Source organism: Caretta caretta, chromosome 3 (genome assembly GCF_965140235.1).
Source record: "Caretta caretta isolate rCarCar2 chromosome 3, rCarCar1.hap1, whole genome shotgun sequence".
In the NCBI taxonomy this organism is placed as follows: domain Eukaryota; kingdom Metazoa; phylum Chordata; order Testudines; family Cheloniidae; genus Caretta; species Caretta caretta.
This window is the reverse complement of record NC_134208.1, coordinates 98,181,324-98,312,742: the sequence shown is the minus strand read 5'-3', so window position 1 is coordinate 98,312,742 and position 131,419 is coordinate 98,181,324. Positions and strand designations below refer to the sequence as shown.

Here is a 131,419-nt window from a genome sequence, read left to right as displayed (position 1 = left end):
GCCAGGATCTCCTCGGAGCCTTTTTTAAAAAATAAGCATTACATTAGCTACTCTCCAGTCATCTGACACAGAGGCTGATTTAAACAATAAATTACATACCACAGTTAGTAGTTCTGCAATTTCTTGAGTTCCTTCAGAACTCTTGGGTGAATATGATCTGGTCCTTGTGACTTATTACTGTTTAAAATTTATCAATTTGTTCCAAAACCTCCTTTACTGACACTATTAATCTGGGATAGTTGTTTTTACCCAAACGTTTTCTTTCTCACTGCTCTGTAGTAAGTAGCGCACACATTGTGATACAGGGAAACATGGCTAATGAAGTGGGCAGGGTAGGGGAGGTAAGTTAGCTGGCGAGGAGAGCATGGAATGGATTTTATTAACACTATTGAGCTACTTGTGAATAATTTTGTGACTCTACAAATTGGCTACTTCTTTCTCTGAATATCACTGTAATTGGCAGTGAAAGTCACTAGATTTGTCACTGGTTGCTTTGACACTTATTTCCTTGCTAAGGAAACCAAAAAGTCAGTAAATCTAGCAACAAAATGACTAAGTTGGCAACATGTTGGAATTTCCCAAACTTGGTCAGATCTGTTTTTCTTTCCTGTACTATAGAGCCCTCTACTGATTGGATGTTGAACTGGGGGAACACAGTGCCAATAGTGAGTCAAAAGATTCATTGCAGTACCTAGGGCTAACTATGGAGGCCATACAGATGCTCTGGGTCATACTATTTACACAGCACCCTGTCTTCAGAATGGAACAGGTTGATGAGATCTGTACACCAGTGCTCTGTGCAGCTAGGTACACTGGTGCTCTGCATTCTGCACTAGCTCCCCATGCAATTCTGAATCCAATTTTATAGCCTAGTTTGCTACTTCAAAGCTTTCAATGAGCGATGGCCTGTTTACTTTTCACACCACACTGAGAATTCTATAATTAACAAAGATACAGTTGCTGACAGCATCCAGGATGATATTCTCATTTAGATGGGGGGAAAGTGTTTTTGACAGAGTCTGCAGCTTTAAGAGCCATACCAGCTGTAGATCAGGCTGAATTTGTGTTTTGTCTCTTTTAGAGCACAATGCAAGATGGCTCTTAGCACAGGTCTTAATTCAGTTCCCAGACAAAACACGATGCTAAACTGGTGTTAAGACTGAGAGTAGATAAGAATCATAGAATATCAGGGTTGGAAGGGACCTCAAAAGGTCATCTAGTCCAACCCCATGCTCAAAGCAGGACCTAATCATCCCAGCCAGGGCTTTGTCAAGCCTGACCTTAAAAACCTCTAAAGAAGGAGATTCCACCACCTCCCTAGGTAACCCATTCCAGTGCTTCACCACCCTCCTAGTGAAATTTAGAGTAATTTAAGGGTTAAAAACATTACAAAATTGTTGTAATTATCTCAACATGTCAAAGCATCATCTTTCTTCTTGCCATTTTCCATAACTCCTGTTCTTCAGTTGTATTGTCTTCACGAAGGTCCATGGTAGAGAGTTGTATGCCTAGGTATGTGGCAATAGAAAACAGACAGTTGGGACCAATCCATTATCTTTCTGTTTACATAAAGATGATCTACCAATGAGAAGTCATACAGGTACAAAACCCTTCACTCTGCTGACTTATGTCAACCAAAAGAAATATGGCATGCAAATTAGCTGGAGGTTAAGGGTGAGGATTGGTTGAATTATCTCTGATGACACCACTTAATGAGTGTCTTGAGCTTTTGACTTTCCCTTGACTATAATGGGCCAGAGCCTCAGCTGTGTAATTCAGTGCTGCTCTACTGACTTCAGGGGAACTATGCCAATTTGACTAACTTAGGATCTGGCTCAACAGCAGCTGTCAAGGTTCCTCCCCCACTCTGAACTCTAGGGTACAGATGTGGGGACCTGCATGAAAAACCTCCTAAGCTTATCTTTACCAGCTTAGGTCAAAACTTCCCCAAGGTACAAAATATTCCACCCGTTGTCCTTGGACTGGCCGCTACCACCACCAAACTAATACTGGTTACTGGGTAAGAGCTGTTTGGACACGTCTTTCCCCCCAAAATACTTCCCAAAACCTTGCACCCCACTTCCTGGACAAGGTTTGGTAAAAAGCCTCACCAATTTGCCTAGGTGACTACAGACCCAGACCCTTGGATCTTAAGAACAATGAACAATCCTCCCAACACTTGCACCCCCCCTTTCCTGGGAAATGTTGGATAAAAAGCCTCACCAATTTGCATAGGTGACCACCGACCCAAACCCTTGGATCTGAGAACAATGAAAAAGCATTCAGTTTTCTTACAAGAAGACTTTTAATAAAAATAGAAGTAAATAGAAATAAAGAAATCCCCCCTGTAAAATCAGGATGGTAGATATCTTACAGGGTAATTAGATTCAAAAACATAGAGAACCCCTCTAGGCAAAACCTTAAGTTACAAAAAAGATACACAGACAGAAATAGTTATTCTATTCAGCACAATTCTTTTCTCAGCCATTTAAAGAAATCATAATCTAACACATACCTAGCTAGATTACTTACTAAAAGTTCTAAGACTCCATTCCTGGTCTATCCCTGACAAAGACCAGCATATAGACAGACACACAGACCCTTTGTTTCTCTCCCTCCTCCCAGCTTTTGAAAGTATCTTGTCTCCTCATTGGTCATTTTGGTCAGGTGCCAGCGAGGTTACCTTTAGCTTCTTAACCCTTTACAGGTGAGAGGAGCTTTCCCCTGGCCAGGAGGGATTTCAAAGGGGTTTACCCTTCCCTTTATATTTATGACAGCAGCTGAGCCAAATCTCAAGGTTTTATCATGCATCTTGTGGTATTTTGTATTTTTATTACAGCTCCAGCTGGAATGAGGTTATCTTCTGGGAATGGCTTGTGGCTATGAAGAAAAGCTTAAATATACGAGTCCTAAAGATTCCAACATCAGAAAGCAAATAATAAAAATAAAAAACAACCCCAAAGTGTTATTTTGGGGACTTGAGTCATGGGTTTAGCACTGTTGGGGTTGGCAATACTGCAAAAATCATTACTAACTTTGAAAGCTCACATATTTGTTAAGAGATGTAACAATCTGGAAAGTTTGAAGAGTCTCTATTATTCCATTATTAAGCTTATTTGAGCCATGAGAAGGTAAGATAATTACTGAATTTTAAAAAAATGTTATTGCGAAATCTATTCTGTAAAAGTAAAGTCTTTCATCCAGAAAATCTCCTACAAAATTGAATTGTCCTCTGAAAAGTAATTGTGCCAAATTTGAAAACTAAGTTAAACTGTGAAACAGTGGGATTTCAGTCCTGCTTTAGGTACAAATCTAAACTCGCCCTTAACTATGGAGTTGCTAGGAGCACCCCTATAATGATTTCTTCAGAGTTGCTGTGATGTTTTTATTTTCCCTTTATGTTTCTCTTCTCTAATGATCCATTTTAATGTGACCTTACAAAGAGGGGCACAGAAGATGGTCATAATCAAGCAGTTTTTAATCACCATCTGCTACTGTTGCTACTTTTAATTGATTTTGTTGCCTAGATTCCACTGTGAAGAAGCACTAGAAACATTAGTTAGACATTATTTCTGTTTGCCTAGGGGTCTGCTGAAGATCCTTATTGGGTCCATGCAGTGAAACCACCAGAAACTCTTGCTCTTCTACCATTTAAAAGGCACTAGAAAGTTACTCTGTTAGTCTCTTGTGAAATGGATGTAATGGTCTGAATCTGGGGTATGATCCAGCATAAAGGGACCAGAAGCCTGGTGAATCCTGCCTCCTGGGAATTCCCATAGTGCAGGAGCTATTTTGTGTAATGCTATTCAGCATGTCTCTTTAGAGAGCTATGGACAGCAGCCATAAATTGGGCAGTCTCTGTGGCTGCTCTCATTTTTAGGCCAGAGGTCACGCTGTCCATCAGACCAGGCTAGAACTTTGGAAACACAAGGGAGATGAACAGTCACTGTTGCCTTCCCCCCCTTCTAATTTATGCCCCTCACAAGGTGCAGCTCAGATCTGCAGGCTCAAAGTCTTGAGGGTCTGCTCCTCTGGATCCCTGCAGTGTTAGGAGTTTTGTTTGAACATTAGCATTGTCTGCCTTTTTGTTTTCCCTGTCTTTTACAAAATGTCATCCTTCTCTTTGTCTGTCTTGTTTAATTGGTTTCAGATTAAGATTGATGAGGCTGTTAGTGGGAAAGAAGGTCTGTGGAGGAGGGGGTGGCCATTGATAAAGCGTGTGCAGAGGATGGTATAGTAGTGACTGTGAGCTGAGAACTTTATTACTCTGCCTCAGCAGCAAGCCCTCTTTGTGACACAGCGCATTGGAGTATGTCCAACCTTTATCAATATTGAACTAGAGCCATTAAGGCTGTTTTTAATTTACATAATTCTAAATAATTTAAAATGCCTTCCTTTCATTAGCTTTTATAAAATAATTATAAATATCACTTGCGCCTGAAAAATTTATCTCCTAAATTCCTTTGCTGACCTTGTGGAATCTGAATAAGAATAAGAGACACTTCTGTTTAACCTGATCTCTGCATATATTATTCTTCAACAAAAAGAAAACTGTTACTATGGTACTTTGACCTTCTGACATTTTGGAATTTTGTCATCTTCAACTGCTTTTTCTCAGAAAAACAACCATTGCAAAAGAGCAGTATTTAAACAAGCAAATCCCTTTAAATCTACTTTTTTTTCCATATGAGAAAAACTGCAAATGCTTATTTTCTTTGAAAGAACTCTGAACATAGTTTGGGTTTTGTGTACACAAGGTAATATAAACCAGTCTCCTGGATTAGGGAATGACAGTGACATGAACCTGGTGCTGCCCTATGAAATAAATGGATGTTTAGCCCAAGATGTATTTATTGCATGCTGTAAGAAAAGTTTCCATCAGATTACACCCTTTGATAGTCATTTGCCACTTAGTATTTGTGACTTTAGCCTTGCAGGTTATAGGAAAACAGTCCAGGTTCAACAAATAGAACATATCAGAGGCCAGACGCAAGCATGTTTTGTCCATTCAGGGTGCATTGTAGTGGCTTCACATCGTAGAACTTGTCCCTAAATTAGTCTCTTATTTACTCTCCAGGACCAATTCAGAAATGACCTACACAGGATAATCCTGGAAACAAATGTCAGGTCTGTTGAGGTGTCGTTCCGGTAATGTGGGGATTACCAAGCTCACCAGAGGGAAAATATGATGCTGCAAGGTAGAGTTAGGGGACAGCTAGGATATGCCAGGGACATGATGGACACAGTGGGCATGATCAGCAAAGGGCAGAAGCCCAGCGCCATGAATAAAAGTGTGTGTGTGTTTATATTTCTAATTCATACACAATTACCATATTTGTGCAGGCAGATCAGGTACCAAATTCACCTTTTTCAATTTATCTGAAATGGCAAACAGCCCTTAAATTCTGCCTTTTAGAAAATAAGGCCCAGTGCACACCACAATGGGCTCTAGATAAGCAAGCATGAAGGATAAATTTGGATAGTAGAATAGTAGGCATATAGACTGCATGTGACTGTATTACCATTTAACAACTCTTCTTTTCTTTCTTTTTTCTTTATAATAAACCTTTAGTTTTAGACACTAAAGGATCAGCTGGCAGCATGGTATTTGGAGGAAGATCCAAATTCATATTGACCTCGTAATGTGGCTGACCCTTTGGGGTCAGAAGAACATTTTGTATATGTGAGCAGAGTTTTAAAATAACTTCTCAGAGTACTGGGCCTATGTGATGACTGGGAGCCAGAGAACTGGAATGCAATAAAGGGGGCTGTGTGATTTCTTTTTTCAGCTTCTTGATAACCTGTGTGGGGGATCAGAAGCACAGTTTGTGACTGGTTGGAGAGTTTAACTTCAGGGTTGCCCACCAGTCTTGGGAATATCTGCTCTCCTTTTAGCAGCCTGCCCTGCCCTTGGCATGTCCAGTGAGGGCCGCCCCAGGCACACCGGGTCTCAACAGATTTTCAATTTTCCCATCTGGAGCCTCATCTAAAAACCAATAATTCAGGATCCCATTCTGAACCTAATCCAAAGTACCAGATCTTCAGCTACCCATTTGCTGACTGATCTATGTTTCTTGATCTTCAGCTCCCTTTTGGGAGCCTAACCCACCAAGACAGACATTTATCTCATGAATCAAACCAGAATTCACTGTTACATGCCTTCAACTCCCCATCTGGAGCTTAATCCATTGTGTCAGCTTTTAGGGGCCAAAGGTGGCGGGGGTGAGGGGAAGGGAGGGGAAATCCACATTTCCAGATCTTTAGCTCCCCACTGGGAGATTAATTTACATAATCAGGGCTTCTGGTCAGGTCTCTTTAGACTTGAGGCTATTGCCACTTTAGACATATCTGCCATGCCAGATATTCAGCTCTATATTCAGAGTTTATTCCCCTAGGCCAGAACTTCCATTCCCTAGTTGAAACTAATCCACATTTACAGTTCATTTTCCTTTTTTGGAGCTTAATTCATCATGCCATAAATTCAAGTGTCCTTTAGCAATCAAATCTGGATTTTCAGACTTCCAATTTGTGTCTAATCCATATTTCCATCTTTTCAACTATCCACTGGGATACTAGTTCATCTTGTTAAATTTTCAGATTCTCATTTGAAGCCAAACTCATGTAGGCATGATGCTCAACTCCCTACTGGGCACTTAATCCAGGTTGCCAGCTGTTCCAATCAGGTAACTTAACTGGGCCCATTGTGTAACTCAACCAAGCATCACCATTTTTCTGCAGCTAACTTGCAAGGTGACACTGTATTGGTTGAAATAAATCAGTGGTTGAGAGAGGCTGGATTTATATATCAAAACGTCCCATTGGTAGGTTATTTGGTCCTGAAAGGTTCTGTGCTTTTGTACTGGTTTGGGCATAAACCTAGACCTTTAGCTTCCAAATCAAAACCAAAGTTGGTATGCCAGCTCTTCAGTTTCACATTAAAAGCCTAATCCAACAGACCACATCTTTAGCATCTCATTAGAAGCCTCATCTACATTTCTAGATCTTCTACTTCACATTAAAAGCGTAATCTATCATACCAGATATTTGCAACACTAGTAGGAGCCTTATCCATATTTACCAAACTTCAACTCCTCATATAAAGAAAAGGAGTACTTGTGGCACCTTAGAGACTAGCCAATTTATTTGAGCATGAGCTTTCGTGAGCCACAGCTCACTTCATCAGAAGCTCATGCTCAAATAAATTGGTTAGTCTCTAAGGTGCCACAAGTACTCCTTTTCTTTTTGCGAATACAGACTAACACGGCTGTTCCTCTGAAACAACTCCTCATATCGATCCTAATCCATATCTAGATCCTCTGCATTCTAGTTGGCACCTAATTCACATTATTAGCTGTTCAGCTCTGTATTTTTAGACCTTCTGTTCCCCATTGACAGCCTACTTCACCATGCCAGATCTTCAGCTCCACATTCTGAGCTGCATCAAAGGCTCCCTTTCAGAGTACAGCTAATATCTTCAGACCCTTATTCAAAGCCTAATTCACCACCCCAGATCTTCAGCTCACTAGTGGGGGCTAAATTCATATTTCCAGACCTTCAGATCCCCATTGTGAGCCTAATCCCTATTTCCAAATCTTCAGTTTCCTATTTAGAGCCTAATCTACATTGCCAGATGTCCAGGTCAAGTTACTTTTAACTGGGGCTGTTGTAGCATTAATGTACTTCAATGAATAGTTACAATTATTGTCCAGCTAATTTATCATGTGCAGTTGATCCACTGACTTATTACAACCAATACAAGTCCTAATTTTTATAGGGCCTGAAAAGTTCCATGACTGCATGTTAGCACTGATCTCAAGCTACATCTTCAGAATCCTAATGACTCTACATCAACAGCATTGATCTTTAGCTCCTTGTTCAGAGTCTAATTCACATTTCCAGATCTTCACATGTATTAGAACAGATCTTTGGCTTCCCATCTGGAGCCTAATAGTCATTTCTAGATCTTCATTTCTTCAGTGGGACCCTGATCAACAAAGCTATATTTTCTAGTCAGATAACTCTTGACTAGGGCCATTGTGATGCCAGTCATGTCCCTGATTCTACAGCTAATTTGCAAACAGTTCAAATGGTTGTATTAAATCAAAGGTATGACTGGACTGACATGTCAAGACTTCTTGATGGTAGTTTACTTGTGCCCAATGTGTCACAGGTGCTAAAAGATTCTGTGGCCACATACTAGTCTGCACATCAAACCAGATTTTCTGCTTCCTCATAGAGCCTACCTCAGCATTCCAGATCTTCAACTCTACATTCAGAACCTATTTCCCCAGGTCAAATCTTCAGCTCCCTGTTTGAAGACTAATTCATATTTCCAAACCTTCAACTTCTCACTCCGAGCCTAATCCACTAGCCCAGATCATCAGCTCCCTAGTAGGGCCTAAGCCATACTTCCAGATCTTCAGCTTCCCGCAGAGCAATAAATCCATAGATAAGATCTTTAATTCTCCATTGGGAGCCTAATCTACATTGCCATATGTTCAGGTTAAGTTACTTATAACTGGGGTCATTGTGACATTGTAATTCAATCACCTATTATTCTGCTTCTAATTAGCACACTGACTTATTGCTTATAATCAATCAGTGGTTTGAGAAAGACTGGACTAATGTGTCAAAACTTCTTTTGGTGGGTTACTTAACCCCAATTTTCACAGTTCCTTAAAGGTTCTTTGGTCACATACATTTTTGGGATCATCAGCTGTTCATTCGGAGATTAATCCTCCATGCCAGATATTTAGGTCCCCATTAAGAATCAAAACCTCATCTCCTCACCTTCAACTCCCACTGGGGAATGCCTGTTCCTTACATCCTGTTAATAATCTTATCTGCATTTCCATATTTTCAACTATCAATCTAGAGGTGATACACCAAGCCTGATCTTCAGATCCCAAGACAGACCCTAATTTACCAGACCAGATCCTCAACAAAGCATAATCCAATATTGCATGCCTTTAGCTCAGGAAGCAGTGGGGCCTCAGGCGGAGGGGGCAGAGCTGGGAGGCCAGCATCCCCCAGCCAGCCCTTCCAGCCCACCTGGCCCGCATTGCTTGGGGCTCCCGTGTTGATTTAAAGGGCCCGGGGTTCCAGACGCTGCTGCTGCAGTAGTGGCAGCAGCGTCCGGAGCCCTGGGCCCTTTTAAATCGCTGGCCCCAGGGCAGCTGCTCCCTTTGCTCCCCGCCCCGCCTGTTAAAACGCTGCAAGGTCCTTTGCCATGGCAGCGCTTTAATGTTGCTGCCCCTTCCCCCTCCCACCCTGTCGGCTGCCCTTACGGACCCGACCAGCAGGGCCGCTGACAGGGGAGGCAAAAGGGGCAGTGACATTAAAGCGGTGCCACGGCAGTGCCTTAATGTGGGCTGGGTATGGGCCAGTGCGGGTTCTTACCAGTACGCAGTACCAGCCCCTACCGGCTCCCTTTCACCCCTGGCCCCACTTGTTCCTTTCAGCCTGGAGTTGCTTATCGCTCTACCTGGTTATATGCAAATGAAGTATTAGGTATCCATTATGAAATATATATCTGCATACTTAGACACTAGATTAAGAAATTAACATGGGATTGCAAAATCTATAGGAAGGATCACACAGCAGGAGGGTGGCTGGTTTATGAATAAAGATCAAAGGACTTTTTTTTAATATATCTGGAGTTGCTAAGGGACACCTTGGAATCTTTCACTAAGGAAGTAAGCCGACAGTAGGGTTGTTTCATGAACAGCCAAGGCTGACTATAATACGCTGGAAGGATTTTGGGGATCTTTTGCTGTTATGACAATGTCCTATTAGTTAAGTTTAGGCTGTAGTATTTGTGCTAAGATTTTATTTTGTGTTACCCTTTGTTTCCAATACTTGCTCTCATTTGAATCTGTTTTGAAAAATAAACTTAGATTTTTTTTTATAGAGAAAGCAAGTGTAAGTGCTGTGTGCTAAGAGAACCTGTGTTCTATGGTGTAACTAGTAAACTCTTGTGTACTGTTCCTTTGGAAACAGAGGATCTGGAATTCTGTGAATTTCCAGTGGAGCAGGGGCTGGATGCTACAGGAAATACTTGTAGAGCTCAAGGTTGGAATGTGCCTATTGCTTACCTGCAGAGGGACGGCGGAGCCCACGTGAGCTGAGAGAGGAGCGCTTGGGCTGCCAGTATCAGAGAGCTCACACACACCAGCTGTGGGGAGCCACAGTGGACCCTCTACCTGCCCATGGTGCAGGGGACCTGCTGAGAGCAGCCCATGGCCTGTGTCCCTGTTTCCTGGAGCCCCCACCAATGTGTTGCCTGATTTTAGGAAGTTAATATTATTAATTTGGATAATATGGTTTATAGGCTCACCAATTAATCTGATTAGAAGATAATATGGTTTTTGTCCCATAATCAGGCTACACAGAATTTGCAAAGGACCCTTGGGGTATAACAGGATGCTTACACTGAGACAAATATTGTCTTAAAGACTTTTATTGAGCTAAATGGAATTCTACTCAAATAGTAATTAAATGGTAAAATAATCAGTTACAAATGCAATACTATTATTCTAAAGATACATATGGTATGATATACTATAAAGCTTTTGATTAATATACTCACACCCTTCCTTGATAACCTGGTGGTAAGAGACACAGGACCAGCCTCACCTCTGGCATGCCAAGAGAGTTCAGGTCCAGTTTCCTCAGTGCTTGAATGGGAGGTGTAGAGCTTAGGAGAAGCTAGAGCTAAGAGCTATCAAAGCTAACTTGGAGTTTTACTTAACTAACTCACTTAAAACTGAAAACTCACAGACTAATAGACTAGTAAAACAAAGAACTATGAATGAAGAAGCTTGAAGCTTAGAAAACTTGGAAAACAAGCTCTGAAGCACAGAAGTTTAGAAAACCTAGAAGCTCCCTTGGCATAGTGGGTCATCCCTCTTCCAGGGCATGAGCTTGAACCCTCCTTCTATGTCCAGACTTACTTTCCTTACCCACCAAAATGTTGGGTACACTTACTCCATAGGCTGGTATGTTTGTACGTATTGATGACATATACACATTAATGACATGAAATTATTCTTATGTTTGTTTTTGTCCTCCCAGTTATTTTGTTTTTTTCATTGTGGTGTACCCGTTTACAGAAGGTCTGAACCTAGGAAATCCCCCTATGCTTCAACACATTCTTTATCTATCTTTGTTAAAGGTCTCAGACATATATGGACCTTATACTTTAACACATCACTATCTATCCAGGGGAAAAGTCCCAGACATATGTATGCTAACTTTGCCTTAGCTCAACATACAGGACATGGCTTGTAGGTCCCTTGCGTTACAGCAAAACTACTTTAATATAAACCTATTATAAACTATTCTAATAAAACAAATAATCAAAACCATAGGAAAATAAGAAACCTATAAGAAAAGCTACATAGGCAAGTAAGCAGGCTAGCCCTACCGGCTACAGTGGCAAGTCTGCGCTGTGACTCCCCACAGCTGCCTGTGCGGCTCTTACCATGGCCAGACTCCAGATCCAAGGCTCTCCCCTAGCCGAAGCTGGGTCAGGGAGAACCACGCGGGGAGCCAGTGCGGGGTCGCGGACCCTCCACCTCCACCTGCTCTGGGCCGGGCAGGGAGCCTGGAGGCAGGGACACAGGCGGGTGGCTACTCTCAGCCCCCCCCCCCACACCTTGGGCAGGTGGAAGGTCCGTGTGGCTTCTACAGTTGCCAAGGCTCCATGCTGACCTGGCCAAGTGATAGGGTTGTTTTTTTTTTTGGGGGGGGGGGGTGGAGGGGGAAGGAAGAGGAGAGGAAGAGGGCAGGGTCTAAAAAGTGGGAGGGCCAAGGCTCCCTAGTCCTTCCAGTTCCAGCATCACTCTTTCAGGATCTTGTTCAGAGTAAATGCTTGAAAAAAATTAGCATATGCTAACAGAGTTAAATCCAGATTCATGCGTATTGTGTGGCTGTCATGCCACAATGTTTTGTGGCCGGGCGACAACTCACTGCTGTGGCGCCTCCTGCTGGTTGTCCAGGGAATTAGCTCTTTTCAGCCAGGAGCGCCCTATGCCAGTCGGTGTCTCGCCTGCTGCTGGCCCCGTGCCCCTCCCAGACCCCGGTGCCTTTCTAGATTAGGGTTCTGCCCCCTGGCAGTACTGCCTCAGTCTGGGTCTCCCACCCCAGAGGAACCCCCAACCCCTCCCTTGCCTCAGTGCCTACTGTCAGTCATCATGTAGCCCCTGCTCCCTGGGACAGATTGCAGTCTGTACCACTCATCATCAGCAAGGTGGGTTGGACCAGCTGCCTCTGTCTAAGTCTGGGCAGCTCCTCTGCAGCCTTAGTACCCTTTAGTGGGCCTTTAGCTCAGCCTGCAGCTTGGGTTCTGCTAGGCAGGAGCTTCCTCTTCCATTCCCCAGCACTGCTTTGCCCTAGGTACCCGCCTCAGCTTCCCAGGCAGCCAGGTCCTCCTCTCTCCATGTAGTTAGAGAGAGTGTCTGTCTCAGCTCCTGGTTAACAGCCCTCTTATAGGGCCAGCTGTGGCCTGATTGGGGCGTGGCCCCACCTGTGGCTACTTCCCCCCCAATCAGCCTAGCTTTCCTCCAGCTACAGCCCTCTCTTAGGGCTGTTTTAAGCCCTTCCAGGCATGGTGGGGTGGTCACCCCACCACATGGCCTCTGCCTGAAATGTAAATGTGCAGTCTTGGCACTTCAGACCAAGGGAATGTGTATGCAATGTGGAGATGTATCCAGTGAGTGGGAGATGCCTGGAAAGTATGGCTGTTGAAAGAGATCCAGAGATGACAGGGAACACAAAGTAAGGATGATCTTGAAGCATCAATTTGAGCAGCTTATGGAGAGACATTATGTCACAGAGCAGAGAACAGTAGTGCCTGGGTTTTTTTAAACAAATGTGTGACACTTTTTTTTCGAAAAAGTGAGTCTGATAAATATTTCACATTAAGATAGACACAGTCATTACCATATCCCAGCTTCCATTTTATTTCTTTTTAGAACCTTCCCCAGTATTCTCAGTGGCACTGGTCAGGGAGTTTCATATATGCTGTCATTTCACATGCTCCAAAGCAAATTTAACAAAACCAATACCACATGCATAATGAGACAAGTGAGATACAGGGCCATATATAGCCATTGATTTGTACATGGCACTTCCCCACTCATATCCGTGGGGATGGAGCAATGGCATGAAATCATCTAGAGTTGACAGCTATTCAACTACATCTAAGACGCCTTGTAGTATTCAGCACATTAGACCTAAATTGTGCAACAAGGCCCATTGATTTATGGGGCAGATCTGCATTGAATTGTGTAGATTATTTGCTAAGGTTCATTACTTATATGGTTTAATTGCTCTCCCAGCTTAGGGCTGTGCAGTCTGGGTTGAGGCAGAGGCAGAAGGATGTCAAGCTCTTTTTTCAGGGGAGACCAGGGGCTCTTAGGAGGATGCAGCTGCCATCTAAAGCTGGAGTAAAGCATTTTGACATGGGTTAGGAGCAGTGCAGCTAAGGAGGTCCACAGGGCATGCACTTTCCTAACCCCTACAGCAGCAATGCTCAGCTCCCATACAGTTAAGGAGCTTCAGGATGGTATCCATCTCCTTCCACAGGTTCTTCCTGTTCCTTCACAAACTATACCTCTGCCCCTCATGCTGCTGCATGCTTCCTGCTTGCCCAATAACTCAGCAAGCCATACAGACTCCTAAAAGATAGAATGGACAGGCTCAGTAGCTGGGAGGTGGCAGGAAAATAGCAATTTTTGTGGATTTATGTAACATCCTGGCAAAAGGGGAAATATGTGGCCCCTTGTGCACTCGCCTAAGCAGAGTAATGAGAACCTTTCTTTACTTCAGTAAAAATCAAAGGGAGGTGGGAAAGTTAAAAACAAACATGACGACTAGAAGCACAAGATCTCGGATGACAACTGTGCTTACTCAGAATCGTGAAACTGCCAACAACAAGGCTAAATATTGTGAGGAACTAGCTTTATAATCCATAGGCCCATGTCTATGGAGTTCCCTGCCACAAGAAATTAGGGCTGGGAGTTAGTTGCTCAATTTTCATTGAATTTCAATGGGATTCCCTTTCGGATCAGCCTGGAATAACCACAAACCTTACTGTTTACATGATAGAACTTAAGACCCAGTTTTCTGACTATTTGGTAGCATCTTCAGAAGGGCCATTTCGCTGAAGTGACTATGCTGCCTTCTAGTTCACGTGTTAAGGAGTTAATTGTTTTACCAAGAATAGGAGGCATTTATAGAAAGGCTGGGTGGCTGTCACCACATGACCTCCCTTCCATTTCTCTGCCCTGTTGTAGGTGTTGGTCTGAGCTGTGAGCTGAGGTGGTTCCACCGCACTTCTAGAGACATAATATGGCAGCCACCAAGTCTGTTAAATTAAATTCACTGTTCGAATTTAACAGAAATTAACAGCAGCTATTGTCTTTAAGAATAAAGAGTTCTTTATAAGGTAGAATTATGAGATGTAACAGCTTGGGAGTGTCACTGTTGTGTGGCAAGGCACCGTGAGACAGAGTGGCACTGGATCGGAAGTGACTTTGAGAGATGGATGCAGCCATGCAGAACCAAAGAAATGCTAGGTTATGTCTACACTTAAAACACTAAAGTGGCACCATTGCACTGCTGTAGTGCTTCAGTGTAGACATTCCCGTTGCTCTAGATAATCCATCTCCCCACGAAGCAGTAGCTAGATCAATGGAAGAACTCCTCCATCAACATAGTGCTGTCTACACTGGGGACTAGGTCATTTTAAGTACGTCTTTTAGGAGTGTGGATTTTTCACACTTCTGAGAGATGTGGTTATGCCAGTGTAACTTTTCAGTGTAGACCAGCCCTTGAAGTGCCAGGCAAGAGCTTAAATACAGAAATTCTTGGGAACAATGATCTTAAGAAGCTGAGATTTGAATAGGGCTGATCATTGTAAATTTGTACTGATTTGCCATTTGACTTTGGGAAAGTAATTTAAATTCTCTAGTTTATTCTCAGGAATATAGTACCCAGCTCTCAAATCAGTGTCAAAATGACCAAACCACGTACAATATGAGAATTGGAGATGGCACTTATCTTAATCCCTTACCCAGATCTGAACCCCCTCAAGCTTAGAAGTACTTAAAATCCAGATCCAAATGTTGTGGCTTGAGCTCATCTGCAATCAAACTTTGTAGTAATAAATTTGATATTCTGTACTGCGTTTTTGCACACAAGCAGTGTGTGGGATTACACAGCTGCTAAATGAATAGTACACGCATTTCTTAAAGTCCACAAACACACAGCTAGAAATAATGAAATTGGTAATAAAATATATTTGCCTGAAATGCCAGCCTTGAAGTGAAATATGACAGAACTGTAGGATGCTGTTGTTCTCTACAAGACCACTAGATGATGCCATATAATTATATTACAACCTCTATATTGTATTTATTTCAATTTTAACTAGCAAAGAAAGATGATAGACTATAACCAGATTTGTTTTAATACACTGGCAAATCTGAAAATAAACCAAGTATTGTTAGTTGTTTGTGTTAAATGTGCATTTTTATTACAGACCTCATATCTATCACAACTGACATTTGTTGTCAGACTAGAAGAGAGGCTGAGGATTCAAATGAGCATGAAAACTGAATCACCCTCATCCTAAGAAGAACAGGAGTACTTGTGGCACCAAATTTGTTAGTCTCTAAGGTGCCACAAGTCCTCCTGTTCTTTTTGGGGATACAGACTAACACGGCTACTACTCTGAAACTCATCCTAAGGCAGCAATTACCCTAGGAAACTGTAAGCTTTTAGAGCAGGATTAAATGATATAGTGGTAAAACTATAGTGGTTTACACCAGGGCTTATATTTTTGGTAGCATCAATGCAACAAAACATATACACTTAAGAAAACAAAACCCACACAAGGCCCTCGGGGCCTTGACCGCCACGGAACAAGGTTGAGGTATATTGGTGGGGGCATGATGCAGAAACTTGCCATTGCCTCTGCCCATGCTGTGTACCTGTTCTGTGGCTAAAGAGAAGACTTTGACATGATTCTGATCTCACGCTGGTGATAGGAATAACTCCATTGATGTCAATGCAGTTACATGGGTATAAAACCAGTGTGAGTTCAGAATCAGGACTGTAAATCATAAGCACTACGTTTATTTAAAGATTCAAAGAGAAGGCATGTATGGATTTTGGTACAGCAGTGCCCGGGCTCCCATCACTATGTTGCTACTATTTCGCATATCATAATATACAACTCTTCTGTACATTTTATGTCTTCAGACCAGTTGCTTGCTAGCTCAGCAGAATAGGCAGTAGTCCTTGGAGCTAAGTACTTTGGGGCAGATCCTGGATTAATTGGACTAGAGCCAGCGTCTTTAACAGAGCTCTGCTGATTTACACCAGCTGAGGGTGTGGCCCATGGTTTTCAGTCATTTTGGCTCTTGTAGAAACATGATACTACACAATTTGACTTGAATGTTGTAATTTGTATTAAGGCTACCCGCATAAGACAGACCCGTATTGATTGTCAGGACTAGATCATAGAATCATAGAATATCAGGGTTGGAAGGGACCTCAGGAGGTCATCTAGTCCAACCCCCTGCTCAAAAGCAGGACCCATACCCAATTAAATCATCCCAGCCAGGGCTTTGTCAAGCCTGACCTTAAAAACTTCTAAGGAAGGAGATTCCACCACCTCCCTAGGCAACGCATTCCAGTGTTTCACCACCCTCCTAGTGAAAAAGTTTTTCCTAATATCCAACCTAAACCTCCCCCACTGCAACTTGAGACCATTACTCCTTGTCCTGTCCTCTTCCACCACTGAGAATAGTCTAGAACCATCCTCTCTGGAACTACCTCTCAGGTAGTTGAAAGCAGCTATAAAATCCCCCCTCATTCTTCTCTTCTGCAGACTAAACAATCCCAGTTCCCTCAGCCTCTCCTCATAACTCATGTGTTCCAGACCCCTAATCATTTTTGTTGCCCTTCGCTGGACTCTCTCCAATTTATCCACATCCTTCTTGAAGTGTGGGGCCCAAAACTGGACACAGTACTCCAAATGAGGCCTCACCAATGTCGAATAGAGGGGGACGATCACGTCCCTCAATCTGCTCACTATGCCCCTACTTATACATCCCAAAATGCCATTGGCCTTCTTGGCAACAAGGGCACACTGCTGGCTCATATCCAGCTTCTCATCCACTGTCACCCCTAGGTCCTTTTCCGCAGAACTGCTGCCTAGCCATTCGGTCCCTAGTCTGTAGCTGTGCATTGGGTTCTTCCGTCCTAAGTGCAGGACCCTGCACTTATCCTTATTGAACCTCATCAGATTTCTTTTGGCCCAATCCTCCAATTTGTCTAGGTCCCTCTGTATCCTATCCCTGCCCTCCAGTGTATCTACCACTCCTCCCAGTTTAGTATCATCCGCAAATTTGCTGAGAGTGCAATCCACACCATCCTCCAGATCATTTATGAAGATATTGAACAAAACCGGCCCCAGGACCGACCCCTGGGGCACTCCAATTGATACCAGCTGCCAACTAGACATGGAGCCATTGATCACTACCCGTTGAGCCCGACAATCTAGCCAACTTTCTACCCACCTCATAGTGCATTCATCCAGCCCATAATTCTTTAACTTGCTGACAAGAATACTGTGGGAGACCGTGTCAAAAGCTTTGCTAAAGTCAAAAAACAATACATCCACTGCTTTCCCTTCATCCACAGAACCAGTAATCTCATCATAGAAGGCGATTAGATTAGTCAGGCATGACCTTCCCTTGGTGAATCCATGCTGACTGTTCCTGATCACTTTCCTCTCATGCAAGTGCTTCAGGATTGATTCTTTGAGGACCTGCTCCATGATTTTTCCGGGGACTGAAGTGAGGCTTACTGACCTGTAGTTCCCAGGATCCTCCTTCTTCCCTTTTTTAAAGATTGGCACTACATTAGCCTTTTTCCAGTCATCCGGGACTTCCCCCGTTCGCCACGAGTTTTCAAAGATAATGGCCAATGGCTCTACAATCACAGCTGCCAATTCCTTTAGCACTCTCGGATGCAACTCATCTGGCCCCATGGACTTGTGCACGTCCAGCTTTTCTAAATAGTCCCTAACCACCTCTGTCTCCACAGAGGGCTGGCCATCTATTCCCCATGTTGTGATGCCCAGCACAGCATCTGGGAGCTGACCTTGTTCGAGAAGACAGAGGCAAAAAAAGCATTGAATACATTAGCTTAGATAAGATAGATTAGATAAGGGCCAAGGAAGGCCACTGGCTTTCTGTATGTTCCAGCTGATCTCATCTCATTTACACATTCTTATGTGAGTTACTGCATTTTCGTTACTTTATCCTTTATAAGAACATGCTTAAAGTGATTTTATTATTGTCCTGGATATATGTGATGGCATAGGGAAAAGGGTTATCTGGCTGCAGGAGGCATCCAGAGAGAAGGGAGGATTTGTGAGTGTTGCTAATCTATCTTCAAGTGGATTTGATATTGATTTAAGAAAGCACTTATATGATCATCATAGATCAGTAGCAAACCCCACCCCTATGCACAGCACTGTTTTATACTTGGAATACAATTTATAAATATGAAAAATTGTATTTTGTGCTCATCTCCTTTTAAACTCTGCTGCTTCTTCTTATTTTTGGATTCCCATGTTTTCTTTTGCCCTTCCCGCACTGGGCTCGAGGGAGGCTTCCTTCCTTGCCACACTCCTTCCTGCTATTGATCTTCCATGGCCTCCTGCTGCTCTGGAGGCCCCACTCTCTTTTCCTGGGAGTTATTTGCATAGATGAAAACTACAAAACAAAATGAGATCACAAATTTCTGAGCAGGAAAGGGACAAAATTCTGCTGGGGTTTGTTTTTTTTTTGAGAAAATGCTTCTTTAAATGTATCCCACTCCAGTCACAGTCAAAAAGATTATGTTATACTTAGCAATGCCACATGTGCCCATGTATCTCCTCTAGTAAGATATCTGCCTCTGTATCAATAGCTATCACTCATTGCAGCTGTTACTGATGTAAGCAGTGTCAGGATGAGCTCCACCCTGACAGCTGGTGGTGAGGTGTGGCAAGTTGTGGAAAAGAACTTCAGGGGCCAATCTCATTTGCATAGGCACACCCACCCCGCCTAGAATGAGGCCATAGCTGCCCAAATGGTCACTTTGGCTGCTGTGGGATCCCCAGTGTCTCTGTTATTGGGGCAGGAAGAATAAATTATTACCCTGATTATGGGAACTGTGCTTGGAACTGTACTTGGCCTTTTGTTATGATGGAGGGACTCACCAACAACTAAGTAGCACTCGCTAGGCAAGGGTCATGGGTTTTAAAACTCTGTGAATTGAGAGAGGCTGGGGACAAGTATTAATACTTGGTGGCATGGGCCCCTTGGTGAGGGCCTTACATGCTAATTGCACTTCCTCCTCTCTCCACTGTGGAATATCAGAGCTAATTTTGATTCCATTAGGAGTCTAGTTACAGGCTGCTGAGCTCACTTTGGGCTAATGGTGCACCAGCACTGAGGCTCCCCTACTACAAGCTGAATTCACCAAAGAGCTGAACTGACTAAGAGCTGAAATCACTGAGCATTGTGTTAAGTAGTGGGGGAGCCTGAAGATATATTGTGGAGCAGTTTGCGGGACGGCTGGAGTGCCTTGTGGACAGGCTGGTGCAGCAGTTCATAGGACGGCGGGAGCTGCTGGTGGGACGCAGAGCAGTTTGTGGACCGGCTGATGGAGCAGTTCGTGGGACGGTGGGAGCTGCTTGTGGGCCGCGGAGCTGAGCGAAGGAGTTCGTGGGGCGGCTGGCGGAGCGGAGCGAAGCGAAGGCCTACGGAGCTGTGGGGCGGTCAGCTTCAGATCATGTAAGGTGCCTCTTACCCCCATCCCATCTCCACCCAGGTTGGGAGGTAAAGCTCCGCAGATAAACTTTTGAACTCTGGGGCTGCCCTGACCAGGGATAGAGACTTTTGGGTCATTGGACTTTTGGGACTTTGGGTGATTTGGGGTTGCTGGACTCAAGAACCAAAGGGAAAGGGGCATGCCCCAATTTGCTTGGGGTGGGTTTTTTTGCTCATGGGTTGTGTTATGAATCCTGTTGGTGGTGCTTCCACAACATAATGCCACATTGTTTCTCTCTGTTATTAAAAGGCTTTTTGCTACACTCAGACTATGTGCTTGTGAGAGGGGAAGTATTGCCTCCTGGAGGCGCCCAGCGGGGGTGGTATATATTTGTCCCAGGTCACTGGGTGGGGGCTCGAGCCGGTTTGCATTGTGTTATTGGAATGGATCCCCTAGATATTGAACCCGGCCCTTGTTGCTGCCAACTCTGATGGGCAGAAGGGTTACACTTATTTACCATCGGCATCTAGGGAGAGGGAAAATGCATATGAAAAGCCAAAGGTAAGGGGCTGGATTTAGTAGTCTTCCCGTCGCTAGATACTCCGAGCAGACTGTCATTGTGACAAATATGTATGGCAGAGGAAAAGATGAAATATAATTGTGAGGAAATGCCTGTGGAGTAGCTGCTGTTGTTGCGGAAGCATGTGGAAGAGGGGAGGGAAGAGTCGTGGAAGTAAAGGTCACCCTCGGTATTAGAATACAGGGCTCTGTAACTGCTCAGCGAAGCAGAGACCTGCAGCTAAGAGCTTTGTTTTTTGTGGTATTAAATGTATGTATAGTAAGAATATAAGAATTTTACTGGTGAATACAAACTTTCCATTCTTTAATAAGAACCCCAATGTACCCTCTTATAATGCTTTCATTTTCAGAGGTTTTTCTCTATCTAAGGTATATTAAGTTCTTCCACAACACCCTTTTCCCCCCTCCCCCAGTTTTTTAAACTCTAAGCAGATGAACATCTACACATGCTTCATATGAGCGCCTTCAACTCTCATTAATGCCAGGGGAAATAGAGGGTGCTCAGCACCTTGCCGGGGGCACCCAGAAGTGCAGGCCCATGATATTCTATTCCATCCATTAGCTAAGAGTTGCTACACTGACTTTATTAGATTTCTCCAGTATGACCATCAAAATCCCTAACAATGTAATTCCCTATTTTATGAGGCTTTAAAGATGAGGCTGCTTAAATAACTTCTTGAGTTCCCACCTCTGAGAGCCCACAGCATTATTTTTGGTACATACTTCAGCTGGATTGCATAGACAGTACTGAATGTTAAGTCCCATCTATTAGCCGTTGCTTTATTACACTTCTAGAGATCTCAAACAAGGCTTAGAAAATACAGCATAAAGGCAATAAAAAAGAAACTTAATCAAAATCAGATTCACACATCAGTGCTCGTATCCTTAATGGCTCACAAAACATCTCTCAATGAGGGAGATTCATATTAGGATTCATCACTGCAGCAGCGGATGAATAGGAGGAGGCCATTTATTCCTGTCAGAGAGCCTCTGGAGTCAACAGAAGTCTGTAAATATAATTTTGTGTGTGTTTTGTTGGTGGTGACTCTTTCAACAGCTTTAGACATTGAAAGGAGCAACAGAACATGTTCAAAGTAGGGTAAATCAACATAATTGGAAGAATGCGTGACTTAATTAAATAATTTATGTAACGCACCATGAGTTGGTGAAAGGTTCCGTACAAGTACAAAGTATTATTTACTTTCATAGGACAAAGTTCAGTCTCACATGTCTGCCCCATGCCAAGTCAGATTATGAAACACTCCTCCCCTCCCCCCATAGCTTCCTGTAAGAAGAAAAATGTCATGGTATTGCTGACACAAAAACATAAGGCTATTTTGAAATGGAAAACTGCAATTCATTAATTTACATCTGTGGCAAGCAAGGGGCTGGAAATCAGCAGACCTGGGGTCTATCACCATTTGCCACGTGGTGTTGTGGAATGGGGGCAAATCATTTAATCTTTTTCTGTTCTTTAGTAATAAGGTTGCTTAAACTGTACAGTTGAGTTTCTAGTGGATAGATGTCCATGTCATCACACAGACCACAACTGATACCCTTGTTGACTGTCTCCAGAGAGAGGACAAGACTGAATTAACCTGGAGACTAAACTCGCTCCATTCCTACAGATGTCCACCAGGTCAGATTGGAAGCACATTGTCAAGACAGTGGGGCTGAAACTGAACTGCCATCACCTGTCCAGTATCAGTTCTGTGTATAAGCAGGGGTATTCACTGTTCAAAACTGTCAAAAAAAAGAAAGAAAGAAAGAAAGAAATCTATCAGACAATAGACTTTATGCATATCAAGACTATAGACTCATAGATTTTTAAGGCCAGAAGGGACCACTGTGATCATTTAGTTGTGATGGAATGCACTTCTTATTCACACCCTACATATTATTGTAATGATCTTTGTGCAAGGCAATCCTTGTGGAGGTATCATTTGAAAATTCATAACATGTTGATAAGGAGTATCATGGTAAAATGCAACATTATGTGTAAAGTTATGAACTTAAGGAGAAATCATGGCGGAAGTATGTTTTTCAGATAAGTCTGGGAGTGGCTAAACTAGTTTCTCAAAGATGAAGGGCAAGCTGACATTACAGCTAGGTGACAACAAAGCTGATCAGCCATCATCTAAAAAGTGGTCATTATTTGGCAAAAAAGGGGGGCAGGGACAAAGATCTGTGTCTTAGCAAAGTAGTAGTATGAGGTCTCCTTGCTCCATCAGACCCCCTGATTCTTAGTTCTGAGCTGAAAATGCTTTTCAAAGAGGGACTGAAACGATAAAATGGAGGGGCAAACACCCCAAGACACTCCTCTCTCTCTCCCCTTAGCATTCACTGCACCTGCGAAGGCAAAGGAATAAGGAAACAGCTGTTGGACTGGGGGCAGCCTATCCTGAAGAGTTTGGTCTGAGTGCTGTTGGAAGCATGTGGTGTTTAAATCTAATAGAGTTTGTTTTGTTAAGCTAGGCACTAGAAAGCATTTTATCTTTATTTTCTTGTAACCATTTCTGACTTTTATGCCTCATTACTTGTACTCATTTAAAATATATCTCTTTGTAAATTAATAAACTTGTTTTATTATTTTATCTAACCCAGTGTGTTTAAATTAAAGTATCTGGATAACTCCTTTTAAGATGGGAAGCCGATGTATATTATTCCCTTAAAAGGAATAATGGACTTAATATATTTGGACTGTCCAGGAGAGGGCTGGACAGTACAAGACATAAATTTTGGGGGGAAAATCTGGGACTAGGAGTATGTTGGGGTCACCCTGCAGTATAACTGAGGCTGGTGAGAGCCAGAGTGTAACCCAAGTGTGGCTGGCAGGCTGTAGTTACACACAGACATTCAAGGTATGACTTGCATGCTGGAAGGCTGTTTGTGAGCAGCCCAGGTGGGAGCTACTTTAGGAAGGCATTGTAAGGCACCTAGGTTGAGGGCAGGGGTGCCACAGCCCTCACTGGTCTAGATGGCACCTCGGTATGTCACATTAGTCTGACCTCCTGCACATTGTAGGTCAGAGAACCTCACCCACCCACTCCTGTAAGAGGCCCATAATCTCTGCTGAATTACTTGATTAAAGATTTCCAGTTACAGAGAATCTACCATTTACTCTAGTTCAAACCAGCAAGTGACCTGTGCCCCATGCTGCAGAGGAAAGTGGAAACATTTCCAATGTCTCCGTCAATCTGACCTGGGGAAAAATTCCTTCCCAACCACAAATATGGTGATCACTTAGACTCTGAAATGTGGGCAAGACCCACCAGTCAGACACCTTGGAAAGAATTCTCTGTATAACTCAGAGCCCTCCCCATCTAGTGTCCCATCTGCAGGCATTGGAAATATTTGCTATTTTGATTTAATCTTGCCGGGCCAGGTACCAAGTTAACCCAGCACTTCAGTTTCCAAAGACAGAGATGGGGGCTATTTGCTCCTCCTTCCGTCATCCAAATGTATTATCTGAAGTTCCAGTCTTTGAGAGTATCTTTGAATCAATACCCTACTCTAATTGAAGAAGGAGCATTTCAAGACTATCATGTGATGATTTGGTCCCCCACTAGTGACAGCATCAGCTGTCCATGACTCAAGCTCCTGTATCTGCTCAGGGTCAGCTGGAGACAGAACCTATGGGTCAGATTCTGAATTTAGTTACATTGGTATAAATCCAACATTACTCCATTGGACCTTCTAATCCCACTCATAACAGCTTTAACAATAGTAAATAGGTTGTGTTCAATGGAATTTCTCCAGATTTACACTGACTAGAATAATATTGGACTCGTGTCTGATCTCTAGTGTAATTCTGTTAGATTCTGGGCAGTGCATAAGGGAGTCCTGAAGTGGCGGGGGCACAATTTCCATGGGGAACCTGTCCTGAAAGAGTTATGCTTGTACTCTTTTTGGTTTTTACAGTCTTCAAATGTGAATGACAGCTTTAAAAAAGGTAAAATATTTTGTTCCTCTAATTTCCCACACTCCTCCTTAAAAATGTCGCTTCCCTCCTCCTAGCCTCTCACCCTTCCCCATGAAATAACAATGAAATTGAAAGCAAGCTAACCACTATGTGGAAGAGAGGTTGCAACTGTTTGACGAGATGACATGTGGTTGATGTATCCATAGAAACCAGGACTCCAGCCTCATTCACACAAAAAACGCTTCTGAGGCAGTCCAGAGAGAGAACAGAAGCCATTGTAGATACAATAACAGATTCTAGCAAAATTGCCTATAATTCAAAACCTTTTAAAGCAGTGTCAATGTAAGAAGAGAGAAATATTTGGGGAAAACCAGTTTCTGAAGGTGCTGGTCTCATATACAGTGGCTGAATCAGACAATAGGCAAGTATTCTTAACCCTGAAAAATACCTACTCAGCTTGAAATGACCTAGTGGCAAACCAGCGCTCTCTATTTTATTATTTTGACATGTACCTGAACTTTTTAAACTCCACAACAGCTGCAGGAGCTGTGTATTAGGTAACATGCCAAGATACAATACAACACCTAGATAGTACAATGAATGATATGCGCTTTAGGAATATTGAAGAACTGACAGACAGACAGGGCCTGATTCACCACTGCATGATTCCAGTTTTTACATCAGTTTAAATCCATTTTTTTCTAAACACTGTACAAACATTAATAGATAAAACCTCAAGCTCTTGCTGTGGGAATGAAGAAATGCTAGGTATACATATCTATATAGACACTGGCTACAATTTTCAAAAGCAACTAAATGACTTAGGACCCTAATTTTTGAAAGTGACTTGTGGCTAGATTTGTAAAGGTATTTAGGAGTCTAAAGATGTAGATGGACACTAATTCAAAAGTACTTAGAAGCATAAATAATTTTTGCAAATGATAGTTCGGCTCTGTCAAGGCTAATTCCCCACTCTGGCACTTCGAGTGCAGAAGGTGGGGGCCTGCAAGGATTCCAAAAATTAATACTGTCCACTCCAGGATTGTATTAAACTCCAAAGATTACAGCTTTTCTCTGACCTTGGATTGGTTGATGCTGCCACCACCCAAGTGCAGAACCCCTTTGAGAGCCCTGGAAGGAGCACTTGGGAATTCCTTCCTGTGGGGTACCCTCAAGCCCTTTCATCCCCCCCCGCCCCCCCCCCGGGAAGAGCTGAGAAAGAGGGGGGAAAAAAGGAAATCAGCTGTTGCCACCAGCTAATTAAACAACGTGCACAAATCTCTTAAGACACAAAAATCAAATTTTGTCCTTAAAAAAGGTAAATTTTGATAATAAAAAAAAGAGAAAGAAAATACATCTGGGAATTCAGGCTATTGCTGGATTTTAAAAGAGCAACTATAAGAACTAAGCACCAAGAATAGCTTTCTTGAGGTCCAGATTAAAGATTACAAGCAAAACAAAAGTACCTGGGGTTAGCACAGAGAAATCCACAAGCCATAACAAAATAAAAGGCATAAACCTAATAGCATCTTCCTAGACATTTCCTGATCTACTTACATATCTGGGGTTTTAAATGAGTAGTTTCTAGGTATGATACTGATGGTTTTTTCATACCAACCTTCTTACAACTTAGCTGATGCCCTGTCTACCTCTCCCCGGGAGATCAACAACAGACAGACAAAAGAGAAGTCTTTTTCAATTTTAAAAAGTTCTAGTCTTCCCATTGGCTCTTTTGACCAGGTGCCCACTCACTTCCTTTTACTTATGCATAGCAGTGAGACTTTTTAACCCTTTACAGGTAGAGCAATTAGAGAACAGCTACTAAGAGGGATTTTATAGCTACTAGCTGGCTGGGTGTCCATAAAAGGTAGCTCCCCTCCCCTTCATTTATCACAGGCTCCTAAGTCACATAGGTGAAATTCACAATCTTTAGGCACCCTGCGTTCCCTCCACCCCTGGAATCCACTTTAAACACCCTGACTCCTTATACAATGCATAGGGGGAACTAGGCCTGGTCTACACTTAAAAATTAGCTTGACCTAGCTACATCACTCAAGTCTGTGAAAAATTTCACCCCCTGGATGCCAAACCCCTACATGTGGCTAGGCCAACAGAAGAATTCTTCTGTTGACCTAGGTACTGCCTTGCAGAAAAGTAGAATAACTACATTAACAGAAAATAACTCTTCCGTTGATGTGGGACCCATCTACACTGTGACATTATGGCACCATAGCTGTGCCGCTGTAGTGCAGATATGGACTTAGGCACCCTAAGAATAGGATTCACAAAAACTAGCATGCTAACTAGATCCACCTAAGCTATCCAGTAGGACATGTTAAGAGGGATGTAGCCTAATCCCTGCCCATCAATGGGATTTAGGCACTTATTTCTATTTAGGATTCATAACTGTGACCCCTTTCCAGAGTTAAGCACCTAAGCTAGGTCAGCACTTTATTGCAAAAAATGGTGGTGATGGGGCTGTTGCTGTTATTCCCTCAAGCACAGTGGCATTCTGGGACAGACTCTGGATCAGGCCATTTACACAAGATAGGCAGGGAAATTTCTAGTTTTATGAGTTTGCCGGGGCAGGGGGAATGAGCAACTCAGCAGTGGCGGGACTTAGGCAACTTTGAGCATGCCCACCAGCATAAATGTATCATGGGGACTTTACCAACAGAAACTTTGGTGCCAAGGAATGTAGGCACCTACAGCATTTTGAACTTTGAAATTTTGGACTTCAGTGCCTAATGTGGCAGTTAGGTGCCTAAATCCCTTTGTGGATCTAGCGCTTAGGTACTTTTGAAAATTTTATTAATTGATCTGGAAATACCAGTTGAACTGCATAAATCACTGTTATAGAGGATAACGTCAGAAAGACATAGACAACCATGGAGAAGATCAATCATCACAAAGAGGATGACCATTCAGAAGGAATTAATGAAAAACAAATGTGATATAGTTCCTGTCTGACCAATTAGGTGTATCCAGTTATTAACAAAACAAGTTTCCCAAATTAGCATAGTTGAAATTAAAATTAAATTAATATTAACGAAGAATAAATTATAGATTAAAAAATAAAAACAAATCTCCCAGCCAAAGAGATGTAGAATATTTTATCAGCTGTTTAGTCACTTCATTCTTTTAAATATGGTTGATAGCTAGAGTGGGCACATTCTGACTACATCATTCCCTGCTAACTCAGGCTCTTCCACACCTTCTTTGAGGTCAATTGCATTCTAGGGGTGCATGAAGGGCAGAATCCTTAGCTTGGAATACATTAGAGTTCAAGTCACGGGAAGTGATAGTGCCATTCTTCCTGGTGCTTGTTAGGCCTCAGATGGAGTAGTGTGTCCAATTTTGGTTGCCAATGTATGGAAAGGACATAGAGGAAACTAGAAAGGATCCAGAGGTGAGCAACAAAGATGATCAAAGGGATGGAATGCCAGCCATATGAGCAAAGACTGAAGGAACTGGGTATGTTGAGTTTGGAAAAGAGGAGATTAAGTGGGGACATGATAGTGGTCTTCGGATACTTGAAAGTCTGCCATAAAAGAAATAGAGAAAAGTTCTCTTTTGCCACAAAGAACAGGACAAGAGGCAGTGGGTTCAAACTACAGCACAACAGATTTAGATTAAATCTCAGGAAAAACTTCCTGACTGTAAGAGCAGTAAGACAATGGAACAGACTGCCTTGGGAGTTTGTGGAAGCTTCTTAACTGGAGGCTTTCGAAAGGAGGCTGGATAGCCATCTGTCTTGGATAGCTTAGACACAACACATCCTGCATCTTGGCAGGGGGTTGATGGCTAGATGACCCTTGCAGTTCCTTCTAACCCTATGATTCTACCCTGAGTGCAGGGACCACAGCTATCCCTAGGCCTTGCCTGGGAAACGCAATGAATTGAAAGGCTCTTTGCAGCCTTCTTTTTTCTGCCTCCAACCTTGCTTGGGGCAGGCACAATCTGGCCCTTAGTCTTCGGGGCAAACCAGCACCCACAAGAGTAGACCCATTGACTACTGCGGAAATGAATGGGACTACGTGGGTAAGACAGAGCTGCTCCTCAGATAAGGGGTTTCAGGGTTGGACGTCACCTTTGTTTTTGTACACTGGATTTACAATCTCTTCTTGGAGTCAGCTATTTCAACATACGGGTAACATTTTTATTTCCATTTAACTACCAGGGACACTATTTCCGTTAGCTTTCAGTCAACATACTATATAAATGTGAGGATTTAATGTGCACTCTACTCATAGGGCTGGTTTATCCACAGAAACCTCACATTTTGGTCTTGTCAGACATAGAATTACTTACATCCTTACATTACCATTAGCTTTCTTATGTAATTAATGTGCCGTGGGCACAAATATAACATCAAGACGAATAGTTCTTGCAGCAATTTATGTATGATAGGGTTTCGGTAGGTATGTAAAAGTGCTGCTGTGGCATAACTCCAATTTCTGAGACCCAAATGTGGAATAAAGAATCAGAAGAGCCACAATGACTATAATGGTACAGGTTTCAGAGTAGCAGCCGTGTTAGTCTGTATTCGCAAAAAGAAAAGGAGTACTTGTGGCACCTTAGAGACTAACCAAGCTATTTGAGCATAAGCTTTCGTGAGTTACAGCTCACTTCATCGGTACATGGTACAGAAAGCTTTAAACAATGTGGGATTCATTTCCTCAGTGTAAATAACATTTTTCATTTCTCATTCATGAATCATTTATAATATAAATCGTTTCCGATAACAAAAGAGGGAATAGCAAGTCTGTGAGGGACAGAGATGAATGTGTGGATGGCTTAGCTTGTTTTAAGGCCTGCTCAGTACAAGCACATTTTTAAAACAATGGGTACATTTGATCACTGTAGAAGACCGGGATAGCAAACTTTCTGCAGTCCTCAGCATGAATGAAATGTCTATTAGCCAGAGTAGCGCTAACAGAATACTGTATTTTACAAACTTTGTTAATTATTAGAAATAAATTCTGGTCAACAAAGTAAAGGATTAAATCTTCAATCGTCTAGTTTTATTCTCCACTGCCAGAGACAAAGATTTTTCTGTTTTTAAGGATACCTTTAATTTATATATCACATTATTTCTTGTGAGGCTGGAAACACACAATAGATACTGGAATAAAAGGACTAAGCTTTACTTGACTAAGGTATTACAGCACATTATATGTAATGTCCTTAAATTCAAACAGCAAGAAATAGCAAGACATTCATTATCTCCGGGCTGGAGACACTGGGCTAGATCATGGCCCATGCAGTCCCTTTATGCCAGACCAGGAAGCAGCTCTAGCTAGCCAGCTGGTGATTCCCCCAACTTGGAAGAATCCCCAATTTTATAAACCTGGCATAGTGGACCCCAAGCCACCACCCCCTGAACAGGGCTGGCTGAAGACATAGGCAAATGAGGCACATGCCTAAGGCCCAAATGTCTGTGTGGGTGGGAAGACAGGACAGCAAGAGTAAAGTCATAGGCCACGGAAATGGTAGTGGTGGGGGGAGGCAACCGCCAGAAAAAATCTCAGTGGCTTTGCAACCCCTGTGCTAGGTTGCAATGCCATACACTCAAATTTGGCCTGGCCATTCCTCTGTCATGATGGGGGGAGGGCAAATTTGAGTGAGTGGTATTGTGATCTGGCATGCTGGGGGTCGTAGCACCACTCAGGTTTGGCCCAGCTGCTAGGATTGCCACCTGGTCAGTTTTTCTACTAGGTTGTTGGCGGCCAGTTTTGTAACAGTGCTGGTGGATGTGCAGCAATCGACACACGGGGTCACACATTCTTCTGGGAGCGCTGCCGGCACGGCACTTGGGCCTGCTGTCACGTGTTAGGTCCTCAATGTGCTGATGTGGCGGCTGAGGCTCCTGCTCCTCCCAGCACTGGAGGAGGCTTTAGTTTGAATCCAGAGTCTACAGGTCTTGTTGTGTCACGCTGCCTCTGGTCCGGTGTGATTGATCAACTGTCAAGTGCAGACATGACTTTCAGCCTAGGACCTGGCTTTCATGTTTCTTCAGTTGTACTTTTATTCTTTTCTTTTGAGGGCGGACTCCTCTTACTTTGTCAGTGCTGTTGTCTGCATCTTCAGCCATTGTGTGTTTACACTTTATTTCATCAGGACAGGCTGGGGCTGGAGGTTGATTCCATCATCCATACATACCTCATTCACACATCTAAACTAAACTAATAAGATTTCAGCAAGGTTTTGCAAAAATGAAGGTTGCAGCAAGCTTTTACAAAATGGAGTGAGCATTTTAAAATGGAGTTTGAGACAAGTTAAAATGGAGTTTGAGGTACAATATGGACAAATAAAAAGAAAAGGAGTACTTGTGGCACCTTAGAGACTAACAAATTTATTTGAGCAGAAGGTTTCGTGAGCTACAGCTCACTTTATCGGATGCATGCAGTAGATGAAGTGAGCTGTAGCTCATGAAAGCTTATGCTCAAATAAATTGGTTAGTCTCTAAGGTGCCACAAGTCCTCCTTTTCTTTATGCGAATACAGACTAACACGGCTGCTACTCTGAAATATGGACAAGTGTAAGGAATGGCAAACAGTGAACAGAAGTTACAATATAGACAAGTATAATGACTAACAAACAGTGAGCAGAAGTTACAATGTTGAAACAGTGTAAGTTTAAGCGATTTAAGCAGCAATTCGATTGAAAGTGAAACTCGATTAGCCAGTTATTGGGGTAACCAGTTTTATGAATGAATGTTGTTTCATTCATAAAACTTTGCTTATGAAGTTATATTAATAAAGAGAACAATTAAAAACAATTTCATGGATCAGTTCTACAATTTTGTCAAATGGATGTGCCAAACTGTGACTATGAACTAATAACAGGTTTCAGAGTAGCAGCCGTGTTAGTTTGTATTCGCAAAAAGAAAAGGAGGACTTGTGGCACCTTAGAGACTAACCAGTTTATTTGAGCATAAGCTTTCGTGCATCCGATGAAGTGAGCTGTAGCTCACGAAAGCTTATGCTCAAATAAATTGGTTAGTCTCTAAGGTGCCACAAGTCCTCCTTTTCTTCTTATGAACTAATAAGCAGTTTTGTGCTTCCAATGCATGTTTCTGCTCCATAACTCCTATGGGCCTAAAATGGTATGTTACTTAATTGGAGAAACTGAGGTGTTCCCATTGCTGCTCCGTTTGACCTGAGTGGCTAGTCAGTTTGGGGCCCTGTGCGTGTTCCAGTTGGGAGTAGAAATTAGTGATAGTCAGGTATTACTTTGATGCATTTTGTTCATTTACAGAGAAGGTACAAAGTCCTGTGTTTCTGAATGCCGAATGAATCAAATGGCAGGAAACAGCTTTTTTTGCTCCCAGCACCAACAGCACTCTTTTCAGCCTGCACCTCTGACCCAGAAACCCAGGTTTCTTCCAGGAACAGCCAGCATGCTTTTAGCTGCTCCGTTAGGCTGTCTCTCTTTGTGGTCTACCTCCCCCCAGCACACACCTACCACAATATGCAGCAAAAGCTCCTGAGCAGGTTCACACGCTCCTTTTCCCTTCAGTAGGGCTTATTTTTACAGTTATGTTAACTGAAGAAAGAGCTCACACCTATCAACCTCAATCCCATAACAAGTTTCCACCCAACTCATAACACTTTTTTCCAAACTCTTATTACCCACAAAGGGCTCTTCTGTTTTATTTACTGTGATTTACTGCTGTGTAGGTCTCTTATGTGCATAAAACAAACAAACAAACAGAAAACAATTTGTATTTTCTTAGTTTAAATGAAAAAGGAGAACAATTAAGGAATTCATGTTTTCTTCACCTTTTTTTCCAAATTACTGTCAGCCTTATAGGAAGGTTTAGAAATATGTTAGAAACTGCTTCAACTGGTGAGTTAAAGTCCTTAGAGTTGAATTTGCAGGGATTAGAGACAGAGGACAAGATTTTTCCAGTGTACTTAAACTGTGCTTTGTACAGTTGACTGCAGGGAGAGGAGGAGGATTGGCTTTTGATTTTGGGGGCCTCAGGGCTTCTCTTACTTGAGCCAGCAGGAGCAACCCTATAGAAATAGCCGGAATTGCCAGTGCAACATAGTATGCTCCAGCAACTTCTCCTCCTGACCTTAGTATGCCTGAACAAGGGGAATCCTTAGCTGCCTTTTTAAAATCAACTTTCAGTCCCATTTGGGCCACCAGAACTGTAGAGAAGAAATGCACCAGGGTCCTACATCAGGCCCAGAGTATTCTTGATTGAAGGCTCTCAGCTCTAGAAGTTTCTTTTCCTGATGGTCTAATCCTAATGGTCTTTTCCTGATGGCCTGATCTGGCTGATGTTTAGAGCATAGTGTGAGATGACTCATACTTTTGCCCAAGAGAAAGTGACTGTAGTATGAACAGGTGCAGTTTTCCTTCTTTTTCGTTCCTTTAAGATCTCCATCCCCTGCGTAAATAAAATTCAAACGTACAGAAAAAGCAAATTGGACAAAGAAACATCTCTCTGTATGAGCAAACAACAGTGTGTGTGTATGTGGGGGGGGGGGGGAGTTGTGGATTGAAACATTTAAAGCTTCAATTTATTCAAGGCAAAATTGAAAAGCGATTTAAAAAAAAGCAACAGTATGGTTGCAGGTTCACAATGTTGAATCGACAACATACTGATCTACATGAAAACAAATCTGAGGAGGAAGAATGAGAGAAATGAAGATAGGGAGACACAGGAAGGGAAAAAGAAGACAAAGGCTCTTTGAGAAGGGAAGTGAAGACTACGGCTGTCACTCCACTACAGCAGCACAGCTGCAGCACTGTAGCATAGATACTTCTGACATCAGCTGAAGGGTTTTTTCCATTGATATAGTTAATCCAGCTCTCCAAGTGATGCAGTTAGGTTGACAGAAGACTTCTTCTTTCGACCTAGCTGCGTCTACACTGCATATTACGTCAATCTAACTGAGTAATATGCTCAGGGCATGACATTTTTCACAGCTCTGAGTGATGTAGCTAGGTCAATCTAATTTTTAAGTGAAGACCAGGTCTAAGTGAAGGTTCATTAGCTTGTCTGATGAGAACCTACTGTGACGCGTTGGACCCCCCCCATCCCGCCACCTGATGTGCTGGGGTCCCACTGAGCCCACCCATTCCACTAGCCTGGGCTCCATCACCCTGCCCTGCTGCACACACACACACAGGTAGGGATGCACCCCGCTGTAGAATTACACAGAGTCTGCAATCAGCTGTGTGTGGGAAGACTCGGCTCAGGGAATTGCCCAGTACTCTGGTGCACACACCCTCTGGAGTGTAAACCTAAAATTATATTGCCTTGCACTGTATGGAGATCTATACTGTGTAAACTCATGAAATTTGCCCCCTCCCTCAGTGTGGAGGAAGATATGCACAGCTTTTTTCCCCACCCTCGAGTCATGAATTGCACAAACTGCATTATGGAATAAACAAAAAATAAGTTTATTAACTACAAAAGATAAATTTTAAGTTATTATAAAGGATAGCAAACAGATCAAAGCAGATTACTGATCAAATAAAACAAAACATGCAAATTAAACTTAATACCCTAAGGAATACTGGATAATTTCTCACCCTAAATGTTGTTTCAATTAGGTTACAGAGTTTCTTGAAGGTAAACTGCACTGCTTGCAGCTTAAATCTCCAGCGATTCCTTTTACAGGGTGACCTTTCTCGCCTGGGCTCAACCCCTGCCTCCCCCAGCTTAGTTCCTTTGTTTCTTCTGGTGTTTTCAGCAGTCTTCCTTCTTGAATAGGGAGGCAGTGGACAAGAGCCCAGATTAACTCACTCCCTATCCTTAAATAGGATTTGCATGTGGCTGGAACGCTTTGTTTCCTAGTTTGGCCCCCACCCCTTCCCGTGGAAAAGTACCAGCATTTCAGGATGGTATCCTGTACCAGGTAACATGATCACATGACCCTGCAATGTCAAAGCAGCATCCCAGGAAGCTTCTCAGGAAGGAGGGAGATGAGTATCTTCAAAGTCCTATTGTCCTTCCTAATGGCCCATCCAGGCTGTTTGCATATTGTCTGGTGGGCGTTCCCCAGGTTAAAACACAGTTGTAATGATTACATAATCAGTATTCTAACTTCATATACAGAAATGATACATGCATACAAATAGGATAATCATAGTCAGTACATCATAACCTTTCCAATGATACCTGACATGACCTATCTTGCACAAAACATATTTTAGTTATGCCATATTCATATCATAAGCATATTGCTGAAGAATATGGGGCATCGGGTCACACCTACAATAAAAGTTAACCAAAAAGAGTTTTTATTAACATTTCTTGCATCTCCTTGTACTGGGAGAACAAGTCAGGTTGTCTCTCCTAGACAGGATGATTTTTTTCCTCCATTAGGCGGATAGAAGCTAAATCTGATTTCCACTGTGAGGATGGTGTATGAGAGGGATGGGGAACTTTCCAGTGTCTCAGTGAGACTATTTACACAAGATGAGTAAGAGCTATTAGGACACATTTTAGAGATAAGTATGGGCTCATCCTCATCAAAGCCAAGAATGCAGAGTCTAACAGAAAGGATGATATGGCAGCTTAGTTCGTCTACCTAAGGGCCAAGGCGGTAAACCTCAGTGCTAGCCAGAAACCAGAATTTTTGTTCTATGGTAAATACCAAAATTTTGAAAAAAAAATGCAAATATGAACAAAAAGTGGAAATTTCAAAATGTAGTGTGGAATAAAAATGCCAAAAAATTTCAATTTAGAACTATTGAAATATTTTTTTAATAATGTTTTTTTTCAAATTTTACATTGTCAAACCAAATCAATTCAACATCGTTGAAACAACTTTTATATTAAAGTGTTAACTATAAAGTATATAAATAAAATATAATACTAAATATTTTAATTTACACTCAATTCAAAACTAATCAAAATTATAAGGTAAAAATGAGATGTTATTACCATATCAAAATGACATGTTTCTACATTTTTGAACTGAAATGAGAAAGTTGAAATGAAAGAGACAACGTGGGTAAAGTAATATATTTTATTGGACCACCATCTGTTGATGAGAGAGACAAGCTTTTGAACTTTTGGACCAACTTCTGCTGGTGAGAGAGATACAAGCTTTCAAGCTTACACAGAACAGAATTTTGTCCAACAGAAGTTGGTCCAATAAAAGATATGACCTCAGCCACCTTGTCTCTCTAATATCCTGGGACCAACATGGCTACAACAGCAAAGCTGAAATGATTCATTGAAACTTTTTCCCATTGAAAATGTTGTTGAAATATATCTGTTCCCATGAACTGTTCTGATTTCAACAAAAGAGCATTTATCTGAAGATTTTTCAACTAGCTCTAGCTGGCCCTCAAGGGGGGATATCAAGGGCAGGACCAAACAATGTGTGATAGTGAGTGATATGAATGGCTATCACTTTGTAGATTCAACTAGTCTTATAATCTGATTTTTCTCTGATAGAATCTGTTCAGTATTAATAAGTTCATTTTACAGTGTGCTGGATTTATTTCCAAACTTCATCCGCCAGAAATATTTCATGTTTGTCATTCCACATTGTTTAACCTGTTATTTTGTTGTTTGTTTTTTGCCAACAAATTTGGTGATGGGTAAATGTTTAAAGACCTAAATTAAGTTATTAAATATAATAAATTCAAAAAGCAGTATTCCCTCTTTCTCTATATTTTTATGGAAAATGTGGCCAAATTCCTGTTTTCCAGAAGTTCTGTAATAAACAGTTCTGTCTGTTATTTATATAGTTATTTGATCCACATAGAACTCGCTAATTATGCTGGGGAATGTATAGTAATATTATGAGTTTCTCTTTGCATCTTCATTGGCTCTGCCTGACAACCAGGCTAGTCGGAAAAGCAAATACACATTTCATTGTCTAGTGTAGATTGGGCTAATGCATTGCTTGCCAATCACATTTTAAGAACATAATTCTAGTGTATCAATTATTCTTTATACACATGCTGTACATACATCATGCAAGAATATTAATGATCAATGAGCTATTAGTTTTCCAGTATTATGTGCCACCTTCTGGATATATATCATGACAACAGTGTGTTAGACGTAGTGAGTATATCAAGCCTGACAGGAGTTGCTGAAATAGAATAATGAACCACCTGTGGGTTTCTGCATCACACCCACCTTATAGAAATTTCATCTAGACACATTTCCCTAGTTTTTGTATTAGAATGTCATGTGGGACTGTCAAAAGTCTTATTCAAATCAAGATATATCACATCTACAGCTTCTCCCCTATCCATAGGTAAATACTCCTGTTGAAGAAGGAAATAAAGTTGGTTTGGTATGGTTTGTTCTTGACAAATCCATGTTAGCTATTCCTAATTACCTTATTGTCCTCCAGTGTCCTACAAATTGATTGAAACCTGGAAAGATATTGGAACAAATTGTTAAGCAAAGTTAGGCTGACTGGTCTATAAGGCCCCTGATGCTCTTTGTTCCACTTTTTAAAGATAGGTACTATGTTTGCCCATCTCCAGTCTTCTGGGACCTCAACTCCTGAAGTTCTTAAAGATGATTCCTAGCAATTCCAAGGTTGCTTTAGCTATTTTGTAAATATTCTAGGATGAATTCCATCAGGTCCTGTCAAACTGAATACATCTAACTTATCTAAATATTCTTTAACCTGTTCTTTCCCTATTTTGACTTGCATTCTTTCCTCCATGCTGTTAATATTAATTGTGTTGAGTATTTGTAACCTTTTAATGAAGACTGAAGAGAAACACACATTCTTGAAGCTTTCTTGAAGTGATCAGTTATTAACCCTCCTTCCCAACTAAGTAGAGGACCTACACTTTTGTTTCAGAGGGGTAGCTGTGTTAGTCTGTATCCACAAAAACAATGAGGAGGCTGGGTGGCAGCTTAAAGACTAACAGATTTATTTGGGCATAAGCTTTCATGGGTAAAAAACCCACTTCTTCAGATGCATGGAGTGAAAATTGGTTTGTCTTTCTCTTGCTCCTAATATATGGAAAGAACCTCTTACTGCCCTTGATGTCCCTTCCTAAGTATAATCATTTTCCTTAGCCTTTCTGATTTTGTCCCTGCATACCTGTGCTATTCTTTTATACTCCTTCTTAGCAATTTGACCATGTTTCTACTTTTTGTAGGATTCCTCTTTGATTTTAAGGTCATGTGTCAAGGTTCCTTCCCCACTCTGATGTGGGGATCTGCATGAAAGACCCCCTAAGCTTATTCTTACTAGCTTAGGTTAAAAACTTCCCCAAGGTACAAACTTTGCTTTTTCTTTGAACCCTATGCTGCCACCACCAAGCATTTTAAACAAAGAACAGAGAAAGAGCCCACTTGGAGACGTCTTCCCTCCAAATATCCCCCCAAGCCCTACACCCCCTTTCCTGGGGAGGACTTGATAAAAATCCTCACCAATTTGTACAGGTGAACACAGACCCAAATCCTTGGATCTTAAGAACAATGAAAAATCAATCAGGTTCTTAAACGAAGAATTGTAATTAAAGAAAAGGTAAGAGAATCACCTCTGTAAAATCAGGATGGTAAATACCTGACAGGGTAATCAGATTCAAAACATAGAGAATCCCTCAAGGCAAAATCTTAAGTTACAAAAAGACACAAAAACAGGAATATACATTCCACCCAGCACAGCTTATTTTACCAGCCATTTAACAAAAGGAAATCTAATGCATTTCTAGCTAGATTACTTACTAACTTAACAGAGTTTCTGAGACTGCATTCCGGATCTGTTCCCTGCAAAAACATCACACAGACAGACAGACCCTTTGTTTCTCCTTTTTGTCTTGTCTTGTCTTGTCTTCTCATTGGTCATTTTGGTCAGGTGCCAGCGAGGTTACCTTAGCTTCTTAACCCTTTACAGGTGAAAGGGTTTTGCCTCTGGCCAGGAGGGATTTTATAGCACTGTATACAGATAGGTGGTTACCCTTCCCTTTATTTTTATGACATCATGTAAGAGCTCCTAATGGAACCATATTGGCCTCCTACTATTCTTCCTATCTTTCCTTCACATTGGGATAGTTTGCAATTGTGCCTTTAATATTATCTCCTTGAGAAATTGCCAGCTCTCCTGAACTCCTTTTCATCTTAGATTTTCTTCTCATGAGACCTTACCTACCAGTTCTCTTGTAAGGTCTGAGGCCTTTTTCTAAAGCCATATTAGGAGAGCAGCAACCACGAGCCAAGAAGCAGAAAGTCACATCCTGACATTCCATCTAAATTACATTAAAATAATGTAATATCGGGCTATTAAGAAGGTGAATCCTGTCCTAATAGCACCCACCATCACCAGATAAAGAAACAGATCTTAAGATGTTTAAAGAAAACTTTGATTGAATTCTGTCTGGCAAAAAATCACTTATCAACAGTTGTGATTGTGAAATTTATACTTTTATTGTTTTGCCTTTATGGTTCCCACTTCTCTATTGTTTGTCTGTATGGTTTCTGTCTGATTCTTTAATTGTTTCTGTCTCTTGGATAACTAATTTTGCAAGATTTAAAGGAAGTAAGTTGGTGGGGTATGATTGGTTAAAGAATTGTTTTGCAATATGTTGGGACTGGTCAAAAATTATTTTGCAATATTTTAATAAAATAATTGATTAAGGTTTAGTTAAGCAGGACTCAAATGTCAGTATATAAACTGGGGTCCAAAAGGAAGTTCTTTGGAACCAACTCCAGGACACAGCCCAAGATCAGAGCTGCCAGACCTCAACACCCTGCCAACTATATCATACATGAGCTGGAGTCTTCAGATGACCTGATCCTGACTGGCCAGCAGGAAAAGTTCATCTGCCTTATTGGGAGTGGTGAGCATTGTATGCTTAGCATGTGCATTCTGTGTTGGTGATTGTTAATAAATAGAGATTAAGGATATTACTATGTAAGGCTCTTTCACTGAACCTAGGAGGGGAAAGGGTGGGTGCCTAAATTAACAGGGTTACACCTTGAACTCATGGAAGAGTAAAGGTGTGTGCCCTAGAGTGCGCAAGTAACAGATGTGGGTTATGCCTTGATCCCACAGAAGGGTAAAGGTGGGTGGCTAGAGTGTGCAGGTAACACTCTGAGTTTGTTAAAATCTGATTGGTTGAAGTCCATTGTCCTTATTCTGCTGCTTTCACTCCTTCCTTTCCTTAGAATCATGAAATGTATCATGTTGTGATCACTTGTACCTGAATTGCCTTCACTTTTCAGATTTGCTACAAATTCCTCCCTCCCAGTATATCAGAATCAAGTCTAAAATGACTGTTCCCCTGGTAACTTTCTCTAATTTCTGGAACAAACAGTTGTCCCCAGTACATTCCAATAACTTCTTGGAAATTTTGTGCTTTGCTGTATTACTTTTCCAACAGATGTCTGGATAGTTAAAGTCCCCCATTACTACTAGGTCTTGTATTTTGGATGTTTCTGTTATGTATTCTAGAAACGCCTCATCTACCTCCTCTTTCTGATTTGGTGGTCTATAGCAGCCCCCTACTATGACATCACTCCTATTCTCCCTCTTTTGTCTTTACTCAGAGACTCTCATTTGGTCTGCCTCCCACTTCCTTCTGCACCTCAGAACAAGTGTATGTTTTCTTGATGTATAATGCAACACCTCCTCCCTTTTTACCTTGCCTGTCCTTCCTGAACAAGCTATATCCCTCTATACCAGTATTCCAGTCCTGAGACTTATCCCACCAAGTCTCTGATGCCAATTAAGTCATAATGTAGCATATGTACTAATGTTTCCAGTTCTTCCTGTTTATTCCCCATACTCCCTGCATTTGGGTATAGACATCTAAAGTGTTGAGCAGATTCCCCCACTGATTTCCCTCCTGTTGCTCCTATAGCCCCATTGTAATCAAACTCAGAAGGAAGAAAAAGAGGTATTTTTATTGTTGTTTTTATTTTGATATACTTGGGAGATACTCAGATACAAAGTGATACTGGCCACATAATGCTTGGATATGTAGACAAATCTACATAATATTCACAAGAATAAATAAATATTTGAATAGTCTTTAGTAAATTAGAATGGCACTCTTTCTATTTTTACCAAATATGTTAGGATTTCATCAATGAAATACTAGCTTGTTTAATCAAAGCATACATTAATTAATTACATATGGAATTATCTCTAGCAGAGGAGAACAGTTTGGCAGTGTCTCTCTACCTTTACCAATTGCATTAGGAGTTTGCTAATGAAATGTAATTATGATTTTGCTATACTTGAAATGCAAATCAAGGAAATGAACAAAGGAAAATCCAGTTGTTGTCATCCTGCTGCTGCATCAGAAGGCGTCTGGCATCACTGTCTCCTCATGCTAGTCTTCCTTAAAAAGAAGAATAAATAATTGATCGAAATCTATTGTTTCCCTGGAATGAATTCTGAAGGAAAATTGTCTCCATCTACTGCAACCTAATTCTCCTGTTTGCCTTGCAATCCGATACTGCCATGTGCCGCTAAGGAGAACTGCAATTGAGCCTCAAGGCCTGGGCGTGGTTCTTGTCGTTTAATCTCTTCTTTTCTTTTCTCTTCCCTTTGCTGCTTCCTCCCTCCCCCACCCTCTCTCTCCGAGGCCCAGTGAGGTCAGCTCAGGAATATTGCTGCATTTCTCTGAGATACTCTGGCACAGCTTGGTACCTCGTGTGTGTATGCGTTTTACCAGCCCAGCAGCAGACAAAGTGGTGGTGAGTAATGAGACTGCCTTACAGTAGAGCCATTGTTGGTGTTCGGGTTTTTTGATTTGTTTTTGTTTTGGTTTTTTTTTTTAGTAATGTTCAATACGATTAAAACTCAACACATTGTAAATCATCTAGGGTAACCCTGCGAAAACGCCCTCTTCCTTCTGCATCCTAAAATCGGGACAAAAGCCAGAAGCACCAACAAGCTTTAATAAACACGCTTGCAGTGTGTGCAGCACATTGAAACCTACTAGAATAAGAAGGACGTGATCTGTGCTGGGAGAGTGAACAAATTAAATGGAAGCCCCTTCTGAATTCCTGGCTGCTTCTGTCTCGGGGGATTTAGTTCCACACTGGCCGGTGAAAACTATGAACCTCTCTCTGGTTTGCAGTTGGGGGTTGTTTGTTTTCTTTCTTCTTTTCCTTTCCTTTCCTTTCTTTTTTTTTTTCTTCTTTTTTTTTTTCTCTCCGCCTTGGCAGTTGTTTCCAGCAGGAAAACCTGCAGAGACGCAACCGCGTCCTGTCACCTCTTTTGACGCCACGTGATTTTGCCTCTAGCGAGCTGATTCTATTGCAGTTTGTGCAGAGGGAATGGGGAATTCTTATTTGGAGATGGATTTTGGTTGCATTAAAAAGATTCTTTAATTTGTATAGAAGTCTGCCGGTGCTGGAATTTGGGACACGAGGGATTCAAGTTATATTCCTGGCAGATCTTTGCTGAGCTTGATGACTTTGCTGCAGTGAAACTTCAGGAAGAAATCCAGGTAGCGTGTAGGGTTATAGATTTGTTGGTTTAATTTTCAGCAACACCTAAAAGTCATAGTAATGAATAAGATACTGAAATCAAGTTGATTCCAGCCGTTTTCAGCGTCTCTATATGCAGTTTTTGATTGCAAGAAAAAAGAGGCTTTTTCAATAAGAGAATTCTGGAAAAGAGCAGCTTAAAATTCTGTTTGTAATAGGCAACAGGAAAGGAACATTTCATAAATTGTTTTTATAAATTAATAGAGTATAGCCCCTGGCCCCACTTCTGGCAATTAATATATTGGTACTTTCTGCCCAATTATGTACTCCTGAACATTAATTTTCAATACTTTAACTAAAATCATTATTGCAGATGTCAATGCATGTAACAGTAATCAGTGCATCCCTGGCAATAAGCAGTGTCATAGTTTAGAGTATGTTCCAGAGTTATCTAATTGGTACAGAATATAGAATGACCTTGCCAAATTCAGGTTTCTCTCTTTACTGTTTAATGCTTCAGCTAATTTTAGATCATTCGAAATTTACTGGGACCCCTAAGGTTTTTACTTTTGCATAAATTATCACTATAAATAAAAGTTGAATAAAGGCTATTAATCACAGTGATCATTTTCAGATTATACTAAGAAACATCTTTGTAAGGTTGCACCCAATAAATATCCTTTTTTATAATCGATTGTGACCATGGAAACTATCACTTTGCTAATATAGAAAAAAGTTGCCAACTGAGCGTAATTTGGTAACCACAGTAACAGTCAGCCCTGGAGTACTCTAAATGTGTTCTCTGTTTCCTAGCCTTTTAAATATAAAGATGGGTAAAATTGGCCAGAGAGAGACTTCTCAAAATTAATAAATGTAATAATCACTGAGAAATCGGAGGGCAAAGTAAACTTTCACATATGAACCTGTTATAGCGCCTCCGGACAACAAACTAATTACAAATCTGGGGTCAGAGGTTAATTTAGTAATATTAATAACAATAACCCACACCATTGTTTAAGGGCGTGGCTAGTAACGACTCCTCTGTTTAGGCGGGCTAACCCTTCATACAGCTGGGAGAGTCCCTGTTAGGGCGAAAGGAACTTCTGGTTTTTATTTTCACGTGTGCAACCCCAAGAGCATAAAATACTCCCTTCCCCACCCCTCTTGTCAATGTCCCTTTTGACAGCTTGGTGAGTCCTTTCTAGCACGATAGAGATACATTAGCATCTCTAGCTGACACACAGCGAACAACGTTGGCCCGGGTGAACAAAGCAAGTAAGAGGTGTACGAGCCAAGTGCCACTTGTCATTCCGTACTGAATGGAACGACGAGTTGTGACATCAGCAGAAAAAAATGTCCCCTAGACTGACATAAAGGAGCCAGGGTCTGATCTCAGCTATACCGGAGTTACTCAAATGATTTCAACAGAGTTACTCCGAATTTACATGGGTGTAAAGGAGACCAGACTTTGGCTGGCCATCCCAGACGGCGATGTCTGCAGAGCACACCAATTTTTAACTGGCTGGGGACTGAAATCAGGTGCCCGAGTTTACAGCTGTGTGGAGTTGGTTGGAACAAAGCGCTCTGGCCTCCAGGCGTCTTCCCTCTCCAGCAGCAACGCGGCTCCTAACTAACAGCTCGGAGAGAGCGGGCGGCATCAACATAAAGCCTGCGGGCAGCGCCCCCTCCCTAGCGCTGGGGCTGGGCACGTGCTGCCCCGCGGGGCTCCGTGCCTGGGTTTCCTTGGAGCAAGCCCGGCTGCGGGTGTGCCGCGCTCACTCCGGTGCGAGCGCTGAGCGTGTGCGCCTCTCTCTGCCCCCCCCTCCCCGCCCCCCTTCTCCGTGCTGCTCTTTCCCCAGCTCCCAGGGAGGAGGCGGAGGAGGATGCCCCGGCTGCCGGCCGCCAGCGAGGCTCCCCGGCGCTAGCAAGCAGCGATGAACCAGCCGCCTGCCGGGGGCGCTGCGGCTGCTTCCGAGCCTCGCCAGCATCCGGAGGGCAGCAGCAGAAAGCAGCAGCAGCAGCAGCGAGCGTCCTCTCCGGCGGGCCCCCGGGACAGCCGCCCCGCCGCCGCCGCCGCCCCCCCGCGAGCCGCCGCCGCTTCCAAAGGCAGCGGGGCGCGGCCGCCGCCGGGGCAGAGAGGCGGCCGGGGCCGGGCGGACAGGCCGCCGCCCGCGCTGCTGCGGGGCGCGGCGCTGCCGGGAGCTGTCCAGCCGGCGGCTGGTGCTGAAGCGCAGCCGCACGCGGCGGGGGCCGCCGCAGCCTCCCGGGCGCCGGAGCCGCCGCCCCCCGCCACGGAGCCGGCCGGCGAGGAGCCGCCGCCCGCGGGAGGAGGAGGAGGGGCAGGGGGAGCGGGCGAGCGGGAGGGGGCAGCCGCGCTGCAGCCGCCGCCCAGGAACTGGAGGGGCAAAGCGGGGCGGGCTCCGCAGCGGGGAGGCGGGGAGGCGGCCCCGGCTCCTCCATCTTCCTGTGGCGCAGGCAAGGGCCGGGCGGCGGGCGGCGGCGGGTGCTGGCGGGAGGGATGCCTGCAGACTGAGCTCATCCAGTTCCACCTGCGGCGGGGGCTGGCGGCCGCGGCCCAGATGCAAACCAAGGGCGGCAACCCGGTCCCCGGCGGCGGCGCCCCGGCCGAGGCGCCCCTGGCCTCCTCCCCCTCGCCCATGGCGGCGGCCGGGCTCGAGGGGCTGCAGCAGGGCGCTGGGGACGGCGGGAGACCGAGCCCGCCGCAGCAAGAGGAGCTGCAGGAGGAGATGGAGAGGCTGCGGGAGGAGAACGAGACCCTCAAGGTGAGTGGGGGATGGGAGAGAGTTCCCCCCCCCTTTATTCCCCTAGGGAGGTGGAGAAGGATGGCTACAAGGGTGTGAACCCGGCCTCCAGGCAGGTGGGGGTGGAAAGGGGCAATGCCTGGGTTCTCCATCCCCTGCCCCCAAGATGGGGGCCCAGCACATGGCATCCACCCCCGGCAGAGGGTGGGGCTGGGAAGATTCCTTTGGGGAGATTTCTGAGCTGAGCTGGAAAGGGGCAAGGCCTGTCACCCACACCCTTCCTGGGGAGTGATGGGGGGAGTAGAAGGGGAGAGAGCGGGTTAGCCAACCCCTTCTGCTGCTCCACATCTGTGGGTGGCCAGAATGCTGCACAGCAGATACAAAGCATCGTGGGCTAGATTTCTGCTTATTTCCTATTTCTTCTGCTAGCTCATGAGAGGGAGGATTTATAATAATATCGGGATAATACTATACAAGGGCAATAATGTGTTTTAGTTCATAGTATCTCTTTTACTGCCCTCTGTTTCTCCCATTTGTCTTATTTTTTAATGGGCATGGAGGGAGAAGACCTGTTTTCCAGCTCCATTTTAGCCACATTTCCCTATGTTTTATCTGTGTATCTCTGATATTTATTTTCTTGGTCCATCCGTTTGTGTTCTCCTCCTGTGCCTGACTGGGTGTCAGAATGAGATAGATGAGTTGAGGACTGAGATGGATGAGATGAGGGACAGTTTCTTCGAGGAGGATGCTTGTCAGCTGCAGGAAATGCGTCATGAACTGGAGAGAGCCAACAAGAATTGCCGAATCCTACAGTACCGGCTCCGCAAGGCTGAGCGCAAGAGGCTCCGCTATGCGCAGACTGGGGAGATTGATGGAGAGCTCCTGCGCAGCATGGAGCAGGATCTCAAGGTACAGAAGCACCTAGTCTCAGTGTGTGGGTGGGTGGTTGAAGAAGGAGAGAACTGAGTGCTGAGACAAAATGGTGCTCCCATATCCTCTCTGACTCAGACATGCTGCTCCATATCAGTTTGAAGCACACATCTTCTCGACCATGCAAGAAGCACAGGGTATAGCAGGCCAGACTTACCCTTTGGTTTGGGGGGCAGAATTTTATGGGCCATGTTTTGGGCGTCAGATTCATCTTTTACTCAGTCTTTACTCAAGTCAATTCTTGTTGAAGTCAGTGGGAGTCTGAGTAATTTCCCTGAGTGATTACACTCGGACCTTTTTAGGTCATTACAAACAAGCAGCTTACACCCTATGGGCCAGCTTTTGTAACCCAACTGAATAGTCCCATTGACTCCAGTGGGACCATTATAGTATTTACTCAGGCTTCAGTGAGACTATTTGTATGAGTAAGTTATTCATAGGGTGAAATCATGCCTCCACTGAAGTCAATGGAAAAACTCCCATTGACTTCAGTGGGAGCCAGGATTTCAGCCATTGATCTTAAGGCCAGAAGGGACCATTACCATCATCTAATCTGACTTCCTGCATAATACAAGCCATAGAGGTTCACCAAGGGATTCTTGCCTCAAGTCCATAACTTCTGGCTGAGCTACAGCAAATCTTTTAGAAAGAAAACCAATCACTTCAAATGATGGAGGATCCACTGGTTTCATAGGCAAGGTGTTCCAATGATTAATTGCCCTCATTGTTAAATATTCATTGGGCCAAAATTGTGCCTTATTTCTAGTCTGTTGTATTTTATTTCTAATCTGAATTTGTCTAGCTTTAGTTTCTATTCACCACATCTTGTTATGCCTTTAACTGCTGAATTATATACCTCTACTGTTAGAAATCTTGTCACTGTACTTATCAACTCTGATTAAATCACCTATTAACTTTCTCTTCAATAAACTAAATACATGCTTTAATCACTGTAAAGCAGGTTTTCCAGAACTCAGATAATTCTTGTAGCTCTTTTCTGAATCCTTTTCAATGTGTCAACATCCTTTTAATAGTGTGGACACCGGAACCAGATACAGTATTCCAATAGTGATCTTGGTAATGCCATATACAATGATAAAAACATCTTATTTCTACTTCAACTTAATATTCCCCTGCGTATACATTCAAGGATCACAGTTGCTGTCTTAGCCACTGCATTGCACAGCAAGCTTATGTTCAGCTGATTATCCACCATGCCCCCGAAGTCCTGTTCTCAGTTACTTCTTTCTAAAATAAAGTTCCTCATCATACAAAGGTGACTTATAGTCTAGTTTCCTAGATATTTGATTTTTCCTTTAGCTATATTAAAATGCATGTTGGTCAAGTGAGCATAGCTTACCATGTGATCCAGATTGCTCCATAGAACTGACCTGCCCATATCATTATTTGCCATTCCACCAGTTTTTGTGTCATCTACGAACTTAACCAACAATTGATTTTATGCTTTCTTCAAGATGCGTGATAAATACATAAAATAGCACAGGGACAAAAACAGATCCCTGTTGGATCCCACTAGAAATGACCCCACTGGATGATGATTTTTAATCAGAATATCTTGCATGACTACATCAAAAACCTTACAGAGGTCTAAATACATTATGTCAATATAGGTACCGTACCTTTGTCAGCCAAATAGGTAATCTTGTCAAAATAGGATATGAAATGCTATTCAGTCTCAGGGTTGCAGAATCTAGGCCATATATCTGAGTTTCCTGCTATGCCAGGGCTTGGAAGGAGGGTAACAGGTGCTACCTGTGGAATCCCTATGTTGGAAAACTACCCAACTGATCAACTAAGCACAAAAGGGGGGGAAAGGAGGTCAGGATCTAATCCTCTGATTTAATGTGATTTTCACCCTATCCTGCAGTCCCTTAGCCTAGGATCTGCTCGGAATTCAGCAAAGATGGTCCCCCTTGCCCGCCAAGGTGTGCATGCGGGGTGTGTGTGTAAGAGGTGGGGCGTAGGGATAGGGAAGTCATTGAATGAATGCTGCAGCCTATTGTATCAGTACTTTACACACAGTTGTGTTTCCTGTCATGAAAGAGTGAGGCACTAGCTGCAACTCTTTTTTGATAAAATTCTTCTACATTGCTTTCTATGCAATATTTTGTTCTTTAGAGGTCTGTGTATGGGTGTACATGAAATATAACAGAGTATTAAAAACATGCAATAAATATTGTATTGGCCATAAAAAGTGAGAACTCTGAGCTCAGACTTAAGTAATGCAAACACCAACGAAGGATTAACTGTGTCTTTAAATTTTAAAGAAACTAACACGTCACATATTTCAAAATGATTGTATCGAAGTCATCGTAGCTGTTGTTGTTTACCTAAATATTTGATATATGTGTTATTACCATTTTAAAAGTGCCATAAAGTTATAATATAATGTTCTGAATGGCATAATTGTCATTTACATAAGTGAAAAAAGGGATTGGGTCCTGGTACATTTCCTTAAACCAGCAGTTGGCAAACTTTTTGGCCCGAGGGCCATATCGGGGTTGCGAAATGAAATGGAGGGCCCGGTAGGGAAGGCTGTGCCTCCCCAAACAGCCTGGCCCCTGTCCCCTATCCACCCCCTCCCACTTCCCGCCCCGACTGCCCCCCTCAGAATCCCCGGCCCATCCAACCTCCCCTGGTCCTTGTCTCCTGACCGTCCCCTCCCGGGACCCCCCGCCCCTAACCACCCCCCCGGGATCCCATACCCTACCCAACCTCCCCAGGCCCTTGTCCCCTTACCGCCCCCTCCCGGGACCCCCTGCCCCAACCACCCCCCTGGAACCCCACACCCTATCCAACCCCCCCTGCTCCCTGTCCCCTGACTGCCCCCCCGGGACCCCTGTCCCTATCTGCCCCCCCAGGACCCCACCCCCTGTCCAACCCCCCTGCTCCCTGTCCCCCCCAGCCCCCCGGGACCCCACCCCCTATCCAACCCACCCCCATTCCCTGTCCCCCAAACCTCCGCCCCATCCAACCACCCCCTGTTCCCTGACTGCTCCCCAGGGCCTCCTGCCCGTTATCCAACCCACTCTCCCCTCCGCCCCCTTACCCTTACCATGCTGCTCAGAGTGGCAGGACAGGCTTATTTGAAAGCCTGGGAGGTGGGCCGACACAAGCCCCGTTGCCCGCATGGTGGTGTTGCTGCGGGGCGGGGGAGGCCAGGACACAGCACGGGGGGTGGGGTCGGGGGTGAGCCTCCCTGGCCGGGAGCTCAGGGGCTGGGCAGGACGGTCCCGCTGGCGAGATGTGGCCCGTGGGCCGTAGTTTGCTCACCCCTGCCTTAAACCCTCCTCCTTGTGTCTATGCATTTCAAAATTGAAAACAAAAACCATGAATGCTTCTATGCACTTTAAAAACATACTGAATTTTAGTGTTAGACACAGGTGTCTGGTCACAAAATCTAAGGCTTATCTTATTTTAAAATTAAAATAATTAGCAATAATAAGGACCAGATTGTGACCAACCTTGCATGCCTAAACGGGGGGAGGAAGTGAGGAGCTGTCCCCTCGTTTGTGCTTCATATGGCTGGAGAGGGTAGATCTTGCTGTTAGTCAGTGCTTCCATGGACATTAACTGTCTGAAGGGGACATGGCAGGGTGCATTAGGAAAGGGAGCGGTCAGTGAAGGAGTTGGGTGGACTGTCAATGCAGCATTCGGTCCCTTTCAAGTACAGTTTCCAAGGATGGTGGAGTTACTGCTTCATTGTGCACACCCAGGAGTCCAGAGATGGAGTATTTGTTTAGGGCCTAATCCAATTCCCACTGAAGTCAATGGAAAAAATCTTCTTTCCTAACTTTAATGAAAGTTAGGCTGAGTTCCTAGGTAGTCAGAATCCCACTGGTCGACTCTGGCTTCCGCACATCTCTTCCATGCCCCTTCTACTGAAAAAAGTCAGAAGTGATCATTCAGACGGTACTGCAGAAATACATACTTTTCATGTATTTAATGATTTATTTTTGCAAACACCCTTTCTTTTAGGTTGCAAAAGATGTCTCAGTAAGACTTCATCATGAGTTAGAAAATGTGGAAGAAAAACGAGCTACAACAGAAGATGAAAATGAAAAGCTAAGACAGCAGCTTATAGAAGTTGAGATTACTAAACAGGCTCTACAGAATGAACTGGAAAAAGTGAAGGAGGTTAGTGTTATTTACTGGTGATACTTCAAAATATGGGAACTGTTTTTAATCCAGCTGGAAGTTTTGAAATTACCATTGCTGAAATAACTAATATTCCATATATCCATTGCAGTTATGGGAGTTCTGAGGGTGCAGAACTTAAGGAGGCAAATGGTCAGGTTGAATAGCTTGATTATTAAGAAGTTGTAAACATATTGGAGAAATTAAATGGGCTGTTAATATCATTTCACAGACATACATAACCAAACTGTTGTCTTGTTTTTTTTCTGAAGCTGTGGGATTGTGGAGCTGTCAGAGCTAAGCCGTGGGGCTCTGAGACATTCTGCCTATGCAAGGCAGATGCATGAAGAATGCTATGGGGAGTTTTAGTGTAAATGTGCTGAATCGTGTCCTGCACACCTGCTTTTGTAAGCTGGAGTATGTGCTCCCGCAGCAACTGCTGTCAGATCCTAGCAGGCATGCAGAGGAGCTAGGTCCTGGCCATGTTCCCATCCTAGCTACATTCCCTTCGAGTTTTGGAATGCTAATGAGTGCACTAGCTGTTCTTTCAGCCTAGTGCTCAATGAAATGTTAGGTCTGTATTGTACGTTACTGGTTCACATGTGCTAGGCTGAAGAAAATGCTCTTTATCCTCTTCCCCAGCCCCCAGGTTCAAGAGTATCCAGATTTTTCCTAAGAAAATAAACAGAAAAGTCTGCAACAGCAATACATAGCATAGCAGATTGAAAGGTAACAAAGCAAGCATTAACAAGAAAAAGTGTGTGGATTAAAAATGAATATTCCTAACAGATTTAAGGAATAACTCACCATTTCAGTATATCCATTCTGGCTGCCATTTTAGTGAGACTTCCCAACAGAAATTCCAGTTGCTAGTTTGATCTTGTTAGAGACTGAAGAAATGTATTTAAGTTGCTAAGAAAGGCAGGAGATTTTCAGCGTTGTAGGGTAAGTTCTATTATTTTTAGAATTTGTTTTGTTTAATTTAACAATAGTTTCATGTACACAATACCTGTGTTCTCTTTGCAGGTGTTGATACTCACACTTGTCAATAGAGGATAAAGTGGTGTCCGTTGCCACACCCCCACAAACTTCCTTCCATTGCTTTTCCAGCTAGTAACTGGTTTGCCAAGAACATGAAAATCAGAGGCTGCTCCATCTTCCATGCTTGAGACTCTCTTCCTCTTCTGGTTTTCATAGAATCATAGAATATCAGGGTTGGAAGGGACCCCAGAAGGTCATCTAGTCCAACCCCCTGCTCGAAGCAGGACCAATTCCCAGTTAAATCATCCCAGCCAGGGCTTTGTCAAGCCTGACCTTAAAAACCTCTAAGGAAGGAGATTCTACCACCTCCCTAGGTAACGCATTCCAGTGTTTCACCACCCTCTTAGTGAAAAAGTTTTTCCTAATATCCAATCTAAACCTCCCCCACTGCAACTTGAGACCATTACTCCTCGTTCTGTCATCTGCTACCATTGAGAACAGTCTAGAGCCATCCTCTTTGGAACCCCCTTTCAGGTAGTTGAAAGCAGCTATCAAATCCCCCCTCATTCTTCTCTTCTGCAGACTAAACAATCCCAGCTCCCTCAGCCTCTCCTCATAACTCATGTGTTCCAGACCCCTAATCATTTTTGTTGCCCTTCGCTGGACTCTCTCCAATTTATCCACATCCTTCTTGAAGTGTGGGGCCCAAAACTGGACACAGTACTCCAGATGAGGCCTCACCAATGTCGAATAGAGGGGAACGATCACGTCCCTCGATCTGCTCGCTATGCCCCTACTTATACATCCCAAAATGCCATTGGCCTTCTTGGCAACAAGGGCACACTGCTGACTCATATCCAACTTCTCGTCCACTGTCACCCCTAGGTCCTTTTCCGCAGAACTGCTGCCTAGCCATTCGGTCCCTAGTCTGTAGCTGTGCATTGGGTTCTTCCGTCCTAAGTGCAGGACCCTGCACTTATCCTTATTTTGTTCTGGTCTTCACTGTAAAATACCACTGCTCTCAGCTGCCACACCCATCTGCTGTATGAGACTGTGGTGCTTCTCTAGTTACCCGTAGTACTTGTTGCTAGACTCAGCCTTGCTCCAAACCTTCCCCAGTTTCAGTCCATTCAGACTCCCTGGGTTGCTGTTCAGGGTTCAGTCCTACTTCTGATTCTTTTGCCCCAGTCCAGTGCTGAAGGTTATGCCATGGTTAGCGTCTACCTCACAACCTGCTTCCTCTTGGTCTTCGAATTAAGATCAAATGTGGTATCAGTTTCATATCTCATACGTCATCTATTAGGGATCTACATCTTGTACATATAGGGGAATGAACTTGATAATAGGCCTTTGTCATCATCAGCTTCTATGATCTCCTCCTGGATCTATTCTGTATACACTTCTATCCCATACCACTGAACCATGGATTTGCTCCTCATATCTTCCACTTCTCCCTGTATCTTGAGTATCTGTCACTTCCCTTCTCTGGTTCAGCAAGAAAGTTCCTTGGAACTCTAGGATGAAGGAGAAAGCCAAGATGGATTAGAGGTTGGTGATGTTCTCCTTGGTAATAGCTTCAGGAGGTCAGAGCTCACTGATGATACCTGTTATCACAGAATGGGGACACTGGGCCAGAGAGGAGAAATGGGGCACCCTTTGGAGACTGGGCACCAGAAATCAGGGCCCTGGGTACAGACACGGGTCATGAGAGGCAAAGTTGTATCTCTATACTGAGTTGGATTGGAGAGCTGCACCCTAAGGATGGGGTAGGTGAATATTATCAGGCTGGAGCAGAAAAGTCAGGAGAGAGACTTGTACCTCAATATCAGGCTTCTGATGCTCATCCATGTGGAGCAGGAACCTGGAGTAGAGGATGCTGACCTTGGCTAGGATTTTCAGCACAGGATTGGGGATAGAGAAGGGTGGTTGAGGAGAAGCACTTCAGACAGAGGAGAGGGATATTGAAGAAAAGTCTAATGTTATGCATGTTGCAAGCCTTTTGCCAGTTGGAAGAACAGTGGAGGAAGCTAGTACTGATTTCCTGAGTACTGATTTCCTGTCTTGTGTTGCTTGAAGTTGAAGTTCAGCATCTATGAAGAAACTATGGAAGTAAAGTTTCAGAGGAACAGCCGTGTTAGTCTGTATTCGCAAAAAGAAAAGGAGTACTTGTGGCACCTTAGAGACTAACCAATTTATTTGAGCATGAGCTTTCGTGAGCCACAGCTCACTTGATGAAGTGAGCTGTGGCTCACGAAAGCTCATGCTCAAATAAATTGGTTAGTCTCTAAGGTGCCACAAGTACTCCTTTTCTTTATGGAAGTAAAGTTAACATGAAACCACCATTAGAACCACCCAAATAATTCTGAAGTAGAATAGAGTTTATCTACACCAGATTTCTATGTCTGCTGCCTCTCATACCTTCAGATGCTGATCTACATTTCTCGTGTCTTCAGTGATATCATCAGACTGCCACAATGGTGGCTTCCTATTTTCTTGTGAATTGAATCATAGAATATCAGGGTTGGAAGGGACCTCAGGAGGTCATCTAGTCCAACCCCCTGCTCAAAGCAGGACCAATCCCCAAATTTTGCCCCAGATCCCTAAATGGCCCCCTCAAAGGATTGAACTCACAGCCCTGGGTTTAGCAGGCCAAATTATTTCTCTTTGGAACTCTAGTTCCACAGTTACTCTTGATTTACAACAGAGTAACTGTGATCTGAATGTGTCTCAGTAATTTGAATATCTTTTATATTGCATGTCATCAAATTTGCTGGAAAAATGTGAAATTCTAAATTCATGTATTTGAAAAGTAATGAGCCTCTCTGTTCTTTAAAATGCATTGAAGTGTAACTTCTGTTGGGAGTTTGCTCTTTTTCTATGACAAACAGTGTGGAGATAGCAGAGATATGCCAAATGATACACAAGAAAGTGTGGAAACCTTTCATGCTATTTAGCATGCCTCAGCTCACCAAGCAGAGAGTGATCGGAGCCAAACATTTCATAGTAAAGATGCCACGCCTCTAAGGCTGCTATTAAAGAAGATGGGTTGGCCATATTGCAAGCAGGTGGCATTAAAGGTACATGGGTTGTGCAGAGATTGATCCAGATACTGGATACTTTTACACACATACAGACAAGCACATGTATGTGTGCACACACATACACTTACACACTTAGTATCAGATTCCTCTCTGCATTTGGAACTGTTGAAAATTGAAGGAACCATGGTGTGTTGCCTGATGAGTGGAAATTAATGTTGCTCATGACCACAACAGTTTGCAGTCAGTTTGACATCAGAATTTAGGGAGCTGTTTTGGGGTAGCATGTGATAGAACTGTGTTTTCCACTGACTGCTCTCACCTGCCGTCCAATAATGCCCTATTTAATGCACCCTGCAGATTCTTTGCTTAGCAACCTTACCACTGCATATCTCCAGATGGAAGCAGGCCAGTTAAGCTGCAGTGCACAATGCAGATTTTTCATGCGCACGGTGGGGCTTCAGCCTTTCTTTGTAGCAAATTACTACTAATTGCTTATATCTGTGCCCCATTATTAATAATTATCATTAATAGTAACATTTTTATTGCAGGGAGCATAAGATGGTAGATATACAGGTTCTGTAATTCATTTGGGTTCTCTAGCATATTTATTAGATTTTTTAAGAAATTCAGTTCATTAGATATGCAACTTAATATTAAATATATATTAGAGGTAGAGCAGTTATCTAGGTTAGCAAATATATTACTATTTAAAGCTGACAAAGGCATAATAATAATGAAGAATTAATTACTGAGGGCTACATTTTGTGTAATCTTTATCTAATTTCTCAGAGATGTAGTAGATAGTAAGGATTCCCCCATCTTGTACATCCATATTAGTGCCAAATTCAATTGCAGCCAGGCACCTGGCTGTATAGGTGCTCTGCCCTAGATGCTTCCTGTTGGGAGAAATAGAGTAGGTATGGAGTAGGCTGGTGGCTGGGGGAGAATGCTAAACCCCATAAATGGGTTTCAGAAATCCCTTCTCCAGTGCAAAAGTGAAGCCCTGGGAGGCATTGTGCCTTTCTGAGAAGGAGTGGTCCACCTGTGGATGATCTTTTATTATGCACTGCATGAAAACAGAGTCTAAAACAGGCCATGTAGTTTAGTGAGTAGGGCACTGGACTGGGAGTCAGGAAAGCAGGCTTCTCTTCCTGGCTTCGACACTGACCTTCTGGGTAAGGTTAGGCAAGTCACTTCACCTCTTTGTTTTCCCTCCAACCCTTGGTCTATTTAGGTGACAAAGTCTTTGGGATGGAGATTATTTCTTACTATGTGTTTGTACAGTGCCTAATACAATAGGGCCCTGGTCTCAGCTGAAACCTTTAGATGCTAACGTAATAGAAATAGTATTAAATTAGCCCATGATATTTAGCACTTCATATGTCTGAATATGTTAATTCATGTAAATATTAACTTATTAATGGAAATAATTATGGGTGAAATGGGATTACTCCATTCACATATTTGTACTATCTGTGTTTCTGGTAATGATGTCTGTAGTTACAGTTGCTTAACATTTCCGGTTATAAGATCTTGTTTTCAGTTGCTTATAGTTGTGTCCAACTTTAATGGCTAGTGCTGACATTTTCCACACTGAGGGTCTTAATCAGGCTGAATGTTGTTATTAAAAATTTCATGAAAATGGTTCATCTGTTTCTAAGAATGAAATTAAGGAAAAATATATTTTGCTATGTTAAAAAAAATGTCCTACAACTGTTTAATTGACAAGGTCTAGCGCCTCCCTGCTTTGGAACAAGTACTTGAAATATGGCTGGGGATGTGCCTTTGCCGTCCCCTTGGAAATACATCCAAATCTGGCCGAGGTATAGGCCACTGAAAAATTTCAGCTCACACATGCTCATTAAAGATTTGTTAGACTTTGGCAACTAAATTCTCAGATGTTTCCATTCACAGTGAGTATGAATCCAATCCCTCACAGATCCTCTGTGTCAACCGGATTGTGCATACGTCATCCCTATAGAGTGACTGAATGTGGTCCAGCCCAGGGATCTAGGGCTGAGCAGAACTTTCCCTGCAATTATTCCTCTTGGCTGCTGGGGCTACTGTGGCACCAGAACTGGGAGCAGAGAGAGATTGTCTCTACTGTGCTTTCAGTGTCTCTTCCCCCTCAGCCTGCCAGTGTGGAGGAGAAGATGGAACAGCCTGACTTGAATGCAGAGAGGTGAGGAGCTTGGAAAGGTGGGGACTGAGACAGGGAATTGGTGAGGCGGATTCAGACAGGAACAGGCTGATCCAGTTCTAGTCTCCATGCCCAGCAGCCCTAGTCTCCCCTTTGGCATTCTGCATCTGAGTCCCATCCCCCTCCCCCTAGTCTCTCCCCAGTCACACCCAATCTCCTTGACAGACAGTATCTGTCTCCCTCCACAACTCCTTGTCCACAGTCTCCTTGCCCAATCAGTTCCAGATATCCGCTCCTGACTCCTCATCTGATCTACATCTCTGCTGTCTCCCACTCCCCAGTTGTCTTCCTCTGCCCCTGTTCCTCTCAGTCCTTGTTCTGCTTCCCCTGCTGGGCTGGCTCCAAGTCTCCCTCCCTGGACTCCTCATCCAGTCTGTCTCCCTGGCTTCTTGTCCCAGTCTCCACCCTCCTTGCCTCTTTGGAACCGGTTCCTTTGTCCAGCCAGTCGCAGTTCTACCCCTGCACCTGGGGTCTTTGTCAGATTCACCTCCCTTGCTCCCATTTCCTCCTCCTGGTCCCTAGTCTCAGGCTCCCCCATTCCCTGCAGCTCCTAGTCTGAACTCAGTGTTCTCCGCCCCCCCCAGCTAGCTCCCAGTCTCCTCTGCTCCCTATTTATTTCACTAACACCCAATCCCAGCTTCCCCTTCCCTCAGTGCACAGTCTCCTTGCTTAGTCAATACCAGTCTCCCCGTCTGTCTCCCAACCTCCCCTGTCCTGGGTTCCAGTCCCAGGCTCCTTGCCCAACATATCCCAGTGTCCATCGTGGCTCCCAGTCCCTATCCTTCTTCCAACTCCCTGTCACAGTTTCTTTTCCCTGTCTTTGCCACCAAGTTCCAGTCTCACTAGGCTCCTTTTCCCAGTCTACTCCCTTCCCTCCTACCCACTCCAGCTCTCGTTCCCTCTGCATTCAAGTCAGGTGGCTTTTCCCCCCTGCTGTCTGTGTGCCAACAGGCAAGAGTCACTGAGAGCACAGGGGAGAAATGTTCCCTGTTCTCAGTTCCAGTGCCCAGCTTTGATCTGGCCCAGGCTTTGTCCCTGTAACCATGCTGTGGGGATGCCTTATGTACAAGCTGGTCAGCATTAGGAGCTATGAGGGGATGCTCAGTACACATGTAATCTTCAGAGATTTTAGGTTTCAGAGTAGCAGCCGTGTTAGTTTGTATTCGCAAAAAGAAAAGGAGGACTTGTGGCACCTTAGAGACTAACCAATTTATCTGAGCAAAGCTTTCTTGAGCTACAGCTCACTTCATCGGATGCATCCTTGCAATATTTCAAATCATTGCTCCCAAGCATAAGTTCATGGGGGATAGGTCTATCAGTGGCTATTAGCCAGGATGGACAGGGATGGTGTCCCAAGCCTCTGTTTGCCAGAAGCTGGGAATGAGTGACAGGGAATGGATCACTTGACGATTACGTGTTCTGTTCGTTCTCTCTGGGGTACCTGGCACTGGCCACTGTTGGAAGACAGGATACTGGGCTAGATGGACCTTTGGTCTGACCCAGTATAGCCGTTCTTATGTTCTTATGAGTGTGCTGGACCTTCTCAAAGAAAAGGTTGCCAGAATTCTTTTATATTGGCAAAACAATGTATTTTTCCTAGCCTCATTATCAGAAATGGCTGAGCCATTTCGGCTGAAACTTTCAAAAAAAAAAAATTCAGCCTAAAGCACACCACACAGCATGGAAAACTTCAGCATAAACAGTTTGTTTAGCAAAGATATAAGCAACTGAAAACATCAGGCCTCTTGTGACCATGCAGTGGCCAGTGTAATTGGTGGAGTGCAGGGCTTATGAGAGGGGGGAGAAAAGAGGACAATTGTATTAGGGCCCTGAGCTCAGGGGGGCCCTTAACACATCTCTAAATGGGGTGAAATGGGAGTAGGTCCCCAGCAAACAATTTTTTCTCAATGGGCCTGGGTGGAGCTGATGTGGAGAATTTTGTAATCTGCTCTGTGGTTACATTCATTTTATTTTGTTTTAGAACTGTACTTCTCACAGTTGTCTTTGGGAATACAGTCAATTTTTATAAGCTGACCAGTTTATGTGGGGATATGTTTAATTGTGTAAATACTAACAGCTTTAGGTCTGGTTCTGCCACCTTTGCTCATACTGAGTAGTATTTTTAACACTGCAGTTAGTCCCATTGAAATGAACAGGAGTATGTGCATAGTAAGGTACTGTTTAATGTGAGTCAAGATGGCAGACTTGAACCAATAGTAAACACCTGTTAACTAAATACAACAGACCACACCCCAAACAATAAACATTATGGGTTAGATGATCCCCTTGTTTGGCCTACCTGGATTTTGGGTCTAAGTCTTTTGGGGAGTGCTGCCTCCACTCTCTAGCTAAAAGAACAAGAGTACTTGTGGCACCTTAGAGACTAACGAATTTATTAGAGCATAAGCTTTCATAAGCATACAGCCCACTTCATCGGATGCATAGAATGGAACATATAGTAAGATATATATATATATATATATACAGATAAGTTTGAAGTTACCATACAAACTGTGAGAGGCTAATTAATTAAGATGAGCTATTATCAGCAGGAGAGAAAAACTTTTGGAGTGATAATCAAGATGGCCCATTTAGACAGTTGACAAGAAGGTGTGAGGATACTTAACTTAAGGAAATAGATTCAATATGTGTAATGACCCAGCCACTCCCAGTCTCTGTTCAAACCCAAGTTAATGGTATCTAGTTTGCATATTAATTCAAGCTCGGCAGTTTCTCATTGGAGTCTGTTTTTGAAGCTTTTCTGTTGCAAAATTGCCACCCTTAAATCTTTTACTGAGTGGCCAGAGAGGTTGAAGTGTTCTACCCATTTTTGAATGTTATGATTCCTGACGTCAGATTTGTGTCCATTTATTCTTTTGTGTAGAGACTGTCCAGTTTGGCCAATGTACATGGCAGAGGGGCATTGCTGGCAAATGATGGCATGTATATTACATTGGTAGATGTGCAGGTGAACGAGCCCCTGATGGCGTGGCTAATGTGATTAGGTCCTATGATGGTGTCACTTGAATAAATATGTGGACAGAATTGGCATTGGGCTTTGTTGCAAGGATAGGTTTCTGGGTTAGTGTTTTTGTTGTGTGGTGTGCGGTTGCTGGTGAGTATTTGCTTCAGGTTGGGAGGCTGTCTGTAAGTGAGGACTGGGCTGTTTGTAAGTGAGGACTGGTCTGTCTCCCAAGATCAGTGAGAGTGAGGGATCATTTTTCAGGATAGGTTGTAAATCTTTGATGGTGCGCTGGAGAGGTTTTAGTTGGGAGCTGAAGGTGATGGCTAGTGGCATTCTGTTATTTTCTTTGTTGGGCCTGTCATGTAGTAGGTGACTTCTGGGTACTCTTCTGGCTCTGTCAATCTGTTTTTTCACTTCAGCAGGTGGGTATTGTAGTTGTAAGAATGCTTGATAGAGATCTTGTAGGTGTTTGTCTCTGTCTGAGGGATTGGAGCAAATGCGGTTGTATCGTAGAGCTTGGCTGTAGACAATGAATCATGTGGTGTGTCGTGGAGGGAAGCTGGAGGCATGTAGGTAGGAATAGCGGTCAGTAGGTTTCCCGTATAGGGTGGTGTTTATGTGACCATCGTTTATTAGCACAGTAGTGTCCAGGAAATAGACCGCTTGTGTGGACTGGTCCAGGCTGAGGTTGATGGTGGGATGGAAATTGTTGAAATCATAGTGGAATTCCTCAAGGGCTTCTTTTCCATGGGTCCAGATGATGAAGATGTCATCAATGTAGCGCAAGTAGAGTAAGGGTGTTAGGGGACAAGAGCTGAGGAAGTGTTGTTCTAAGTCAGCCATAAAAATGTTGACATACTGTGGGGCCATGCGGGTACCCATAGCAGTGCCGCTGATTTGAAGATATATATTGTCTTCAAATGTGAAGTAGTTATGGGTGAGGACAAAGTCACAAAGTTCAGCCACCAGGTTTGCTGTGACTTTATCGGGGATACTGTTCCTGACGGCTTGTAGTCCATCTTTGTGTGGAATGTTGGTGTAGAGGGCTTCTCCATCCATAGTGGCCAGGAGGGTGTTTTCTGGAAGATCACCGATGGGTTGTAGTTTCCTCAGGAAGTATGTGGTGTCTCAAAGATAGCTGGGAGTGCTCTAGCTGTTTACTACCCTGCAAGCAGGTGGGCAGGGAAAGGGAAAAGAGGGGTAGGAAATGGATGGGGCCTTAGCCCTGCTCCTCTACTCACTAGCTAGAGTAGTTGGCCAGGCCCATTTTGGAAGACTTAAGCTGCACCCTTTCTGGAGTTCTAATAACTTACTTGTTCCTGGCACAAGATGGCAGCAGGGGAGGATTTGTGATTCTTTCAATCACAGTTTCTTCCTGGGTCTGCTCCAGGGACAGAGGGCTCAGTCTATCTCTATAGCAAAACATCTACCAATGATATCCCTACCTAGAGGATTTCAGTTATCAGAGCTCTCAGTCTGTTGCCTTTCGTGAAAGCTTAATTAAAAATCATAATTAAGATATTTTATTTCCAAAAGGTTTGAGAAGCAAAATTAAATCCAGGATTTATTTAGCAAAATATTTCCAAAATACTCCCCAAACCTGGTGTTCTGTAAGCATTGTATATACAGACTGACAGACCACCCCCCAACCCCCACTGAAGTCCACTGGAGTCCCATATGTTCAGGGCTTACATGACTGGCTTCCCAAATATTTTTCTTTTAAAACAAATGCTGAATATGGATGTTGCTCCAAGTCTGTGGGTGTGATTCTGACACCCTTGGTCACCGTAACTAATACCTTACTCTTTGAATATTCCCAATGATTTCACTGGGATCTAGGTTATCAGAATTTGGCTCCATGTAGGTGCTTTAAAGATAAGGAAACTGTGGTGTTGAAAAACAAGGTAATCTCCACAACAAAATATATTGTAGCTGTTCCCTTTAAGTCTTTTGAAAAGGGTGTTAATGATGTGTCACAAGCAGAAAAAAAAAAGTTTGAGAAGTATATACCAGTGTGATGCAAACTGAGTTTATCCAAGTGGAAACTGAACAGCCTGATGGCCATTGAAAATATGGGCTCCAAACCACTTATAAAATAGTACTGGAATATTTTTTTCAGGCTCAAAATATGCCTTCCTACAAGGAGATTTTCATCAGAAAAAAGTCTTAACAGGACCTTTTCAGGGTGACAGTGCTACCCAAGTGCTGCTTGGTGTACCGTCATCAAATTGTCCCCAAGTTTACAAGGAATTTATATTAGCAGTTTTGCCTGTTTATCAGAAAATAATACAAATTGGCAAATATAATGAAGATAATATAAGTATGATACCTTTAAAACTGAGGGAAATGGCATACTTTAAAAGTAATTCTATCATCACCTATGATCACCAGAATAAAATTGCCCCAGTGCATTGCCTTATTAAAAGCTGCTAGCTGTTTGAACTTGAAGACATAGTAATACTGTAGTGGCTTGACTTTCTTTCCTTCCTAATGCCAGCATAATGTTGTTCTGAGTTTCTTTTTTTCTTTACTTGATATGGGCAGCCCCAACTTTCCATGTGTGGTGGTGGTGGTGATGATTTATTTATTTATTTGTTTATTTATTGTATGATAGTGCAGAGAAGTCCCAGCTGAGTTCAGGGCCTCTTTATATTAGGCAGTGTACAAAAGAAAGAGACAATACCTGTCCCACAGAGCTTACAATCAAAATAGATAAAACAGACAAAGAGTGAAAAAAGGAAGTATTATTATCCCCATTTTACAGATGGGGAACTGAGGCACAGAGAGAGTAAGTGATTTGCACAGAGTCACTGTGAAAATATGTAGCAAAACAAGGCACTGAACACATATGTCCTGCATCCCAATTCAGTTCATTAAGCATAAGAGCAACTTGCCTTTGAACCACTGTTCTCATCACTAGAGTTCTGATGTCCACGAGAATAATTGACTCAGTGATGAATTTTATTGACCCAAGTGAGGTGGCAGAGGAGTAAATCTAATCCATTTCCTTTGTGCAGGAGTAGGGTCAGCAAAACTGGTATACACAGCTGTTTATATGGGTCATGAATGGTGCAGTGGTCTTTAGTGCAGCTGGACCCTGAGTATTGAGGACTTCAAAGATTAAGACAAGGGGCTTTGAAATGACCCCTGAAGTTAAGTGGGAGCCCGTGAAGGATGAGGAGCATTGGTGTCATGTGTTTTCAGTAGTTTTTCCTACTAAAGAGCTGGTCTTCTGTTTTCAGCACAAGTTGGAGCTGTCATGTTGCCACTACCTTTAGGTCCAGGTACTGTGAGTCACAGTAGTCAAGTGTGGAGGCAATGAATGCATGCATTCATCTCTGTTGGTAGGGCCTCCTCTTAAAGGAAGGATATGATTTCCTAGAAATCTGGAGGAAAAAGAGAATAATTTATACTATGGTTGCCACTTGAATATCCAGTAGTGATATCCAGTATTAGTGATGACTCCATTAAGGCCCCGAGGCACTGTGTACTAGCCCAGCAAACAGAGGAAAATATATCTAGCTCCTTAAAGTGTATCCCCGTTCCCACCAGCATCACTGCAGTCTTGCTTGGCTTCAGTTTGAACCAACTACCATGTGATAATCTCTTTTAGGCTTTGTGATAGCTTATGACAGTGCTGAGCACATCTCCCCATAAGGAGCTATAGAGCTATATAGGAGTCTCAGTTGCCCTTCTTGGATCCATTGGGGATCAGTTTTCAAACTTTCACTCCAGTTCCATATATGGGCACTCATATTTTAGTCTTCTAGTTGCCAACTTGACTGTTCAAATGAGAAATTTGGTGGTTTAACTTAAAAGCCAAGGTCAGAAAATGGGGCTACCCAGTTTAGCTAGTTCTACATCAGTTGTGTTACCTTTCTCATAGCTTATCATCTGAGTTGAGTGATTTTTTCTCTGCTTAACTCTCCTCAGATAATATGACCTGAATTTTTTATCTCATCCCTGTTATCACTGTCATTTTTTTGTCATATTGATTGATTCAGTTTATTACATACATTTGTAGCCATTCTCTATGGGATTACGTAGTACCATCTCAAAGAACATTTCTTTGGCACGTTTCTATAGAACTGGTCTAGATCCTCAAAGAAACAACACAGAGAGGGCCAGATCCATCTTCTTCCCCACATGACACAAAGGGGCAGAGGGCTACTGTAAGAAGGTAGCCAGGGATTCCCTTGACATAAAGGGGAATCTCTGGGTGTCATACATTACACCATGGCTCCTCCCCACCAACCCCAAGCACAGTGGTGTGTTGAGGGCCTGATGGTAGAGTGATCAGCTGTCCTGATTTTATAGGAACAGTCCCAATATTTGGGGCTTTGTTTTATATAGGCACCTATTACCCCCCACACCCTGTCCCGATTTTTCACACTTGCTGTCTGGTCATTCTATCTGACGGGGGCATAATAGAAGTGGAGACAGAGCATTTACCTTGCCTATTTAGACTGTAAACTCTTCACAAAGGCACCTTCTTTTTGTCATATGTCTGTATAGTGTGGGAACTCTAGGCACTACTACAGTATAAATAATATTAGTAATAATCATCCAGTGATTCTGAGCCAATGGAGCAGGCCCTGTATGGATTCCAGGGCACTCACTGGAGGATTATAGTTTCTTTAAAAATGTTTTGGTAATCTGAAAAAGCTAAATTTGCACCAGTGTAATTTAATTTTTTTTCAAATTATCAAAAATTGCTTATCAACACAAAGACATTGTTTTACAGAATGAGTACACATTTCAAAATAGACTTTGTTTTACTGAAAATCTCTTCAAGGCCATGAAAAATAATAGTTAAAAACTGTTTACCCCTCAACGCGCTGTGATCAGCTCACTCCCTCAATGCCTCCTGCCCCCTGAAGAAAAGCCTGGGAAAATAGATAGGGTTTGCAACCTGCTGCTGACAGTTGAAAAACTCAAGCTCTGTCAGATCAAAGGAGGAGTTGTCATGGCTTTCATGTAATTTATTATATCCATGGCCACTGCTGTCTTTAGGACTTCTTTCTCCTGGTCTCAAGTTTAACTCTTCAGTGAAAGCATATTGCTAGGCCAGATTCTCCAGTGCTGCTAGTAAGCATAGAATGGCACAGAACAAGGGGCTAATTAACGAGGTGGCTCAGGTCGCAAATAAGAAGCCTTGAAGCTCCCTTTGTTTTGCACATGGAATTTGTCACTGTATTTTTCCTGACTGGGGTTTGAGAGCGTCAAAGCTACCAGCATTCCTAGTTGTATTCCTGCAAAGCACCACAATGCTAGGTTGCTTGCCATTGCCCCATGCTGGAAAATAGGATATACTGTTATAGAGGTAAGCTTTGTCCTGTGTTTCAGCAGTATCCTGCTAACAGTGCCAGGAATAAGAAGCATATTGCAATACAGATGTGTGCTGTGAGGCATGTCTTGGTCCTTCTGGGCTTATGTCTGTGCAATTTCAAATGCAAAATCAGGTGAAGGAAAATGGCAGGACCTCATTCTGTAATGCAGATGAGCAGTAGGCAGCTAATCCAAGTTCTGACCATTCCTATATAAAGGAATTATGATGTTAACAGTATAACGGATCAACAACTTGCTCATTTGTAACTTCCTCAAAATGACCCTTTTTAAGGTTGCTAACCTCCATTAGTAAGTTACACAATGATTGCAAAATGAGGTAAGCTGATTGAACCTAACATAGCTGTACATACTCGTTCTCAATAAGCTATAGCCAAATGACACAGAACTCTAGTGACCTATGGTGGAAGGTGCTATTCTAGCAAGGGTCTCTGCCTTTATGATCACAGTTTGAGTCTTTGGCTGGTGCAGAAATCGTAGTCCTTTCTTTTGTAGTTGCTGAAAAAAAAATCTCCCTTTCAAAGGTGAGTTAACACAGTTTATAGATTCTATTGCACACAACTGATAATGTAATTTGCATTCATTTCCAATGCACTCAATAAAAACAAGAGTTTGTGAAGTATGATAAGGACATTGGTTATAATATTGGGGCTCTTTAGTTGGGATGTACTCTGTGGTCCACAACGTCAATGACACATTTTGCACCTGTCAGAGAATAGGCCTCTGTTCTGGAGGGGGAGAAGGTTATATCTGTTAGACAGAGATACTGCAGAGGCCATTGTGGACACATTATCCAAGCCAACCTTCATCACAGCCAACATGTAGAGGCGGGTAGAAGTTGGTACCATTCTACCATTATGCCATTTTTCCTAATGCACTGAGCTTTTTGTAATGTGATCTGCAACCACAGTAACTGTTTTGTGTGAAGTAGCTATTTATATGTGAATAATGTGCTAAGAATTAAAAGTCAGCTTAAGCAAATATCTTACATGTAGGCTGACCTTTCTTTCTTTCTTTCTTTCTTTCTTTCTTTCTTTCTTTCTTTCTTTCTTTCTTTCTTTCTTTCTTTCTTTCTTTCTTTCTTTCGGTGCAAGAGAGAATGGATAATACATGTGTCAATGGTGAATACTGCAAGCAAAACAGCTTCTCTGTAGTGTAATATTGCATATAAGTAATTATACAGAATTGTGCATACACCTCTGTAGTGATTCTGCATTCATTACTAGCATGATACCTATACTTTCTAAGCAATTCGCCATTCACTTCTGATTTTATTTGTAAACTGACTGCAGAACTACATGGACAGGGCACTTTTCTTCTTTTAAGGCATTGTGACTGAGTATATGCAGTTGAATTATGTATTTGTAGTGTATGTCATTGAACATTACATAGAGCCACTGGGGGTATGTCTACCCAGCAAAGAAACACCCGTGGCTTGCCAGTGCTAGCTAACTTGTGCTCACAGGGATCAGGCTGCGTGATTGTTTCATTGCTGTGTAGAACTTTGGGCTGGAGCCAGAACTCTGGGACCCTCCCATCCTGCAGAATGCCAGGCTCCAGCCCAAGCCCAGAAGTCTACACAACGATGAAACAACCCTGCAGCCGTAGCCCCGTGAGCCTGAGTCAGCTGGCAAGGGCCAGACGTGGATTTTTCTTTGCTGTGTAGAAATACATCGTGGGAAGTACAGCACAGCTGTGGTGTATGCAGTACTTTCACTATGCTCAGTGATTGGTCAGACCTCTCCACTGAATTCAGTGGAGTCGACACTAGTTGGGGTATGAAGCTGCAGGCAGGATTTCTGGTGTTTGTTCATTGCCAGCTGGAGGCTTGTTTTCAACTTGTCACAGTATTCACTGCCTCAATAGCCAGAAAACTCTGACATTTTCAGTGTCTTAGTAGATCCAGGTCCTTGTAATGTTCTGTAATCAGAGTGCCAAACACTGCAGCCATGGTTAAGAAGTAACAAAGTAAGTATAGCCTATTGGACCAATTTTTTAAAAATAAATAAGTCTTTATTTCTGCGGAGATTCTTTTATATATTATGTGAAAAATTTCCCATTAGTAGTGATGGCAGCACACATGGAGGTATGTTAGAGAAACCTGTGGATAACCTTTTCATATTGCTTTATTTGATCATAATTGTATCATTTTATTAATGAATTTAGCTATTTTGACATTAAACCCAGTTTAGGATGATAAGTACATGTTATGGATGCTTGTGTAGGTCGTAGATGAGTGCTTGCATTTAGACGATATTCGCTGTGCACCTGCTCCCATCACTGTTGCCTGTAACAGGGACAGGTGTACATACATCTAGAGTGTGACTGATGATGACCATCATGGCAACCTCATTACCAGGAGTAGGTGTTACAGGCTTGACTGAACCTTTTACATTTTAACTGGTGCTAGAAGTTTGGATTTCCAATTAAGTGATTTATTAGAGACAGTACACTAATGGCAATGTGGTTTTGAACTTCTTCTTTCTTATGGCTTGGGTAGGTAGAAACAATTACAAATTTATATCTAAGTGTGATAGCCAGCATGTTGCCGCAGCAGTGAGCTGGTGAATGTCCTTCAGGCCCCCAGCAAAAGAACAAAGGGGACATTCAGATGTGATGTGCTCTATCGTTGGTGCCTGGTGACCACAGTCACATACAGGTGTTTGCCTCATTTTCCATTTGAAGAGGGTTTGTCCACATCTCCCATGGGATGTCCTGATGCGATTCAATCTGCACCAGTCTTTCCGACATAAAACCCGGTGGTTCCTCAACAGGATCAATGACGAGCTGTTTGTTTTGCGTGGTCAGAGTGCTCCATGTGACTCTCCATTGAGCCTCAGCACCAAAGTTGGGTGTAAGGATCTTGATGCGGTTCCATAGAGGGTGACAGGATTTTCCCTGAGGGGTGGGAAACCCAAATCCAGTGATATGGTAGGCACATACCATTCATCAGACCAATGGGGACATTTTTTTCTTGTTGGTTGACCACTAATGGGTTTCCCTTATAGTGCACCATCTACAGTGAGAAATAGCAGTTGTATGGTGACCACATTAGGAGTGAAGTGACTAGTGATAGCTCATATGTTTTGTGCTAAGCGCTTTCTCTGGTTGTCTTGGTACATCTGCTGTTTTCTAGGCCAGCTATTGCATATCTGCGTATGTTTTTTACGCAGAAGGGGGAATTATTTAGCACAGGCAAGTTAACATGATGTACTTTGCATCAGTATGCACATTCATGTGCATTCGCAGTGATCTGTAATTTATGTTGTGGTCAGAGTACTTAAGAGTATTGTCTGCGTTCTGTGCTGCAGTCTCTATTGTGATGGAATTAACAAAGTTGCATGAATACAAGCTGGTTCTCATCAGCAGGTGGTGAGCATTCAAACCTGGTCTATTGGTGATTTTTTGAAAAACTGAGTATACCAAAAAAAAAAAGAATTTACAAGAAGAGCCTGTAGAAGGGGTAGAGATGGCACGCACTCTTAGACCTGACCACCTTTTGCTACAAACAACTCCGCTATGGAACTTCTGCAACCCAACAAGTGACATAACGTGACTCCACATGACTGCTGTTTAGTACACAGTACATTATGGAGGATATGATGCTTTGGTAGCAGCACAATTCTGAATCTTATACAGGTGTATCATTGGTTTAAGTTCTTACTCACAATTACCGGCTGGGTTACGCTGTCTGTTCAGTGTCGTAGTGATACCAGTCTAGCTATTATGCAGCTATGTCACATACGCAGTAGCTGTGTTGTTGGGAGAGCACCTGGGATCCCTCTCCCATTAGAATGGCTAGTCATAACTGTATACGGAACTGTAGAGCATCCAGACCCTTGGGAGCTGAAGCCATACATGGTGAGGCACCAAAAATGCCTTTGCATCCTGGCCAATAACTGTAAATAAGCACAGAAAGCAATGGATATGCCATAGAAGAACACTCCTATTAGTCCACAAAGTTTCCACAGTGAATTCCATTTTTGGCGTGACTACTTTCTCTACACACTACGCATGGCAGCACTACATAATCGGGAACGCTCTGTGGAGATTTGATGGAAATGGTGAGTTGGCAACGTATTCTGGCATCAAACCCATCCTTTTGTTTCAAGTTTGAACACACTGCATTCCAAAGCAGATGTTTTTGCTGCAGTGTCCAGGTTCTACCAGGTGCCCTATTACATGTGGCTGTTCCTAATTCCACATTATAGCAGCGTACTGTATATAGACTTAGCCTGTACCATGTGTCTGCCTTTGCATACGTTGTATCACTCTAAGGCAGATCACCAGTAATGTGGAGAGAGAGATTTTGATGATCTGCTTTTTCAGTGACCTTTGTGGTAATAGGTGAGAAGACAGATGATTGCTTAGGTTATCTAGGTTAGCAGTGCATTACCAGTGATCAAGATCTACACTGAGCTGCCTATTGTCAAAATGAGCTTTTCACATTCATAGCTAGGGGAGCCCTTTACATGGTATCTTAGATTATCCTTAAGGCTGCTGAAAGTACCACTGCTAATATACATCTGTTTTGCACCAGGCAGGGAGGTGAGGATCAGTGTGACATCTTTTTGCACCTGACAGTACTTCATTTTCCTGTACCCATGGACCCTGAACTCACTGTGCCAGAAGCTGCCAACCTCTGTTTTCCACTGCAATGACTTTATTGGCTAGTGGTAGGATTACACTGATGCACCAGGACAAACTGCCTACTGTGCTCTGGAGAGTCTGACGCACTGTCTTGATGAGCTTAAACGTGGGGGAAATTGCACGTTACAAAACCAGCTTGTTTTATTCTCTTTTGTTATATGATGGAAAACATTCCTAGCTTATTTGCAAAGCTGTTAGTTTTTCCAAATCAGTTCCCCCAAAAGCAAACAGGACAGCAGAGAAGACAGCAAGAAAAAGAAAAGGCCAGCCCCTCCTTAAGATCAGGCAACATGTGGGTGGTGATTGTTGTCAATTCAGGAGAGAGATGGCTCTTTCCACAGGCAAGCAGTGTCCCCTTGTGGCCCCTCTGTCGCAGTGCGGAAGGTTGAATCAAGAGGTGAGGCCCAATTCTTTCCAATTCCCACATGATAAGGAGTTCCTCTCTGTCCAGCTGTCAGGTCCAGCAGGGACAGGATCTGGTGAGCAGGCAAGGATTTATATCCAGGCCTATCTAGGAGGTGCTGTTAGGCCTAATAAGTACTGTGGGCTTGAAATTCAACAGACTATGCCTTCATTAGACTCCCAACTTGGAACAGAAAATAAAGAGAAGCAAATAAAGGGAGCAAACAAAACTGATGAAAAGCCCCTCCTTCAAAGTCTCTCTCTATATTTCATATTTTTTCAGTTTGTGGAAAATTATCTAGATCCAATTGCCAGCATTGGAGGATTCAGCTCTACTGGCCTGCAGAGGTCTGCAGACAACCGGAAGATCTGTCTACAAATCTGCCTGATCTTCTATTGGTCTTGTACACGGTGGATCCCAGGCAGTTCCACCCGTGTGTGCTTGCTGTAGGAAGCCATGTAACACAGCTTCCCGGGGCTTCTTCTTTCCTATTATTAATTATTTATTAATGTACGTATAATTTTATTTATTATTTTATTATGTATGTATTTGCGTCATGGTAGCGTCCAAAGGCCCCAAGGTGAGCTGAGGCCTCTTAGTGCTGTACAAATATAGTGCAGATGGTTCTTTTTGAGTCGATGCAAGGTCGGTGGATCTATAACTACACAAATTCACCAACCAACCACCTTGTGTAGTTTTGACAAAGAAGCACTGTGCATCTCTGAGGCTGTATTCATCCCACACAGTGTGTTTGATAGGCAGTATACAAACACAGAACAAAAAGACTGTAAGACAGACAACAGGTAGATACAACAGACAGACTGGGGGAGCACAAGGACACAAGTTTACCATAGTCTCTGCTCTACCAAGTGCCCTGAGCCAGGCATTTCAGTTCAAAGGAATCACTGCACTCTGAGACTTGCCTGTGCACCCCAGGATTAAGGGGACTATGTCCGTGGTGACCTTCAACCTTAATCTGGTTCAGTGGGAGCACTAAATGGCTAGATGTAACTTTCTTTGAATTTAATCAATACCAGTTCAGAATTTGATCAGTATCAGTTGATCAGTTGAAAGGTTTGGTGGTCAGTTACAAGGGGTATATCCTCTGGAAGGAAAGAACACTTTGCTTTCACCACTGTGCTGAACTCTGCTTGATCAGAAAGTGCATGGTCACAAGCAACAGAAATCAGAATTGGGTCTGCTGCATGGCCAGCACATGTACAGAGCTTGGTAAAGCTGACTTTCATGTCTCACTTCTGAAGTGGGATATTGGCTTCAGCTAGTTTAAATGACTACATTGAGCTATTTATCTCTTTCTGGTGAAGGCCACTTGCATTCCATATCCTTCTCCACTAGTGACTGTAACATATGCCATTTTTAATATTAAGAGGACGCTGACAGGGCTGTTAGGGCTGTAACTAGATCTAGCAACTTTCTGTTCAGTTCATGGGTATGAATATTCACTTGTATTTCTTAATATCCCTCTGTGCTACCTCCCTGCTTCATTCTTGTGAGCAGGCAGGGTACTGAAATACACAGGATATTGCCCTTGGAGTAGGCTGGGCAGAACCCTGGATTGGTAGGATATGTATGCTTGTGCCCATCAGAGACAAAGCAAGTGCCCTGGGTGAGTTGCTGGCAGGTTGCCCAGCATGGTGATTGAAATAGTTTAATAGGAGTGTGGCCCTTGTCTTGGAAGGCTGATAAATTTTAGGAATGAAATGGACATTTTAAAACATATTATTTTGAGGGTAGAATGTATTTTCAGTCACCAGCCTGGAGAGGATCCATTCAGTTTCTAATACCTGTTCATTTGATTTTTTTAATAGGTGATAGTAAAGTGATTATTTCAGTTCTTGTGTCTGTTCAGGGTCAGATCCTAGGGTCTGGCAAGAAGTGCTCAGAGCAAGTCAGGAGTTGGGGGAAGGGTGCAAAGGTGACTTTAGGCCAACTTTGCATTTCCCTGAACTTGGGGCAACTCTGTGCCAGGCTGGTCAGTAAGTGCAAGTTAGAGCAGCCTAGAGACCAGCATGGTAGACAGATGCACCAATATCGGGGAGTGCAAAGGTGGCTTAAAGCCAGCTCTAACTTCCAGTGGCTCCAAGAAGTTATTACAACAGCCAAGGATCACGTAGGTGTAAGAGAACTACCTTCCGTTTTCTCTGGCCATGACACCTGTGCTGGCTGAAGATGGGGGCAGGGGTGAAGTGGGAGCTGTTACGGCAGCTCTATGCCACCCACTGATCCCTGTATGTTATGGTGGTTTCTCATGTGGTTGGCTTCAGCTGCTCAGCCCTGGTAAAGTGGTGAAGTTTTACCTCCATGTCTTCAGACTTGCTCTGAGCAGGATTACTCAACAGGCTGTAGAAATGCTAACAGCCAGTCTAGTGCTCCCACTGTTGCTAATTCTGGTAGAGTTGCTAATTGCTAGTGGGAGAGTTCCCTAAAATCCTCTGTGTAGTCACCATTTGGTAGACCATATCTCAGTCTTTTCCACTTCGGATACATAATTTGTTTCATCAGGTATTCCGGAAATATTCTTAATCAATTTTCATTGTAAACCTGTCTGACAAACACATTTAAAAAAATCAAAGTATACTAAATTGATCTTCAAACTAAATCAATTATTTATGTAGTTTGTCATCTTTTTGATCATAATTGTTAAATACAATGGTAGATTTTTTTAAAATGATGTTAGTTTTGTGGAACAGTCCCTGCCTACATTTTATCTAAAGTACATTTGAAAATTCTCGAGGGACATGTTAAAAAAAAGTTCAACCAGTTTAATATTTTCATTAACAATAAACATATAGTTAATTCCCTGTAAACAATAATATTTGTTTCGTTTTAGGGAAATATTTTGCTCTTGCTATCCGAATACACGAAAATATCGAACACAGTTTTCAAATTATTGAGGAAAAAATACTTCTGAGCACAAAAATTACATTTCCGACCAATAATGTGTGAAACCAGCTTTGAAATATTGGTGCTAGCTCTGTTGCTGCAGTTGAGAAGCAGTTGGGGGCGTTATTTGGATGCTGCCGCATTTCATTTTGTGGTGGTGTAATCCAGCCAAAGGAAAAGAATGGAGACAAGTAGAGAAATATATCCTAAAGGAATTCATGTACATAACTATTGTAGACAAATAGATTTTGCACATGAAAATTCTGCACATGGAAGTGACAGAATCTATAATCTGTCTTGTCAGGTGTTAGTGCACCAAAAGTGCATACATAGGGTATATGCATAAAATCTTATATGTGCCAAATGGAAGTCATAGTCTGAAAATCAGGCTCCAAGTGTCTCCATTTGCCTTGCTCTTAAATTTATTTTTCCTTTTTCTGTTTTGGCCTTCCGTATTCTCTCACTTCTTTCAATCCCAGCCCATATCCTCTTTTACCCAAAACACTCTCTTTTACCCAAAACACTCAGGTCTCTGCTTCCTGATCCTAAATCACAACTCTTTGTCACCCTGACTTGCCTTCCCCAAGCTCTTTCTCTCCTTCCATTTGGGGCCCAAATAAAAATAACATGAGGAATCTGATTCCATTGAGAGGGAGGACATTTTTAGTTTGTCCAGCGTTTATTATTCAGTCCCTAATTATTTTATGTTCAGTTTCCATTAATTAAAATATCTGTTAGCAGCAGTAGATAATTTCACACATTGAAAATAGGATCAGTGTTTTTTAAAAGTATGAAATATGAAAATAAAATGATGGCAGGCACGTGTAGACGTTCTAAATGGCTATCTACCCCATTGAAAAATCCTGTTGAATTTATTATTCAGGGGCTGCAGGATATAGTGTTTGATAGTCAGTAGATGACATTCTCTCTTCAGTGTCAGTATTGGATCAATGCTGTGACATGTTGTTAGGGCACACTGTGTTTTTTTGAAGAGGTCATCTTTGGATCACTCGATGATTGCCCTGTTCTATTCATTCTCTCTGAAGCACCTGGCACTAGCCATTGTCGGAAGACAGGATACTGGGTGAGATGGACTATTGGTCTGACCCAGAATGGCCGTTCTTATGTTCGGAGGAGATATGGAAAACTGAGGTCTTGACCTCCTGTGGTCATTAAATTCCCATGATACTTTTCACAGGAGAATGTGAATGTGTCCCCTGGTCCTCCCTCTCCCTCCCCAGCATCCCACCCAAATTCTAATTGGGCACAATCTAACTACTCAAATCACTCCTTCAATTTTAATTGTATATGTGGTTTTCTTTGTTGCTTTCAGCTATAAATTATATAGTGTTGCTGTGTGCTGTTAAACAGCTGCTTCATTTCAGTAGAGGATGATATGAGCATTGGGTATCGTTAAAATTTGAGAAGAGCAGAATGAAAGGCAGTATATAAAGGCAAGTTATTGTTGTTATTCAAATGTTAGTTTCCTTTCTACCAAAAATGACTGTAGTGTTTGTTAAAAATTCGAGGCAAGAGTAAACACGTTTCTAGCTCTTCTCAAACCTGGAAAAATTGGATGAGGTATTTTTTTTGGCCAGTTTTATTTGTTGTGAGAATATTTTCAGACAGTCCTTGTCTTTAATTAGGAGCTGGCGGGCCTAGGTGAGAAGTTGGAGCTCAGCATTTCATAACTTTTGTATTTCTGGAGAGGTGCTGAGCTCTGAGAGATGAAAAAGATGAGATTAGGTGATGAAGAAGAACTATATTTTTAGTACCCCTAATATTTCATCGGTGGGCAGCATTGGCAAGGATCTGTTGTGTCAAGGTTTGCCGTACTAATGCAATCTGTTTGCTTGTGGGGACTTTCCTTTAATAAAGCTTAATGTGAAGCCATAGGCGCCGACTCTGTGGGTGCTCTGGGGCTGGAGCATCCATGGGGAAAAATTAGCGGGTGCTCCACACCCACCGGCAGCCAAGCTCTCCGCTCCTCGCCTCCTTCCCCCCCCCCCCCGAGCACGCAGTGTCCCCGCTCCTTCCTCTCGCTCCCAGCGCTTCCTGGCCCCCTGCCACCTAACAGCTGTTTGGCAGCGCTTAGGACTTTCCGGGAGGGAGGAGGAGGAGTGGGGATGCAGCGCACTCAGGGAAGGAGGCGGAGAAGAGGCAGGGCAGGGGCGGGGACTTGGGGGAAGGGGGTGAAATGGGGATGGGAAGGGGGAGGGGATGGGATGGGGACTGTGGGGAAGGAGTGGAATGGGGGTGGGGCGAGGGTGGTGCAGGGCCAGGGGCGGGGGAGGGGGGGAAGTGTCGAGCACCCACTGGGCAGAGGGTAAGTCGGCTCCTATGTGTGAAGCTGAACCTCTCAAGTTCCATCTCTTTATGCATCCTTGAGTCCACTGATTTGAACATCTGCCTTAGTTTTTCTGCAAGAGATAGTTCCAAAGTGTAATGCCAGGTCTTAGCCTGCCCACTCTCCACTCTGAATTTTGACCATATATACTCATCTGGACATCATGAATCACGCCTGATTCTGTAATGGGCTCAAACTGGATCCCTGAATCTGAGCACCCTTGGGCTTGTCTGTAGTTGCTGCTGGCATTTACATGTTGTTTTCTTTAGTTTTGCTACACTGCACTTTGTGGATCTTGTTTGTTATGGGACTGCTGTGGTGGTGGTGAATGAATGAGACCTGTAGGTAGAGTCATGCACAGGGTTGTGTGTACAACATACTGATCCATTGTTTCCTGATCCATAATGTGGTATGGACTTCAAACTGAACAAAGCTAGCTTTGATTTTAGGTAGTGTCTGGATTCTTGACCCAGTGGTGTAGAGAAGTGCACATTTCTTCTCTCTCTGCCACTGAGGCCCTTTGTGCCAGAGAAGGGAATGTCCTCAGAGGGAAGGCAGGCATGTTAGTACTACTGCCCTGCCTTAGGGAGTATGCCAGGGTGGGATAGATTTAAGTACTACCTGGGGTTGCATAGGGGGCTCAGGGCAGGGGGTTGGAGTGTCGGAGGGGGCTCAGGGCAGGGGGTTGGGGTATAGGAGGGGTGTGGGGTGCAGCAGAGGGTTGGGGTGCAGGAGGGGGTGCAGAGTGTAGGAGGGGACTCAGCACAGGTTGTAGGGGTGTGGCAGGGGGCTCAGAGTAGGGGCTTGGGATGCAGGAAGGATTCGGGGTATGGGCCGCTTATCTCGAGCGGCTCTGGGGTGGCAGCGGTGCACAGTGGGGCTAAGGCAGGTGCCCTGGCCCTGTGCCTCTCCTGGAAGTGGTCAGTATGTCTGGCAGTAACTAATGGGGTGGGGTTCCCCATTCCCAGCCAATGGGAGCTGTGAAGGGCGGTGCTTGTAGGAGAGGGCAGCACACAGAGCCCTCTGCCCCCACCTCCCCCAGGGGCCGCAGGAGCATGGTGCCAGCCGCTTCTGGGAGCAGCACAGGGCCAGGGCAGGCAGGGAGCCTGCCTTAGCCCTGCTGTGACATTGGGCTGGCAATCCCGCAGGCCAGATTGAGAGCCCAGACAGGCCGGATCCAGCCCGCGGGCCTCCCTTGACTTAGAGGAAAATAAGGAAAATCAACATGGATTTGTCAAGACAAAATCATGTCAAACCAACCTAATATCCTTCTTTGACATGGTAACAAGCCTTGTGGATGGGGGGAAGCAGTAGATGTGATATATCTCGACTTTAGTAAGGCTTTTGGTACTGTCTCACATAACCTTCTCATGAACAAACTAGAGAAATATAGCCTTGATGAACCTACTGTAAGGTGGTGCACAACTGGTTGAAAAAGCATAGTCAGAGAGTAGTTCTGGGCACCATACTTCACTAAAGATGTGGACAAATTGGTGCAAGTCCAGATCAGAGCAACAAAAATGATTAAAGGTCTAGAAAATACGACTTATGAGGAAAGATTGAAAAAATTGGATTTATTTAGTCTGGAGAAGAGAAGACTGAGAGGGGACATGATAATGGTCTTCAAGCATGTGAAAGGTTGATTTAAAGATGAATGTGATAAATTGTGCTCCTTAACTACTGAGGACAGGACAAAATGTAATGGCCATAAATTGAAGCAAGGGAGATGTAGGTTAGACATTAGCAAAAACTTCCTAACTGTAAAAGTAATTAAGCACTAGAACAAATTACCTAGTGAGATTGTGGAATCTCCATCATTGGAGGTTTTTCAGAACAGATTAGACGAATACCTGTCTGTATGGTCTACATCCGTGGTTCTCAACCAGGGGTCTGGGGGCAGGTTTCAGGGGGTCCGCCAAACAGGGCCAGAATTAGACTTGCTGGGGCCCAGGGCAGAAAGCCAAAGCCCTGCTGCATGGGGCTGAAGTCCAGGCCCTGAGCCCTGCCACTCAGGTCTGAAGCTGAAGTCTGAGCAATGTAGCTTTGTGGGGGCCCCTGTGGCATGGGGCCCCAGGCAACTGCCCTGCTTGCTACCTATTAACGCTGGCCCTAGCTTTTATATGCAGAAAAGCAGTTGTGGCACAGGTGGACCATGGAGTTTTTATTGCATGTTGGTGGGGCGGGCTCACAAAGAAAAAGATTGAGAACCCCTGGTCTAGATAATACTTAGGCTATGTCTGCACTTCAAAATTAAGTTGACTTAACTTACATTGGCATACAGCTGCTGCAGTAATTACAGTAACTCCTCACTTAACATTATAGTTATGTTCCTGAAAAATGCGACTTTAAGTGAAACGATGTTAAGCAAATCCAATTTCCCCATAAGAATTAATGTAAATAGCGGGGGGGTTAGGTTCCAGGGAAATATTTTTTTGCCAGACAAAAGGCATTATGTATTGGAGGGGTAGCCGTGTTAGTCTGGATCTGTAAAAGTGGCAAAGAGTCCTGTGGCACCTTATAGACTAACAGACGTATTGGAGCATAAGCTTTCGTGGGTGAACACCCACTTCGTCAGATGCATGTAGTGGAAATTTCCAGGGGCAGGTATACATATGCAAGCAAGAATCAGGCTAGGGATAACGAGGTTAGTTCATTCAGGGAGGATGAGGCCCTCTTCTAGCAGTTGAGGTGTGAACACCAAGGGAGGAGAAACTGCTTTTGTAGTTGGCTAGTCATTCACAGTCTTTGTTTAATCCTGAGCTGATGGTGTCAAATTTGCAAATGAACTGAAGCTCAGCAGTTTCTCTTTGAAGTCTGGTCCTGAAGTTTTTTTGCTGCAGGTTGGCTACCTTTAAATCTGCTATTGTGTGTCCAGGGAGATTGAAGTGTTCTCCTACAGGTTTTGTATATTGCCATTCCTAATATCTGATTTGTGTCCATTTATCCTTTTACATAGGGACTGTCCAGTTTGGCCCATGTACATAGCAGAGGGGCATTGCTGGCACATGATGGCGTATATTACATTGGTGGACGTGCAGGTGAATGAACCAGTGATGGTGTGGCTGATCTGGTTAGGTCCTGTGATGGCGTCGCTGGTGTAGATATGTGGGCAGAGTTGGCATTGAGGTTTGTTGCATGGATTGGTTCCTGAGTTTGAGTTACTATGGTGCGGTGTGTAGTTGCTGGTGAGAATATGCTTCAGGTTGGAGGATTGTCTGTCGACGAGGGCTGGCCTGCCTCCCAAGGCCTGTGAAAGTGAGAGATCGTTGTCCAGGATGGGTTGTAGATCACCGATGATATGTTGGAGAGGTTTTAGCTGAGGACTGTATGTGATGGCCAGTGGCGTTCTGTTGGTTTCTTTCTTGGGCTTGTCTTGCAGCAGGAGGCTTCTGGGTACACGTCTGGCTCTGCTGATCTGTTTCCTTATTTCCTCGTGCGGGTATCGTAGTTTTGAGAATGCGGGCAGGAGGCAGGGGAGGGAGGGGGGAGGCGCGCTGAGTCCTTGCTCCTCCCCCCTCCCTCCTGCCCAAGGCAATCAGCTGGCTTGCTGCATTTAGGAGGCAGGAGGGAGGGGGGAGTAGCGAGGACTTGGCATGCAGGCTCCCCCTCCTTCCCCCTCCTGCACGGGTCAATCAGCTGGTTTGCGGTGTTCAGGAAGGAGGGGGAACCTGTGCGCTGAGTCCTCGCTCCTCCCCCTTCCCTCCTGCCTCCTAAACGCTGCAAGCCAGCTGATTGCTGTGGGCAGGAGGTGGAGGGGGAGGGGGGGAAAGGTGTTGATCCACGGGGTCTGCTGGCAGGCGGAGGCGGTGGGAGGGAGTGGGGGGCGTAGGGAGGCTGCCAGCTGTGGAGAAAGCAGGCAGCCAAACAACGTAATAGTGGAGCATTGCACAACTTTAAATGAGCATGTTCCCTAATTGATCAGCAATGTAACAAGGAAACAACGTTAACCAGGACGACTTTAAGTGAGGATGGCAAAGAGTCCTTTGGCACCTTATAGACTAACAGATGTATTGGAGCATAAGCTTTCGTGGGTGCATGAGTGAGGAGTTATTCACTCATGAGGAGTTACTGTACATTGCTTGTGCATGTCTACTTTGTTTCTTGTGTCAGTGGTGTGTGTCCTCACCAGGAGTGCTTGTATGGATTGTACTGTCAGTTTTGGGCATTGTGGGATGGTTCCTGAAAGCCAGTAACTGTCCATATAAGCAGTGCAGTACTACGCTGATACTGCATCAACCTAACTACATCAGCCTTGACTTGTGCCGCTCATGGAGGTGGAGTTATTAAGTCCGTGTAGCGGGGCAGTTACATTGGTGGGAGCAAAATTTAAGTGTAGACACTTCCATAGTTAGGTTAACATAAGCTGCCTTGCATCGACCTAACTCTGTAGTGTAGACCATACCTTAGTTCTGCCTCAGTACAGGGGACTGGACTAGATGACCTATTGAGGTCCCTTCCAGGCCTACATGTCTATAATTCCCATATTTAAAAGCTTCCAGTTATCTAATCAGCCAGAAGAACAATGTCATGTGACTTTGGTGACCCATCCTACTCTGTGAATAGTGAACCATTTGCAAACGCTCTACTACTTGAAAACTGGCCAGCAAGACAATTTGGTTAATACCTGTGACTAATTAATACTTTCACATACATCAGGATTCGTTTGCAAATAAACAGTCAACAGAAAAGAGGACTAAGCCCATCAGATAATTGATTCATAACAAATTATTTCACCAGCTCTAGTGTTAAAATTTATTTTTTTAAATATTTTTAAATGAAAGCAGGGAGGCCTAATTTCCTGATCTCTGGGAACTGCCTGTTTCTGATTCCTTCTTTGGCCTTGGGCAGAAGTCACTTAAGCTCCCTGGGTGAAATCCTGGCCCCATCGACGTTAATGGCAGAACTTCATTGACTTCAATGAAGCCAGGATTTCTTGCCTCAGTTTACCCATCTGTACAATATGAATTATAATAAGTTTGTTACCTGCCTCATGGGGATGTTGTAAGGATTTATTATTTGATGCTTGAATATTGAAAATGCAACCAAGAGTGGTTACTATTTTACTATGTCTTGTACAGCATTTCTATTGTGTTATTTTAAGGTAGAATTATCTCCCTTGTTTGTGATATTACAGGAATTAGAAGAAGCAGTCCAAATAATTGTATGTGATTTGGTATGTTTTAGAAAAGGGGACTGAATTAGATACATGGTTGGTGACAAGTTCAATGTCTCTCACTTTTTTGTAGCTGTCATTGAAAAGAAGAGGGAGCAAAGACTTGCAAAAATCAGAAAAAAAGTCACAGCAGACACCCACTGAGGTATGTTGAAGTAATAACAGCCCAGATCCTCAGCTTGAGGCTTCTGTGGAGCTACCCCAGTCTACATGAACGGAGGATCTGGCCCTTTGTTTTTGTTGTTAGTTTTGACGTTTAGTATTATATCATACTGCTGTTTGGGAAATGGGGATCTTGGGCCCAAATCTGCAGTCTTGACAACTGACCCAATCCTGCATTGACAACAGTACAAGTGGACCTGTGCATTGACTGCAGTAGGGTTCCGCATGGGCTCAGAAGTCCAATTTGTAGTATCCGGGTGAAAGGCAAAACTCCCACTGATGTCAACAAGAGTTTCATCTGAATCGGGACTCCAGGACTTGGCCCTTTGGGTGCTGACTTTGAGATGCTTTTATGGGTCTGTTGCCTTATTTAACTGACTTTCAATTTTGGTTTTTCAGCCTGTTGGGTACGAAGATTAGAAAGTATCCTCTCACTCTCTTTTCACTTTCCACCCATCATGAGCCAATAAAATCTTAGTCTTTCATGAAAGGCTGCTGAAAACGTATGTTTTCTGGGAACAGAGCAGGCTTTCATAGCAAAGAAAGAAGGCTTTTTTTGTCTTAATCTCATCTTCAGATGTAGAAAAATAATTGTTATAATCATATTTTAACTTCTAAAGTTATATTGCTTTTATTGTTAACCTTTTAATTTGAAGTTGTTTGATTTCAAGTGATGCTCTCTTTATTGACATAAAATTATTTTCATTTTTTTTTAAGGAGGACAATGAAGATCTGAAATGCCAGTTGCAGTTTGTTAAAGAAGAAGCTGCCCTTATGAGGAAAAAAATGGCTAAAATTGATAAGGAGAAAGACAGATTTGAACATGAGCTTCAAAAATATAGATCATTTTATGGGGATCTAGACAGTCCCTTACCGAAAGGTGAAGCTGGAGGACCGCCTACCACAAGAGAAGCAGAACTCAAACTTAGATTGAGATTAGTAGAGGAAGAAGCCAACATCCTTGGAAGGAAAATAGTAGAACTGGAAGTAGAAAACAGAGGACTGAAAGCAGAGCTTGATGATTTAAGAGGAGATGATTTCTCAGGAACAGCAAATCCCCTCATGGGGGAACAGAGCGAATCTCTCTCAGAGTTACGGCAGCATTTGCAGCTAGTTGAAGATGAGACAGAATTGCTGAGGAGAAACTTGGCTGACCTGGAGGAACAAAACAAGCGCATCACAACTGAGCTAAATAAATACAAGTACAAGTCTGGCACCCATGAGAGCTCGAGGCACCATGATAATGCCAAGACGGAAGCACTGCAAGAAGAGCTAAAAGCTGCCCGAATGCAAATCAATGAGCTCAGTGGCAAAGTCATGCAACTTCAGTATGAAAACAGAGTGTTAATGTCCAACATGCAGCGCTATGATTTGGCCTCTCACCTCGGGATCCGGGGCAGCCCCAGAGACAGTGATGCTGAAAGTGATGCAGGGAAAAAAGAAAGTGATGATGATTCCCGCCCTCCCCACCGCAAAAGGGAAGGTCCCATTGGAGGGGAAAGCGACTCTGAGGAGGTACGCAATATCCGGTGCCTGACTCCCACTAGGTCTTTTTATCCTACGCCAACTGGGTGGCAGAAGAGCTTCACAGATCGGCAGCAGATGAAGGACATCCGCTCTGAAGCCGAGCGACTGGGCAAGACGATAGATCGTCTGATTTCTGACACGAGTACCATCATAACTGAGGCAAGAATTTATGTGGCCAATGGGGATCTATTCGGACTCATGGATGAAGAAGATGATGGCAGTAGGATTCGGGAGCATGAGCTTCTTTATCGAATCAATGCACAGATGAAGGCATTTAGGAAAGAACTCCAGACTTTCATCGACAGACTAGAAGTTCCAAAGTCATCAGATGACCGAAGTGCAGACGAACCTTTGTCAGTGAGTCAGGTAGTTTTTTACTTATTACAGCCTAGAGGTAAAAAGATACTGCCAAATAGTTTAAGCCTTTAATTTGCTCTATAATGCATTTCTAAATATCTATGATTTAATTTTAAATCCCCCAGTCCGTCACATGGGATTTGATCCTCCTAATGGAGTCAGTGGGGCTACTCGTGTGAGTAATGACTATTCATGTAAGGAAGGGTTTGTAGAACAGGCTCCTCAACATTAAAAAAATAAATAAACAAAATACTGTAGATACTATTATTGTGGGAGACAGAACATTCTGGCTTTGCGGCAGTGTTTGCCAGAGTTGTTCTGACATCACCAATAATGTCAGTGCACAAATGTTCTTTGGCCTGAGGGAGTGAAATGGAAGCATAATCTAGGTGATGACCAAAAACAAACTGTAGAATAGAATATAGCAAGTGCTTTAACAGATCAGATGGTTAATGAAGTATGGTGTACTGTATCTAGAGCAGGGGTCTCAAACTCAAATGACCACGAGGGCCACATGAGGACTAGTACATTGGCATGAGGGCCGCATCACTGACCGCCCCCTCCCCCCGCTGCCCCGGCCCCACCCTCACTCCACACCTTCCATGAGGCCCCGCTCCTGCCCCACCTCTTTCCACCCCTTCCCTGCCCCCATTCCAACCCCTTCCCTGAAATCCCCACCCCAGCTCCACACCCTCCCTGCCCCCAGGGGGTGCAGGAGTGGTGTGGGGTGCAGCAGGCGGTTCAGGGCAGGGGATCGGGGTGCTAGAGGGGTGCGGGGTGTGGCAGGGGGCTCAGGGCAGGGGGTCCAGGTGCAGGAGGGGTGTGGGGTGCGGCTGAGAGCTCAGGGCATGGGGTCCGGAGAGGTGCAGGGTGCAGCAGGGGGCTCAGGGCAGGGGGTTGGGGTGCAGGATGGGTGTCGGGTACGCAGGGGGTTCAGCTGCAGCAGGGGTTCGGGGGGTGGGCTCTCGCCCAGCACGCACCAGGGGCAGGGCAGGCTCCCCATCTGCCTGTTCTGTCGCCGCGCTGCTCCGGGAAGCGGCCGGAACCTGGGGGGGGTGGAGAGCACAGGAGTCTGTGTGTTGCCCTGGCTGAACCTCCAGGCACCGTCCCCTGCAGCTCCCATTGGCTGGGAATGGGGAACCGTGGCCAATGGGAGCTTCGGGGGAGGTACCTGGAGGAGTGGCCAGGGCCAGACCCCTGTGCTCCCCGCCCCCCCAGGTTCTGGCCGCTTCCCGGAGCAGCGCGGGGACAGGACAGGCAGGCAGGGAGCCTGCCCTGCCCCAGGTGTCCACCGGGCCGGGCTGGAGCTGCTCTAGGTAAACGCTGAGGGGGCGGGAGGGCTGCAGGGAGCTGGCAGGCCGCAGAAACTAACTTCATGGGCCGCGTATTTGAGACCCCTGATCTAGAGTGAGTCAAGCCTATGCTGCAGCGCAAGGAAAAGAAACAAAAAACAACAGAACTCCTCCATACTACATGCGGTGTTATGCCATGCTGAATTCAAGGAGATAATTCCTTCCTGACCCCTGTGACTATCATCTTATGCCCTTAAGAATAAGATTTAACTACCCTAATCTTAACATAAGTAACTTCAAATGTTGCTATTGGTCCTTCCTAGAAAGTCTCATATTAGGTTATATTAACTTTGTACAGTACTTCTAGCCCTACAGACAGAATTGTTGCCATGTGAAGCTGAAAGCTATTATTTCTTATTCATATGTTGACTAATTTAATTATTTGTTTCCTTGTATCAGAAAGTCACAGACAGAGTCAATTACTGTCATTGCACTGCATAAAATCAAAGTGAGACCGGATGCATTGCATCTTTTAACAAAAGGAAAAGACATTATACCATATTCTCATCCAGATTATGGGCCCGATCTGGCATTTATAATCATAGAATCATAAAAGGCTGGAAGGGACTTCAAAGAGTTAGGTCCAACCCCCTGTGCTAAGGCAGGACCAAGTAAACCTAGACCATTGCTGACAGGTGTTTGTCTAACCTGTTCTTAAAAAATCCAGTGATGGGGATTCCACAACCTCCCTTGGATGCCTATTCCAGAGTTTAACTACCCTTATAGTTAGAAATTTTTTCTAACCTAAATCTAACCTAAATCTCCCTTGCTGCAGATTAAGCCTATTACTTCTCATCCTACCATCAATGGACAGGGAGAATAATTGATCACGGTCCCCTTTATAACAGCCCTTAACATATTTCAAGTATGTTATCAGGTGCCCCCTCCCCCAGTCTTCTTTTCTCAAGACTAAACATGCCCAGTTTTTTAATCCTTTCCTCATAGGTCAGTTTCTAAACCTTTTCTTGTTTATGTTGCTCTCCTCTGGACACTCTCCAGTTTGTCCACATCTTTCCGAAAGTGTGGCACCAAGAACTGGTCACAGTACTCCAGCTGAAGCCTCACCAGTGCTGAGTAGAGTGAGACAAGTACTTCCCATGATTTATATCCAACACTCCTGTTAATACACCCAAGAATGTTGTTAGCGTTATTCACAGCTGCATCATACTGTTGACTCACTATAAACCCCAGATCCTTTTCAACAGTTCTGTCACCTAGCCAATTGCTCTGCACATGTAGAGCCCCTATTAATTTAAAAGGAGACCTGTGCATGGAGCATTTGAAGGAGGGGCTCACACTATGTAAGTAAAATTGATAACTTAGTGTTTTCTAAACGAACAAACAAATATGGTATTTAAATCAGTAATTTGGGGGCATAGCCCTGCAAGCATTCTGCATGCAGACCTTCCACTAAAGCCAATGGGAGATAAGCACATAGCACCTTTACAGGATTAGATCCTGCTTCACTGCTTAGTCTGTTGAAATGTTGAGGTTTCCTTTTTATTAATTAACCGTTCTCTGTGTCTTTGTATTTACTTTCCCAGATGTTCCAGCCTATCATTTTACTTATTCTCATCCTTGTGTTGTTTTCATCCCTTTCTTACACAACAATATTTAAACTTGTCTTCCTTTTTACACTATTTTTTGTACTGTAAACCTTTAATCATTTACTGTTCATTGTAGTATTATTTTCAGTTTGTTCATTTTGTCCACCCTCCAAGATAAGAAGTACAAGAGATATCGTTTCTGTAGTAGCTACTGCTGTAAAAACACTGAAGACTACTTGTTTGCAAAAAAGAACAAAACAAAGTGAAACAAAAACAAAAAGCAAAACCAAATCTAAAAAAGCCACCCAGTTGAATAAGAATTCTGCTCACCAAGGTATTCCAGGTAAGCTGACGGAAAATATAAAATATAAACTTTTTAAATTTTGTCTTAAGAAAATTGTTTTATACTTTTATAATAAAAATGTTCTTGAGAAAATTGAGCCAATTTAGCTAGTATTCATTCATTTTTACTTACTAGAATTGATTGGGTCATTTTGTTTTCTTTATTTCAAAATATTTGTATTGCAATCCCAAGTGAACAGTAAAATCACCTCCAGTGTGTATGTTACAATTGTTTTTCACTGCTTTTGTACATTTGGTGTGATGGTGGACCCATTTGATACTGATGTTTTTCACCACTGTGTGGTGTGGATTTGACGCTCAAATCCAAATGATAAAAACAGGAACTTTGCATTTAGTCTTCCTCACATACGTGACCTGCTCCCTGGCAGGGAGGGACATCCACAGCTTCTGTTGACATTGCTGAGAGTTGTGGATGCTCAGCACCGTTGAGGATCAGGCCTATAGAGTGGACTTTATATCCTATCCTGTTTGAGGTCCTTATCACTTCAGTGGTGAATGGTAGGGAGGAGGTGTCAAAATTAGAATGATGTGTAATAAGACAGTTTTGTGTGAAAACATAGGTTGAGAGGTGGCATAGGGATAGGAAAAACTGCAGTGTTCGCCTGGTCTATCCCTCTGACCCCATATTGATCAGCTCACCAGCCTTATCATGTCAGTCCATCTCTCTTGGCCACTAACCCTAATTTGCCTCCCTACCTTACTGTAAGATCTGCTGGCTCACTCCACCCTGGCCTGACTTTTCACCTCCCCAGGTCTGGTTCCTGGCTCAAGGAGGAAGTCAGGAACTGGCAGCCACTGGAATTGAGTCAGATATGGAGAGCGAGCACATCTGGCAGAGGTAGAGCCCTCACTTGAAGAGTCCTATAAAGCTCAATCCTCTCCCCTGTATTATTCAACATGGGACACTGGGACAGCTGGTGGGGACAATATGGTCTGAAGTGACACCAGTACTCAGATGACACCCATCTCTACATCTCCTTTATGTCAGATCTAAACAACACCATCTTCCAGCTTTCTCTTTGCTTAGCTGAAATCAGCCCTTACATAAACAACAACTGACTAAAACTGAGCTCTGGTAAGATGGAGGTGATACTACTGGGAAGAGGGAAATGCCTCAAAGAATAGACCTCTGTAATGTGCCCCCCACTAAGGCATCTGCCCTCAGGTTGTTAAATCAGTCTTCAACCCTGGAGTCTTTTGGACTGCTCACAGTGGCAAAAAGGCCACTTCTATCTGTGACCCATCTAAAGGTTGCAGCCCACCCTTTTGGCCATAGTGGTCCGTGCATTTCGGATTTTTAAGAGTGAGCATAGCAACTAAGTATTATCTAGGAATGAAGCCACACATCCTGAAAAAGCGTCAACTAGTATAAAATGCAGCAGCCTTTCTGCTTAGCAACATAGGTTGCCATGGACCTATCACAGCAGTGCTCTGTTATCTGCACTTGCTCCCAAATAAATAAAGTTCAGGTCAGTGTCTCTGTCCTAGTATTCAGAACCCTCCTGGGGATCAGCTAATTGAAGGAATGCCTTTTAGTGCTAGAGACTTAACTTTCAGAGGAGCTTGGACCTAACTTGTGGAATTCATTCCACAGGAGCTAAGAAAGTAGTAACTTCACAGAATTAAATGCAAACCTCATTTCTTTGATTGAGCTTTCTCTCAAAAAGCTCTTCTCCCATAACAACAAAAATAAAACAAAACAAACAATCAAAACCCCCTAACTATAATTTAATCAAGAAATTTACTTCTATCTTTTGTGAAGAAAGCAAAGGAAACTGTCTTTGTTATTTCTTTATAAATTATTGAGAGGTGTGCAGATGCGATGGTAATGAGCACCACATAACGAGTAGGCCCAGGTTCTCAGGTCTTGGAGGACCTGCCAGGGTGTTGCTAGAAAAAGTGACCTTAAACCATCTTCATATTTCTCAGATTCTGGGGAAGGATAGGACCTGGTCTGGTCCCTGGAGTAAGTCAGAGGACCCTGAAGGCTTCTCTAATTCATGCCCAGTTGCCCAAGGGACCATTCCATCCATCAGAGATTAGTGGGGCTAGGGATGCTATGCCTAGATCATCTTTTCCCAAGGAACACTCATAATCTCCAAAGGGACATTCACTTATTGCTTTGTGACTTTCCTTATCCACTGAAAGGTCACTGAAGAAGAAAGCCCTCGCTTTTGCTCCCCTTCCCCACCCCCAATCAGGATTTCTCAGCACTTCCTGAGAAACTCCTATTTCCAGAGAGTTGCAATGCTGCAATTAAAAAAATATTTCTCCAAGCTAAAGCTTATCATATAAAAAATTTAGCACAAAGGGATTTTTGTTTGTTTGTTTTTAAATCTCCTTTGAGGGAAAGATCAGTTTGGCATTTTTAAATGTTACCAACTCAATCAATAAAAAAGGAACATTCAGATCTGAGCCTGGAATGCTGGGCATGGATTTTAACTCATACCTTTCTGCATCGTTTATTTAATAAAAGTGCCTGATAAGGGCCTGATTCTAAATTCCCTCACCCAAGTTTAAATCCAGAATGAGTCCCTTGAAGTCAGTGGAGTCACTCGGCTTGCAATGGTGTGAGATCAGAATCTGGGTTAACTCTCAATTATCTTGATGTGTGTGTATCAATGTTCCTGTAAAGTTATACCCTGGTGCAATATGTTTATTAATTTATAATGTTCCAGAATTCTTTCTGTAAACAGTATGACTGGCTTTCTATAGGGGTTTTATGCTTTACAAAAACTATTTTTTTTGTATTCCTACTACAACAAATCATTCACACAGAACAGTTTTAATCCATCTGTGAAAGTTGTTTGCAGGGATTTGCTTCTACCTTGGAATTCAGCAGCAGCGATGGGTCCAATAATACCCTGAAATTGTGATATCTGAATCAAGAGGTGGGAATACCCCTGCATAGGACAGAGAATTTGTAACCCCATCAATTTCTCAGGATGCCTTCCTTTGCCTTGACAATGTCACATCCACTTTTTCTGAACTGAGTTTAACTCTTTCAGTGCTCTAAGTTAGGCATTGGGAAAGCAGACCAGAGTCCAGGTTCCATGGAACTATGCTGATTTATATCAGCTGAGTATCTGCCCCAAACAGCTGAATATCATCAGCATAGCATATGGTACTGCAACCCAAATCATCTCACACTCTCCCTAGAGGCCTTGTATCGATGTTGAACAAGAGGGTTGACAGAATGAAACTCTGCAGACTAGGGCCTGGTCTACAATAGGAAGTTAGATCGGTATGTCTGCATATATTGGGGGGGGCAGAAAATCGACACTGCTGAGAGATGTAGCTATACAGTATGCCCTCACTATAATGAATCTATCAGGATCCAAGCCATTTGTTCGTTATAGCCACGGGTTCATTATAGCAAAAGAGCCCCGCTGCTAGGGTGGGAGGGTAGCTGAAAGCTCTTCCAGCCAGAGGCAGATTAAGGTTTTGCCAGAGCAAGTGGGGGGCCCCCCACCCCAAACCCCTTCCGCCTGCAGTCTTGCCCCCGTTCTAACCCTTCTGCCTGTGGCCCCGCCCACAGCCCCCACCCCATTCTGTCCCTTCTCCACACACAGCCCCATTCTGCCCCCCCCTGTGGCCCCACAACCTTACTCCTTCATCCCCTCCTCCCCCCACCCACTGTGGCCCCAAGACTGGAGAAGCTCCGTCCCCTTTCCCCACCATGGCCCTGGGCCACAGCAGGAAGTGAGAGCTCCCCCAGCCCTGAGGCCACAGCAGGGAGCTAGAGTTTCTTCAGTCCTGGGCCATAGGTGTAGTTTGGCTGCTATATTTGTGGGGACAAAGCGTGCCCATGCACACACGCACACATGCATGCCGAAGTCAGTCCCCTTGTTTCACTGGCTCTCACCCTCGGCCTACAGTGGTACCTGGGCTATAAGTGCTGGGGGGGACAGGATGGTGCAGCGGGGGAGCCCCAGCTGCTGCTGGCAACCACTGCGGCACCGACTGCTGCAGTGATGTCCCTGTTCTGGCACTGCTGTTGTTGCCTCCCTGCTGGGGCTGCTGCTGCCCAGGGTATGCTACATGCTTCTTGCACCAACCCATTCCCGTATCCCTGTCTCGTCCTCATCCCGTCCTCCTTCCTCTCCCTTTTCTTCTCACCCTGTCTCCCTTGTTCTGCCCCCCACCCCACCCGCACACACTCACTGTTGTAGAGGAAACAGGTGGGCACTAGGACCCAGGAGGCTGTGTCCAGCTGCTGAGGCAGGACCCAGAGTGTAGGGAAAAATGTGCTCCATCCTGCTCTGTCTGCTCTCCATGAGCCAAAACATGCAGGGGGAAGAGGGGGACGATTCAGTATGGGAATGACAAAGCCCATCCCAACCCTGGTGAGCAGAGCCAGGGAGAAGGGTTGGGGCATAGGGGGTGCCAGTTTTTCCAGGGCCCCTGATTAGAGTTGCCAGGCGTCTGGTTTTCGACCAGAACACCCAGTCGAAAAGGGACCCTGGCAGCTCTAGTCAGCACCACTGACCAAGCCATTAAAAGTCCGGTTGGAGCAGGGATGTCAGGCTCCCTACCTGGCTCTACGTGGTTCCTGGAAGCGGCAACATGTCCCTCAACCCCTAGGCGGAGGCGCAGCCAGGGGGGCTCCGTGCGCTGCCCCTGCCTCAAGCGCCGGCTCTGGAGCTCCCACTGACCATGAACCTGTTTTATTAAAGTAAGCATTAATATTAGTCAACATGACTGTACAACATATCCTTAGATTTGATTAAAAATCTGGCTTTCATGTTGAAGGTGTCTGCATCATCATCAGCTTCATCATAATAACCTACCTCTATATAATAAATTTCACCACAAAGGAAACCAATTCACTTTACAAGTTTACATAGGAATCACTTCACCAACCGTTGAAATGCAGGCACAGGTGCGGTAGAATGATACAGCTGTTTTAGCACCAAAATACTTGCAAACACTACCAGGCACAGTGCTCGTTGTCGTGAGTAGTCCCATCCAAGTAAATGGGACTATTTGTGGTAGAAAGGGCTACACACCATATAGTAATCATTTGAAGGACTGGTTCTTAAAACATGCACAGAAATGTTACACCACAGTTAAGGCAGGAAGTGAAATTAACATCTAGTTGAAGCTGCAGAAGGAATTTTGGTAGGTAGAATGTAATTAACACAAATTTGAATTTGGGCAGAATGGTGGGATTAACATCCTGCTTTTGCGAAAAATGCCTTGGGATTTGACCACAAGGACCTTCTGTGCTTTATATCTGTCTGAAAGACAGCTCTTCCTGCAATACAGTGCCTCTGGAGCATTCATTCAATATTGCCTCAGAGGGAAGAGTCCCACTTATATAGGCCTAATTCTGATCCCACTTACAGTAGTGTAAATCAGAAGTGACTTCATTTTGAGAATTGAATCAGGTCCTGAATCATTAATGCTGCTCCTGAAGCACGCTTGAGTTTTTCCAAATGTCCCCTATTCTAGCACTGAACAGGTCTTACCCTACTAGTGAAATAATAACAAGATTACTAGGGCTGTCAATTAATCACAGTTAACTCAAGCGAATAACACAAAACAAATTAACTAGATTTTTTAAAAGTTGTGATTAATCGTAGTTTTAATCACACTGTTAATAATAGAATACCAATTTAAAGATATTATAAATCATTTTGGATGTTTTTCTACATTTTCAAATATTGATTTCAATTAAACAAGAATACAAAGGATACAGTGCTCACTTTATATTATTATATTTGATTATATACATTTGCACTGTAAAAAAGATAAACAAAATAAATAGTATTTTTCAATTCACCTAATACAAGTACTGTAGTACAATCTCATTATCGTGAAAGTGCAACTTACAAATGTAGAATTCTTTTTTTTACATAACTGCATTCAAAAATAAAACAATGTAAAACTTTAGCGCCTACAAGTCCACTCAGTCCTACTTCTTGTTCAGCCAATCATTAAAACAAAAAAGTTTGTTTACATATATGGGAGATAATACTGCCAGCATCTTAGTTACAATGTCAACTAAAAGTGAGAACAGGCCTTCACATGGCACTGTTGTAGACGGCATTGCAAGGTATTTACGTGCCAGATATGCTAAACATTCATATGCCCCTTCCTACTTCGACCACTGTTCTAGAAGGCATGCTTCCATGCTGATGATGGGTTCTGCTAGATAACAATCTATTACCCACACAAAATTCTCTGTTACTTGCACACTCTAGGGGCACCCACCTTTACGGAGTTCCTAGGGCTCAAGGCGTAACCCTCTTAATTTAGGCATCCACCTTTACCCCTTACCCTAGGGCTCAGGCGTAACTCTGTTAATTTAAGCACCCGTCCTTACCCTTCTGTGGGCTCAGGTCGTAACCTTACACTCTGCGGGTTTGTGGGGTCTTTTACCAGTGAAAGAGCCTTACACAGTAGTATCCTACTTACCCTCTATTTATTAACAATTACCAAAACAGAATGCACGCTAAGCATACAGTGCTTGCCACTTACATTAGGGCAGATGTACTTTCCCCTGATGGCCAGTCAGGATCAGGTCATTTGGGGGACTCCAACTTCTGCACAGCATGGTTGGCAGGGTGTTGAGGTCTCGCAGCTCTGATCTTGAGGCTGTGTCCTGGAGTTGTTTCCGAAGAACTTCCTTTTTGACCCCAGTTTATATAGTGAAACTTGAGTCCTGCTTAGCTCTACCTTAACCATCATTTTACTAGAATATTAGTAAACAATTCTCAAACCAATCCTAACATATTGTAAAACAATTCTTTAACCAATCATACCGCACCACCTTAATTGATTTACACCCAGCAAAATTAATTATGTAACAGACAGAAACAATCAAAGAACCAGAAAGAGACCATACAGACAAACAATAGAGAAATGGGGACCATAAAGACAAAACAATAAAGAAATCAGGATTTTACAACCACAACTATTGGTAAGTGATTGCTTGCCAGACAGAATGCTATCAAGTTTTCTTTAACCGCCTTAAGATCTGTTTCTTTACTTAATAGTGGGTACTATTAGGACAGGATCGCCTTCTTAACAGCCCAGTATTATATTGTTTAAATGTAATTTAGATGGAATGTGAGGATGTGACTTTCTGCTTCTTGACTTATGGCTGCTACTCTCCTAATATGGCTGCAGACAAAGGCCTTAGGCCGTACAATATGGCTACAGGAAATGGCCTTATCCTTACAGATCCAAAGCAGTGTGGACTGTCGCACATTCATTTTCATTGTTTGAGTCAGGTGCCACCAACAGAAGGGTGATTTTCTTTTTTGGTGGTTTGGGTTCTGTAGTTTCCGCGTCAGAGTGTTGCTCTTTTAAGACTTTTGACAGCATATTCCACACCTGGTCCCACTCAGCCATTGGAAAGCACTTCAGATACTTAAACCTTAGGTCTAGTGCTGTAGCTATCTTTAGAAACCTCCTATTGGTTCCCCTCTTTGGCTGAACAAGAAGTAGGACTGAGTGCACTTGTAGGCAGTAAAGTTTTACATTGTTTTGTTTTTGAATGTGTTTATGTTAAAAATAATTCTACATTTGTACGTTGCACTTTCATGATAAAGAGATTGCACTACAGTACTTGCATGAGGTGAATTGAAAAATATTTCTTTTATCTTTTTTACAGCGCAGATATTTGTAATAAAATATAATAGCATAAAGTGAGCACTGTACACTTTGTATTCTGTGTTGTAATTGAAATCAATGTATTTGAAAATGTAGAAAAACATCCAAAAATATTTATAATAAATTTAAATTGGTATTCTATTATTAACAGCGCCATTAAAACTGTGATTAATCACAACTATTTTTTTTAATCTTGTGGTTAATTGTGATTATTTTTTTAATCGTTTGATAGCCCTAAAGATTACTGCCATGTGTGCATCATTATGGTAGCACTATTAAAAAATGAACATTTTAGGTCATTCTCTGGCCTTCACTGATTTCCTACCTGGGTAGATTCTGAATGTATTTTCTCTTTGAATGCAACCAGAGAAATTTAGTCAAGACTGTTTCCTTTTAAGATCCAGATGTACATTCTTTTAAATAATAAATGCCTCTAAAATGTTTTCTAAATTGTTACTGTAAAGTAACTTGCACAGATGAAAATAAATGGTAGTTTGAAAGATCTTGTTCAGGGACAAAGATATTTCTTTCATCTGAAAATATGGTTGCCTGAAGCTCCAGATTACAGATATAATAAGACAAGGGTCTGCTGACATCTGTCACCAGTGCTTTAGAATCAGAACTGGAAGAGAGCAGGTGCCCATATGAAGCAAAAATATACCCAGCAGTTGAATAATAAAAAATTGACAAAACCATAACTGTCTAAATGTGCATTATAAAAAAAATATGAACTGCACATGAACTTCAAGGGTTGTTTACACAAACAAGCAGAGCCTTTGAATATAATACATCATTTCTTCTTATCAGCCCAGAATATAATGGGATAGGAGGGTGATTTTCAAAGGCAGAAATGTCAGGTAGGCACCTAACACCTACTGACTTAAATTTCTGACACTGTTATTTTCTTTTAGTGATGGGGAAACAATATGCAAAACCAGGTTCTGCCATTAGATATGCAGTGCTTATTGGTAAACTATGCTGTAATTTAGGAGAGTAAACAAGTTATAAATGTCTGCCATAGATTTCGAATGTGACCTTGAGCAAGTTGCATGATGTAGCTGTGACTCTGTTCCCCCAACTGTAAATTGTGGATGATATTTCCCTCCCTCACAGTGGTGTCAGTGAAACCAGAGGGGTTGAACAGTGTTTGTATTTTCCACGAAACCCCTTTTGCAGATGGAATTTAGTTACCAAGACTGCTGATGTATAAAAAGTAATAGAATACAGGAATCTCCTTTGTAGCCATGTTGACTCTGGTGCTTACAGTAGTAAATCTTTTCTTGTCACTAAGGGCTAGATCATGTCCAGAATAGGGGACAGTGCGGAGTAGGGTTGCCAACCCTCCAGGAATTAAAGATTAATCTTTAATTAAAGATCATCATGTGTTTAAATCTCCAGGAATACTTCCAACCAAAATTGGCAACCCTAGTGCGGAACTGCATTGCCTCAGTGAGAGTTTGAGGAGGCACTTAGCAGAAAACTTCTCTGAGCTCTCCAGCTTGTAATGGGAACATGCCTGCTATTACATCCTTTTCTTGGGTGCAGTCTGCTAGCTGGGTGTCCCCATTCTGCTTTGCAGGCTGGTTGGGGGGAAGGCCAAGGTGCTGTCTCTGCTTTCCCCCCAGGGGCATGTTGTATGCCCCCAGGAGAATGGGAATTGAGGAGTCCCTGCACTCCCTCAGCACAAGTGCTGCAATTTTGCCTGGCCTTTAAACAGGTTGCAGATGGGATAAGACTTCTTGTGCCCTCCTAATCACAGCATGCCCATGTAAGAGCCGGGTAGACTCTGCCAGCAGGTGCCAGTCACACAGGGATCTTGTCTATTGAATAACAAGATGCCATTTTAAAACAGTCATTTTCAAGTAGAACCGTACTTTAAAAATAAAATGTAGGGCTCAAATTCTGCCCTCACTCAGGCAAATACCTCTCTTGACTTCAAGGGGAGCTGCATATGGTCAGTGCAGAGGTGGGCTACAAACTCAGCTCCTTCACAATTCCATAAATTTTAATTCGAATCTTCTAACACTCTTAACTGAATCCAAAGCAGCTACAATCCTTATACACCTCTTTCTGTGGTGCTTACAAGGCCTGGTTATGATCCAGTGCCTGTTGAAGTAATCTGAAAGATTCCTACTGACTTCAGTGGGCCTTGGGTCTGGCCTCCTACTGAGTAGCATCATATTATTCACAGGACTACCCCTGAAGCCTTTGCACTGTTTTTAGTCAATCCTCACTCTGACTGAGGCAAATCTCAAGTTAATTTCAGTAAAAACTGAGTTCAGGATTTGGCTGAGTCTGTGTTTTAATATTTTGTTTCACAGCACTTGGATGATGACAGGCACTAATTCAGTAAAATGTAATTAAATACATTGGAATTACAGTCTATATTAAGGAACGATAGGAGTAAAAATTCATAAGATAGTATTCTGCCCTCACTTACCCGGGTGCAACCTTGTTGACCCCATTGAAGCTGCAGTGTTGTGAGAGGAGGGTCTGATCCATAATCCTGGGTTAGGGGCTCAGTTCTGCCCTGCTTTACATAGGCACAGCTCCCATTGAGAACAGTTGGGTTGCTTGAGTGTAACTGAGGGCAGAAAGTAGCTCTGAGGTTTTAAAAAAGAAGGATTTCTAAATGAATGGGCTGAGGATTTTCCTCAGGGACTGTCTGTCATATTCAGACATCTTTGTTCTTTTTTTAAATGGCTTTTGAAACTTGTATAAACAGTCCGAGTCCCATTGCATATCTTTCACAGGGGCAGAATAAGCACCCAAATAATGTCTTCACTGGGACTTACTTTCTGACCATATAAGGAGAAAAAATGTATTTTCCCTGCAACCTACTTTGGTGTTTACTGTAAAATGCACCCTGAGCTGAAACCCTTCTACTGTACATGTGTTTTAACATAGGCGCATCTTGTCATTCCAAAGAGGGAAAGTGCTGAGTAGGCAAAGTGCTCCTGGCTCCTCACAGCAGCACCTACGGCAGACTATGTTCTTGATCCCACAAGCAACTCCTATTGTCTATAAGATGATCAAATTCTACTCTTGAGGGCATGAACATTGTTTCCAATCAAGGGAATGGGAATTGCATTCACATGCCTGATAGCAGATGCCCATCAGTCTTCTGTTCAGCACAGACAGAAGCTACTGCATACAGCTGGAGATTGGCCATCCACAATATGAGTCATGCAGGTGTGCAAATGGGTGAGGGCACAAGGAGTCTTAGCCCCCAGCCTCAAGCAGGGGCCAATCTCAGTTGCAGTCTCTCAGCACAACTAAGCTCCAGAACTACTACTGGCTAAAGAGGGAAATAGGGGCAGGAAAGAGACATGCCTCCATTCCCCTGATGCTTTTGCTGATGGCAAAGTTGTATGCATGCCCACCCCACCGCACACCTGGGTGCTCCTTGGGGCAGATGGCTGCCAGAGTTCCCTCTGAGGTGATGTAGGTCCACAGTATATCCAGCACAGACCAATACCACGTGAGCATGGAATTTATAACCTACAATGCAGTGCAACAATACTATCCAATTAGATATGCAAATGAAAGGATTTGTCACAGTGGGCTAGACACTCTACCCTGCTCCACTGAGACCCAGGAGAGCAGGGGCACAGTGGTTGTTCATTGGTTGTAGCTGCTTGATTCTCTGCTGTCTCGCTCGAGCCTCCAGCCTGTCCAGCTCCAGCCGAAGCATTGCAGGGTAGCAGCTCAAACTTATTGTATTGGCATAAGGTCCTTCACTGATGTTGTAGCTGAGGAGGATTTTTTGTAGCAGAACTCAACTTAGTCACACCCTCTCTTTGCCCCAAGCCAATCTTGGATGTCTCCTCCATCCCCTTGTGCCAGGGTTGAGGGGTGCAGTTGTAACAGGAGACATCTCCACCATCTCTGCCAGGTTTCTGCCAGTGAAGAGCTCCCCTGTGCATGGAGATTCTCTGCTGGCTATTTCTGGCCAGTTTCTGTGCTTCTAAGTAGTCCAAAAGTGGACTTAATGGACCAGGGAATCTGGCCTAATATCCTTATGCAGTAGAAAAAATGTTTGTGTATTTTCTGAACAAGCCATTGTCAACATTCCTAGAATACAAATAAAATAAGATTACACAATGACTAGTAATGTCTTATTTCAGAAGTGATAATGTAATTGAATGCAAAAAGTAAAGATTTTAGTATGGGGGAAGAGTGGGTATTTTAGAGGAGCTGTGGATCATGAAAAGTTGCCTGTTTAAACAAATGTGGTTTAGCTTCAAAGCTCCTAAAGAACTTAAAATGTATCCCTCAAAATTGGGCGTGGAATGTAGAAAAGAATCCTTCTTTAAAACACAGAGTTGCCTTTAACTAATAAAAGAAATCTAAAATTGTCCATTGTCATAGCTTTAACATTAACATTGGTTGCTCTGGCAAGCTTTAAATACTAGCTGCACTATAAAACCTAAAAATGTCCTGGACTTGAAGTTGTTTACACAAAATATGAGGAGATATAAAGTTACAGAGCTGGGGGCTGGAAGAAGTGGCTTTAAAACCATCCTCCATGTACTGACGTCACATGGAACCCAGCTGCCGGGATGATGCCAGACAGAACTGTTTTTCAGTTTGCAAAACCGAAGTTGGGAAGTTAATCAAAGAGAGTTGCAAGTGCTGCTCCAATTGAAAAATTCTCTCTTTCCTGGTTTCTTGTTTTCTTTAAGGATCAGGATTCACAGAACTGGAACTCTTTATCCCAGCTAGCTATGCATTTCACTGCTTTCACTACTACACTGAAAAATGGACTGAAAAATTTCTGAAGGATTGTTTACTCCACAAAAGGTAAGTTCTTTTCTTTTCTTTTAAAAATCACAGTGGTTTTTGAAGAGTTTTGGCCTTATTTGTGAAATAGAAAAGAAAGGTAACAATACACATTATTAAGGCTGTAAACAGTTTGACTAACGGCTCCTGTAAACATCTGCCTCATTTTGATATTTGTATCTAGACCAATAATAGTTTAAAAGTGTGATGGTGGTTGTTTATTCTCAAGGAAAGGCTGTTCAGTGGTTCAGTCAGTGTTTCCAAACTATGGAATGATTTATTAACAAGACAGAGATGACAGCCCATTTTTGCACATTTGATCTTTTGTTTTTTAAATAGTAGAGTGAGACTCTGAGAGTTTCTTATAGGTTTAATATAAAGTGCATAGAATCTATGATGCCTGCCACTTCTTTAAAAAAATATAAATAGACCCATTCAGAAGCCAGCACCCTATCTTACTGTGAATTAATCACTAGTAAAACAGAGGAAGATCAGTTCACCTGAATAGCTGTGCATATCCACTCCAGTTAATCTCTGTTGAAAAATAACACCTCCTCTTCTGATGTCACAGCAGATTATTTTTAGAAGTTGCCATACCCCAGCAGAGATTTAGTTCAAATTATTTTGCATTTTTTGATATTTACATAGAGGGGAGGTAGAGGGAAGAAAGAGTAACATCAGAGACCAGGAGCAGCATAAAACCTTTTTATTTGAGAGGCGAGAAGGGTACGCTGAAAGGAGAAATACAGCTGATGTTGACAAAATTGATTATTTGTTTAAAGTTGATTGCTGTAATGAGCTTTTGACCTTGTCTAGGACGTGTGGAAAGTGCCAATACAGCCAGATTTCAGACACTGTACTGCTCCCCAAGGCAAGCTAAAATTGCGGCTGTGTTGGGGTGATAGGACTTCACATGTGAAAGAAAAAGGTATTTTAATAAAAAGGAAGCAATGGCTTTTGACATTTGTTTGTTTTGCTCAAGCCATGTGGAATACCTGTGGGAACAGCCCCGTGTTTTATACAAGTAGTGAGTATACTCACAGTATTAGAGATTGGGAAATCAACAAGCAGAGAAAGAGACAAAGATAGGGACAGGAGTCAAAGTCCTCTAAGGAATTTACCCACCATAGCAACAGCAGTCGTAGCATATGGTCACCCAGCCATCTGAGCGAACATCAACAATCATGAGCTTCACTATGAGTAGTTGCATCTTAAGAGGAAATTTGAAGGGAATAAGTCATGATATGAACAGGAAAAGAAACCATGGATGAAAGAGAGAAGCACTTTTGAGGGAAGATACAGTTACAAGTAAATAGCTGCAACTAACTTTTTCCAGGACTTGATTGCATGTTGAGGGTCTCCATTCTACTTTTCAAAATGGAATCTTGTATGAGGCATATGCACATTTTGAAGATGGATGTAAGCAAGGGAGTAATACCTGATAAGTAATCACTCTAAAAGAACATCAAGAGTCTTTTGACATGCTAACCTGCTTTGCAAATGTGTGCATGACAGGAGCACATTCAGGAAATATTAAGCTGCAATGTAGGCTTTCAGATTGGTTCCAGTAAGATTTACCATTTGCTTCTGATTGAATCACAGTTGTTATTCCTAATGTTGCATTGACAAAGGCTTGTGCAAATGGTAGGCAAAACGTATCTCAGCCTGTCTCTAGTTTATGTCTTCATACTGTTCTTTGCCACATGCATTTGAATCAGTCCAGAGAAGTCAAGTGAGTAAATAGATCAATTTGGTTAATTCTTCTGAAGTTTCTTGAATAAGTTAAAAAAAGTCGATTAAAAGAGTAAGTATAGCAAAAGAGTGAATTACTGCTGTACCTTCCTCCCCCCATAAAAATACAACCTTTGTAGTAGTGAAGTGAAAAAAATATTGATATGGCTGTAGATGTTCCATGAATAGATGTTTCGATTGCAACAGATTTTCAGTGCATGGAATTCTTATATAAGAAGTTGTTTTTCATCAACATTTAAGGCAGTCCCTGGTACTGAGCTTGAACCTTGGCCCTGGAGAGGGGCCAGCTCCATAGACTGGCTGGCTTCAACATGAAGCCGTGAGCCTGTCTTAAACAACAAACTAACAGTGGACTTATTTCATATTAAGAATGCTGAGTTGTCTTGGAGCAGCTCTGTTAGTGTCAAAGATCTTTATTTGTAAAGCTACCCTGAATGTTTCCAGGTAGATAAAAACAGAAGTGTTTTGCTGGATCTGAAGTCTGTTTTGGAAGTGGTTCAAGTCATAGGTGCTGACTTTTAGTTTTCCCAGGGGTGCTCTATCCCCACTCTGCCCTGAGGCCCTGCCCCCACTCCAGCCCCTCCCAAAAGACCCCTCCCTTGTTCCACCTCTTCCTGCCCTCACACCACCCCCTTGAGGCCTTGCCCTCTCTCCACCTCTTCCTGTGCTCTGCCCACTCCCTGAGACCCCTACCCACCCACTGCTCACTGCTCTCTGCTCTCCCCCAAACCCTCCCTGAGCCACCAAACAGCTGTTTGTCAGCACCCCAATTAGCTGATGGGGGAGGGCACCAAATAGCTGATCAGCGGTGCCCCCGAACAACTGTGGCTGATGGGTGCTGAGCTCCCACAATTTTTTTTCTGTGAGTGCTCCAGCCCCAGAGCACTCAGGGAGTTGGCACCTATGGTTCAGGCAGAGCTAAAGATGGAAGAGAAAAGAAGAAGCTTTTGGTAGTCTCAGTGTTCCAATGACAGGGCTGAGTGGGAGCTTGAAAGAGCTGAGTTCAAATGCTGCATTGCACAGCTAAATAACTCTATGGTATTACTGTGATCTTGAAAGGGAGCGACAGGGAGGCTCAATGAAGGGAGGTCCCGCCCTCTGAGGCCCCAGTCCAACTTGTACTGAAGTCAGAGGCATGACTGCTATTGGCTGTGGTGGCAGTAGAATCAGGCCTTAAATGCTGTCAGTTGAGATGTATGGTATCAGGACTTCATCTAACACACTGTTGCAAGTAACCTGTTGGTCCTCAGCTGAGCTCACAGCTCACTTGTTAATGAAAGAAGCTGAGTCTGAATTAGATGTCAGCTTGTCAGCTGGCTGGAAAAAACAGACAGTGGGAAGCTGTGATCATGTAGCAGCCACAGCTGAATCAATCTGCTTTGCCCAGTAAAGGGCTGAGCATAGCTTTGCATGAAGCACAAAAGGAATTACAAAATTAGATACAAACTACTAATCACAAACATGTCCAATAAAGGGAGTCGTTTTTGAGACCAGACAAATAACATTGATATAGCCTCTGAGCATGAACCAATGCAATCTGCAAGTTTATTGTGAATGGATATGAATATCTGTGTTCACCAGATTAACACAGTAGTCTGATTTGAAACCCAAATTCAGGGAATACACACAACTGTGCATACAGTACATCATCCCATGTCAGGCTACCAAACTGTTGCTCCCAAGAATGAATTAATGGGTGTGATTCTAACCTCATGCTGGTGTAAATCAGCAGCAAATCTACTGATTTTTAATGAGTCACTGATGTAAAAATTGAGTGAGTGAGAATCGGGTCTATAAAATCTATCACCATTCAGTAAAAGGTTTCCCTCTACAAGTGTATCATAATATAACAATAAGAAAAGGAGTACTTGTGGCACCTTAGAGACTAACCAATTTATTTGAGCATAAGCTTTCATGAGCTACAGCTCACTTCATCGGATGCGATAAAGTGAGCTGTAGGTCACGAAAGCTTATGCTCAAATAAATTGGTTAGTCTCTAAGGTGCCACAAGTACTCCTTTTCTTTTTGCGAATACAGACTAACACAGCTGTTACTCTGAAACATATAATATAACAATGCTACTTAGCACTTGTCCATCCATAGAACTCAGAGATTTTTACAGAGGGTGGTGGGGATCATGATTTGTATTTTGAGAGAAGAGGAAATTGAGGTGCAGAGAGGTTTAATGATTTATGCAAGGTCTCACAATCAGTCAGAGTTGGGGATAGAGTCTTTCTGCTGTCTTCCAAGCCCATGCCATGGGACTAATATATTTATTTATTAAGACGTGTAAAACCAAAATACATTAAGCTTTTGTATTGTGTTCTGATGTGTATGTCTGTTCATAAAAGATTTATGGTCCCCCCCCCATAACTGCATGTTTTCTTTTGTGTAATTAAAAGTATACATATAACACTAATGTTTTTAAATGTGCCAGTGTAAAATCTCAATTGTTCTGAGCAAACTTCCTATCTTTAGATTTCTAGTTTTGTTGTGAACAGTTCAAATATAGCACAGAGACAGCATTCTTGGCCATTCTGACTAAAAGACAGATCTTGGAAGGTTCCAAGGCCTTGAATTCACGACCACGGGAATTGAGGGTGCTCAGCATCTTGAAAGAGGCTCTCTGTATATTGCAGGATCAAGTGCTGTCATAGCACTTCTGCTTCATCTAAAGGAGAGCAAGTTTAAATATTACCCATTTGTAGGACTGTTGCTTATGTGTATGCTATTTAGGTACAGCATGTAGAATGATAGACTAAATTTGTTATCTGATATCACTTTTTGTGGGGGAGAAGGGATTGGAACTCCTTTTCCTGCTGTGTATTCCAGTTCATCCATACTTCTACTGTAGTGTATATGTTTATCATTATAATCCTGATATAGACTCATGCAAGCAATCTTTGATACAATTGAAATTAATGGAATGGGCTGTCTGTTACATTTTTTTTTCTTTTTGCTTGAAGCTAGAATCAAAGACAAGAAAGACTTATTCTGATAAAATCAATCCCAGCTTCCTGGAAACATTGAGGAAAGAAGAGGAGCATAAACACCTTTTAGTTGATACTCATAGTGCAGCAATGGACCTACATAAACAACTGGAGAATACTGAAAAGAACTGGACTAAAGAGAAGATGGAACTGCTGGAGAGATTTGACAGTGAAAGGAAGGAGTGGGAAAGTCAGTGGAAGGTCATGCAGAAGAAAATAGAAGAGGTACTTTGGATTTTTGAGTGTAAACAACACTGTAAAAATGAACATTTTTCTAAAGTCTTATATGATAGCCCAAGGCCACCTCATGGTTTTTCTCCCTGAACCGTTTTCCAGTTCAGTGTCTGCCACTGTTTAATGGTTGATGGCAGGATGCAAGGTCTGAGCTGTGGGACTGTTTGAGATATTGTTAATTTTATAACCATGGATAAAGAGTAAGAACTTGAGATGTCACTTTGAAGCATTGGTCTTAGGTCAAATTTGCTGCGGTATTGCTGGCAGTATATACCATAGCCAGAGATTCTGGGCACAGTGTGCATCGTACATACATTTTAAAAAGTAGCAGACATGTCTGTATGGGGCTTAGGTCTTTGGCACTCAACCTTTCCAGACTACTGTATCCCTTTCAGGAGTCTGATTTGTCTTGTGTACCCCAAGTTGCACCTCACTTAAAAACAACTTGCTTACAAAATCAGACAAAAAATACAAAAAATTGTCACAGCACACTGTTACTGAAAAATTGCTTACTTTCTCATTTTATCATATAATTAAAAATAAATCAATTGGAATATAAATATTGTACTTACATTTTAGTGTATAGAATAGTATAAACAAGTCATTGTATGACATTTGAGTTTGTACTGACTTTGCTAGTGCTTTTTATGTAGTCTGTTGTAAAACTAGGCAAATATCTAGATGAATGGATATACCTCTGGAAGACCTCTGCGTGCCCCCATGGGTATGCATACCCCTTGTTGAGAACCACTGGCTTAGGTGAATGCATATTTATCAACAAAATTCTAATACAGGCATTATAAAATATATCTCTCTGTCTGGGATAAATTATGTACTACTTTATTCGTTAACATCAAAGGGAATTCCATGAATCAAAGAATGAGTGGCTCAGGAAATGAGAGTTATTCCTGCAAAGACCTACTGTATTTATTGACGACCTTTATTAGAAAAAAGGATTACAGTAAACAAAGGCTAGACACAAAGAATATTTACACCTGTTAGCGATCATTTACTTTCTATCAATCCTAATTCACTTCCTTTCAAGGATAGCGTAAGTAATTTATTTATTATTCTTTTACACCAAAGTTGTCATCTGAATAAAATCCTCTGCCACTCACTAATGCACAAATTTATTCTAATATACACATGAAAATATTCTTGCTTGCTTTCTGCAACCACTAGGAATGTAAGGAAGAGATTGTTCACATGAAAGGAAAATAATAAAATGGAAAAGGAAAATGGAGCCAAATGACTCAGACATAGGCTGCTCTCAGGCTACAGTGTAACTCCGTGATGTCTGCCTCCTATGTTTCAGCTGTAATTTCTATTGGATTTGAATATGATATTCTTCTCCACTTCTTGCCTTAAATGTGGTGATGTTGCTGTGATTTGTTAACTAGTTGCCTTGTTTTGCCACAGAAGTGGCAAACTACATTTCAGTGCTTAGTAACGTGAGCCCTATATGTATATTTATGCTGTTTGGGGCAGGAATCAGGTTTGCTTTCGATCATTTACAGCATCTAGATCAATGGAGCCCCAACCTGATTGGGGCCTTTATATGCTACTGTAATATAAATAATAAATGAGTATTATTACAATTAATAATCATCTGCTAGTTTGTTAGTTGGCTCTATGGTGTTGGAGATGATGGGCCTAATTCTCAATTACACTGAGGCCCTTTGACCCAGCTCTTGCAGTGGAAAGGGACTTTAAAGTGAATGTAATTGTAATTTACACACACTGTAATGCTCCTTTATGCTGCCAGAGCAGTGTAAAACAGCTTTAGTGGGAGAATCAGGTCTGATAGCTTTTGAGTGAGATGTAATGATCGCTCGTGGTCATTAACAGTTTCAAATAAAAACAGGAATATGTAAACCTCCGTGTCCTAGCCAAATTCCCAACTCTAGTCATTGCATTCTACCTACCCGTATTTGCTATGCAGTTTCAAGCAGATGCACTATTTTTCTTTTCTGCCTGTCCAAAATTGTGTTACAGACTGTGCTGTGCACTGTTAAAGAGCAGGTGTGTTTCAGCTCAGAAATGGCTACATCCCTTGTCTACCTCACATCGATGTTGTGAGAATTAATTAATGTTGATAAGGAGCTTTGGGATCTTTGCATGCAAGGGACTGTAAATGGAAACCTTTGTATTATAATTCCCCAAATTAGAATATGCCAGCATACCTGAGCTGACAATGCCTTTACTTTTACTAGTGGAGTCAGAGGATCTTAAATGCCTATTCATGGTCAGGACCTGATCAAAAAGACACCAGCACATTACCATCCAACACCATCCTGGAATTTTGATTCAGTATTGATTCATAGAGGATGTTTCACTTATTTATGGACCAGCAAAATTTGCTGGAGCACCTTGGTGTTTCTGGCAGTCTACCACCTAATTACTGACCAAGCTCAGAGGTACTTAACATGTGAGATCTTCTGGAACCCATTCCATAGCTCTAAGCCATCGATTAAAATATAGCAAAGATTTTGGGAATTGTAACAAATCTTCTCCACACCTTGTGATAACAGAATGGTCCATTGGCCATTCCACTAAGGACTCAGCATCTCTTAGCTAAAAATACATATCAAATCTTTCAGCCCATATGTGATTTTACTGAATGAAAATGCTTAGGAGCTTTGTAACACAGTTTAAAGCAGACAATAAATATGGTCCTTTATCCTAGAAGCTCATAACTCTACTTATATTAAATAGGGTGTTTTATTGCCTTTTCAGCTTTACCAGGAGGTAAAACTAAGGCGGGAGAGCAATATGAATGTCCGGGATAATAAGGCCATTCAAAGCAAGATGCTGCAGCTATCTGTATATTCCCCTACTTCAGAAGGGAGTGACACAGCAGAACTGAACTGTCGACATAACTTGGCAAGTGACCGGATGGAAGAAAAGAGTTTGCTCAGTAAAACAGAACAAGAATGTAAAGAAACTAGAACTCAGGGGAAGAACAATGTTTTGTTAAGGAACAGTCTGGCCTTTGACAACCAGGAGAAATATGAAGACCTCCTCAGCTTGAAAATTCCTAAGAAAGATACCAGTAGTTATGCTGGTGATCTCAATGCAGTAAGTATGACAGTAACAGTGTTTCAGCAAATGTGGGGAACATGATGAAATCCTTCTCTCTCTACCCAAAGTATATGTCCTCTGAGTCTTAGAATGCAACAACTTCCCAGCCAGGGAATGTTTCCCCTTCCCCCTCAGTTTGTGACTGTTGAATATATAAACTTTTGTTAAATACACTAGTGCCATGCTATTTACCTTGGTCCATAACTTGGAGACATTTCTGTGCTACTCCCTTCTGCACAGGACTCTCCCATGTAAATCATCATTGGGTATAAAACAATTCTGGAGATTACTGTTCATGCTAAGGTAACATTATTTTATTTGTAAAGGCTCTTAAAGAACTGGCAAAAGTTAGTGAAGAGTTATGCAGCTATCAAGAGGAAATTCGAAAGAAGCCCAACCACAGAAGGTAAAAACACATTTGGCCTATTTATGTTAGGGGAAGAAAGGCAACAGTGGGCCTATTCCTGAGGCTATTCAAGTTAAGGGAAATTTGCAATTGAATTGGTCAGGAGCTGGATAGGGCTCAGTGTGTTAGTGCTCAGCGTAAGGAATCCCAGTGAAAACCAAAATATGTTTCAAACTCATGTTTTAATTGCAAAAAATGCAGTGTGCTTCCAAAATATATAAACTGATATCTGCATTTACGTAGGGCTAGATTGTGCCTCGCCCTAGCACAGTAGTGGAGTAGACAGGATGAAAGATTTCTGTCCCCCCTCTTGATTTTCATACACATTGTAAGGAGAGTGGTCACTTTGGATAAGCTATTACCAGCAGGAGAGTGAGTTTGTGTGTATGGTTTTTGGAAAAAAAACGGGAGGGGGGGGTGAGAAAACCTGGATTTGTGCTAGAAATGGCCCACCTTGATTATCATACACATTGTAAAGAGAGTGGTCACTTTGGATGGGCTATTACCAGCAGGAGAGTGAGTTTGTGTGTGGGGGGGTGGAGGGTGAGAAAACCTGGATTTGTGCTGGAAATGGCCCACCTTGATTATCATACACATTGTAAGGAGAGTGATCACTTTAGATAAGCTATTACCAGCAGGAGAGTGGGGTGGGAGGAGGTATTGTTTCATGGTCTCTGTGTATATAATGTCTTCTGCAGTTTCCACAGTATGCATCCGATGAAGTGAGCTGTAGCTCACGAAAGCTTATGCTTAAATAAATTGGTTAGTCTCTAAGGTGCCACAAGTACTCCTTTTCTTTTTGTCCCCCCTCTGTGTCATGTTAGGGTTACCTAGATGTCAGCACTGGATGCTGGAGAGACTGCAGGGGATTTTCACCAGATACTCCCTACAAGGAGCAAGGGGGCAGGGAGTGACTTCTCTCCCCTCCCTCCCACTTTGCACACACACACACACACTAGGGGAGATGGCTGGCCACATCAGGGAGAAGTAAGCTGCATGCTGAAAGGAACAATAGCAAATCATTTTTCCCCTCCACCAGCACCCCGTCCACTGCAAACATAATGCCCTTGGATTCCTCATGAGGAAATACCGCTAGACACTGCTCCTTACACACGGATGTACATAAAGTGCACAGAGGGCTAGATTGTGCCCTTGGTGTGACAGGCTGTCTGGCAGGGGTTCGGTGAGGCCACATGGCAGCCAAGTGCCCAGAAGGTTTTCTGGCTGATTCTGCCAGAATTCCTCCTTGGGGCTCCTGGGAAGCCCACACTTGTGCGGCAGCTACACCACTCTTGGAGAGGAAGCATTGTGTTTCCCTCTCCATTCTCAGCCAACTCTGCTGAGCATAGACCTGACCTCACCCTGTAATTTTCTAGGCAGCTAACACCTGTCGCCTTGTAGGTATGTACGCACATTGTGCCAGGCTCTTGCTGAGAGAGTCAAGAAGTACAAAGGGGCTCCTTGGAGTCTTTCCCCAGTACATCCATGCATGGGCAGCCTACAGTCTTTTCCACAGTGTATGATTGCTTTAGCATCAATATCTGTGAAGGAACTGCTGTACACTTTGTGAATGTGTGCTGGAAAATGTGATTATTGCATGGAACCATAAATGACACATTTGTGCTCTCACATTAAATATTAAGACATTTGCACAAGCCAATGACTACACGCAGAGGCGCTCCTCACTCAAATACTCATGCCAACTCCCACTGAATTGAGTACAAATTAGAAGGCCCGTCCTCCTTCCTACAGTAAAACCTCTTAGAGGGGACCTAGGTTGGGGGATGGAGGGGAGGAGTACACTGCAAGATTTCCTTTGCTGAGGTTCCTTCAAACTCTTCCATCATAGAGTGGGACTTCTTCCCTGTATACTTAGCAGTGGAATTGCCCCAAAATCTTTTCCAGCAGCCAGTCTTAAAGACCTTCTTCTGGGTGCCTGTGGGAAGCTGTGCTGGGGTTAATCCTTTGTTCCCCTTAGGGGTCAGACAGTGCCCCATGCTCTGTCACATGTCTACAGGTTAAGCCCTTTCCTTCCTTTTCCCCAGATGACTTCTTAGGAGGAACATCCTCATCACTAAAAATGCCTCTTCTTTTATGTACAGAATGAAGTCACTTCCTTTTCTGGAAGAATTTGAAGAAACCCAAAACACAGTTATTATGCCTGAGATGAACTGCATGTCCAGCAATGAACCACAAACTTCTTCCATCACTTTTGAAACAGAAGGACAAAATAACAGGAAGAACTTGATGAGTGCCAACAGGGGTTTGAAAGATATGCCTTGTAGCTCTTTTACTGGTGGTAGAGGAAGAGACTTCATGCCCTGGCCAAAAAAAGAAGCCCCACCAGTTCCTCCACGGAGCACTTCTCGACATCTGACAAGCTCACTTTCTGCAGCTGTACAGATCTCTGAAGTACCCGTAAAAGATACAGACAGCAGAAGCAACTGTAAGGTTCAGGAGGATAGGAATGGAAGGAAATGTATTAATCCTTCTCTTGCAAAACAGAGTGAAGATCCAGTGGCACATGCAAATGAAGGAAAGTCTGTGAAAGATGGTGCAGTGGTAACTGCTTCAGTACCTATAGCCAAAAAAGAGAGAGTCTCTGAGTGCAGTGTAGCGGCAGGTTTTTGTCACAACACATGGTCATGTGATGTGGGCAAGCTTGGAAAAGGTACTCCGAATGGATCTTCCCCGTTGTCTGCCCAGAAAAGCTGTTCAGATGGAAATATGGTGCAAACAGAGAATTTGCACAGAAGACATTGCCCTAAATCTCATAATGTTTTACATTATGGTAATGACTCCTGTGACCCTGCAATGCTGCCAAAGAAGACCCCAAAAAATGAAACGTTGGCAGCAAAGATCGATGAATTTAACAGGACTGTATTTCATACAGATAAATGCAACAAATCTTTGCAAGAAAATCAGAAGCTTCAAAGACCAACTGGAGATCATAAACACTGTGGCCCAGGGTGTGACTGGATGATTAACAGAACAGAAACTGTAAATGCATCTTATGTTTCAAATCCCAGACTCTCTGCAGCAAAGAAACAGGATCCCTGCAATCCAACCAAAGCTGCCAGAACAACAGGGCAACAAAAGCAAATAAATGGACTTCTAAGCACCAGTGGCTACCGGCATATGCTTCACGAGCGTGATTGGAGACCAATTAATTTATCTGGTCGCCCACGTTCAGCTGACTCGAGGTCAAACTATGGAGTTGTTGAAAAACTTTTGAAAAACTATGAAAAATCAACAGTGACATCTTTATATAATTCTAAATGCTGCAAAGATAAGGGGACACAGTCAGATTCTGAGTTCACAGATGGGAGTTGTGAGACATTGAGTGGGTATTTAGAAATGCTCCAGACAGAGCAAGGAAAGCAAGCGTTTCAGAGGAATTCAGCCAGGCGTGTTGGGCAGCAAGTCAAACAAGGCAAAGAGAGACAGAAGTTACCAGAGGTAAGATTTATACCCAACTTCAGAAACAAGCCACTAAAATGGGACAGTCTAAAATATCTGTTTGTGTAATATTAGATACTTTGGGTGTGATCCTTATCTCATTTACACCTGTGTGAATCAGGAGTGATTCCATGGAAGGTAATGGAGCTACATCAGTATAATATAGGAGTCCTGTGGGATCAGATTCTGATCTCAGTGACACTGGTGTAAATCTAGAGTTTAACCTCAGTGTAGCTACTTGAAATTTGCACTGCTATAGCTAACATCAGAATCTGGCCCATTCTCTCCCCCGCTTCCCCCTCCCATGACTGTTTTCAAAAACCCATTCAAAGGACTTTAACACAGCCTCCCATGGCAAAACCTACAGGGGCTGAGAGAGCAGTCTCCAGAACGATGGCTGTTGTTTGTCTCCTAAAGGTGCCATGCTGGGGTTTCTATACGTGTCCAGTAACAGCATTCACACATTCTTCAAATCCAGACTGTGCATCGCTCCCAACACTGACCCAGGGGAAAGAGAGGGGCTGGTCCAGCCACAGCATTTTACATTTGGCCTTATTTTACTGGCAGAGTGTAGAAAAGTTGCCCTTTTCTCAAACTCCTAAAAAGAAAAAGGAAACAAGTATTTTGAAAAATGTAGTTGAAGTTACTGGTCCTGCCAGTGGCTGCTGGGAAGTGGACGTCACTACTGGCTCAGGCAGACTACTGGCTGGAAGCACACAAAGGAAAGGATGTAGAGAAACTGGGAAGGATCCAGAGGTGAGCGACAGAGATGATCAAAGGGATGGGGTGAAAGCCATATGAGGAAAGGCTGAAGGAACAGGGTATGCTGAGTTTGGAAAAGAGGAGATTAACGGGGGATATGATAGCGGTCTTCAGCTACATTTGAAAAGCTACCATAAAAAAGGTAAAGAAAAGTTGTTCTCTCTTGCCACAGAGGGCAGGACAAGAGGCAATGGTTTCAAACTACAGCACAGCAGATTTAGATTAAAGCTCAGGAAAAGCTTCCTAACGGTAAGAACAGTAGGACAGTGGAACAGACTGCCTTGGGAGGTCGTGGAAGTTCCTTCACTGTGGTTTTCAAAAGGAGGCTGGATACAGCCATCTGTCTTGGATGGTTTAGACACAACAAATCCTGCATCCTGACAGGGGGGTTAGACTAGATGACCTTTGTTGACCCTACTAACTTCTATGATTCTGTGATACCCTCCTTAGCGCCTCACAGAGATGGGGTAGACTCACTTGGAGCTGTGAAACCCCATAGGGAAAAAAAGTATGTCAGATCGTCAACTGGTATAATTCAAATTGGCACAATTCCATTGACTTCAGTGGAGCCACATTGATTTTAACAGCTGAGAATTTGATTCTGTAGATTTTCTTCTGACCAAAGTCTGAGCCTAACATAAGGATGTTCTTGTTGGTTTGGGGTTTTTTGGGTCAGCTTCACCAGTGTGCAGCAGTGGTGTTGGAACACTTTTAATAGTGGGGGTGCTGAAAGCCCCTTACCTCTGTCCATGCCCCCTCTCCCCCCCCAGAGCTGGGGCTGGGAGCAGGCCTGTGCCTCTGGGAGGGGGGACCTGTGTAAAGGGGCTGAGGCTGGGGCCACAGCTGGGGGTGGGAGTGCAACTGGGAGCAGAGCCCCATGCACAGGGCTGGCAGCCTGGCCCCTGGGGAGGGTGGCAGTGGAGCCCTGGGCACTGGGCCGGGACCCCAGAGTGGGGAAGGCAGCTGGAAACCTGCGTAAAACCTGGGGGTGCTACAACACCCCCTGCATCCCTATAGTTTTCAGTAGAAACAACTTTGTTCTACCACAGCAAAAAAAAAAAAAAAAAGAAAAAAGGAGAAGCTTCTGATTTTTTTGCTCTGTGCAAACGTGATAGGAAATTTCCTTAGTGAATATTTGGAGTAAGAACAATGAGCCAGAGTTTGATTTTATTTTTACTGGCATAAATCCAGAGTAACTCTACTAAAGCCAATGGGCCTGACTCTCCGCTGTCTTGCTCCTTGTGTAATCATTTATGCCTATGTAAAGTGAGTGTAAAATGCTAACTAATCAGAATGGCAGCATTTTAAACCCACCTGCACTCACTTGGCTAAGGTATAAAGAACCACACATGGCACAATGCACTGAAGAATCACACCTATGGTAATTACTCTGTATTTATACCACTGAAACAAAGAACAGAGTCTGGACTGTTGTCTTTCATGTGTTTGTGAAGCTCTGCATGCAGCTATGATACTATAGTCATAAATTATCATTATTAACAATTTATGAAGTACAAACATCTTCACGTAACAGTAATGGAAACACAGTCCTTTATAATGAGCCTTGACAGTTACAACAGGATCCATCAAAAGATACCTGAAAGGTACATGGAATCCTGTTTCAGTGTATTGTTGTATACTGAGTTATGTTTATGAACCAGCATAAAAGTTCATCCCCATAAGTTCCAAAAATGAAAAGGTGCCTGCAAGAGCAATTAATTTATGGTTTGCATATGGGTTAAAATCTTATATCTTCCCTTGTATCTAGCATCCATGTCCACATATCTCATGCTGCAACTGATGTAAGAATTCCTATATATAGAAGTGTCTGTTCCTTTGCATTCTATACATTGCTATGTAAACACATCCTCAGGTCCTTTTAATAGCCCAAGACCACCTGTTCTGAGGTATGCCACTTCATTCCTTTTACATTCCATCAACGACTGTGTTATAACTTGTTAAGGCAAGTAGTTTCATTTGTGTTCTAGATATCTGTGCCAGCTAAATGTTCAACTGGGAAAGGCTTCTCCCGGCCAGCGCGGCCAGCAAATCGACGCTTACCTTCCAGGTGGGCATCCAGATCACCTTCAGCACCACCTGCTGTGAGAATGACTGCACACAATTATTCTCTCTCACTTCAGTCAGAGACGACAGTAGTCTGAACTCAAGGATGAATTTGATGCTGTTGTGAAATGTGAAAGCTCTGCGCCTCTTTATAACTGTGTGTTCTCTGATTGTGATAGCACCCAGTTCTACACTGTGTATACCGTCCAAAAGTAATCCTGTCACTTGACTTACTGGGCAAAGCGTTTTCAATCTCAGATCATCATTGCAGTCTTCAGTGTTTTTATTGATGAAATAATTATACCCCTCGTTTTCTTTCTTTCTTTCTTTCTTTCTTTCTTTCTTTCTTTCTTTCTTTCTTTCTTTCTTTCTTTCTTTCTTTCTTTCTTTCTTTCTTTCCTAAATGGCTCACAAATAATTACTTTTGAATGACATCCTCCTTGGTTTGCCAATCTATTTTGAGTTGATACAATGTATAGTTCTGTATATTCTGACTTTTCTGCAAACAGCAGAAAGTAAAGCTGTATGCATGATCATGTGTTTGTAGGTGCATGTGCTGGAATAGGAAGTATACAGGTCTGTATTTAGAAGAGACAAACTCTGTGCTAGTATTGACACTGAAATTACAACATATATGCCTATATATACTTTGTGTTTATTTAAATTTTTTGAAAATATAAAGTCCTGATGACATTTATATTTTGTACATCTTTTATATAGGTTCACAGGTATAGTGAATACACTTTTTTGACTATAGTTGCAGCGACAAGGGCTTGCACAATATGTATCAGAAGCAGACAAGCTCAGTGGATTCCTCGGACGTGCTTGATGGCATACTTGTTTGGTTTTTCAACCCTTACGATGCTAGGGTCAATATAGCTGGGCATATTTTTTCGGAATTAAAATACTGTATGATTAGTATTATATTAGCCTTTTTCATCACCTGAGATATTCCTAAAACATTCTGCTGCCTTAAAATGCTTTATACGTGCCATTTAATATAACCTACTGTAGGGAATTAACTCCTATAGTTTCAGCTATATTGTAAATATACAGTTTATGGAGGAAAGAAAAGGATGGTAAGCATGGTAATTCTTTCAAATTTGTTTTCTTTAAACACTGTATTTAAAAGTATAGCTACATCAGAGAAATTTAACCTGTTTACTTTCAGTGAAAGCAGGAGAATAAGGAATGCTAGGATTACCAAATGCTGTAGTTAGGCTTTCTTACTTTGATACTGGACTTCATAGAGTGTAACCCAACAGCTAACTTACTGCTCCTGTGAATGGTATAAGTGGCAGTCAGTTATGAAGTTTACTTGTATTCTGGCAACAGCCTACATACAGTACATATATATTGCCTCAAGAGCTGAAGGAGATATGATCATTGTGGTGCCAGGAATCCTAGACTGATGGCATTAGAAGTATGTTTTTGCCCTCATCTGTCTGTATATTATTGGCCATTAGAATGCTGTGTGTGTAGGCTGGCTTATTCCCTTCCCACCTTTTGAATGAAATATTGACACTATTCAGCATTTTTGTTCACTTTTTGTAACAACAGTGTTCTCCATTCCAGAAATTTGTACCCACCATAAAGTTGCCAGATGCGTAGCAGGGATGAACAACCAGTTAAGATATTTCTTCAGTTTACTGATATTTACTGCCTACTTTTGATTATCAACTTGCTGAATAACATAGAAAGGAACAAAAAAGAAAAGGAGGACTTGTGGCACCTTAGAGACTAACAAATTTATTTGAGCATCCCTTCATCCTCTCTCAGGGGTCGCATAAACGCTCGGGGGTCGCATAACTAGTTATGCGACCCCCGAGCAAGGATGAAGGGATGCTCAAATAAATTTTGTTAGTCTCTAAGGTGCCACAAGTCCTCCTTTTCTTTTTGCAAATGCAGACTAACATGGCTGCTACTCGGAAACCATAGAAAGGAACAAAAACCTGTGGTATTCCCTGGTGTATGTAACTTTAATTAACAGAAAGTTATGGAGGTAAACTAATAGGTCAAGGACAAGTCCATTTTGTCAAGATCTTCTGAGTCCCTCTCGTGCATATACCTTGGTTTTGACTTCTAGAAATCTCAGTAATTTGTGCACTATAAATACCCGAGAAGACTAGCTGGACATATTGATTTTAGAAATATTAATATACGTTTGTTTAAAATGAAGTTGTCTTTGCAGGAGTAAGCATGGCAGAGTCAGTTCCCAGCATTGTGATAACCACAGCTTAGCAGCTGTCTTAAGTAGCCTTAGTGATCTGACATATGCTCTTACTTGCTGTAGGAGGAAGGGGTACTAGCTGTCTTTCCAGTTTCCCCAGTGTTAGCTCAGATTGAGAAGAGCTGCCATGCTGGAGCTTCTGAAGGGACAGAGCCTCCAGAACAAAGAAATCATAAATCTTCAGAGTGGGACATAACTTTTCTCCCACCCCTGATCTCACCAAATGAAGGGTTCCACTGCTTTTATTTTGTGAGCCTATTGTCAAAATGACAGGTTGAATGTTATGTCTCCATGTGTTGGTTAAAGTCTTTGTGTAGCTGTACACTCTTTATTCACTCTCTGAACCACTGTGAGATTCTCCATACTGCTTCGACTAGGAACATGACTATATTTTACTTTGGCCCCGAAGTAAATCCAGTGGAGAGTCTGCAGAGTTCTAAAAGCCTAACTGGAAACAATTAAATAGAAACTCCTCAGGCACAGTGGAGTTAGCTGCCAACCCAAACACTTACCAGGTATTGAAAATATGTGAATGTCACTATGGATCAGTTGCCTCCCCTCTTTGATGCTCAGTTATTTGTGTTGCACACAATCACAAAGGGATTGTGGCCTTGTCTACACATAAAAGTTGTATGAACTTAACAAAATCAGTTTGTAAGCCAATTTAGTTAAATCAGTGTAAAACCTATGTATAGACCAGGCCTTAGAAATGAGAGAGAGGCACCACCCCAGCCAACTTCCCTTGGCTGAAAGGACTGGTTGGCCTGATACAGAGCCCTTGGGCAGGGGGAGAAGGAATAAAAAGGTAAATCTCCAAGAAATGCTCATATATCCTTTTACCTCTCGCTCATCATTCACCATCTAGTTCTACTTAATGTTTTATTTTTGCTCAATAGTCTTAGTTATCATCTTCCTATAAAGAGTACATTTTAAATGATGCTAAAGGAATGAAACCAATACTTTGCTTGTTCTCTGTGAGCCATAGAATTAGTGTGTTGACCTTTACACAGACAGTAGGGGGTGAATTGGCCATTATCAGAATAAATTGCCAAACTGTGTAATCTAATTTTTCAATGTTCTTTTGAACATCAGTTACTTTCTACTGCCCTTTGGTTCTGCTCGGTATATACAGAGTTGTCTATTTAAGAATATGTTTCTGCTGAAACTGTAAATAGGGATCTTGTATCAAAATGGCCTCAATATTATTTTTGCAAAGTTTCACAGCATCCCAGCAGGCTGGCTAGCTACATCCCAACTTTAAGTTATGGACCAAATATAAGTTCCCTAGCATGCAAAAAGTATGCAATTTTCACGGTGTTGCTATGAAAAGAATTTCTTTGGCATTGAGGCCTGCAATATACAATTCTATCTATCATTATTCTTTCTTGGAGTAATCTGTAATATTCTCTTTGATTGTGTATGTTTTCTTTAAAATGAAAGGCAGAAGACATTTACTTTTATCTGCTAAACCTGAAAACCTTTTTTGCATCTGTCCTTTCCACCACCACTCGATTCCCAGTGGATGTATGTTTTCTGTGTGGTTCCTTGCCAATGGTCCATATGTATATGACATACTGTAGGATTTTCTATTTGTACTGCACTCAAGATATTTTCCCCAACACATCTTGTTCTTAAACCTGTTGATACCATTGCCATCCGTAAAAATATTAGATCTTAATTTACTGTTTTGCGTCATTTGAAATGCACTTTCTTCATCAACTGTTAATGTCATATGCTATATAAAACTTGTTACTCTTATAGTTTAAGGATGGTTACTCTGTTTCTGAGGTTTCTTTTTTTCCTTTTCTATTTATAAAGCATTTACATTAGCAGGAACATATTCCTAATGTGCACTGAACAATCAGCAGCTATGTGACTATGAGATTTCATACTTACAGTGCCTTGATAGGATGTTACTATGAAAAGTATTGTACTGGAACTTCCTTAGAGTAACACAGATTGAACCCAGAATATGAACAAAGTCAAGGGTATGAATAAAAATCAGGAAGATAACAGAAGAATCAAATATCAAGGCGCTGCTACACTTGTAGTAAATGTGTGGCTAGTTCTTTGTTCCTAAGGAAACATCCCCTTTTACTGCCTGTAGTGTATCCTTTGAAATTTTCAGTCATGTATTTTTTTCACCTGTGCCTTTGTGGATACCAAATTCCAGTTTTCCTGCTTTGTGTGTATTATAGCAGTAGTTGATGTTGGCGATTTCAAATTCTCACCCATTAATGCTAAAAAATATGCATTTTTGCTGAGTGTTTATCAGCCTCTGTATGGTTTCATATGTTAATCCTTCTAGTGTCATTGTTGTTTTACCAGCAGATATGCTATAGCACTCATGATTTGGACAGTATGAAATTTATGACCTATAGTCTCAGGTCATCAAAGATGTTTAGGTACCTAACTCCCAATGACATCAATGGGAGTTAGGTACTTAAATACCGTGGAGGATATGGACCAAACACCTTTCATTCACACAGAAATCCCAACACTTGCAGAGGGAGGAGCCCTGCAATACTGCTGGAGTGTGGCTAGCCCTGTAAGGTGGAATGTGACTGGTATTTCCCTCCAGCACACTATGGGCTATGATGTAACTCCTCACCCCACCCCCAGTTGATCATGCAAGTTGTGGGGGCTGGCTGCAAGCAGCTTCACCCCCAATCCAGCATATCTTCTCCCATACAGGGACAAAATTGCAGCTCCTGTGGTCTGTTCTGTTAAGGACCTGCTCTCTGTTAGCACTCCCAGGGACATGGGACACCCCAAATGGGGCTGGGAGAAGGCAGGGCCTGTCATGGGAGGCAAAGCTGGCTTGTTGTGCGGGAGGTACATGCTTTACTCTGTAAGGGTGTGTGCTCCCCTTAAGTGCCTCCCAGAGGCAGTGGTGCTGGAACAATTTTTATAGGGGCTGTTGATGGCAGAAACCCTGTATTTGGGTTGTTATTACTACTGCAAGTCAGGGGGTGTGGCAGCACCCCAGCACTCATAGTTCCAGCACTTATGCCAGGAGGTGCTGTCTCCCCACCATTCCTAACTTGTGTCTTCACCTTCGTGGGGTAGTCTGACCCCACATAAGAGTTAGGGTGGGAAGAATCTAATAAAGGTTTTTCTTATGTAGTTGAAATGATAGCAAAATTACACAGGTCTGAATCAGTGGCCTGTAAAGGAATTTCAGCCAAGATCACAGTGTGTGTGCAGGGGTGGGAACTCCTGCGCTTCCAGTAAGGTACCACAGGACTGAATGGTTTGCAGAGGTAATAGAACATGATCTTGGGGAAGCCATCACATTCAAATGGCAGCATCTGCCAGGGTGACAGGCCATATGTTAACTAATGATTTGGATAGGTACGTTGCAGCTTGCACTGGAGAGTAAAAAGACAAGTGTGTAACTGTAACATGGTGGCTTAATACATGCTATTAGGACTCCACGTAAGGCTGAACTTCTGCAGCTTTCCTCTCCCACCACTCATCCTGCATTCTCCTCAGTTCAAACTGGGTCTTGCTTTGTAGGCACTTACACCTATCTTTCTTTGAGATGGAAGTGAAATCATTCTGCATGTCACTTAGGAGTCTGGAAATGTCCTCATTGTTCTCATCGAACCAATCCTGGTATACCCTTTTCTTTGGCCCCAGCACTGATTTAACTATCAATAATCACATCTTTGTAGTTCCATTTTTCTGTTGGGTTGCCAGAGATTGGTGGCCATGAAAAAAGCTTGTCATCACAAGGCTGCTGAAACTGCACATGATAGTCGATGTGTTTGAGCAAGGGCTGTCGATTAATCACAGTTAACTCACACGATTAACTCAAAAAATTTAATCGTGATTTTAAAAAATTAATCGCGATTAATTGCATTGTTGAACAATAGAATACCAATTTAAATTTATCAAATATTTTGGATGTTTTTCTACATTTTCAAATATATCAATTTCAATTACAACACTGAATACAAAGTGTACAGTGCTCACTTTATATTATTTTTTATTACAAATATTTGCACTGTAAAAATGATAAACAATGAAATAGTATTTTTCAGTTCACCTCATACAAGTACTGTAGTGCAATCTCTTTATAATGAAAATGCAACTTACAAATGTAGTTTTTTTTGTTACATAACTGCACTCAAAAACAAAGCAATGTAAAACTTTAGAGCCTACAAGTCCACTCAGTCCTACTTCTTGTTCAGCCAATTGCTAAGAGAAACAAGTTTATTTACATTTACTGGAGATAATGCTGCCTACTTCTTAATTACAGTGTCACCTGAAAGTGAGAACAGGCTGGCGTCACAAGATATTTAAGTGCCAGATATGCTAAAGATTCATATGCCTCTTCATACCTTGGCCATCGTTCCAGAGGACATGCTTCCATGCTGATGATGCTCATTAAAAAAATAATGCATTAATTAAATTTGTGACTGAACTCCTTGGGGGAGAATTATATGTCTCCTGTTCTGTTTTACCTGCATTCTGCCATATATTTTATGTTATAGCAGTCTTGGATGATGACCCAGCACATGTTGTTCGTTTTAAGAACACTTTCACTGCAGATTTGACAAAATGCAAAGAAGATTCCAATATGAAATTTCTAAAGCTCGCTACAGCACTCGACCCAAGGTTTAAGAATCTGAAGTGCCTTCCAAAATCTGAGAGGGACGAGGTGTGGAACATGCTTTCAGAAGTCTTAAAAGAGCAACACTGTGGTGCAGAAACTACAGAACCCAAACAACCAAAAAAGAAAATCAACCTTCTGCTGGTGGCATCTCACGCAGATGATGAAAATGAACATACATTGGTCCACACTGCTTTGGATCGTTATTGAGCAGAACCCATCATTAGCATGGACGCATGACCGCTGGAATGGCGGTTGAAGCATCAAGGGACATATGAATCTTTAGTGCATCTGGCATATAAATATCTTGCAACGCCGGCTACAACAGTGCTGTGCAAACGCCTGTTCTCATTTTCAGGTGACATTGTAAACAAGAAGCAGGCAGCATTATCTCCTGCAAATGTAAACAAACTTGTTTGTCTGAGCGATTGGCTGAACAAGAACTATGACTGAGTGGACTTGTAGGCTCTAAAGTTTTACATTGTTTTATTTTTGAATGCAGTTATATTTTGTACATAATTCTACATTTGTAAGTTCAAATTTCATAATAAAGAGATTACACTACAGTACTTGTATTAGGTGAATTGAAAAATACTATTTCTTTTGTTTTTTACAGTGCAAATATTTGTAATCAAAAATAAATATGAAGTGAGCACTGTACACATATTCTGTGTTGTAATTGAAATCAATATATTTGAAAACGTAGAAAATATCCAAAAATATTTAAATAAATGGTATTCTATCATTAACAGTGTGATTAATCACGATTAATTTTTTTAATCGCTTGACAGCCCTAGTTTGAGCCTTGCTATGTTGAAGGCTGTTCTGTTGAGCTGGGGTGCTTGCACTGTGAGGGGCTATATGCAGGTTGAGCACTGCTCTTACCAATCTGTGGTCTGTCCAGCATTCTGTGTCATGCATGGCTCTGGTAATTCTGACATCACGGTTGTCTCATTGGTGAGTGATAACAGTCAATCAGGTGTCATTGTTTGGCCCATGGGTTCATCCATGTAGTTTTATATTTATCATTTTGCCTAAAGACAGTGTTAGTGATGAGCAGACGGTTCTGCACATTTACCCAAGAGGAGGAATCTGTTGCTGTTCATCTTTCCCACTTCGTGTTGTCATATCACACCTCTCCAGTCACTGCTGTCTCTACCAACTCTAGCATTGAAGTCTCCCAGGAGGAGTTGTCATATGCAGGGGTTGATCAGAGGATGTAGTCCAGGTCAGAGTAGAACGGCTCCTTGTTTTCTTCTGTGCTGGTCAGTGTAGGCGCATAGGCACTGATGACAGTGACATGCTGTAAAGGATTCAGGGGGAATCAAAGTTTCATGAGTCATTCATTCAGGCCAACAGGGAGATTAGGAAGTTGTTTCAGGAAAGATGTTTTAATTGCAAATCCAACTCCATGGATCCTGTGTTCATCCTCTGCTTTTCCTTTCCAAAAGGAAGTAGTTGCCTCCTAGCTCACTGATGGAACCTTCTCTGGCCCGTCTAGTCTTATTCAGTGCTGCAATATCAATATTGTAGTGGGCGAGTTCTCTGGAGACAAGAGCTATTCTTCTCTCAGGCCTTTGTGCATTGCCTCCATCCATAAGGGTGCGGACGTTCCATGCTTCTAGAATGTTTATTGTTTTTTGACCCGCTGTAGGATGATCTGTCAGCCAGGGTAGTCTGACCAGATTTTATGGGGCAGGCAGTGTTTAGGGCACCTTTTTTAGCCCCTTCCTTAAAAAGGGTGAACACAACCAGCACTGAGGAAATGCTATTGAGAGCACAACTTAAGTGAACACGACGTGTCATCAAAGTGGAAGACCGCTGTCTCCCAAAACAGATCTTGTATGCGGGGCTGGGTCAGGGGAAAAGAAAAAAGAATCATCCATCTAAGCACTTTAAAGACAGCCTGAAGAGCAGTGTCCAGTGGACTGGTATTAATCTCAAAGAACTTGACAAAGCCCTGGCTGGGATGATTTAGTTGGGGATTGATCCTGCTTTGAGCAGGGCGTTGGGCTAGATGACCTCCTGAGGTCCCTTCCAACCCTGGAATTCTATGGAATGGCTCAGAACAGTACTCACTGGCGATCTCTGACAAGATCAGCATGTAACAGATTTGAGTGGGGTTGACGAAATCATCTCCAGGCTGCATCGTCAAATATCAGATATTGACTTTCCATGACCTCAATACGGCCAACTCTGCGCATCAGGGTTTGGACTTGAGAGTCATACGCGTAGCCAGAGATGAGAATTGTGAAAATAACATTGTCAGCGTCAGCGATGGGCTACCAACATTAGGACTCCTCCCAGTGGCTAACACAGGTTGCTGTTTTCTTTTTTAACTCAAGTGGTAGAAGCCTGTGGGTTTTGTGCTGAAGGCCCCAGGGTTAAATCCCTGCTTACAACTGGTGTCTGTGTCAGTGCGTGCACACGCAGCCACGGCTCGTCACAAAATGGCACCCCCGGTCGGACCTGAACTCCTGTGCACTTCCTAACAACGGTCTCGTGGTTTAGAGAACGTTACAGTGGTCCTATGAACAGTTAAAAGCCAGATACTCTTTTCCAAGAGATGCCGTTCAGTGTCAGCGTATCTTTTTTTGTCTAGACTGCCCTGTTTAAACAGGAGAACTACTCTAGTAAGCCCTGGAGATGTAATGCTGGAAGCAGCACATTGATGCTGTATGATATATGAGAAAAGAATAGTTCAATAATCCAACATGCTGCCCCCGCCAAAGCATGCGTGCGCACACACACACACCCACACACACACACACACCAACGCCCACACACCCACACACACACACACACACTGATTGTTTTCTCCCCTTCTCCCCAGTATTTCCACCTTTAGTCAGTTGTGTGGGAACTCCCATTAAAGTCAGAATGTTTTGACCCACAGTGGGGCCAGAGTAGTTTGAAATGCCATGCAGCCGTCAGAGAGAAAGAGTCTAAATCTCAGTAATACGCTATGGAGCCTGACAGGGCCAAGCCGATCATGGCTGGGTCACAACAGAAGGTGAATTGCTCTGTTCCCTGCATGTATTGACATCTTGCCTCATCTGTTTCATAACCTGGATGTGAACAGAAGAAGCTGTCTGTGCTCCTGTTGATCAAGCAGCTTGACTGTTAACAAGAAGAGAAGGGGAAAAAATCTCTATTTTTTTTAAACAGGTTGTGATGTGACCAACTTTAAAATGAGTCCATGATATGAATGTGCTAAAAACGGTAAGTCCTTTAGGTCTGAATCCTGCACTGAGCTGCCTGTGGATAAATGCCTGAGCTCTCTGAGCTCTGCACTGACTTTCATTGGGATTCCACTCAGGCATATGGGTCTGCCCATGCAGAGCACAGTGCTGGATTGAGGCCTTCCTTTCTCAAAACATCTGTTGGGACATGTATCAAGAACCACAGACTGGGGCCTGCAAATGTATTTCAGAGGCATTTTCTTAAACTGTATGTTGCACTCAGAGCTGGCCTTGTCCTTTGTAATGAAAATATGTTCACTTAAGAAGATATGCTTACACTGACAATCAAGGACAGTGTATCCTAAAATAAAAATGTCAACTCACAATTGCAAAACAGACTCATAGGAATCTCGAGTTGGTTTTACAAAAAAGAAATGGTTCAGTCCATACTACACAGGGCCCAACTGGAAAGATCGCACCCACATTTAGAGAGCTGAACTTCTGCATAGTTTGGAATGAGCAGAGTGTTCAAATCCAGGACTCTAGCTCAGGCTCATCTCTAGTTTTGTTTTTTGAACCCACCCAACATCTCAAAGGAAAACTCAAGTGAAACTGCCAAGTTTTCCCCACCGAAATTGAACTGTACGTGATTTTGAAGTAAAATTTAAAAAATTGACATCTGTTAATGAGAACTGTTAGGGCTTAGAGCTTGTAAAGAAGCCTGAAGCATTTCAAATGGTTTAGGGTTCATTGCAACCATTTCACACCCCTAGCCTGACCTGCAAAGCCTAACTCCTAAAATAACATGCATTTGTGGAAACATCCCAGGCAAGAACAGAATGGAAGAGAAGTGGAAGTACTCTGCCCAAGCTCCACCTGCGTTCTGGGTGTTTCTGCTAAAACGGTCCACAGGGAAGTAGCTAACAGTGTTGCCATTCCAATGGATATTGTTAGGCTTCAGAGTTAAGAATCTATCCCTCTGGATGGCAGCTGAAAGGGAAAGGCATTGTACTGAGGAGTGTTAGTGGAACCCCTCCATAGGTCCTCTTGGATTCCCAGCATTGCACCAAGTTCACAGTGTGAGAGGAATGGCTCGTGGTTCTATATTGAAACGTGCTCTGTGGCACTCAGGAAATGCAAAGTGGCACCCCCATAAATTGGCACCCTGGGCGACTGCCCTGCTTACCTGCCTTAAGGCCAGCCCTGCAGAATCCACTGGGTCCAGAATCCCATTTTCCTGGAAAGGGAGATGGCTGGCTGAAGAAAGATCTTCCACACTGGTAAGTAACTTAAGGTTGCCTGAAGGTGAACAGTAGCTCCTTCCTTTTCTGCTGCAGTAAAGAAGCTAACATTCAACCTCACCTCTATTGTTGTTGAATTTCTTCCTGTATGTGCTCTGTAACTCTTGGCAAAGAAGAAAAATATTAATTATGATGGGAACATTATCTAGTGTTGGCTAATTGAGTATCACAGAAAGGCCAGCAATAACAGGACAGGAAGAAAGAAATACCATTCCTGAATTCCTCATTTGGCAGAGATTTTGCATAAGGTTTAGTCTTCATTTTCTTTGGCTGTAATATGGATAAAAAACATATTTGCTTTTTGCTTCCTGTTGGATAAATATGAGCAGAGTGGTCTTCCATTTCCATAATTTCTTAGGCAAAATTCTTGTCCTGTATCACATGAGTACTTAAGAACATAAGAACGGCCATCCTGGGTCAGACCAAAAGTCCATCTAGCCCAGTATCCTTTCTTCCGACAGTGGCTAATGCCAGGTGCCCCAGAGAGAATGAACAGAACAGGTAATCATCAAGTAATCCATCCCCTGTCGCCCACTCCCAGCATGTGGCAAAACGGAGACTAGGGACACCATCCCTGCCCATCCTGGCTAATAGCCACTGATGGACCTATCCTCCATGAATTTATCTAGTTCTTTTTTGAACCCTGTTACAGTCTTGGCCTTCACAACATCCTCTGGCAAAGAGTTCCACAGGTTGACTGAGCACTGTGTGAAGAAATACTTCCTTTTGTTTGTTTTAAACCTGCTGCCTATTAATTTCATTTGGGGGCCCCTAGTTCTTGTAGTATGAGAAGAAGTAAATAACACTTCCTTATTTACTTTCTCCACAACAGTTATGATTTTATAGACCTCCATCTTATCCCCCCTTAGTCATCTCTTTTCCAAGCTGAAAAATCCAGTCTTATTAATCTCTCCTCAGATGGAAGCTGTTCCATACCCCTAATAATTTTTGTTGCCCTTTTCTATACCTTTTCCAATTCCAATACATCTTTTTGGAGATGGGGCGACCACATGTACACGCAGCATTCAAGATATGGGTATACCATGGATTTATATAGCGGCATTATGATATTTTCTGTTTATTATCTATTCCTTTCTTAATGATTCCCAACATTCTGTTCACTTTTTTGACTGCCACTGCACATTGAATGAATGTTTTCAGAGAACTATCCACAATGACTCCAAGATCTCTTTCTTGAGTGGTAACAGCTAATTTAGACCCCATCATTTTATATTTATAGTTGGGATTATTACTTCTAAACTCTAGACTTCGTTCTGAAGATGGAATAAATTACTGTTCTCCACAGCGGAGTCACAAATTTAGAGTTAAAAAGACCATTGGATCAATGAGTTAGTCTCCCTGCAAGGACTGGTTATAGAAGATAAATCAGATATTAGATCATAATGTTATGCTCTTACATATCATTTTTCATAATGTACAAACATTAACTTTTTATGGGTGTCCTTACTCCAATAAGGCAGGTAAGTATTGTTATCGCCATTTTTCATATGGAGAAACTGAGGCATGGGGAGACTAAGGGGTAGATTGTGCTATCCTTACAGCACTACTCAGAGAGTAAGACACTATCCATTGCAAGCAAGGCTGAAAGAATCTGGCCTGTAGTGATCTGCCAAGGGTGTGAGTGTCAGAGCCCAGATTAGAACGCAGGAGATCCTAGAATCCTATGCCATCAAATCTATCTAAGTTTTTATGCTTTGCTTATCACCATGGCATGTAAGTGCCTCAGACCTCTCTCTCCCGATTACTATATATTAACATTACATTACATATTTAGAAAATATATATTGATGCTATACTTTATTTCAACCAAAGGAATAGATTAATAGATTCCAAGAGTAGAAGGGACCATTGTGATTATCTACTCTGTCCTTCTGTATAACACAAACCAGAGAACTTCCCCAAAATCATTCCTAGAGCAGATCTTTTAGAAAAAACATCCATCCTTGATTTTAAAATTGTTAGTGATGGAGAATCCACCACACCCCTTCATAAGTTGTTCCAATAGTAAATTACTCTCACCATTAAAAATATATGCCTTATTTCCAGCCTGAATTTGTCTAGCTTCAACTTCCAGCCATTGGAACATGTTATACCTTTCTCTGCTAGTGTGAGGAGACCATTATTTAATATTTGTTCCCCGTGTTGGTATTTATAGGCTGTAATCAAGTCACACCTCAACCTTCTGTTGTTTAGCTAAATAGATTGTGTACCTTGCATGTATGATTTTCGTGGCTCTTCTCTGAACTCTCTCCAATTTATTTACATCCTTCTTGAACTGGGGACACCAGAACTGGACACAGGACTTCAATATATTTTGAATCAGGCCCTATATGCTTAAGATTAGTTTTCTGCGAATATTCCTCTCAGTAAATTTGTTTGTTAGAATATTGGCAGGAAGTATTCACAAAAGGGACATGAACAGAGGTGAAAAGAATGCTATTAATCATTTTGAACAAATGTTTATGAATAACTTTTTTACAAGATTTGCTCCACTCAAGGTCTGGTACTGGGAAAATGTTTAAGTATCTGAAGTGCCAACTGATAGCCTCTAAAGCCTTTTAAAGGAATTTCCAATTAACAGTCTAAAGGTACGCAAAGATTATTAAATTGAATATTGAATTCAAAGGTGAACAGTTCTGCATATGTCAGTAGGAGTTGACAAATTCCACGTGATAGGTTCCAACTCTGAAATATTTTATTCTCCTATCCTGATTCAGATCTTGGGTCCACACAAGACATATGTAATTGTTTGTGAAAACTCTTCTCAGTTTAAAGCCCATCTTTAATCAAGTGCTTGGCAGCCACATTTACCACAATCAGATGTTCTAATGAAAGAAAAGAATTTGGAGATATTGCCAGCAGAGATCATGGATAAACAGCCTAAAAAGGAAGACAGGCTGAGGGCTAAAAATGTTTCTGTCTTTTTTACTCTCTGTAAACACCCCCTTGCCCTTTCTTCCCCATTGATATTTCCTAACTCAAGAGAAAGCCAAATTGTAAATGGTAGCAGGGCCTGCATGAACTGGAATTAGACAAGGAAGCTAGTATTTGTATGAAAGGTTGGATCAGTGACAAATGAGAATGACCTGATTATTCAAGCATGGTAAAATATAATGCCACACTGGATCTTGTGATTTTGCCATGTGATCCATATACACATTCTGGGCAGGCTGAAGAATCAAAAAATACAGCATTCCCCCTTTCCTCTTACTACACTTGTTACAACTGTTTGGTGCTCTACATACAGTTATGTCCAAACTTCGCTAAGCCAAAAGCTACATTAACAATTTGCTGGGACGTTGAGACCCTAAATCTGGTTATGGTCACCCCATATTCATTATTACAGCTGGTTAGGACTTTTGGATGAAACGGAAAATGCCAATTCATCGAAACCAAAGCTGTTTGCAGGAACATACCTGGTTCAAAGAAAGGTTTATTGAGAGAGGTCTCTGAGGTCTAGGGTGCAATTTCTGGTCAGAATCACAGACAGACACCAACCAGGCAGTTACAGCACTCATGAGGGAGAGCCAAGTTCAAGTCCAGGCTCCAAACCAGGGTCTTCAACCCAGGACTCCTACATCCTAGGTGAGTGCACTAACCACCACCATACTGTTGGCTATTCTGGTTGGATATTTTTCTCTGTCTCTGTTTTTTTTGGGGGGGGCAGTTGTTTTTTGGGGGAAGGTGGTCAAAAACTTCAAAAGGTTTCTGGTTTGTCCTAGTGCATAATGGGAAAAATTTCCAAACGCTTGAAAATATCTGTGGTACAGGACATTGATTACCTTCAGAGCTCTAGTCATTATAGCTCTTTGTTGCAGAGACTACAGGTCAGAGCAAATGCAATGTTCCATTTTGATTGAGATGTGATATTGCATGCTGGCATTCGTAGTTTCTGAGGGCTGTGCCACAAGGAGAGCCACAGACAACAGCTGATAATTCACTGGCCATATTTGGGCCCCATTTTGTTCACTCCTCTTTTAATGAGTATTCTACGCCAGTGCCCTTTACACTTTATCCCAGCTGTTGTAATGCTTTGATATCTAACATCAGCCACAATGTGGGAAAAGCTTGGTAAAGAATAGGAGAACACAATACGAGTGGCCCTTGAAGAAATGCCTCAAAGAGAGAAAAAACTGTACCATCAGCCTATGATTCAGAGAACTGTTACACTTTAAATGACAAAGACTGTCATTGGAATTCCCACCACCAGAAACAGAAAATACTTAGGAACATAATTTCCATACCAGTAGTCCATCAGGTCTAGTGGCCTGTCATTTGCAGGGGCCAGGATCATGTACTACAGAGGAAGGAACAAGAAAGCTGGAAGTAGGAATTTATGGCATAACCTGACCCCAGGGAAAGTTCCTCTTAACTCTCTATCTTAGATACTTATAGTGGCCCAAACAGTTGTATCTGAACACCTCACAATCTGTAATGGATTTATCTTCCCAACACCCCTAAGGGGTAGAAAAGTGCTACTAGCCCCATTTTGCAGCTGGGAAAATATGCAAAGAGGTTCACACAGAATATTTGTGGGGGAACAAAGAATTGAACCCAGCTTTTTGACTATTGCCCCATCCACTGGACCATCCATTCTCTCTCATAACCCTGCAAATCTAGAGGTTGGTTTGTGCCCGGAACCATGAGAGTATATGTTGCTTCCAAAACTCATCTTTACTTGTAATATTTACTATTATAATGCTGGATATTTTTTTTATCCATATAAATATCTGTCCCCCTTTTAATCTTACAATTCTTGACTTCAGCAGCATCATGTGGCAAAGCGTCCCACAGGGTAATTGCGCAACAGGTGAAAAAGTATTTTCTTTTATTGGTTTAACATGCCACATTTCAATTTCACTGAATGGCCCCTTGCTCTTGTGTTATGAGACAGAGTGAATAGAATTTGGCCCTACGCTATTTATTTGTATCAATGACCTGGAAGAAAACATAAAATTATCACTGATAAAGTATGCAAATGACACAAAAATTGGGGGAGTGCTAAATAATGAAGAGCAAAGGTCACTGATAAAGAGTGATCTGGATTGCTTGGTAAGTGGGTGCGTGATGGGTGTTCACTCCACACCAGCTCTGAAAGGGTTAAGGAAGCTGAGAAAGGGCAAATTAGTGTGATAGGCCACACATGAGGGCTTAGGATGGAGAAGCAACCCCTGATTGGAAGATGGAGCTCAACTGAGCAGGTATGGGCTGGGTTAGTATAAAACCAAGAAGCTGGCTGCAGAAATGGTTGTAAAGATGTCTGCAGTTGTTCTGTGTGCATTATAGCGGGAAGGAACCCAGGGAAAAAGTAGGACCTTGGGATGCACCTAGAAGAGAGAAGGGTGGAGAAGAAAGCCTGTGAGAGGAAGGTTGGAGGAGAGAGCAGCAAGGTTGGGGACTGAGCAGACCTTTGCTGCATGGCGTAGAGTCCCTCAGCTGGAACTTGGAGCAGTGGGCTGGCCTGAGTTCCCATATCAGCCACTGATGGAATGGTATTGTCTGGACAGTGGGTTCAGTGAGAATATATACCCTGGAGGGAAATCACGTAGTGACCTGGCCAGAAAAAGGAAGCTGCAGCTCCTGGACTGAGAGAGAGGCTACAGAGTAAGATGGAAGACTGTAACTGAGAGACTGAATAGAGAGGCATCAGACCAGGAAGAAAGCTACTCCCCAGAACAGCCAGGAGGAAGTGCCACCTGCAGTGAGTGAGCACCCTGTGACAGGGTGCAAGCAAACAGTATGTGTTTTGGTTTGGTTGTGTGGTATGGTTAAATGTAAATGTATAGATCTAGGAAGAAAGAGCACAGGCCATACTTACAGGCTGGGAAACCCTATCCTGGGAAGCAGGGACTCTGAAATAGATTTGGGATGCGGGTGGTGACTAATCAGGTGAAAATGAGTTTCCAAAGCAACACTGTGGTCAAAGAGCTAATGCAATTCTTGGATGCATAAACATGGGTATCTGGAGTAGGAGTAGAGGTTATTTTATTTCTGTATTTGGCACTGTGACCACTACTAGACTACTGTGGCCAGTTCTGGTGTCAATAATTGGAGAAGGATGTTGGTAAATTGGAGAGGGTTCAGAGAAGAGCCATGAGAATGACTAAAGGATTAGAAAACATGTATCAAAGTATAGGCTCAAAGAGCTCAATCAAGTTGGGGAAGTTCTATGGCCTGTATTATACTGGAGGTCAGACTGATCACAATGATCCCTTCTGGCCTTGGAATCCATAAATTTCCTGATCTACCTTCTCTGTCCCACTCATTATTTATTTTATATGCTTTTGTTACATCTCATCTCTAAGGTAAACAGGCCCCAATCTTTTCAATTTCTCTTCACATGAGAGCTTTTCCATGCCTTTAATAATTCTCTGAATCCTCCCTAACTCTACTCTATCCTCTTTTAAATGGAGTGGCCAGAATAGAAATGAATAAAGTATTCCCGGGGGGTATGTACCACTGATTTGTATAATAACATAATATATTCAATTTTATTTTCCATCCTAGTTTAATGTGTCCTACCATTCTGTTTGCTCTTTTGACCACTGCTGCACATTGAGGCAGAGGTTTTCATTGAGCTATCTACAGTGATGCCCAGTTGTTTTCCCTAAGTTGATACTGTTAATTTAAATCCATCATGGTATATTAGCACTTGAAGACTCTCCATTATCCTACACATACACACATGACAAAAGAGATCAGATTTTCTATTAAATATGTAAAATAAGGGTAGAAAGAGGGGAGGAAGGGATTGTCCAACTTGTGAAATGGGATCAGAATGGGTCAGCATCAGCTAATATCTAGAGTGCTCTGAGTCTGTTAAACACTTTCACAATCTGAAAGGAAAGGTTCTACCTTGTCTGGATATACATTTGCAGGGCAGTTGCAATTATAGTATATACATAAGTGTGACAGACTGAATCCTTATATTCACCCATTTTTCAAGACTAGGATACATTTTGACCAAAGGATGCCTGGTGAGGTATCACTTGAAAACTCATAATTTGCTGATCATTATTGTTCTGGTAAAATGTGTGGCAACATTGTATGTAATGTTATAGGATTCTACTGTATTATATTACTAAAGACATGTTCTGAGTCTGGAGGAAGAGTCACAAACCAGATCCCCAGAGACAAAAGGTTAGCTGTCTCAGCTAGGTGTCAACAAAATCAAATGGACTATCACCTGATTAAGTGGCCATTCTTTGGCAGGAAAGAGGATGTGAGTGAGAAATTTATGTTGTTTTGGCAAAGAAACAGCTGGAGGTTCCCATCCCCACACATTTTCTGTCTCCTGAACCCTAGCTGGAGATGATTCTCAAAGAAGAGGGGGAAAAGTAAAAAGAATGGGGAACAGATACCTCCAAGTTATTCCTCCCTTTTTCTCTATCCACGGAAGCCACAAGACCTGAGGAACAAAGAAACAGCTTTCAACTGTCTGAAAGGAATTCAGCTGGTAAGACTGCTGCAACATGTGGTGAGAGAGAGACTTTTGCTTTGAATTCACTTAACTTGTTAAGTTAGGTATTAGTTGCATTTTACCTTTTATTTCTTTGTAACCAATTCTGACTTTTAGGTCTCATTACTTGTAATCACTTAAAATCTATCTTTCTGTAGCTAATAAACTTGTTTTATTTAAACCAATGTGTTTGGGAAACTCCATTTGAGATAAGATTGGTGCAGAGCATTTTCTTTAATAAATGATGGAATTTACATGAGCTTGTGTTGTCCAGTAAAGGACTGGGCAGTACAAAACACACATTTCTGGGGGGAAGTTTTGGGACTGGTGTTACCCTGCAGTGTAATTCATGGGTGGCTGGCTATCTCACTCATACAGTATAACTGGGAGTAATTTACATGTTGGAGGCTGTGTGTGAGCAGACCAGGAGTGGTTGCCCTGATAGCAAAGCAGTGTAAAAGGCCCTCCAGTTGGAGAATGGAGGCAACACAGCTGTTCAACAATTCAGATTGTACCCAGGATAATGTCACAATAAGGGTCTAGCACAGGGGAGGGCAAACTTTT

At 42.7% G+C, this 131,419-nt stretch overlaps 1 protein-coding gene across 6 annotated transcripts; it reads left to right on the top strand.

The window, feature by feature from the left end:
- The first annotated feature begins 40,608 nt into the window (after window positions 1-40,608).
- Window positions 40,609-116,049, top strand: MTCL3 (MTCL family member 3). Of its 6 annotated transcripts, none has more exons than XM_075126724.1 (10): window positions 40,609-40,988; window positions 41,637-41,746; window positions 43,586-44,509; window positions 45,173-45,397; window positions 49,418-49,576; window positions 79,660-79,731; window positions 80,466-81,632; window positions 84,529-84,874; window positions 97,200-97,317; window positions 102,015-102,129. In XM_075126724.1, the coding sequence occupies exons 3-8, from the start codon at window positions 43,661-43,663 to the stop codon at window positions 84,637-84,639; spliced, it is 2,583 nt and encodes an 860-aa protein (XP_074982825.1). In that variant the 5' UTR covers window positions 40,609-40,988; window positions 41,637-41,746; window positions 43,586-43,660; the 3' UTR covers window positions 84,640-84,874; window positions 97,200-97,317; window positions 102,015-102,129. The 6 variants fall into 6 exon arrangements, with proteins under 6 accessions (XP_074982825.1, XP_074982823.1, XP_048700561.2 ...); XM_075126722.1 differs by having other exon boundaries at window positions 40,610-40,988; window positions 80,466-81,641; window positions 102,019-102,129; XM_048844604.2 differs by having other exon boundaries at window positions 40,610-40,988; window positions 80,466-81,641.
- The last annotated feature ends 15,370 nt before the right edge of the window (window positions 116,050-131,419 follow it).

Coding starts and splice junctions, on each gene's coding strand:
- MTCL3 (XM_075126722.1), top strand. CDS start 43,661: ATGAACCAGCCGCCTGCCGGGGGCGCTGCGGCTGCTTCCGAGCCTCGC. Junction 44,510..45,172: donor AGGAGAACGAGACCCTCAAG/GTGAGTGGGGGA, acceptor ACTGGGTGTCAG/AATGAGATAGATGAGTTGAG. Junction 49,577..79,659: donor AACTGGAAAAAGTGAAGGAG/GTTAGTGTTATT, acceptor ACTTTTTTGTAG/CTGTCATTGAAAAGAAGAGG.